The sequence below is a fragment of the Harpia harpyja genome, chromosome 3, assembly GCF_026419915.1.
Source record: "Harpia harpyja isolate bHarHar1 chromosome 3, bHarHar1 primary haplotype, whole genome shotgun sequence".
In the NCBI taxonomy this organism is placed as follows: Eukaryota; Metazoa; Chordata; class Aves; order Accipitriformes; family Accipitridae; genus Harpia; species Harpia harpyja.
Genome location: NC_068942.1, coordinates 56610051 through 56726554, shown reverse-complemented (window position 1 = coordinate 56726554; position 116504 = coordinate 56610051). Strand labels below are relative to the sequence as shown.

Genomic DNA, 116504 nt, shown 5'->3' with positions numbered 1-116504 from the left:
TAGAAAGCAGCTTGCTTTCTGTTTCTCTTGAAGCTAGCCACTGTCCTGTCCAGGATGCAGACCTGGAGGAGTGTTTGGCAGCTGGTGGCCCTAGGCAGGAAGAGGAAAGCAGAATCTGCTTTAATCCTGTCATAGATGTCATGCTAATTAGGGTTGAGCCAATTTAATACTTGAATAAAGAACAGGCAGATCCTTCACAGAACTGGGTGTTAATGGCTTTCCAGAAACCCTCTCCTGTCTAGACGAGGGCCACCCTCAGCATCCTGGTGTGTCCGTAAGAGGGGCTGCACAGAGAAGGGGCTCTCCTTCATGCCCTGTGGTCTCAGTGCAGCACCTACGTGTTTCCAGTGGGTGTATCAATGTCGAGCCCTGCCAAATATGGTGAGAAGTCTTTGACATGTTTCCAGAGCATCTAGGTGTCTGCTATTAGCCAAATTTCAGTAGTGTTGTTCTGTTCCCTGGTCAGCTGATTTCCTTTATACTCCTCTCTGAGCTGTTGGATGGATGTGAGGTGATGACAGCCTGAGCCTGGAAGGGAGCTGTGTTGCAGTGCTGGGTCAGGGAGCCCCACACCTGTGATCTTACATGTCCTAGAGCTGGCAGACTCATGGCAGGGAGAGTGTGCACTGCTCTGCAAGGCCAACAGCTGCCTTGTACTCTTCTCGAGCCATGAACCCTGCTTGTAGATACAAGAGCACCTTTTTTCCTCTGTGGCCTCAGCCTAGCACAGGTTCGATGAGGAGTGTTGCCTCCTGAAGCCCATCTTTGGTGAGCCCCATGGAGAGGTAGATGCAGCTGTGGTTTTTCCTCTGCCTCCTCATCTTCGTCCCTCTCCCTGCATCTTATCCCCTGCCCTGTTATCTTTCACTGTTGCTCCTTCTCTGCTCTGTTTGCCAGTGTGGTAGTGGAGAAGACAAAGTGCCCTGATGCACTCTGGCTTGGCCTTTTCCCTTCTCCAGAAACCTGCACAGGGAGAGCTCCCTCCCCAGTTTTCTCTGGCTGCCTTTTGCCTTTCTAATCAGTCATGGTAATTTACCCTGGCACTGTTTGGCAGGGGCCATACCTTGGCATCATGAGCAGCCAGGGTCAGCTGTCAGCCTCTGAGCCATGAGCCTAATGCAACAGAACAGATGTAGGTATTTTTTCCAAGTTTTCCCCGGGCAGCAGGATTAAAGTCTCTGTTCTCAGCTGGGGTCCCCGGTGTAGTCACTTCCCTCTGTGTTACACAACACCCTATTAAGAAGAACAGCACAAACATGTTCGTTGGGATCCCTTCCCCCAACACTAGAAGGCCAAGGAACAAAGGCAAGGGAGGTTTCCAAAGGCTGAGGAGCTGCCTGTTTGGTCCAGGAGCCCTGGGATAATCCTGCCCAGATATTCCCCTGTGAAAGGGTCCTGCCGCTCTCTGCTGTTCTCCATGCTTGTGGTGCCAGGGGTAAGAGGGAACATGGGGGGGCGGTGGGTAAAAGAGCAGTGGGGTCGTGTTCTTCATCCATCCGTCCGGCTGCGTGCAAACCAATGGGGGGAGAAACTAGTGTGGCAGCATCACTGCCAGGCCCGGTGTCTGTGCCTGCCTGCTGAGCTGGAGGCTTCTGGTCGTGCATGTGTGCATGAGCAAACACGCAAACAAAAGGGAGTGATGAGAAACCCTGAGGGGTGTCTCCGTGCTAGCAAGGCAGATGGGGCTAGGGTGCGGTCCGTGGTCCAGACAAACTTTTTCTTGAATTCAAAGGTGTCATGCTCTGAGAAGACTTCGGTGTCTTCTGATGGCCGCAAAGGTATGGAGGGAGCTTGCTGGAAACAGGGAGGCGGTGTGCTCTCTGTAGGTGATCCTGAAGCGGCTGGCTGTAGAGAGGGACTGCGGGCACCCTTGGTGAGCAGGAGAGGGCTTCCCCAGCGGACTAAAGGGAGCAGTCAGGTCCATGTAAGCACACACAAGGATCTGCTGCCTCTGTGCACAAATTACTTGCTTTAGTAACAAAAGACCATAAATGAACAAGGGAGTTAATTAGGTCTGCAGCAGGCCAGGTTTGGAGGCCTGCAGGGCTGAGAAGTCTGGAGCGGGTTCAAAGGCGCAGGGGGAGGAGAAGGCCCTGGAGCTCTGTGTAGCAAACAAAGGTGCTGCTGGTTCTCCCCCTTGGGGAGCACTGTGAAAAACCGTCTCTGACCAGAAGGACGGTCCCCAGGAGGGGGAGAGACCAGCTCCTGGCAGCATCTGTTTGTTCAGGCCTCCAATGAAGGACTTAAACAGCTTGTTAATTCACTCCTTTGTCCAGCTGCAAACCCTTCGTCATGGCAAGCGAGCCTCCAGGGCGGCGTGTGCAGTTGTGAGCCAACCCCTTTCGCCCTGGTACTCTCTGTGTGCTGGATGATCCAGTGAGCTGTCGGCGGTGCTGAGGGGCATGTTGCAGCTGTCTGGCCCATCTCTAGTAAAATGGTTGCAGCAGGTCCTTTCCACCTGCTTTGGCCCAAGAGTGACCCTTGCAAACCTCCTCTCCCTTGCAGTCGCCTCAGCAGATGGTGGGAAGGCAGATGGAAAGAGGGAAATCTCCGAAGCTGTAGCGATAGAAAAATCTGACCCCACGGTACCTTTCACCCCAACACCCACAGGTACTGGGTTCTTGCAATGCTACATAACCCCTGAGCCTCGGCCTCCATGTCCCTTCTCCTACCCCTCAGAGCACCTCGTGCTCCCTTCTCTGGACCTTGGTGGAGGCTCTGGATGGCATACAGTTGGAAGCGAGCCTGCCCCAGCTCTGCAAGCAGAGTAGTAAAGGGCACCCGTGTTATGAGGGGACCTCACGGCATGGTGAGAGCTGAGGAACACTTGTGCTCTAGTTGACATGTTGTTGGGGTCTTGGGGCCTATGAGTTTGGGCGGGGGGGGTTCAGTTGTGGTGAATCACTGCAAACCACTTTCGACAGCTGCTCTTCTGACTCCACTCCCCCCTTGCACCTTGGATGCATAAAGTCTGCTTTGGGAGGGGGGCAGAGGGTCCTTTCCTTACCTGTAATTTTATCAGACTGCAGGAGTTCAAGGAGGTGGAACGGCGTGCTTGGCCCACGCTGGAGGAAGTTTCAGCTCAGCAAGGGTGTTTGGGACAGCTGAGTTGTGTATCGCCTGCCAGGCTGCACCAGCTGCTCTCGAGTCAGGACTCAAACCGCGACCAGACTTGGTCCCTGTTCCAGACTTTTCCTTCACCTCATTTGTTAGCGGCTTCGGATGCAAATTCTGTGGCCGGTATGTGGAGGCCTGGCTGGCTTGCAGGGCTCCTGTCCAGCTGCCCTCATTCAATTCTCTTCCCCAGCGGGCCTGGCTGGATGTGAGTGCTGCAAAGGTCTCAGAGGGAATGTGCAGGGTATCCAGGTTACAGCGCTGTCACCCTTCCTCTCCAGGTGGCAGCAGTGGTTGACCTGGATAGAGCACAGGCCCTTCCCATAACACAAGCGAGACAGATGCGTCCAAGTACAACACAGAGGTGCAAGGTTTGCCTTGCAGAGGCAGTTTACCCCACCTTGCATTAGGTACGATGCAGACAGCTCATGAGAGACGACTCTCCCTCCTGCAAAATAGCTTGTGCAGGCAGTGTGGACAAGGAGCAAGAAACAGCCTGAAAAGAAATAGAAGGATGGTGGAGAGAAGCTTGGAAAGGTCGCCAGGCCTGCAAATGCAAAGATGTCTAGGGGCCATGTAGAGGGGCTCCATTGTAATGTTTGGTACCATGCCCAGCCTGAAGCTCTAGCACCATTTAGTAGGCTGGACCAGCCTTGGCCTTGGTCTTGTTTGGCTAGATGGAAGCAGTTGTCATCATGTCCCGAGTACAGTATCATTGTCACTCTTTAATTCCTCCAATGAGGTGTTGCAAACAGATATACACATGTTGTAGCTGTACTTTGGATTTGGATTTGCCTCTGGGGACAGGCAGTGATAAGTGTTAAGAGCTGTTTAGATCCCAAACTGTTGTGTTTCTGAACTGGTTTTTAACAAGAGCAGAAGACACAAGGCTGGAGAAAAGGCTGCTTTCCCCTCCAGAAGCATCCCACTGGACTGGGGAGGGACTCCGAGCTGGTGATGCCCTCCGAGCAGCTGGGGTTAATGACCAGGCTAAGGTTATTGGTAGCATTACCCCATGACTGCTAATTGGGTTTGCCCTTGTTCAGTGCCTGCCCCTGGGACTTCCCCTGGCAGCTGCAGAGGCAGGTCTGGGTCTGTGGAGGCAGGTCCCCTGTGGAAAGAGGCTGCTGTGATTAATGACCAGCCATGAATGAGAGGGAAAGGGATAGGAGGAGAAAGCTGCCAAGGCTTTAACTCCGGTGGGTGCAGAGGTTCAGCCTGGTTCAGATCTGCCGGCGGGAGGGGAAGGGTCCTTGGCCAGCCAGCATGTTAACAAGCCAGAGGTGAGCGTGGGTGATCAGGACAGCCATGGCTGCATTGCATAAATCAGACTTAAAGCGCCAGAAAAAGCCTCCAGGGAGATGAAATGTCTAAGTGTCATCAGCTCTGCGGAGATAATGAGAACCAGAAAAGCACCGGGAGGTAAAATGGCACAGATCCGTGAAAACAGGCTTGTGGGCCTGGGATCCTCGTGGATCTGTGCTGACTGTGGGGCCAGCGGGGGGGATGGCCGTGGAGGAGTCTGGTGTTTATGGAGGGGCTGTAGGGTTAATCCTCCTCGATCTCAGAGTCAATTGACTCTGAAAGAAGAAAGTCTTCCTGCCAAATGATGTCCCTCCCGCCCCACTCCCCCCGCTTCTTCAGTTGCCTTGAACAGAAAGGAAGAAATGGAGGGAAACAGCAAGGGCTGGATCCACTAGTGCTGTGTTTGCGTGGTCAGTGCAAGTGAGAGGGACACCCCCATTTCGCTCTGGGCTTAGCATCCTGAACACAGCCCTGTAACTTGGGACCTGAGGGAGCCCCTTGGGGACTGGAGCCAGGAGGTGCAGCCAAGAGCGTTTTCTGGGTCCATTGATGTCATGTCCCCAAGAGAGGCATCCCCAGCTCCTCTGGTGGTGACCAAACCCATTGCAGCAAAGGTGGCCGATGGCCACCTGTGTTAGAGGTCAGATCAGAGTGAACAACGCTGAAGCAGGCTGCCCAGGGAGGCTGTGGAGCCTCCATCCTCAGAGGGGTTCAGAAACGCAGCCATGAGCATCCTGGCCTGAGCAGGGGGCTGGATGGGACCATCTCCAGAGGTCCCATCCCACCTCAACCAGTCTGTGATTGTGTGGGAGAGCACCAGGGGATGCTCTCCACTGCAAGGACCACCTGCTTGCTTGGCTGTGGCTGGGAGGCTCGTGGCTGGCTGAGGCGAGGACAGTAGGAGTGTGTTTCCTCCTCACCTCCACTGCGAAACCAGAGTGATGGAGTCCTTCACTGCTCCCTTGCCCACGCTGGTCCTTGCAGGGCTGTGGCTGAGCCCTGCAGAGTAGGAGTGTTCCTGGGCACAGCAGAGTGCTGCTGGAAGCCATCTGAGCTGCTGCCTCCAGGCACTGGCTTGCCCAGGGTTAAGCTGGGCTTGCTTCCACTCCTCCTTAAAGGAGGCAGGGCTGTAAAGCAATGTGGAAGTTAGGCACCAACAGCCATTTGGCCATCTCTGGCGTTAGGCCTGAACTGGTGGGGGTAAGGGCAAGTTTATATCACAAAATAGCAATGAAGTATCTGCTGAGGGTTTGTTTTTCTAGCTGTGTCCTTTCTGGTGCCCTGAAGGCCTGTGGTGAAGGGCAGATGTTCGGTCTCTCCCCTTGTACCTGTGCCCCAGGCACACTCCTTCCTCTGCCCACAAAGGCTGTGTTCCCAGCCTTGGGAGGAGCTCTGTGCCGGCTGCGAGATCTCAGCCTGTATTAGGTGGCAAAGGCAAATCCTCGGCTTTGGGAAGAGCACACTTGACCTTTGCCTCTGCAGAGTTAGGCTCTCCCTTGGGAGGAAGTATTGGCTCAGCCGCTGAACAAAGCGCTGGCTGTCATGAGCAGGACCTGCCTGCCTTGGGGAGAGAGGGCCTGGGGTAGGGGTCAGATTTATGTTCCAGGGAGGGAGGAAGAGACAGCAGACCCAGTGACCTGGAAGCTTAGAGGTGACTAGCTCAATTTACTGAGAAATGCAAAGCTACGTTGCCTCCTCTATCAGTAAAAATACACCATCTGGGATGGTCTGGGCAGATGGGCCTACTGGTACATCCAGATGCAAGAGGGGAATTTGGTTGGTAAGATCCAAATGATGTTTTGAATCCCTTTTCCTTATTTTCCAACCTGTTCTCCTCTGTCATGTCTTGCAGTGCCTCTCACCCTCAATTGCTGCTAGCATCTTTGGAGGTTCTCCAGGTCCCATGGAAGAAGTATCCAGTAGTGAACTTGGCCCTAGCATGGACTTCAGACAATGTTATACGTGCCCAGTGGTAGGTGCAGTTAAACATGCTTGTTTTCCTTAGGCAGTGGCATGTATACAGCTCTCATGTTAATTCAGACTTTTTTTCCTACAGTATGCCCTTTGTTCTATGTAATGTGGCTCACTCTAGTGCCAGAGGGCCCAGCAAGGCATATGGGCAAACACAGAGTGGGCGTTGGGGTGATCTCTTTTCCACTTTGTACCTGAGGGCTGAAGCTAGATGGTTCACCTGAGATGACAGAAGAAGCCTGCATCAGAGCCAGGACTGAACTCGGGTCCCAGCATCAGCACTGTGGGGCAGTGCCCCGCACCTGTTGTCATGGGCTCTGTTTAGAAGTTGTCAGGTCTCTCTATGCTGATGCTCTTCCATGCGTTCACCTAAGTCAGGTTGCTTTTAATTCCAGGATTTTTGGGGAGCTTTGCAGCCCCAACACCAGGCTTTTGGAACGGATACATAAGGACGAAGAATCTGGCCGAGTGCAAAGTGCTATAGAAATGCATTTGCGTTTCCATCGCTGCAGGTACAGTATTTGAAGGTTTGGTGTTACCCCTGACCTTCACACCCTTGTCTCTCCCCAGCCTCCTCCACTGAAGTGCTCTGAGCTTGGAACCAGTTTGAATTGGTGCCTCTAAAGAGGTAGTTCAATATTACTGAGAGCACATGGGTTAGAGAGGGAAGAGATTCACTCAGAGGGAGCTGATGAAAGAATCCAGGTCTGCCCAAGCCTCCAAAGGGCTGTAAAATAGGTATAAATACATTTATCATCTGCTGCATTGCAGAGGAGTGAAAAGACCGATCTAGCTTGAAAGAAGTGTCTCCTTTTGTGCCACCTTTGCCAGTTCCTGTAGATATTTGTGCAGTGCTCAGCCACTGGGTTAGCAGAGTGGCCCCTCCTTCAGGGGTGATGAGAGCATAGTGTGGCAGTCAGTACTGCAGGACAGGAATGTTGCCTTCACCTGCAGGTGGACTGGCAAAATGGAAGGAGATGAGAGGAGACCTTGCCAGCTGCCAGCCAGGCTATTGTGGGGTGAGAATGAGGGGAGCAGTTTTGGAGAGCACATCTGTATCTAGCATCATTTTGCTTTACCGTCAGGAGAAGGATTCTTAATCAGCTGCTCTGACCTTAGACCTAGGCCATCTGAACATCTTGTGGGAAGCAACCACCACCATGTTACCAAAGCTGTCCTGCATGCTGGGGGCAGAGCTACCTCCTGCTCCATCAGCTTTACAGGTCTTCTGCATCTCTTGCCCCTGTGTCACTCACACCCTGAAGTATCAGCTGTGTTTCTGTTGGCGAGGGATGGCTGGGAAGAGACCAAAATCAGAGTATGTTACTGAACGCTTGTGTGGGAGGTCTGTTGTTAGCACGAGTGTGAGAGCTGCACATCTGAGAAACTAATACAATGAGAGGAGCCGTGCACGTGAAACAACTCAGGGCAGTGGGCCACGTTCCTCCTTTAGATCTGCTTGGTGCTGACAAACTCATTAGTGGCAGCTTGATGCTGCTGCTGATCAGGACTTTGCTGAGAGCAAAAGCTCTGGAGGCTGTTGGTGGCTGAGCTTTGCACAGGACCAAGCTGATGGAGTCAGTTTCCGCCCCCCAGCGCATATGGTGCAGATTCTCAACCAATTTTCTGAGCAGGCGGTGTTTCTGGGAGATGTTTGGCTGAATTCTAGGCTCGGTGCAGCTGTGTCAGCAGGTTCTGTGGTGGGAAGGGCACTGGATTTCACTTCCCCATTTCCCTCCTAGAGTCTTGCTGACACGGCTTTCCTGGACCACTAGTGTCAGGAAGAGGCAGTTTGGTTTCTGGGGTGTGCGTATGTGTGTGGGGCTTGGCCCAGCCTGCACGGGGCGTGAGAAGGGCACTGAACCATCCTTCCAGCCCAGCTGCTTCCTCCACTAAAGCATCGAGACAGAGTCTCTGCCATACCCAGACTGTTTGGAAACATGTTGATAAACTTCCAAATGTCTATTTTACAATCCAGATGTGCTAGCCTTGGCTGTAAACCCTCATCTGAAGAACAGGTGTGCTATAATGTTTCTAGCAGTGGCCCCAAAGCCAGCTGGAGGCTTGAGCTGAGCAGGGGCCAAGGGGCTGGTGCCATATAGGATATGGATACTGGGGCAGGGACAGGTGAGGCAGAGAGCTGTAGGTCAGCCGTAGTTCATGGCAACCCAGAGTCAGACTGTAAGGGAAGAAAGGGGCAAGCCAGAATATCCCTCAACCCCCAGCCTCTGCTTAGCAGCACTGGAGCTGTCTCAGAAAGGCTGCCCTGGTTGTATGGGCAACATGGGTGCATCAGCCTTGGTCAGATCTGTCCTGGTGAGGAAGCACAGGGCTAGAGCTGGCCACCAGCCTCTGTGGTATTTTCTGTGGTTTGCCTTGACCTCTCCAGCAGCTTTGTGGTCTGGGAGGCACTGCAGGTCACAGCAGCTCCCTGTCAGCATTGCCAGGGGAACTGAAATGGGGCAGCTGCTTCCTTGGGCAAAACTTCACGTGTGCCTTTGGCCTGAAAAGCGGGCATCCCCCCTGGGCTGGGGAAGGTGTCCTGCTGCTGGGCCTGGATCTGGCTCCTGAAAGCTGTGCTGGGGAGAAGTGCAGTCCCAGTGGGAGGACCGGTGGCAGCAGTGCGCTGCCAGAGGGGGAGGCACCAGCCCTCTGGTGTAGGGAGGGCAGCCAGCCCTGGGTGCAGGCTCCAGGAAGCCTGTGGGAATGAGGCAGGGCACAAGGTGCTGATACCACACTGCCTTAGCTACACATGGTGCCTGCAGGCACACTCATGGTCTATCCCCCTACCCCCCAAACCCCCAAACTTGCTCTTACATAGGATTTTAGGTCCGCTGGTACCGCTAGGTGATTTTTGTAGCCTAAAGGCCTTGTCAGTGATGTTCATGCTCTCCAGAGCCCATACAGAGCCAGCCAGGCTTGCAGGGAAGCAGAGCTTGACTGAGAGCAACAAGGTAGGCAGCATGTGCCATAGGGGCAGCTGCCTTTGCTGAAAGTAGACAGCAAGGCAGGGGTAACTCAGGCCAGGGGCAGCGCTGAGGAAAGTCAAGGGCCGTATCAGTCCCATCCCCTTGCAGAACAAGAGACCAAAGTGGCATTGAGAGGGGTCCTCACAGACAGCACTTTCTCCTGCACCTGGGGCGGCCCTGGTCATGCCCTGTGCCCAGCCAGGAGCCTTCAGCATCCCCTTGTCCCTTCTGGTGGGCATAAGGCAAGCTGGTGCTGTTGCTTCATTTTCATCTGCTCCCAAATTGCACTCCTGGCTTGGGCAAGTACCTTTCCTGCTCCATAGCCCTGCCTGCCTGCCTTCCTGCTGCTCATCTGTGGCAGGAGCTGCCTGTAGACCAGCCTAGCTTGCACAGCCTCGGAGCAGGCAGTTCTGGCCTGATGCTGCTGCTGTGGGGATGTTCCCCAGGCACATCAGGAGCTCCCCACCTCCTTCAGCCCTGCCACCCTCCAGGACATGCTTCCCTTGGCTCAGGGACGCACAGGGCCAGCCTCCAGGAGGGATGAAGGAGAGGGTCTCTCCCACCTCCACAGTGCCAGCTGCCTTCTCATTCACCACCCCTGTTGTCAGGGCTCTCCAGCCTTGAGGGAGTGCAGGTGACTACCTGGGCTGTTGGCACTGCTGCACGCTTGAGCTGTGCGAGGCTGCCTTGCCTGCTCAGCCAGGCTGAGAGAGGGGAAGGGGAGAGGGAGGGAAGGCAGAGGCATGGCCTGAAAGTGCATGCCAGAGCTTGGCACAGAGGCAGAGGCAATCATCAGCAGAGAGGGCAGGCCCTGCTTCTGCCCTGAGCTCCAAACCCAGTTCTGGGAGAAGCAGGAAAATCATGAGTGCCATCTCTGTAATCCTGTAATGGATTTTTGTTCTGTACCTGGCGTGGCCCCCGTCTGGGTGGGAAGTGGATGCTTCCCCATCCCAAGCTCCTTGCTCTTCTCAGAAGATGATGACCTGATGTGGTGTGGCATGGAAAGGGGCTTTGCTCATCTTCTCTGCAGTTGCCCTGCATTTATTTCCTTGTTAAACTCTCATTGCTCATTATTCTTATTTCCTGTAAGAGTCTGGGCCCTTTCTTAAGGCTGTGTGCCACACCTATGTGTAGAGTGGGTGACAGCAGAGTCAGCGTGGCAAGTGGTGAGGGAGACTTCTGGAGCTGTGATGTCACTGGAGAGCTGGATTCCCAGCCTATGAAGTCATAACTGAGAAACTGGGTACTCAGCCTAATCCTAATCATTACCCAATGGGACTGTAAAGTGTCAATGAACTAGTCTATTTCTTGATGACTGACTGCTTTAACTCTAACACATGCCACCTAATAATTGCCACTTTTTGCAGTTTCCTAAGATTCACTTACTAATAAGCTATTAAACATCCACTTGAAATCACTGCATTGTAATGAGCTGAGATCACTGCTCATGCAGCTATTCCAGCGCCCAAATTGGTAGGAAAGCACCTAAAATCCTGTGATGGGGAGCGGGCCTGCAATTTCAGGATGGTAGAGTAACCAAACTAAAATACAGATACAACGTCAGCACCACCGATCATTCCCATTTCAGGATCTATGTGGCCATTATCAGTTTTCCTCTGATATGCAAAGCTGATGGGCTGAAGGACTTGCAGTCCAAGTTCACCATGCCCTGGGCAGCCAAGGTGAGGGCCTTAAGGAAGGAATAGCAACTTGAAGGAAATGAGAGGTGTTGCTTTTTAGGAAGATTGTTCTGGAATCAGAAGCAGGAATGAAACGACTTTAATCCCAAATGGTCAGTAGAACTCAAAGTTTGATTCAGGTTTGTTTCTTCTGGTCTTTTTGTTTAAGGTAATGCAAAGGCAATGTGGTGCTTTTGAGAGAAATTCAGTGTGGGAGGAATTTCTCAGGAAAAGCTTCTTCAGCACAGTCTGGGGATTGCCTGGTTTCTTCTGTCTTTGCTGTTGGGTCATCTTGCTTGGATCTCTATCTTTTCTCCAGGTTTTGGGCTCCTTGGGAAGCACTGCCTGTGAAGTGGTACCAGATACAAGAAAGGGTGACTTTCCACTGAGGAGAGCACCCCACACTCCCTGGGTATCCTCAAGCTGTTTTCCTCAACATTTCCCTGTTCCCTTCCAGTCTGTGACAAGCTGATGTTCGATGACCACCTCAGCAAAAGCCTCCTGGCATTAAGACCCCAGTGAAAAGGGGAAGAGAAGGTTATGGAAATTCACACTATCAGGGCCCTTTCCACACTCCTCTCAACAGTGCCCTGACCATGTGGGGAGCATTCCCTCTTCGTGGGTCACAGCCCTTAAAAATAGCAAGAGGTTCTGCTTCCCTCTTTCCTTTCCTCCCTTTGTGAGGACAGCTGACTAATGAGTGCTCTGGTTGAAGCCCCCCATCAGGCTGATGTCCTGAGCAGGCTTGCTCCTGCAGGGAATGCATGATGGAATGGGTTTCCTGGTCAGGGCAGCCTCCATGCTCCTCAGGGACACTCAGGCGTTCCTGGTTTCCAGGCCCCTCTCCCTACCACATGCAGTTCCAGCCACAGGTATCAAAGAAGCAGAGAGGCCAGACCAGCCTCCTGGGGAGAAGGAAGATTGCAGTCGTATCATTGCAAACAGGACTTCATTAATTATAAATGGACAGGTCCCCCTGAGCTGCTGTAGCTCTGCATGAGTCACATTCTAGCTGAGGGGTTTTTTCTCCTGAAGAGTTGCTGAAGGGGCTTGAAATAGTGTGATGGATAAATAAGGAACCAGCTGTGCTCTGCAACCAGCCCCACCAGAGCCTTTCTGCAGCAGTAGCCCACAGCAACCTCCTCTCTGCCTCACTCTGCACTCCCATCCCTCGGGGTCTGCCATCTGGTCCTGCTCTCCAGGTTTCTTCTTCCTAGCGGCATGTTTTTGTCTCCTGTCGTAACCTCTTTTCCAGCGTGTGGTCTCAGCCCTTGGTAATGCACGGACATATGTTTAGACAACAGCACGACCAAGGAGTCCAGTTGTGGGACACCCACTTGGCTGGTCTGTGCCTCCCTCCTCCATCTCAGAGATGGTCCTGGTTAAATGAAAGCAGAAGGAACGATAAAACCAGCAAACCTTGGCTTTCGACTAGGAGCTGCTGGACAGTTTCTCTTCTGTTTTCTGACAACAAACTGTCGCTTACACGGCTCTCAGCTGCTGGCAGCCTCCTCACAGGGAGAGGCCGAGATGTACCCCAAGGCTCTGAGGGATGCACCAAGAGTGGGTGGAGGTAGCTGGAGGGCCAGGCTGTGTGTCTGGCTGGAATGGCTTGTCTGTCCAGTGGGAACGTCTCCTTCCCTGGGTGCTGTAAGCATGAGTGTGATGAGCTGTGTGTATCTTATGGCAAAGGTGAGGGGTGGGAATGCTGTCCATGGAGGATTTGCTGGCTGTGTTCACAAATTCAGAAGCTGCTTTTCCTGCCTCTCTGATGCCCATGGTTACAGACGTCCGCTCCAGAGGTCTCTCTCCACTGCTGCCTCTAAGTTGTTTCTCCATCCAGCTCCCCAGGGCTGCCGTGTCCTCCCTCCTACTGTGAGATGGCTCTTTTCAGAGCAGCTGTAACTTGTACCTCTAAAAGGCTGGCTCCACACCCTGATTTTTAAGCCTGTGGGGCTGGCCAACCTTCCCCTGCCCTTCAGGCCCGAGCGGGGGGAGCTCTCCTTCTTCCTCTGTGGGAGCTGCAGGCAGCTCCTGAATCCGTGGAATGTGTCCCATCTGCAGCGCGTTAGGGGTCTGCTCACAGTGGAGGAAGAAGCACATGTGGGGTTGTGAACCGTTCTGAAGAGCAAGAAAAGGGGCTAATTAATCTAAGGGATACAGTGCCAGCAGCCACATCTGGGGGCCAACTGGCCCTGGAAGCATGGCTCCCAGGTGCTACCCCCCCAAGGGGGTCATGTAGAGCTGGTGTGGACCCAACGGGTAAGGGAATGAGAGTGTGAGGGGTCCTGGTGCAGAGGGATCCGCATCAGCACACTCCTGAAGAGCCCCTTCTCCCTATCCTTTGAGAGGGCTCAAGGAGATGTGACTCATGCTCATGTCTCCTGGCACAGCCCACCTTGACCCCTCTGCCTCTGGCCCTGTGGCTTCAACCCTCAGCTGCCCAAGTACCCCTCCTTCCCTGCTGTAGCAGTGGCAGGTGAGAAGGACCATGCCAACAGCACACTCCTCCCTTGCTCCTCTTCTCTTCAGGGTCTGATGAGCCCCTTGCATTCTGTGCTGGCTTCCAGGTCTGCCTCATTCACCTTGGCACCCTAGCCCTGGAAAGTGTGGACTTGGAGAGGTGCTGCAGCTGCATCTGCCCTCGACCTCTCCTCTGATGCCATCACTGCTGCCTAGAAGTTCACATGGTGAATTAAGGGGAAGTGGAAGCAGCAAAGAGTACTTTGAGCTGCCCACCTGCAGCTCACCCCCTCCAGAGAGCCCTGTTCTCCCTGCTGTTGGGGGCCGGGCTGTCGAACCCTGCTTGCCGGCTTGCTGCCCCATCCTCTCTCTGCTGCTGCTCTCTCTTCCCAGGCGTGGGTTTGATCTCGGCAGCAAGCAGCCTGACCGTCTGTGCTCTGCCTGTGCGAGTTCCTGAGAAATGAGGTATTTCATGTTTGCCTGCTGAGCCCCCGCTGAGCTGCACGCTGAAGCCCAACCTGCGCTATGAGTCCCCACGCACCCCGCGCTTCCCCTTTTCTGATGGGTTTGTTTTCGGGGATGGCCAAATATGAAATGAGCCACAGGGCTGGGAGGCAGCGAGCCCGTGCCTGAGCACCTGCGCATCACCCACCTGCGCATCACCCACCTGCACCGAGGATGCAGTCGCTCCCCTCCCCAGGCACCTGAGCCTGTGTCTGCAGCCCCTTGTGCCAGGCAGCCCCAGGGCAGCCAGGCTGCCCTCGGCTGGCTTCTGCTCTGCTGCAGCGCCTAAGTGGGATCAAACGGTGCCTGCACGTCCCTGCAAAAGCAAAGGGCTGTTTGCATGTGTGAGGCTGGAAGGAGCTCGGTGTCCAGCTCCAGGGGGGTTACTGTACACACAGAGTGAAGCTCATTTGAGAAGGGATGCCAGCTCCCTGGGCTGGGCTCCGCCGCAGCCAGGGGTGGCTGCGAGAGGTACTAGAGGGCCGTCGACAGCTTTGTTGGGTTTGCACATCTCATTCCCTGGCCCCGTTAGGGAGGCACAGGCTCCTGTAGTCCCACCACCGTCGGGGCCCCAAGTGCAGGCTCCTGTGGAGGTACGGTCCCCAGGGCATGCTGTGAGTCTCCTTCTTCCCTGGGGTGACCGACCAGCTCCAGGGAAGAGGAATCCACTTGCGCCCTGAGCGAGCCTGCTCCAGGGTTGCCTGCTGTAGCTTTGAGCACTGCCTGGGCTCTCGGCTGCTTTGTTTATGGCGTTGATAATTTTCTCGTGTCAGGTTTAGGCGCAAACATTCTTTCCACTGCTGCATAAGAAAGTAATTAGGTGGGGATAGAAAGGACATTCCTCTTCCTCAGAACAAAGAAATGAGCCATGGCTGTTATCGGGCACTGCTCGCGGCATCCAGGGTCATGCAAGCTCCTGCCCAAGCGGTGGCTCTGCTCCAGCAGGGCGAGCGGGCGAGCAAACTGATGGCATCCCAGGAAGTGCCAGAGCACCCACTGGTATTTCCTCTGATGCCACTGCCCCGTAAGCCAGCTGCCAGGGCCAAGGTCAAAGCCCGAACCCCCTCAGCCCCGTTGCACTTGCTCACCTGCCAAGTTACCTCCTCCCCTCTCCCTCGCTTGCAGGACCCCAGCCAGAGGGGATGTGCTGGGGTCCTGCTCTGCTCCAGACCCAGCATCCTTTTGGGGGATTCATTCCCTGTGCTTCTACTCCTTTCCCGGCTCCTCTGGACCCCGGAGGGCAGGCAGCAGTACTCCCATCCCAAGGAGAGGATGGCTGTGGTCCAAGAGGGCCTAAAAGTCAAGGGGCAACGCAAAGAAGGGAGCTGGAGCCACTGGTTTCAAATGGGAGAAGCTTTAGGAGTGCAGCCACTGGAAGCCAGAGAGGAGGGACTGGGGGAGCTGGACCCCTCTGCCGTGAAGCTTTCGGGAAGCAGATGGCTTGGTGAGGGCCAGGGGAGGCAGCACCTGTAGTGGGAGAGGCTGGGGGGAGAGGAGCATCAGTGGGCAGGGAGCTGTAAGGGGCTGGGGGACCAGCGGGCACGGTAGGAGAGCCAGTGCTCTCCAGGGACAAAAGAAATTAGATGAATTCACGGGCTGATACTACAATTTGCCTTTTAAACCCAGTGGCTGAGCTGCAGCATCTGGCTGAAGGAGCCCCTACCCCGCGGGCTGCTGGAAGACGTGAGGGTACAGCCAAAGGATCGCTCTGTGTGCATGCAGAGTTCCTCGTGTTCTCCCGCAGGCATCCAGACGCAGCGCTCAGGGTCAGGTTGTCAAGTGGAGTGAACCTTTCATCTGCCTGAACTTGGCATGATGAAAACGGCTTGGTAAGTGTTACTGGCCACAGGACCCACTGCAGGGACACACGCCAGCGAGCATCTCCTTCCTATGAGCACCTGCGCTGTCCTCCTCTGCCTCCTTGTGTGCAGAGATGCAGTGAGAGGTCTCTAGCCACCCACCAAGCTCACAGATCCTGCTGTGGGCCAGAATGAGCCCACCCCAAATACACTGTATTGCTGGGCTGGAACAGAGCCTGAACCCATCTGGGAGGATTTGCTCCCTGCTCGAGATGGCCAAGGGCAGCAGAGAGCAGCAGAGATGTGGCAGAGGACAAGGCCAAGCTGATGTGTGTGGCTGAAATGGGATTTCTGTGTGTTGTTGTCATCGTCCCCCCCCCCCGCCCTTCCCTCAGTCTTTCTCAGAGCGTATAAAGCAGTCATTTCAAGCCATCCCTTGACCTCCAGGTGCCCATGCACAGACAGACGGTGGGAGGGAAGGACACCTACTCTAAGCTGGCGTCTCCTGAAAGATCTCTCTTAGGTGAAGGACCTGGAGCTTTTAGGTGGTTCCTTTTCTAGCCTGGACCTATCCAAGGAAGAGTATAAAGCCCTGAATTGGATTTGAGGGGATCTGAGAGCTCTGTACCCAGGGTGGGATGGCAAATAAGGCTCTTCCCATTGCCATGCCTGTCTCCTGTGAGATGCGATCAAGAGCAGCAAGAGGGCTAGCGGTGCTGATGCAGCTCCAGAAGTCCCCAGATGCTGGGGGGCGGCGTCGTATTCCTCCGGCATCCGTGTCTCCTGCTCCGTGCACCCCACACCCGGGGCTGCTCCACCTTCCCCGAGCGCTTCCAGCTGCGGCGGGAGCCGGCGGCTCGCTGCGGGCCGGGCGGCAGGGAGGGCTCCGGGGGCTGCACGCCGGCTGCCGGGCAGGCGGCGGACGGGTCTCCCCGGCCAGGCAGGGGTTAAGGCTTCTCTGTTGTAGTTTGTTTCCCTTTGCCAAAGTGGGTGTTGCTGGAATGTCTCCTCTCCTAAGGAGGGGGGCCGAGCCGTGTCCTCTGGAGAGGGGGGATGTCAGCATCAAAAAGACACAAAAGGGGGAGGTTTCCAAAAATAAAACCCTCCATCCCCTCCGGGCGCTGCCAGTGCCAGAGGCAGGCGCGAAGGTGCTCGGAGCTGCCTGCGGAGCGCGGGAGCTCGCCGGCAGCCCGGCGAGCGGGGCCGGCCGCCTTCCTCCTCCTCCTCCTCCTCTTCCTCCTCCCGCGGGGGCCGCTCAGCAGCCCGCGCCCCTGCCTCCGCCTCGCTCTCTGCGCCCCCGGCCCCGGTGGGCGGCAGGTCCCGGCGGAGCCCCGGAGCGGGATGGGGCGGTGAGCGGAGGGCGGAGAGCCGGCGGTCCCCGCTGCCCCGCGCCCGCCGGAGGATGCCAGCCGGGCGCTGAGCGCTCCGCGCCGCCCGTCTCCCCCCGCCACCGGCTGACACCATGCGGGGCGCCGCCGCCAGCCTCCTCCCGCTCACCTTCGCCGTCCTCCTGGGCTTCGCCGACCCTCGGCCGGACTCCGCGGCTAGGCTGGAGCCGGGGAGCGGGGGGGCGGCGCGGCCGCGGGGCCGGGGGGCTGCCCTGGGGGCGGCGGGCACGGCGCACAGCCTGTCCCCGGCGCCCAGACCCCCCCCGCCGGCACGGCCCCTCCCCGCCGCCCTCCACGTGGACCGCGGCTCCGCGGCCGCCGCGGGGAGCCCGAGCGGCGGCGACGGCCGGAGGCAGCGTCCCGACGGCGGGCTGCCCGCGCCCCGGGGCCAGGCGGGCGACCCCGGGCTCGCTCCCGGCCCAGGGCGGAGGAACAGGCTGGACCCCTCCCGCCAGCAGCAGGGCAGCGGGCAGAAAGCCCGGGTCGCGCCCCGGGCGAAGGAGCCGAGCGGCAGAGGGAGGATGGCGGGGTAAGTGCCGCGGCCGGGGGGGGTGACCCTGCCGGGGGTGCGTCGTGTCAGCCCCGGTGGTCCCGGCGCCGGGGAGCCCCAGGCGGAGGGGCCGGCTCCCGTCCTGAGCCCCGCGCTGCATCCCGGTGCGTGCATCCCCCCCTTCCGTCCCCGCGGGCGCTGCCCCGTGCCCTGCGGGACGCCCGGGCTGCCTGTGCCGGGGCAGTCACGGGGGGGGGGTGATGTGCGGGGGGCGAGGGAGGCTGGGCCGTGTCCCGTCCCGTCCCGTCTCGTCCCGTCCCGGGCTGTCTCTGGCCCCGGAGCAGAGCAGGAGCGCGCTGGGTGCTCGCGCCGCGCCTCTGCCCCGCGCGTGCGGCGGGTGATGGCGCTGCTCTCGCCCACGCGACTCCCCGGCGTGCGTGCGTACCCACCCGTGTGCATGCACGCGTGCGTGAGTGTGAGGCGAGCGGGACGCCGTGCGGCCGGCTGCCTGCCGCGCGGGGACGTGTGGTTTATCGAGCGTGCTGGATGCGGTGCCCTTCTGCTGACACATCGGGGCTCCGGCGGGTCGGACAGCTGCGGGGCGCGGCGCGGCGGGCGGGGGGGCTACTCTGCCCCTCCCCGGGGCTGCCTTGGGCCGTCCCGGAAAGCGTGCAGGGTGGGGGGCTGCCACCGGGCGAGGCGGGGGGAGAGCAGTGCGGCCACGGAACGTGGGTGGCGGGAGAGGCTGGAGGGTCTCGCCTGGGTGCTGGCGCTCTTGCTGCAGGTACCTGGCCTCTTAGCTCCGTCCTCCCATAACGGGCCCCTTGTAAGCACTTCGCGCGGCAGCTTCCCGTGGCTTCGGCTGGCTCCGCCGGGGGAGGCTTCCCACCGCTTGCCCGGCAGGGCCGCTTGCAGCTCCGGTCTCTGGCTGCAGCCCCGCGGAGGTGGAGGGGAGCTCGCATGGAGAGACCAGCTGCTCCGCTGCGAGGGGAGCCTGCGAGCGGCACGTCTGGCGCAGCGCTGACGTACCCTTCGGCCCCGGGCCCCCTCCTCTGCGGTTCCCGTTCTGCTCCCCCGTGGCTGATGCCCCTCGTGACGAGCTCCTCTGCCAGCCGGGAAGGGCTGCCGAAGCCATCGGGCCGGCAGTTTGACCGACCCGTGTGGCAGCGCGTGTCCGCTCTCCGTGTGAGCCCTGCCAGGGGCGATGCTGAGGGCAGGCTCTGGGCTTGCTGCCCTCTGACGCGGGCAGAAATGTCTCCTGCTAACACCGGGTAGGGAGCTTCACTAGAGTACAAAAGGCAGCCCAGTCTCTGAGGTTTCTCTCTCCCATACTCACCTACTTGCAAAATTTCAAGGCAGAGATGTTCCCTGTGCCACTCCATGCACTTTCCTTCAACAAATCCACAGAAGCACTAAACTTGCTCTTCTTCCATCATGTTTGATACGTGAAGTATTTAGCACTAACAGCTAATCAATGACAGGTAGGTCCTGAGATGATTTTGGCTTACCCAGTCCATTAGCCTTGGTTTGTCAGCCACCCAGAGCGAGAGTCTTGATAAGATCCAGTCCTGCTCAGTCAGGTTTGGGCTTTTTGGGGCTCAGAAGGATTCTACCCTTTCTGCAGTCGGCATGTTGTCAGCATTGCTTTGGAATCACGTGGCGATTCAATTGGATTTGAGTCATCTGAGATGTAGCCCGTTCCTTTTCAGTGACTACCCTGAATAGTCTCCACCAGGGCTTCAGGCTGCAGCTGCCTCTGGTGGCAACAGCTGGGCCACACTGCTACCAGGAGCAGGCGGGCAGCCCCAAGGTTCGCACTGTGCTCAGAAGGGCGCTGAACCTCTTTGCAAGTCGCATTCTTTCATCCCTTAATCAAGAGTGTAAATGGGGGTGGTTGGTCCAGCGCTTACACACTGTTGACCTGTTATCAGCTAGATTTGGCTTCCTGGGGTATTAGAGAGTGCCGTTGCCTCCAAGCTTAGAGGAAGGAAGAGCTGTGCCTTGGTGCTGTGTTCCCCACGCAGGCTGTGCTGGGCTCTCTGCCTCTGCTCTGCCCTGGAATGAGGGGTGGGGATGCAGGGCTTGCTCTGATCCCCAAGAACTTGAACTCTGGCAAGTGCATATAATGGCTTGTCATCAGTAGCTTTCCATCTCTTCTGGAGTCCAAATTGGCACTTTTTAAACTTCTCTATGACCTACTGTCTTTGGAGCTTAGGAAAAAGCCTAGCTGAAATAATTGTTCATGAGTAACCACAGGCGTTACTCCTCATGGAAAGCTAGCTGCTGCTGCCTCCAGCCATTTGGTGAGACTCTGTCCTTCCACCTCATCCATCTTCTTACGCCCCTTGCTGCACTGGACACATTTCCATCCAGGAAACTCAGGGCCCCTAAAAAACTTCATTTCATGATGTTTCATTTTTTTGCCAGGTGGGATATTTTCTGTTCTTCTATTTACACTGCACTCCTACTTCTCTGTAGTATGACAACCTTCATTTTCCCTTACTCAGGTAGCTTTGCAGGCTGCACTAAACCCCAGTGCTATTTATTTATACAGTTACTTTGGCTTAAAATCTCAACCGCTGCGTGGGTTGCCTTTCCTGATTCCCCAGAGTTCTCTGCTGGTACCTCCAGGGGCCTCGCACAGTCCTGTGGTTGAAAAACACGCTTATTAGCACTTTATTGTTTTCTGGATAATTATTTTCTCACTTTGTTTGATTGTGGCATACCCCAAATTAAGTTTCTTTCCTGGGTTGTGTCTGCCACCCTGCTCACGTCTGACCTTGTTGCAGGTGGGACCTGCTCACACCCTTCCATGAGTGCGTCCAACTGCAAGTCTTGCAAGACCTGGGGTTTAGTATTTTCTCCTGGAGGCTCATTGTGAGGTGACTTTTGACACCACAGCAAATACCGCAGAAAATTACTGTCTTCTAACACTGAGTGAGGAAAACAATCCAGCCCCGAAAGCATCTCTGCTTTGCTGTGCTCTGTTTAACCTGCCTGTTTCCCCAGCCCCACCAACTGGAAAGATTTTCCTCCCAAGTGTCGTGGGGTAGGGAGCTCCCAAGACCTGACGCATGCCAGGTATGGCTGTACTGATGTGCTGGATGCATCTCTAATTTGGGCTGGCCAGTCCTGCTGGGAGGACACTGTAGGCATCACCCTCCACCTCTGTGTCTCCCAGGATGTGATGGCCATTGTTCCTCTGCCCTGTGGCTGGGATGGTGGCTCCCAGTGATGATCCTCAGGTGGTGTACACAAAATTAGAAGGTGGGTAACGGGAGAGTAGTCTGGGGAAGTACCTCTACTTCTGGTACCCACCTGGACAATTTTCAGGGGCATGTGAGGCACCCCAGGTAACAGGCTGGGCATGCCACACTCTCTCCTTCTCCCTCCCACTTTCTTTTTGTGCATTCTGCACCCCAGTTCTTGTGCAATTGCTGTTGTAGGCACCATCTGTGGCTATACAGTCCTGCTTTACCCAGGCTTTGTGGGATATAGGTTCTTGCTACAGTGTGTGTATAGGACTGCTCTGGAGCGGAGGCAGTTAATGCTGATGTGGACTTGGCAGAGGTTTTTCAGTGGTTCATCAATGCCAGCAGCCTTTTGCTAATGTTCTTCATTGGGTCTGACTGCAAATATTTCATATGCAGTTGGATGAAGTTCACTGTCCTGCAGTAGAAAGGCAGACCTGATGATCTAATGGTCCCCCTGGCCTTCTGTGAGGATGCTGTTAAATGACCTGAATGGAGTCAGCATATCTGGCAGCACAGAGTGCTGCATGAAGTTGAAATATGATGCATAGATTGCTGTTAAAATAAATGGTGAGAAAAATGGTTCTACTGAATGCTTCAGAAACAGTATGTGATCATCACTGAGGCTGTGCACATGCTGAAACTATGTGAAGCCATGATCTTACTACTGTTTTCCTTCACCCTAGTGCTTTGTTACAGTTGCTTGCCTCTGGTTTCAGATAACACTGCAAGATCTTGCAGGCTTTTCTCATCCTGGGTACCACTTTGCACAGCGGGGGCCTGATCCTGATGGTGGCCTCTGGCTGCTGCAGCAAAGCAGGTGATGAAGGACTGGCTTGCTGCGGATCCTTTGCCCAAGTTACAGGTTGTGCTGGTGCATTCAGTCAGGGCCATGAACGGTAATTCTGGATGTAGGGAGGCTTCGTGGCTCTGTGAGGGGTGTCAGGGAGATAGATGTCTGTCCCAGAAAAAGAGCAGGCCAGTGAGTAGCGCCTGACACCTCCTGTGCACCAAGCTCTTGCAACGTGCCAGGAACTATACCTGGGCACGGATGGTGCATGCTAGCTGCGGAGTGAGGAGCAAGCTTGGTTTGCAGTTGGTTACTGCTGCTTGTGCTGTTTGGAGACCTCAGGGCGTACCTGGCACTTCAGGCAGGGGCTGAGATGTGGATCCAGTGCCTCACCCTGCATATTGCCAGAAAGGCAAACCTGAAGGCCCACATCTGCACTAGTGAGCTATGCCTTAGGGCTAGAACTGGCACTGTGGCTATTCAGCTGTCTGAGCTATTCAACCCGGTTTCTCTCCAAAAAGGGGAAACTGGCTATTGGAAATGGTCTCTGTCTGCTCTGGTCTGAGCTGGGCTGAGAGCTATTTTGGAAGGTGCTAAGTGGCCCATGAGCCCTGTAGCAGACCAGTGTTACAGGCAATCAAGTCCCAGCATCTGGGAACATCCCCAGCAATGTTTGATTTCCTAGGAAAGCTGACCTGGCTCTTGGGAAGGTAAATATGTTAATTAACTTTTTCCACTGGTAAGGACACAGAGATAGAAAAGACGGATGGTTTGCCCAAGGCTTGTTTTAGCATCAGTGGCAGGGCTGGGAATAGGGCATCCCCATGCAGCGTGACCTAGTGTGAGTGTTCAGTGGGACTTCAGCTTGGGAGACCTGTGTGAGGACATGTCTTCTGTTCTGCTCTGATCTAGGGCTGTGTTGAGCTTCTTTCCACCTGGGAGAGCTGCTGACCCCTCCACGTGCCCACCCATCCTCTGGTCTCTCTGCACCCCAGGCTGCCCAGGCTGAGGGAGAGAGTCCTGCTCCCCTCTCCCTGCTGCCGTGCTGCCAGTTTCAAGGAGTGGGTAAGCAGGAGGCAGCCTGGGTGCTCAACCTTGCGTGGCTGCTGAGTGCTTCAAAGTTATGAGCGTGGCTTTGGCTCACATCATTGTTAGGTCTGCCAGGGGCTTGGTGCATCACGGCACCCAGCAGTTCCCCTTGCCGGGCAGCTCTGCCTGCTGCCTTGGAGGCCCCTGTCCCCTGTGCTATGTGGGGGTGATCAGGGGCTGCTCAGTGTGTATAGGTAGCTCCCCAGCAGCCACCCCCGGGACAATGACACCAGACCTGGAGGGACCCTGCCACTTGTTCTTTTCTCCAGAAGCAGGGCTGGATGGAGAAGCCCAGGACTGGATGTGCCCCGCAGGTGGCTCACGCCTGAGCCATGTCTTTGCACAAAGTGTTGGCGATGGCACGTGCAGCAGGACAGATGCAGCTGGGGGCTGCCACTCTCTCGAACACCGTCCATGCTGTAAACATGCCGTGCTCCTTAAATGTCCTGGGATTAATTCTGAATTCTTTGTAAGGCAGTGAAAACCACATGGTGTTTAAGCCATGCAAATGTCAACTAAAGGCTTTAAGTAGAACCAGACATGCTCAGGACTGAGTCCCATGCGGCAGAGGCCCCATAGCTATTTTCCCACTGCTGATGCTCTTGCTTACCTGGGGCCCCATGCTCTGTGAGGTCCTGCTCACTGGGCTTTTATCAGGAAATAGTTGTGGTCCTTCTCTGTCCTCCAGTACTACCTACATGTTGCTCCTCTCAAGTGCTCACTTCCAGTCCTGGAGGTCCTCCCTGCCTCCATCTCTGCCCATCCTCTCATCCAGGAGGTTATGGAAGGAAGGCACGTTCCCCTCCAGGTACTTCCTTTGCCCCTGCCTCTGAGGGCATCCCTGCCAGGTCACTCCCCTCTGCACATGCTGGGCTGTCTTCCCTCGGGGAGCATCGCACTGGTGCTAGCATCTCCCTTCACCTGGGGTTGTCAACTAATGCCTGCAGTTGGCAGTGACATAGTTTGTGCTGAACCCAACAGGGGTTTCATGCCTTCAAGAGTGATCTGCTCAGGCTTGGGCCCCTGTCTGTTTTAGTCTCATACCTTTCTCCCTACAACCTCTGGCTCGCTGTTGGCATTGAGAGCAGCTAGCAGCATGCTCCCTCCAGCATGTGTGTGAGACACGTAGATAAAACTTGAACTTAAATCCTATGAAGAACTAATAGTGTGATTCAAGGCCAAAACAGCTTCTCTGGAGAAGGTAGGTATTTTGCCTACAAGAAGCAATCTCTGATTATGTGAGTAAGTTGAGGTGGGAAAGGGCAAAGCTTTGCTCTTTGAACAGACCAGCTGAATATGCCTTGCAAGGTGTGTTTCAGCCATGCCGAGGGAAGAATGGGAGCTGTGACAGTCTAAGCAAAGATGCTTATGCTGCTGCTTGGAATGGAGTCCCTCAGCGGACCTTAATTACCTAGAGACCTGCTGCAGCTCAGTGGTTTTCTCTCTTTGCTGATCTGGACATCTTTAAATAGTTTAAGGCCTTTTGTGGGCTTTTACGCCATAAGTAAAGGCAAGTTTGCTTTCCTTGGATACTTTCTGGGGCTGTCTTAAAGATGAGACCCATAGATGTCTTTGAGTTGACAGACAAAAAGCTGGAAATCAGTGCTCTAGCCCAGCCAGAGCAGATGTGAGTGGATGCAAGAATTCCTTTGGCTTGTTCTGTTTGCAGGAAGTCACACCAAGGGAATTTAAGTGCTTTCTCCCTATAAAAATCTACCCAGGTTAGTAAAATGTTGATCCTGAAGGGCTGGATAATGCTTTACAAATGATGTGGCTTCTCAGGCCACTTCCCCTTTCCACGTGGAGCGATTGTATCTCTACAGGCAGCTTCATTCATGAACACCAGAACAATCCTTGGCACACCTGCTACCCACCGTCGTTGGCTCTCCTAAAATGTGAACCCCACAGCTTGAGCTCTGGCACTTCTGGAGTCTCATCTCATGCCATGTGGATGTAGGAGTCACGAGGATGCCGGTTTGAAGCAGGATCATCTTCTGACCCTGCTGTGTTCATGTTAAAGTCAATCCAGAAGACAAATGTGCATGTTTCCATGGTTCCTGTAAATTCTGTCAACAGCTCTGACTGCCTTGTCCAGCATTAGAAATAAACCATACTCCCCACTTCATTTCCAGAGGCTTTCCAGAGCTTTCAGGCTGCCTATTTCTAACTTTTAATCTTTTGATGACTGTACTCTCCCATCTACCTAGACATGCAAAAGTTACGTATTCCCAAAATACCTTCCCTCCATGATGAGTAAATATGCTTGGACAGCAACCTGCAACTTGTTATTCCTTCTCATTATAGATGTGTAAATACAAGATGTGACCAGAGGAAGCAGGATTAGCTGCCTGCTTGGGCATTGCAGAGCACCTCTGGGAGGCACAGCACTGTCCCCGATAGCTGTATGTTGGCTGTGATCGCTACCTGAAAACACATAATAAGGGAGAGGTGGGGAGGTTGTTGTTTATGTAAAGGCAGTCAAAAAGTTGCTGCAGCAAAAGTGCTGGAATTAACAACCATGGAAATGGTTTGAGCATCCTGGAATTAGTGTGGCACTGTGCATGTCAGGTAGACACAAATTTCGTAGCACTGGAGAGTCCCCAGCCCCCGGGGTTGCTGCGCCAGAGGCAGATAACAAGTGCAGGACTGGGGTGCTCGCAAAGGGAGAGCAAGCTGGGGAGCGGCCGACACGGCTGCTGGCATGTCGTTCCACCCAGGGTAGGGTTGAGCAATGAACAGCAAACAGGCAGCAGCAGTTAGGTGGAGAATGAAGCGTTGTCTTCGGCCGAAGCAGCTCGGGACACTTGCGGAGGCGAGATGCTATGACCAAAGTTGGAATCAGGCCCGATTTACACCCCAATACCACGAAGAGCTGTGAGATCTTTAACGATCACAGGCTACCAGCCTCCAATTGCTCTCAGGAGGAAAATGGTTCCTCTGAGCGCTGTGCCAGGAACCCAGCATAATGCCAGTTCAAAAGGGAGATACTCCCTGAGGGATCGCTCACACTGCAGCATTCACATAGTCCTTGGGGGTTTCTTTTCCAAGCACTTAAACAACTCAGCCCTTGTCCCATTGGTTTTGATCTCAGCTGCTGGTCCATCTGGAAGGAAATATCACATGCTACAGGAAATAATTTTACGGGTGACTCAGAGGTGCTGGCTGCAGAGAGACCTCGGCTTTCCCTTCTCCTAACCACACTGCTTTGTCTCTCTGCTTAGGCCAAATGTCTGCAGCAGACAGTGTTGCCCAGGATGGACGACGGCTCCCGGCACAAACCGCTGCATCAAACGTGAGTATGACAGTCTCAGCCGGTGCAGGTCTCACGATGCACCCCTAAAAAGCACACGAGTACTGCTGTGACCCCACACATGTCCCCTGTGCTGTGCTGGGGCAGGAGACGGACCGTGGGGTCCCCGGAGCCAGCGCTGCAACCTCCCCGTGGGGCTGCCGGGCTGTGGGTCGGCTCTCCCTGCCTCCTGGCAAAGTCTGAGCACACTGAATAGTTATGGCTCTACTTTATTATTGTTATTAGTGTCCATCCCAAGCAAGGTCCTGCTGGGGCAGGGCATTGCAATGGCACATTTATGGGTGAGTTTTGAGCCCTGGGCTCTCACCGTCCTGCTTGGAGCAAAAGGCAGGTCTGTGAAAGTCCCAGCAGGTGGGAACCAGCAGAGTGGGGCTGTGCTCATGTGGGCAAGTGTTGCTGATGCTGAGGGGGCAATCAGGGCTGCAAATTATCTGAGTGCTGTTAAGGAAAGCAATTAATGGAGTTGGCACAATGGCCGGGACTGGTGGGGCTGGAGAGTGGTGCAGCGTGTGGGATGTGTAAAATGGCACGGGGCTGCAGGGTGCTCCCTCTGGTGTGGAAACTGCCCAGCCAGGGCCCTCCTGCCTGCTCACAGAGGGGTTAATAAGGGCTCTGCTCCTCCAGAAGGCCCTGCAACAACCCTGGGGGCTGAGATCATTTCAGGCTCCCCTACACAGCACTGGAAGGGAAGGGGTTTGGGCAGGCACCGGTGCGACGCATGCCAGAGGCAGCTGCACTGTCGTCTCCATCGCCAATAGCTCTGTAACCACAGCCCAGCCACTGCTGCGATCCCTGTCCCTAAACAACGGGGTTACACCACCCAGCCCACCCGTGGGCCTTCCCAGGGGACTGCCTGCCCCGTGCTCCTGCCTGGTCCCAGGGAGGCGAGGGGCTGCCTGCAGCGCCCAGGCAGCTCGGAGGGCAGGGAGCACACAGGCACCAGGCAGGCCTTCTGGATGGGAACGCCCTGCCCAGAATAGCCGAGCGCGTCTGCCTTTGCTCGAATGGCAGCAGCTGCCCAGATGTTTAGCGGGGAAAGAGGCTCAGCTTTGTTTGCTGCGGGATCTCATGGCGCTTTGGCCGCTCTGGGATAATTGCATTAGCGATTGCTGTTCAGGAGCAAGGGGCCAAGGGCTGACTCACCTCCCTTCTCCCTCTCCCCCCTGCCGACAGAAGCCAAACGGTAGAGAGCGTGCTGTGCTGCCAGACAGCGTCTGTAAACAGAGCGCGGGGCCAGCGATGGCAGCATCTTTCTCTCATTAGGGATTTTCCTAGGAGCAGTAGATTTGGGCTCGCAGCCATGCGGGCTGTCTAGCGATTGCTCAGGTGCTGGGCCCTTGTTCCCAAGGATTCATTAAAAGGACACTGTCAACATGATCGGGCCTGACAGTGTCCTCCCGCCAGGGGATGGTAAATCTCAGGCAGGACTTAGGTGGAGACTAGTGATGTGTAAACATCATTTCGTTCCCAGCTACCTCCCTCACCGGGCTTTTCTGCTGGAGTCCAAGCTGCTGCAGATGTTCGGCTGTTTTTAAAGTTACCACGGCAAGCTGGACAGCCTGTCCCAGTTAGTTTCTGCACCACAGTGCTGTTTAATGTCTGATCCCGTGGTCTTTGATATGGGGCATCGGGAATTTAGTGGGATAGAAACACAGCCAGAGGGAACCTCTTAGCGTGATGAAGCAGGGAAGAAGTTGGCATTCAGGTCTTGGGCGGGACCTTGGTTTTCGTGGATTTGAGCCTGGGTACAGGAGAGATGATAGGCCAAATTGTTGCTTCAATCTACTTCCTATCACCTACTGAGCATGGTGATTTCTTTCTTCTCCACCCGTGCTTTTCCAGGCACTTTCCTCTTGCAACATCTCTGCATATGACTGAACTCGAGCCATGGGCAGGTGTCTCTAGCCTTTTGTTTTTTTCCAGCTTTGAGGACCAAAGTGTAGTGAGGACTTGGGGAGTTTTCTGAGAGTCAATGACTGGGAAGATGAAAAGAGAAATCTCTCTCTTTGGGACACCGACATTTCCTGGGAAGGTGGAAGTGAGCTAAGGGGGTTTAGGAGCAAGGGCTCGCTTGCTTGCAATGGGCTTGGTTTCTACCCATGCGCTGCCGGGTCATCACACCAAACTGCATACAGGGCATCTTGTGGGGCTGCAGAGGTCATCCTGCAGGAGGGGATATCAGGGATAATGAGCTACATCTGAACTTGGGCCTGAGGAGTTCATCCAACCACCTGCCTGTTTAAAGTCATCCTGGGGTGAGACTCAGGCCTTATGTCCTGGGTTTGCTGGAGAAGAAACCTGTACACACAAGCTGGCCAAAAGCCCCCTTGCACTGCCCATATTTCAGGAGCTGCAGGGGTTGTGGTGTACGCTTGTCAATAACTTAGCTGCTGCCTATTAGCTCATCAACCTTCCCCTCTGCTTAAGAGCAAGGGAATCCTCTTGCTCAGCCTCCTGACATAAGTTCATCAACCTCCACTCTCATCAGCATTATTCACTATGGTTCTTTGCTGCTTCCCAAGATAGCAGCCTGGGACGGGCTGGTAATGCAAGGTGAGCTTTTTTTCTGACATGGACATTTGAAAGCTTAAAAGAAACATTTTTAATCAGCATGTTGGGAAGGACTAAATAAATTCATGCACTTTCTAATCTCATACAGATGGTCTTGCAGTTAAGATACTGGATGAAGGTGCAGGGATTCCAGGATGAGTTGCTGGCTCTGCTGTGGTCTCACAGCATGTCTTCAGACAGTCACATTAGCACCTGGGGCTTTTCCACATCTGCAAAAGGAAGATGAGATTCACATGCTCTTTCCTTTTGTCTGTCTTCTGTACAGTGACTGTAGGGTTTTTTGAGCCCAGACTGTTTTTCATTGAAGTTCTGTTTTCCTGCTCTGTTATTCCTGCATTGCTGTTGCTCTCTCTGCCTGTCAGCCAGCACAGATCTGTCACTTGTGTTAAATTATCCATACCTTCTGGGTGCACTAACACAGTCAGAGTTTTAAGTTAAAACTGAGATTACATATTGCTCTGCATCAATAAGCAAACTTTTCCATGAGAAGGTGGACTAAATCACCCCAGTGGTACAAGTCCTTCAGCATCTTCCCAGTCTTCCTGTGAATGCCTGGCTAGATAGACAGGTTCCCCTGCATTTGAATGTGACTGAGCAGGAGCTGCTTACAGTGAAGACCTACACCACTCTCCTAGACCTAAAGCATGTGCAGGGACACAGTAATTGAATGTCACCTTGCAATGTCATTGCTCAATCCTGGGCCAGGTGTGCCTGCCAGGTGATGGGAGGTTGGACTCACTGGCCTTCCCCTCTGATGGTCCTGCCTGCTTGGCCTAGGTGGGTGGTCAGTGATGCTACAGTCATCCCTGCAGTGTGACCTTGCAGGGAGGACTTACCTCATGCACCGGACTAGACAGTGCCAGACTTGATCTGTGAGGGCACTGCTAGGTGCTCTTGAACAAACTAGCATTGCTACTAATAATACTTCAGCAGTGCTCCAAATCTCATCCTTTTATTAAGAATTTTGAGATGACTCTTTTTGCTTTCCCTAAAGCCCCAGCTCCTGAAGCAGGTGATTACATGAGACTACAGTAAGAAGAAATGAGAGTCTCTCATCTTAACAGAAACTGCTTGTAGCCCCCACAGATGGGGAGAGACATCTCAGAGTAACCCCTGGGCTCAGAAACCAGAAAGCAAAGAGAAAGATTCCAAATATATATGTATTTTTAACCATCTTGTTTCTTCTGTCAATGTTATGGTTTTGGGGGCCTGACTCGTGATTTCACACACTTGGCATTGGCAGTACTTCCACTGAATGATCTGCTCTCCCTACATCTCATAGCTGGACTGAGTGAAAACCAGCGACTCTTTAAAGCTCTTGCAAGTTCTTCCTGCGTCTACAAAGGCAAACAGGAAGAGGATTAATCCTAGAGCTGGAATATTTCAGCTAGGGCAACTCCCCACCCATCCTGCTTGAAGGGACCAGTAGACTAATCCCATTCACTTCTTCCTCTTCTTTGTATCAGCTGCCTTAGGGGCCTTTTTTAGAGTGCCTCGCCACTTACCGCTGCTTTTCTGCTGAAGGGCACGCTCTAACGTGACTATGAACATTGTTAGTGGGAGAGGTTGTGAGAACTGCTGTGATCCCAGGTCCTGCTGTCGTGGCTCTGCAGTATTTCGGCATGTGAAGTGGTTGTTTTCAATGGCAGGCTTCCTGGTCTGGTGGCGTCTGTTAAAACAGGCATTTATTGGGAGATAACAGTAGTGACTGGCAGCCTATTAAAATCACAGCTGAGTTTTATATTATAAATTACATAAACTTTTGGAGTGCCAGACTTCCCAGAGATGGTTAATTCCTGCCTGACTAGGAACCTGTCTCTGTTCCAGAGTCTGCAGTGGTGGCTGATTTATTTTACTGGGGGATTTCATCAAAACCTCTGGCTTTAACCTATACAGCCCTACGTGACTTGGGTTCTCCCTTTCCTTGAGATCTCCCTCTCTTCTGAGTGTTAACATGGTTCATGGTTCAAGTGAAGCATTCCAGCCAACATATCCCTGATCTAGTTAGGAAAAGCTGATGGCAGTCCAGTTTTGGGGTGAGGGAAGGGTTGTGGGGGGGCTATACTGCTTTGAAAGGACCTCAGAGTGTGCACAAGGACTTCTCTTGCTTGGTGACAGGGTGCTGAAGTGTGGATGGCACATGAGGCTAGAGCAATCTGTATGTTTGTTGCCCAGAAGCAGCCTTTCTTGCAGGTGTGCTTGGATCTCACAGGGGATGGAGATCACAGCCAGAGAGGGAGGGATGTTCTTGTGAAAGCCCAGCAGCTGCGTGCAAAGGTGGTGGGGTGTCAGATGCTCCTGCAGCCTCCCTGGGGCAGTCCCGGGGAAGGGGTCCTCAGCAGAAGCGGTGGCTGCATGTTTCAGCCCATCCACAGGGCTCCCACGTGGCTGGAGGTTAATGTCCACCTTGTGTTGTCCAACGAGGTTTCACTACCCTTTGGCCAGCCAGCCCTTTCCTTCTTTGAAGGACAACACTGTTTTCCAGTGCCTTTTCAATTACTCTTGCTCAGAACAATGAGCCTGGTCCTACCTGAGCAAGCTGTGGTTTCCTGGCTCTCGCTGGCTGGGCTATAAACCCAATTTGGCATCTGTTGACTTGGGAAGTGTTAGGGTCCGGCATATAATTAATAGCACTTTCCTCCCAGGGTGCAAACTGAAGCTGATGTGCTGTAATTAGGAACACACACAGGCTCAGAGGGTGATTTGGGCATGAAGTTAATGAACTGTAAGTCCCTGTATCTGTGGAGGAATTTGAGCGCAGTGACTCCAAAATCAGCTGCGGAGGGAGAGCTGGAAAGCTCTGGAGGGGACAGGCAGTGGAGGACCATGCAAATCAGACCCCAAAATGGACTAAAGGTAACAGGCAATCCCTCGTATTGGGATTGAGGTGCTATTCCTGCCTGGAGCGCTATGGGCAATGCTGGAGGCCGTATGCTCTCTGCAGACCATGCTGCTCATTTCTGAGTTTTCTGAAATGAGTATTGTTGGAGAAGAGCTGTGCAGAGACCAGTGAGGAGAAGTGGGAACAGCAACAAGTCTCTGATGGAGGTCACCTTGCGTTAGGGACCCACTGCAGCAGTAACACTGAGACTTTGAAGGTCACTTGCCTGCAGAGAAGAGATGGGACCACCCCAGTTGTGCTGCCCCAACTGGGTGCCACCACCATGGGGCTGAGCCCCATGTTCACTAACCGCCTTTCTGTGTCTCCTCAGCTGTCTGCGACCCGCCGTGCCAGAACAAGGGCTCCTGCAGCCGCCCCCAGGTCTGTACCTGTCGCTCGGGCTTCCAGGGCTCCCGGTGCGAAGAAGTCGTTCCCGAGCAGGAGTACCACCCGCCTGGTGCCGCTGCCGCTGCCTTCCAGCCCCCCGCAAGCTCCGTCCGGAGAAGGATCGGCACGGCAGGGCGGGATGCCTCCGTGCGAGAGGCTCAGGCGCCCGTCCCACGGCACATCCCAGCTGTGTAAGTCAAACCCGGTTCCCGGCAGGATGCTCCCCCAAATCCACAGGTTCAGTCAGGCCACAGCCTCTGCTTCATGAGGCTGGGCACCTGGGCTCCCAGTGGAGGCTCCTCCCTGGGCTGTGGGAGCTGACATAAGGGGGTTGGGTCCTGCTGTCCCTCCAAGGGACTCGGTTTGTCCACAGCACTGTGTCACAGTCCCCAGGCACACACAGGAATGGGACAGGCTAGGGATGGTCCCGTGCGGAAGGAGGACTGTGAAGCTCAGCAGCTTGCCCTTGTCCAGTTGGGGAACAGCCTTTGTGGTAGCAGCAAGGTGGAGAGAGGAGTGGGGGTTAAATCTCTTTCCCAAGAGGATGTGTTTAGAGCAGTATGTCCAGGTAGTACCCACAGAAGAGTGCGTAGATCTGAGGTGTGCTATTAAGTGCTGGTATGAGCAAAGTGATGATACTGAGAGATCCTGGCAGACTCTAGCAGTTATTGAGTCATTTGTTCCATAACCGTGTGTCACTTTGCTGTGGTGTGGGTCATTTTGGTACTCGGGCAGGTGCGTGCATATTGGGTATGGAAGCAAAGATGCAGCTGTTGGAGCTCACATGGGTCCATGCAGGAGAGACTCTGCGAGGAGCGTGTTAAGCTCAGGATGACAACTGTGGCATCATCCAGTCCTTTTGGGTGAGGAAGAGCTTACGGCTTCAGCCCACCTGCCTCAGCTTGGTGCTGAGGTGCTCTTGTACACGAGCTGTGACTCCTCCACACTTTGTGTTTTCTGAAGTCCCACTGGAGCTGTGGGGTTTCTGCTGAAGGAGGCAGTAAAAGTGGGAAACGTGCCTTTCCCTGACAAGCACCGCTGCTGTGCTGGCAGGTCGGTGGGAATGGTGCCTGCTGCTATACAACAATCCACATGTTTTTTTTTTTTAAAATCACCTCTGCTTTTCTGTAAGAGTCCATGGACATGGGAGCAAAGTGTTAGGCTGTACCACCCGTAAAGGCCCATGTCTTCCTTGCTGCTACTCACTCAGCTGCTGGGCCAGAAAGACTGGTTTTGTTGGTAGCCACCACAGCAGACAATTTGCACATGGCTTCCAGCAGAAGTCCCTCAGTCATAGTCAAGAAGACTTTACAGCAAATTACAGGTGCCTAACCAGGAGGCAACTTCAGTTTCTTCTTTTCTTCTCTGCGCTGTTCTGACTGTCTGAGGAGAGGGCAATTCAGCCTTTGTTTTTCTGTATTCCTGCACGTTGTTTTATTGTGCCTGTTGCACCTGAAGTAGCTGTTGCCTTTCTGTCTCTTCTGAAGCAGAGGCAATGCATGGGCCAGAGACATTTCTAGACACTTACTCTCGGCCATCTACAATTTTGGAGGGGTTCAAATGACTGATGAGGAGTTGGCTGACACCAAGTAGTTCACTGAAGCCAGCATATCTTGGTGCCTGAATGAAAGACTATCTGATGGGAACCAAATTCAGGCAAGGCAGAGGTAATGCTGGCAGGCAGAGGTGGCCAAGCTCCTGTCATCGCTGCCCCAAGAGAGGCTTGGTGCCCGAGCGAGCATGCAGCCCTTGCACGTGCCTGCAATCCTGGTCATTGCTGACGAGTTTCCCCACAGGAATGACCTCCTCCTACCCCTCCATGCCACTGCTCTGTGTGGAGGGACTGGAGGGGAGGGAGAGCAGTGCCCTTGGAGATACAGCACCTGTTGAAGGCTTTCCCAGTAAGGAACATGACCTCAGGCTCTGCACAGAGGATGGGGGGCTGTGCAGGCACTGGCAGAGCATTCCTGTCCTGACAGTCAGACACAGCGTCTAGCAATCGCTGAGCTGGGATTGCTGAATGCCCAGCTGCCTGCCGTACCTTAAATCCTCTGGCACTGTCCCAAGGAAATAGGACTCCATTAAGGACCATGCCGTGCCTTTCCTCCTCCCCTCCCCATGGAGGCCATAGGACATCGCCTTATCCCATGCTTCAGTGAGAGCATTTGACGTTTGTCGTTTGTGATGGCCACAGGTAGGACCCTGGGACATGTCCAGCACTGACTGTCTTCTGGAGCTGTCCTCAAAGATTTGCCGAGGCCACAGTGCATGTCTCTGAGAGGGAGCTCTCACCACCCCTCTGGGTGCTGTGCCGCAGGCTGCTGCCTTTCCTGCCCAGGCAACGTGTAGCAGCCCTGCTTTGCTTTTGCCACCCTGGCACTGGTCTGTATTGAAATGCCTCACTTCAGCCCCTGGGAATTTCCCAAACAATTCAGTCGCTTGGGTTTTGTCTGTGGACCATATAACTTATGGTGTGCAACTAGCATGACTTAAAAGTTTTGCTGCTGTTAGGTGGGTTATTTCCCAAATATTTCTGAGTGTCCCCTTCAGCCTGCCAACTTCTGGGCTAGCTGTGGAGCCTGTAAGAGTAAGCATCTGCAGCTGAAGGCATGCTTTTGCTGCCATTGCACCTGGCTGTGCCCTCCCACTGCTTCCCTTGCACTGGTGCTAGTCCTCATCTGGCCCCTGGGTGAGTTGGTTCAGTTCAATAAACCAGCAAAAAATTAACACAGCAAAGTTAAGGACAATTTTCTGCCACTCCAGTGGGCTAAATGGCTTATTGAAAGATCACGAGGAGCAGAAGAATTGGACAAAATTGCAAGGCTAGCAGTGGTGGGAAGGAAAGGGGTGGACTCCCCTTCTGGGGGAAGCCACTTAGTAGGTGGTCATTTGTCTCATGAAACTATGCTCTTAGACTTTTCTGAACTTGGAGCCTGCTTCTTGCAGTTACAACATCATCTATTTCTGTGCTACCACTGAAGTACTTTCTGTGCTTCTGCATCAGGCTTTCTCCATAGAGTTGGGCTGTAGCAGCAAAAGCAAGAAGCATATTGGCCTTCCCAGAGCTAGGTAGATCCTGCTCATATTTGCAAGTAGGATGATTGGTTCTTAGGCACTGCAAACTCGGGGTCACCTTCACTGGAGTTCAGTTCACTGTCAAGTCTGAGAGGAACAGTTTGGGTTTTCCAGTCCTTGGTCTCCTCCTGGATAAAGATGGGTTGTGCTGGTGGGACACTGACTTTTTCTAGTCAGCCCGCCATGATCCCACAGCAGCTGGCTTGCTTGTCTGATTTGTCGATAAGGTAGAGGTAGAAGAAGCTCTTGGGTGGCTCGGTGGATGGAGGACACTGGTGGTTCCAGGTCAGTGGTTGTGAGAAGACTATGAGATCCAGGACAAACAACCAGTCCCCAACCTCCCTGCACATTCGCGTTGCTAACGAGGAGGAGTCACACAAGGGTGGGAGCTTATAGACCTCTAAGCCTCATCTTGCTGTGCCAAGACAGGAAATCAATCCTCACATGAGTGAATTTGCTTTCTCCTTTTGTTTATTTGTGTGTATATTGGCTTTGTTTGTGTTTGTTTGTACGGAGGTAGCAATCAGGAGCTCTGGAGTCATGCACTAGAACAGTGCTGTATTAGATGCCATATAAACATGCGAAAAAATGATGAATCCTCCCCAGAGACCTGCTCTCTAAGCAGAGATGGGGTTGCTTTTGGTTTCAATGTGTTCTGAAGCAAGTCTGCAGAGAGAGTTAGGAGAGCAGCCTCCTGGGTTATTCAGGAACTGCCTGGACCAAAATATTCCCCACTTGTGTGAGTGGTGGGTCTGCTTTAAAATGATTTCTTATCCTCAGCTAGTTGGACTTGTTGCTTATGATGACTACTCCTTCACTGTGGAGAGTAGCCTGGTCTGGAGGTAGGAAGTCTCTGGGAGTCTGGAGGAGCCTATAAAGCCTTGGTGAAGAGCATGACCAGGCAGCTGCCTGTTTTCATGGCCCTGTTTCTGGTACCTATGCTCAGGCTCTCCACAGCTCATGCCTGGAAGCAGAAGCTACAATGCCTTCTGCAGCTTCCCTGCCAGGAGAGCCCAGGAAGCATGACTGTGACAGCAGGAGATAAGTTACTGTCAGTCTTCTGCCCTCAGCCTTGGTGAGAAGTAGCAGCTCGTTGACGAACAGGGTTTTACTGGTCATACACAGCTGGTTGTACTGGTTGGTTTGTATTTGCACCTGGCAGATGTGAAGGTTAGCAAATGGATCTGTGGGCATTCCCAGTGTAGCTGTCATAGATCATTTCTGGGCATGCTGGCAGTCCTGGGAAGATGTGGATGTGGGTGTCAGCCTGAGCCTTGTGCTGAGCACAGGTGTCAGTGCTGCAGTGTTACACACAGCCATTGGTGCCTCTGTTTGGAGAGGTACCAGGGAAGAATCACTGCATCCTTGGCTTGCCCATACGGTGCCCATTATCTCTTCTTCCTGGCACTAAAGAAGATGACATGCTCAGCCATATCTGAGCTCAGCACTTGCCCAGGGAAAGGCATGGCTAGGAGAAGGGCAGCTCTGGGTTTACTTTGCTGACACCAGAGGTGGTGATGCTCAAGCTTTCATTCCTTAAAATACAGGCTGAGCAATGAGTACCACTTTCCAAGTCCCTCCAGCAGGCCATGGCTCAGCAGAGGTTTAGAGTCGGGCATCTGAGGGAGCCTGGGGGGACTTGTTAGCTGCTGCAGAAGCTGGGAGGCCCCTGCATTGTGCTGCTTGGAACAGGGAGTGCTCTGGAGAGCAAAATCCTGGGGGTGTTAGAGGCCCTTCCGGCATGGACTAGCTGCAAATCCTCCTCTTCTTGATCTCAGCCTGAATCTCTGCCCGGAGAAGCAAAGCCCTGACGGATGATTGTGCGGGTGGAGCTGCACCTCAGCCCAGAAGTCGAGCTAAATGGAAACAGCTTTGTTTTCCTAAGGCTAGAGTATCAGCAGAATTCCTGTTTATTTAGCAGGGAGTAGAAAGGGCTTGCGCCCCTGCCCCTCACCGTCAGGATGGATGGCCAGCTGCCTCTGACTCCGGGCAGCGTGCGAGGAGGGTCCTGCTGCTGCCACCTGAGAAGGTCCCTCCTGCAGGAGTGCCGGGCATAAATCTGTAACCAGCATCTGCACAAGGGAGCTGTGCTGCCAGAAGGGATGTGTGTGCTGGACGAGGGCTGCCTGGGAAGCAAGGCATCCTTCCTCTTCACAGAAGAGATGACTGGGACCTGCAAAGCATTTTCCCAGCAACCCAGGCAAGGGAAAAGGACATAGCTCTGGTATAAGGTGCTGAGACACTGTGCAGACAGCTTAATGCAGCTAAGCTCTTGAGGGCAGGGAGCTTCCTCTGAGAGGACTCTGCTTAGGCAAGGCAGTTGCTGGGAGTTGCCTGGTGTTTTCAGGATGGAAGAGGAAGAAGGCTGAGTTGAGACATGCCTGCCCCACTGACTCCTGATCTCAGAGCCTCCTCGCCAGCACCCTGGAGGAGACATCTCCTCCCTTCCTGATGAGAGGAAGGGCTATATGCAGCCCTTGGGGAGTTGTGGCAAGTGCTCCTGCGCTGGGGACACTGGGAACCTCATGCCAGCAGGGAGGCTCTGCCAAAAACTCTATTCTCTCTCCTGAAAGTGAAGGATGAGAACAGCAGGGAGCAAGCAGAAGGCAGGATCTTGGGTGTGCAGCAGAGGTTGCTGGATGGAGAAAGTGTATTTCTCCCCTTTTGAAAATTGGCTGAAACCAGCTCCCATTCTGGTGGCAGTCAAATGTCTAGCATGGTCCTTCGCAAAGGAGAGTGGAGCCCATGGGTGGATGTAAAGCTCTCCACCCTGGGGGGCCACTTGAAACATGACATTGAGAACTGTGGCTTGGCAAAATCAGCTTGGTTAGCTTGTTGTCATTGAGGACTTACAGATAAAATGAAAGCTCATTGTGAGATGACTTGCTTTTTAAAGATGCTGCTCCAAACAGAGACAGATTTGTCTTAATTGTTAAAGCAGGATCTGGAGCCTCCTGTCTTGCCAGCTTTGAACTTTCCACGTTTATGAGAAAAAGGGGAGCTTTCTTACTGCCTTACTTGGGTTGCTGCTAAGTATCCAGGACTGTTTGTCCACGATATGTAGAGTACTAGGAGGAGGTCTATACTAGCCACATACCTACTGAACACACCTACTGCTCTTCTGCTCACTTATGACTGTCACTTACTTTACATTTATGAGGGTTACAATTTATTAATACCAAATAGCAGAGAAAATAAGAGCTGACCCTGGCTGAGTAGCACCCCCTGTGTAAGTGCATTCCCATGGCACGGGCTGTGGCAGATTTCCTACTTTGCTTGGTATGGGACCAGGCCAGGAGATCCATAGCATGTGATGTTGAATTCTTGGGGTAAAACGCTGGTGCCAGCTTTGCCTTCTGCCACTGCAGAGTCATTATGCTTGTTACTTGAATGGCGTATTTTCCCAATGCAGATAAGTCCTAATTGCATCTTTCTAAGGTGCTTCCCTTTGGCAATATAGTTTTCACAAGGTGGCCAAGCATTTATGTTCCTTGATCCAGAGCCAACTTTGAGTAGATATCTGAGACCTTGTTAAAAAATTGAAACTAAAAAGCTGGTGCCAGTCCGTGTGAGAATATGTGAAAAGAGATTCCACTCAGGGCAATGAGATCTCCATAAGCTCCAGATCTCAGGCCCTCTCCTGCTTTGACATAGTTGAAAGCCCTTGGCAAGCTGGCTGGGAAGCCTAAAGGAAAAACTCAAGCTACCCAAGAGGAGTGTAAATGTCATTTTTCTTATATAAAAATACTTCTGTTTTTAAATTACATGATATACCTTCTCTAGCCTGGCACCAGATACAGTTGCTTTACTTTCTAGTGTTTTAAAGCTGTCAGCACCATTCTGGTTTATGTGTTTTATGTATTTACTTTCTAGGGGGTTTCATATGCTTCAGAGCAGCAGGAGGATAGCTGGCTTTTCAGGCTCCTTTTAAACTCCAAATATGGTCTTTACATTAGGCCTCGTTCTTCTGCACCTCCTTGGGAGCCATTCCTGTAGCTTAATTCACCCTCTAGGCTTTGGGAGAAAATGTTGAAATGCACTTTTCCTTCTAACTGAAAGAAAAATGCTGCAACTGTCAGCTTAGTCTAAGACTACATGCAAGAGAGCAGGGTGCAGGACAAATGCATTGTACATGTGGTAGGTGAGGTAGTACAGAAAATCCAGTTTATAGCCTGTTTTATATACTATACATATATCATTTGGGACATTTATGACAATACAATTTATATAGCTGTATAAAAAAGTATAGTTGTATAAAAAAGAAAGATGTTAGAAGAGCACTAAGGCCACATGATCAAACGCTGGAGAGTTTTTCCCTAATGCCTGAATTAGGATTGTCGTCCAGCCTGCTTTCAGCTCCCTTGTGCATATGGATTACGCTGCAGTTTCTCATACCTGACTGTATGCTGCCTTATTTGGTTTAAGTTGGTATTTAAGCAAAATCAAAGCTGTTCTCTTTGGTTTCAAGTGTTTTCCTTAAATCACCAAGTGCTGGCAGCACACAAGGGATGAATTGAAGCTGATTTGGTACAAGGAGTGTTGAAATGGAGATGCAGAAGTCTCCATATAAAATATGCTTGTTCTCCACTCCTTTCTTCAGAAGCATCCTGAGAAATGCTTCCCTGAATGCTTGGTACTGGATGGGATTTGTACCCAGCCCTTTGCACCACCTCATTTTTGTCTCACTTGCGTGGAGACTCTCTTCAGGGACATGCAGAAACTAAACTTATAGGCAGGAATTAAGAAGAGATTCAGGCTGGAAAAATGTTATCTGTTAGAGCTGAAGGAAAAAAATCCTCCATGGGAGGAAGAAATCTGGAAGAAGGAGAGGCTGAGATTTTGCAGAGTAGGAGTGAACAGCAAATTAGGCAGCAGAGAGTAATGCGGTGTGGCTGCATACGAGAAATCAGTGGTGCTTAGGACTTTGGAGGCAAAAGACCTGAGTCGCATGTTTTTTTTTCCTGTGCACCCCGGGGTCCTGCACTGAGTCAAGGTATTCTTTATTGCCAGAAAAGATCTTGACAAATTGGAAGGAATTCTGAGAAGTACAAAATGAGGGAGGGAGGGAGCTGAGGGGAATGGTTAACAGACCCACATTTGCAAAACTGAGCCAAATTCTGGCCTTGGAAGATGGGGAGCATACTTGGAGGCTGAGGCTATCTGGAGGGGGCAGACAGGGTGTATTAGGTTGCCTGTAGCCTTGACAGGGTGGCCATGCTAGTTTTTCAGCTACAAGGCTTTCTACAGCAGCAAAGTGCCAAACTCTTCCAGGGATGTAATGACAGGTTGATAATGACACTGGAGCTCTGCCTTCTCCATCGCTTTGGAGCTGTGCTGTTGAGGAGCTGAAGCCCAGGTGCTGCCAAGGCAGGCGCAGCCTTTCTGCCTGCTCTGGATCCCTTCCCACTGGAGATGCCATGAAACCTGCTCCTCCCTGCTGGTCCTTGGTGTGGATACTGAAGGCCATGTGGGAGAGGTGTGAGAGCAGATTTGTGGTCATGGTACCCCTGGAAGCACTGGCTTTGCCACCAGGCATCATGCATATGTGGCCAGGAGTGCTCCTGGTCCCCAGCCAGGCTCTAGTCTTCTGGCTAGTGAGCAACTGGAGGGATGGAGCCAGTGCAGAACAGTACAGAATAAAAATCACTAGGATGCTCGTTCCCTGTTCCCTGGCAGGGCTGAGACTTCAAGAGTGGGGAGAAAAGTATCACATCCCAACACAGCTCTCATGGCTTGAATGCTGCGGGTGAGGGAATCCTATGTGTGGCTGGGGATGAAGAGATGTGAGGAGACCTAACTACATCGAGCTAATAGATCCAAAGGCCAGGGCATCCTGCTGGGTGTTCAACCGTTATTTTAGCTTCAAATATGTCTTAGATCCACAGTGTTCCCAGGGTGAGTGGGAGACTTCCCAGCACCTCCTGCTGTAGATGAAAAGCGTCCCTTTCTCCAGATGAGAGGACTACACACATCTCCTCTCCACCCTCTTGCTCTCATGCCCTCTGTGTGTGTATGCAGCCACAAGCTCTTCACCCCACTCACATGCCTGGGATGAGGGAGGCTTTGCCTTCCTTCTCCATGTCCCATGTAAAGCGAGGGGCAGGCAGCTGGCTCCCCCCACTCCCTGGGGTACATGTGGGCGCAAGGATGAATAGGCTAAAGTGTTTTTTCAGGGCTTTGAAGTTGGCAGCCTGTTGGAGGGGGTGAGTGTTGCTAGTCAACAAGATGGAAATGAAACTCGAGTGCTTGTTTTCTCCCCGCTGTACAGGGAAGACGACTGGCCTCCCTGCGGCTGGCGGTGAGCTTTTCTCTGGCTGACATGTCTGCAGCAGGTTTTGTTAGATGGGAGCCGGGTCCTCAGCTCACAGTTGTTGTGTCTTGTGGCTACAGAGGGCCCTTTGGCCTGGAGATCTTGCTGTGCTTGTGGGTACAAGGGCAGGTTGATATGTTGTGCTCTCCTCTTGCGTGCCTCTGCCCTAAATACAGGTCCTTCCCCTGCCAGGTGGGACCCTACTGCTCACTGTACTGGGGAGCACAGGGAGGAGGAGAGGGGCAGTGGAGACATCGCTGTGGCCAGTGGTGGTGGCTGAACCCTCTGTGGGATGGTCATGTTGCACAGTGGACAACCCAGCTCTCCAACTGTGCCAGCATCTTATGCCCGGTTCTGTAACAGTGCAAAAGCTGTGGCTATGGGGTGATGTCTGCAGCAAGGTGGTGGCACTGATGGAGACCTTCATGTGATGGCAGCTGTTAGGACACTTCTGGATGGGTCTCTTCTCGCCACTGCGTGAGAGCGGCTGTGTGACTGCATCTGGCAGCAGTGCCGTGCCCGTTGATCGTGCTGCTGAACACCAGCCCCTGCATGCAGGCAGGGGAGCCAACTGGAGCAGGTTTCTCACCTCTTCAGCCCAAAGGAGCATGCGGCTGAGCTGGGGAGAGGAGGGCTGCACAGCTGCCCATCTCACCTGCCACTCACCACACACGCCACAGGCCAGCCTGGACCGTTCTGCCAGAGGGGTGGTAGCTCGCCTGGCCTCCCTCTCCCTCTAAATCACTGTTTTAGTCTACGGAGTGTGCAAGGTTTGGCCCAGATGTGGCATTTGTAATTGAGTAGCCTGGCCTGGTTCCTCTGCTGGCTCCACTTGAAGCTCAGAGCAGTTGCAGGCTGCATTTTGATTTTTCTGGGAGGCATTGGCCCGCACTTCAGCTCCGGAGACAGACAGATTGCAAACAGCTCTTTACCACGCTTGGCATTTGGAAATCACAGTTCTGGCAATTTTATGGGTCAGCCCTAAGGTCTGATGGATCCGACCAGGGGCGTGATCTGCTGCTCCTGGTGACAGCCCGGTGCCATGCCCTTGTGCAGGGCATGTTTCTGCAGCCTCGCTGGGCCAGGCAGGTGCTGTTCCCATGCTTGGAGAGCTGGACTTCTTCCAGGGAGTCAATTGCTCTCTCCCTAACACATGAGAGCAAAGAAGAGTGCTCACAGAGTGGCAGGTGGCATGTGTGGCGTGTGTGGCAAGGGAAGGGCATTTAATGTCAGCAGAGAACTGTGCGTAGATGTGTGAGCAGCCACTTTGGCTAAGGAGCAAATTGGACTCCCAGAGACTGGTTAAAAAGAACCTGTTAGCTGTCTGTGTGCTTACAGAGGTTCACTTACGTGGTGTCTGGCAACTCCTGAGCAGATAAAAATAGAGTTCACAGCCCATCGCCTTCTCCCTCTTTGTTCTCACGCACTACATGGCAGGCTGGGAGCCAGCTCGAGTGGCCCTACAGCACCGGCACTGCCTTGGGGGCCAGAGGAAAGAAGATGCCCATGTGACAGCCCCTTGCTAGCCGTGGTGAGGAATAGTGGTGGCATCTGGGTGCTGGACTGATGTGGCTCCTGGGTATGTGCCAGCAGCATTGAGTGTGCATGTGGGGCAGGGAGCCTGACGTGTTCCTGCCCGTGCAGCCCTGCTTTGGCAGCGTTCTTTGTGCCCAAGGCAAAGGGTGTTGTCAGTGACACCTCTGCCCACAGGAGCACTCGAGGTCTCGCAGGGGAGGGAGGATTTGGATAACTCCCTTCCTGCTTGCCTGATGACCTGACTGTGTCTGAGTTGTGCCTGTGGCACTACGAGGTGTCAGGTGAACATGTGAGGAGACACCTTGGCAGCTGAGATCTGTTGTGGTAAGAAATAGGGTTGCCGCTCACCTTGATGTCCCCGAGATGGTCCAGGTGCCTGTGTCTGGTGTCCCATCTGGCATGAGCTCTGGCTGCAGGTGACTGTGAATCGGGCGTGAAGGCACCCTGATGGTCATTCCTGTGGCCTTCATGGTACACAGGTCCTGCTTGGCTCAGCGGGGAAGGTCTCCTGCCTGGGGGAGGCTGGTGGCTGCTTCTCCTGGGCAGGAGAACTTTCCTTGCCTTCCACCAAACCCTGGGGAGCAGGGGGCTTTGGACTTCGGTGTGTCCCTCACTTGTATGGGGGGTACCAGGCCTGAAGGCAGCCACAGGAGGGACAGTGGGAAGCCTGAAGCAGGCAGGTTTCAGAGCTATCTCTGCTGCTCGTGGGGATAATAAACTGAGCCAGGATTTATGGATATAATGTGGGTGGGCTTGAAGTCAGGTGCCTTGTATGGTGTGGTTTCCCTCCTCCTCCCTGAGTCCTAACAGAGCTGTCTTCCTTGTCAGCATGTTTGTGAGCTAATTGATAATAAGCTTGAGTGCTCTCTAAGCAATGCTTCTCCTGTGCTCCGGGGCCCGCAGAGTGAGCCATGAATCCTGTCTGCCTGCTGAGGAACCTGTTCTGAGTCCAAGAAAGGGGAAGTTTCTGGTCTGCGGTCAATTTGCTGCTTTCCAAGGCTGGCTGCTTCTCTCTCCCCCTGTAGACACAGACGCTGGTGTTGAGGCTGCCCATTCTTTTGCGATGCTTTAGTGGAAAATCAGCAACTGCTGAGCATTACAAAGGGGGAAGTGAATCACTGATTTTGGTCCCCATGGCCCCAAGCAGGGAGGGCGTCTAGCCAAAGGGACAGGCGGATGGACAAGACAGACACCAAGTATATTGTTCAGCATTTAAAAACCAGGGGAGAACCCGCCTGTTGTCCTGGCAGGTTATCAGGGGCTGAGCATGACTCAGCCCCCGTCCTGGCTGAGCCCTCTCACCTTGGAGCCGTGCGCACGGGCTGCAGGCTGGAGGAGCTGGGCTGGACTCACCAGTTCTGCAGTGGCTTCCTTCCGTGGGACCCTGCTCCCAGCCCCGCGGGCAGCACGCTGCCTCTCCGGCTGGCTGGAGGCAGCAGTTGCGTCCCAGGCAGGAGGCTGGTTGTATTTGGAGAGATGGAGCTTGTTGAGCTCAGGCCCTGGGATGGGGGTTTCTGGACCCTGGGAAGATGGTTCCTTCTCTGAGGGCCGCTCATCTTCAGCTTTGTTTTGGCCAGTGCTGTCCCACTCTGTTGTTGCCCTCCTGGAAATTGCTCCTTAGGTCTCTATGGTCTCTATCGTCTCTCCCTGATGCTCAGCAGGGCGCAGATTTGTTTCCAGCAGGAAGAGTGACTTTCCAATCCTCATCTGGCCAGCCCTTGTCTTGTTTGGGCTTAGCAGCCCTCCCCGCTGACTGCACTGTCCAGGATTCACTCTCTCCACAGTGCCTTGGGCCATCCACCCTGCTATGGTCAGTCAGGCCTCGGCTGGGGAGAGGGCGAGGCAGGCTGGATGAAAAACCAGTAATACTCCTGTGGCACTTGGCGCTGCGTTTCCTTTACGCAAACACAAAAAACACCATTTCCCAGCTCGCTAACTATCTGGCCAAAGTCAACAGTTGGACGAAGAGTGGCCGATAGAAGCTAAATCCAGGAAAGACTGAGGTGTTGCTGCTGGGGAGAGGGAAGTGCTTTGAAGAGTTTGCCACCTTTGCCTCCAGCCCCAAGGAGGATGCCTGGCCTCAGGTCACTAAAAGAAGCCACAGCTGTATACCCACCTGGATTCTCTGTGGCTTTTGCTTACCCAGAGAACCATGATCATCAAAAGTGGTCAGAGATTTGAAAAATGCTTTCTATATACAGTGGGTTAGAAAAACAGTATTGTTTTCTGGACCCCATGGTCTCAGTGATTTAGACTTGGTTATTGTGATTCTGTGTACCTAGTCTTGAAATTGCAGGCTTTTTAAAAGAACTGTGGTTGATTCAGAAAACAGCGGTCCTCATGTTCATCTGTGTGGTTGCCGGGAGCCTGCCAGCTCAGTCTTCTGCTCACTGTCCTCAGTGGAGTGAGAGATACTGCTCACCTCCAGGCAGGGAACAGGCACCTTGCAGGTTCATCAGGGACTGGGCAGGAGAGCCATCGTATCCAAGGAATACAACATTTTCGTACCTTCTCTAGCCTGCTGTCTCTAAAGTAAATATACAGCAGAGTGTAACCGGTAACAAAACCTATTTAAAATAAAGCATTTATACACAGACAAAGGTGCAGTGGCAGGTGTGCAGGTCCCTTGCTGGATATCATACAGGTGTAATTTGAATCCTGCAGGGATGTGTAGCACTAGAATGTAATGGACCAGGTCTCCCTGGGTTCTCCTGACTCCTGGCATGTGTCCTTGGGGGCTTATGGGGAGTCCAGGTCCTTGACCTGCACCTCAGAAGAGGGCAGCTACGAGTGCTTGTTGGGTAGTTTTGAACTATTGCAGATGCGGGTCAGTCTGTCTGCACAGCTCCCTCCCATCCCAAATCTCTTTTAATTTTGATTAGCACCTAATACCTATGGGAGTGAAACTTGCCATGTGCCCGTGACTGAGGTCTCTCAGCCAGTGACTTTTCAGCCGTCAGCCTGGTAGAGATCAGAAGGAGCACACACATCCTTGCTTCTGGAAGGAGAACATTGCTCCCTGTACCTTCCCTCCTTGACCCGTGTTTTCCCCTGGACTGCTGCTGCTGTTAGCCGGCCACCGCAGAGGCGGGCGCCCCAGGACAGCCCAGAAGGAGAGGTGTCCTAGGAGTCTGCATGCTGTTTCTGCCCCACAGGCTGTGCCTGACACGGGGAAAGCTGTCAGCAGCTCTGACGGATGAAGAGCAGTGAAACCAGCTGCTTGGCAGGCGGTCGCCTATAAAGGAAGAGACCACTGCCTCTTTGCAGAGATCTTGCTGGCCATGTGCCTGGCTGGAAGAGTGGAAGTGAGTAATACCATGCTGAGGGAAGCTGCAAGACTGAATGAATGTGAAGCCCTGGGACTTCAAGTGTCCCAGAATAGAGTGCTTGAGGTGTCAACCTCCACCTCTTCAGTGCCTCTTCCTCAAGCAGGTGGAGGCATGGAGAGTGGTAGCACAAGCTCCCCACTCTGCTGATTTGGAGCTGCCCCGTCTGTTTTCCATCCTCACTGTTACCCCTAGGACAGCCACACCAGTGAGAGCGCTTGTGGCAATGCAGATCCCTGGGAACCGGACAAGCTCTGGCCATATATTAAGATCCACCAAATGGTTAGGGGTTGCTAATGCCTTCCGGCCAGGTCTGTACTGATGTGGTGAGCTCAAGTTCATTTCCCAAGACCCTTCAACCAAGCCAGTCCCCGTCTGCCCAGCATGGACTGACTCTGAAGGTCTGGAGGGGAAAAGCTCTGTTTCGTATTCCCTGACTATGAGCCAGCCACTTGGTGTGACCTGGGGATGGATTGGGACTGACAAACTGAGATGGAAAGATGCCTTTTGCCATTGATTTCTGTGGCCTGGGGTAGGATGGTGTTACTCAACTCAGTCCACAAATCCCAGAGCTCATCCGCCTAGAATAGAACCAAATAAACAAATTAATTCAAAGCAAATCTGCCTCACCCTGCTGCGACACACACTGGAGTGCTTTGCCAACAGGATCCCAGTAGGATGGCTTTTCCTGAAGTGTTGCAAGCCATGGAGTAATGTTCCTCCTCTGTTTTTCCTCTGTGAAGTTGGCACTGCCCCTCACAGTAAGTGCATATAATCCCTTTTCTTTGTAACCGAAACGCTAATGATTATTTTATTTAAAGCCCTTCATATGTTGTTTTTTTGAGGTTTTTGTTTTACAAAATCTCATGATCCTGGGAATGACAGGAGTTGTCCCTAAAGCCAAGGGGTGGAGTTCCTTCAGGCAGGCAATGGGTAGTGCCCAGCCAAGCCCTGCTACTTGCACAGAACATGCTGCCTTCCTCAAGGATAGATATGATGTGAGTAGTTTCAAGCACAAGAGCTGCTATTTCCCTGTCTTATGCCACCTGTCACCTTCACCCAACGACTCTTCAGAACTTAGGGCTGAAGTTGCCCTCAAGTGACCAGCACCAGTACAGTGAGCATTGCTGGGCTGGGGAACTCGCGCTTCTTTTCTTTGCCGTGCTTCCCTCTATGCAGTAAAAGACCTTGGAATCCCAGCCACATTCACCCATAGGACTATGCTTGGGGTCTCTCACCAGAGATCAGAGAATAAATGTGCCTGAGCTTCCAGGGCTTGGTAGCTCTCACCTAGCCTCCCTAGAGCTCCATACGGCTTTTCCTTTGTCGCTAACAAAACCAGCAATAGCACACCAGGTAATAAAGCAGTAGATAACAAGCACCAGAAGTTCCTTCGCTGGTAGCAGGGCTCAGTTAGTAGCTCAGAAATGTGTGGGCAGGTCATGCCTGGGCCCCATGGCCATCAGGAGTAGGTGGTACTCTGCAGAATCTCAGGAGAGCTTCTGAAAGAGGCTGGTAGGGACTGAGGTAGGACTGAAGTAAAGTTCACTTCTCTGCAATTATTATGGTTAGCCTTGCTGACTACTGAAAAACAAGCAGTGTTTGCTGTCCTCATCTCAGTTTAGATCTTGATTTTAACAAGACAACAAATATTTTATCAGCAGGTAATAATTTCATTATCCATCTGTACTCTTTGACCAATCCCACTTGCTCTGTCTCCATCCCTGAATGACCTCTAGCCAGACTCCACTCCAAACAGTGTATGAACCATCAGCCTGCAAAGCTGAGCATCTGCCCAGCAGCACAGGTTACCTGCGCTGCTTTTTCTCAGGACTCCCATTCATGCCTCCTCCCAGCAGCTCAGCCACTCATTTTCAAGGTTTTCCTGTGTTAGAAACAGTTAGGTAATGAGTATCCAGACTTGGGACTTCTGTCTCTGGGATAAAACCATTCATTCTTGGATTCCTACAGACCAAGGCCAGAAACGATCAATAGATATTCTAAAATCACCTCCAGGACAGCACAGATTATGCATCTTTAGTTATTCATATTTGCATTGTTCCAGTGATACCTCATCTCCCAGCAGCACACTTTCCTTTCCTGAAGCTATGGTATTGGGATTTGGGGAATCCACTGCTGGGGTGTTTTTTTCAGAAGGAAAACAGCTATACTGCTGCGTGTGGGCGTGATTTTTGGTAGGGAATCATTTGGCTTTGGTGTGCAGATGTTGTTGTTTCATAGTTTGCCTTTCTCGGTTAGATTACAAGGCTCTTTACACCTGGCGTTTTGTTCCTGTGGAGAAACCTGTGCCCTGTAATCAGAGCACCTCTTCGTCTTCTTTTTGCTAAATTGAAGAGATTGAATACTTTAGGTTTCTTGCAGAAAGGCATTTTCACCAGCCCTCAAATTATTTTTGTCATGTTTTTTCCCGTACCCTCTCCAGATTTCAACATCCCTTAGAAGATGTGACATACTTCACATCAGAGGTAGATGTGGTATTTTAGCATATATACACCCTGCTATGATGAGGATGTGTAGGGAGGCAAAAATACCTCCCTGTTCCTGTACTGTTTCACTGCCCTGATGTCAGGGCATTGAACTGACAGTTCATATTTAATTGCTTGTCATTACCCCCAAAATCTTTTCAGAATTGCTGTTTTCCAGGATCGTCTCCTTCTATCTGCAGCTGCTGCCTGCATTCTTTCTTCCTAGAAGTATAATTCTGCATTTGGCTCTATTAAAATCCCATATTGCTTGGATGGATTTGCCCTCCGCAGTGATCCAAACTGCTCTGTGTGATTGCTCTGTTCTCATCACGATACACCACATTGCAAATTTTTGTGTCAGCAGCACACATTATCAATGTCGATCGTATGTTTATTTCGAAATAAAAATATTTATTTCCAGCTGAAATCCTTAAATCGTGCCAGGCCTTGTACTGATCACCCTGGAACCCATCTAATTCCCTCCCCAGTGACAACTGCTTCTTGTGTTCTGTCACACAGCCAGTTTGTTATTCATTTCACATGTGCCTGATTGACATTGTACTGCCCTGTTTATTTTTTTATCAAAATAGCATGGGCTCTCAGCCTGTTGGTGTGTATGTATGTAATTCTATTGAATTATGAAAACAGACTCCTTTGACAAGAGTGGTTCTCCATAGACCCCGTTGACTTGACCTCACTTCTATATTCCTTTCCTTTAGTTTCCAATTAATTGACCTGTGCGTCATCTTTTCCATTCTGTTGTTCAGGGCTGATTTCAGGCTCGCTGGCTGACAGTTACCTTGTGTATCACACTTGACCCGTTTGAATACCAGCTTAGCGTTAGCTCCCTTTCCATCTCCCCAAACCTTACCGTTATTCCAAGCTATCCAAGCCCAGGAATGTCAGTGAGCCAGAGCTACTGTTAGCCAACTCTCTTTGGATTATCCAGTCCTGTTGGGTTTAGAAATGTGTGTTCCCTGTAGACACTGTAACACCTCCCCTGTGCTGGCTGTGACAGGGAAGATGGTAAAAACTGTAAGATGGGGTGGACCTCTCTGGGCACTTCGGTGGGACAGAGCTAGCCTCTTTGCCCCAGCCATTCGGTCAGAGATGGAAGTGTTGGACAGGGTATGCAGAAGACCTGTCAGTGCTTAAATGCGGTTGCAGAGGAATCCAAGGCTGGGACTTTCAAAGAAACTCAAGGGGCTTATAGGCAGCCAAGCTATTTTGGCTCTGGTGTACTAAAGCCTTCTTCCATGCAGGTGGTGCAGACGAGAGTGAGGGAGACATTTGCTGATAAGCACAGAGCACCCTCTTGGAAGCTTAGTGCTGCCAGTCAGTGAAAGGGAACGGGAGCAAGTGCAGTAGAGCAAGATGTGCTGTTTTGCTGGTTTAATGCAAAGAGCTCTGCCTAGCTGTCTACATGGCTTGATAAAAGAGTGTAAGAAGTGTGACCTTGCGAGTGAGATGGCTTCTCCATGCTTAGTCCCCAGAAAACACCAAAAGCCATAAATGCAGTTACTTCAGAAGGTTGTAACTGCACTTACAGGCTTGAGGTTTTGGTCATTCTCTCCTTTTTTGTGACTCTCATGGGCCAAGTTTTGTTTATTTGCTTGGCCTGGCTTCTCTTCTGACTGCCAAGCTGGTTTTTCAGTGCTCATTTGGGGCTGGGAAGGCAGGTCCTGAGAAAGCTCCCACAATAGGAACAAGCGTATTTGGAGCTGCTTGTGTTTGCTGGGGGAGGGATGTGGTGGGGCACGGAGCAGCCCTTGAGCATGATGGGCAGGCAGAGGTTCTTCAAGGCAGCTGGGGCATCCCTGTGGTGGGGCAGCCTGATGTGATGGTACAGGAGGGGTATCTTGGTGAATACTATGACCTGCCAGGCTCAGGGCATGGGGCATCGTTCCTAGAGTGAAATAGTGCCATTGTAATGACTGAAAGCAGGTGAGGAGTGGGACCCTGCTCAGGTAGGCAGAGCTCTGTGTCCAGGTGGTGGCTGAGGCGGCTCAGGCAGCTCAGCAGTGAAGGTTACCGCAGGGTATCCTGGTGGACAGTGCAGTTACTCCTGAGGAGTATCAGTTCATTTTTTCTCTTTCACAGGACTCAGAGCAGAATTGGCTCTCCTGTCTCCCCCCAGCACATAGGGCCATCACGGACTGTCCGGCGCTACCCAGCCAGGAATGGCCAGCTCACCTCTAATGCACTCCCCAATGGGAATGGACATGAGCAGAGCAGCTCTGGGCCACACACGGTTTCCCAGGAGCACACCTTGTCTGCAAGGGGTAAGGCCTCCAGGGCTGTCACTCTTTTAGGGCTTCTTGTTGGGGTGTTGTGGGGAAGGGCAACGTGTGACTGGGTATCCCCAAGAAACCCTGGACTCCAAGGAGTGTGTTGCTGGGTGGTATGGAAGGGAAACGTGAGCATGGGCGTTGCTGGGCTTGGCAAAGAAAGAGACCCTACCGAAGGAGGACAGATCAGGGGAGCAAAATGCTGACAGCAGGGGAGAGGAGCCAGGGGGGATGTGACAGATGCCTCCCAGAGGTGTTGAACATCACCCCAGCACGCTGCAGTGAAGGTGATTGCCTCAGTCTGTAGGAACGGTATCTCCCAGCTTCCTCCTCGGCCTGAGCAGCCCTCAAGGTCAGATTGTGCAACTAGCGTCTAGTTCTTCCCTTTGGCTGCCCTCTTGGTGCCTTCTGACATGAGCAGGGCTCAGGCCAGGCTGCTGGGACGTGCAGTTGCTGAGCCTCAGCGCCTCCCCAGCTAGGACAGATGCAAGTTGTCTTCTGCAGCTTAGCTCCCCCTGAAGCCGTGATTCCCCAAGGAGGCACCATGTGGCATCTCAGCCCTTATGAGCAGGGCTGTGAGCCTGACTGAAGCTGTAATCTGAAAGCGGGGACTGAAATGGGGAGAGTGAGGGTTGAGCACAGCAAGGGGAACACTCACAGAAATGGCTGTCATGGTGGGCAGGGGTGGAGGGCTCTGATGTCGAGCCAGCTGGTTCATGGTTACACAACCGTTCTGCCTGTTGTCCATTTTCCACAAGCCCCCAAGAGCTCTGAGTGTGATTTCCCCCTGTATCTAATGCGAGGATGGTGAGGGACCAGGAGGGGACCGCAGGTAACTGCAGGAGGTCAGGGGATGCTTGTAGGGGGACATTGGTTTTCTCAAGCCCTAATGCTCTCTTTGATGGATACCAGTGTGGCTGTTCATGTGGGAAGCCTTCCAGTGGTTTAAGGGCAGCCAGTCTCACAGCTACTGATGTAGCTGGAGAAGGAATATTGTCTAAAGCAGAAAAACACCCTTTGTACTGGAGTTAGTGTGTGTGTGTCCCTTCGCAGAGAGTTATGCCACTCCAACTGGGCAGGCAGAGCATGCTGCTCTCCATTTTTCATGTGTTGATAGACCTTTACTGATGCTGGAGCAGAGGACCGGCTGGAGTGAGCAAGGGGCAAGGAGACACACTGCCCTGGGGAGGGACACAGACCCCTCCTTGCTCTGGGAATGCTTTGGAGCTTGAGCTGCAAATTACCGGCCCCCTGGCCTGGAGATGTTGTTTCCACTTAGCACTATCCTTTTCTTTCATAGGGGCCAACCTGACAGAGAAGATTAGGAAGATAAAAATCGTCTTCACACCCACCATCTGCAAACAGACATGCCGGAGCGGGCGCTGCTACAACAGCTGCGAGAAAGGAGACACCACTACTCTCTACAGCCAAGGGGGGCACGACCACGATCCCAAGTCTGGCTTCCGCATCTGTGAGCACCTCGAGGCCCCCAGCCCACCTTCTTGCCTGCTCCCCACTCTCCTCCTTCTGCCTCTCCTGCCTCTGCAGACTGAGGGCTTGGGCTGCTATAGAGATGGGAGGAGATGGCCTCTCTCAGTGCCTTGGAAAATATCTCCTGGGGTCTTTGGGGCTTACTCCATCTGTGTCTCTGGGGGAGGAAGACAGACCTTGCCTCATTGCTCTCCTTCCTGGGCAAGCAACTTCTGTTTCCATCCCACCCCAGGTAGAGGGGACGGTGTGTTTGAGTCAGGCCTGCAGCCAAGCCTCCCCACCCCCTCCTTCTCAGAGCCAGCTCACTGCTTTCGTTGGCATCCAGTCTTGGGGCTGACTTTCATCACCTAATTTCCTCCTGTTCTCTCCTTTCACTCACGTGGCAGCCAAGGGAGCTGGCTGCAGGTTGCGAGCTGTTCTTATAAACAGGGCTGCTGAAACCTCTGCTCGCCTTTCAGAGCTGCTGGGATTGCTCATCAGGTCACTGGGATACCCAGCTGTGGGTTGGGCACAGCCTCTTGGAGTAGGACCTGGTGGGACTCGTCCTCTAAAAGCCTCTGTAGCTCTCAAATTCTTCTAACACTGAGAGAATGCAAAGTCTGGCTGTTGTGGACACCAACTGATACGGGGTTCACAGGAGTTTCTGCCTAGATGCCAGTCCAAAGATGTGTCTCCTCCCCCCAAAACTGGTTGCTGGTCTTGAGCAAATGAACTTGGAGCAGATGGGAGCTCATCCCCTGGGGGGAACCTGACAAACCATCCAGGGATGTGCAGCAGCAGTATCTCATCTCACGCTGAAATGAGTCAGTATGATCTGTCAGGGAATCCCGTGCCTTGCCTGAGTGTTGCTCACACTGAGAGATGCTCCGGGTTGCTCCTAGCATCTGATGAAGCCAGAAAAGACGTGACTTCAGTTTCATCTGTGGATGCTTTTTCCGAGCCTGTGCAGATGAATTGCTCCTGGTTCTTTTGTCCCACTCCACACTTATCCCACTTAAGCTGCTGGCAGGGCCAGGGCTGGCCAGGAGACAGGCTCTGAGGACGTGGCTCTCTGCCCATTCTCTCTGCCTCTCCCGTCCCCACTGAGTTCCCTTCTGGGCTGGGATAAAAACCCTGCCAAGTGGGGAGGGGGCAATGCAGAAGAGAAGGAATTGTGCTGACTTGGCTGCATGCAGCTGCTGGAGCTCCTGCCCCACTCCAAGGGATTCTGCTGTGCCAGCAACACCACCTTGGCCTTGGGGGGCTGCCCCACAGGGCATGGGTGCCCCAGGCTGGCCGTGGTCCCTGGGCCCAAGAGAGGGCTCATCATCTTCAACCCATGACTCTGGTTGTGAGCAGAGCTTGAGGAAGACGGTGGTGCACAGCAGGGACCCCAGGCTGCCTCCAGGCTGCAAGTGCTGACTCCAGCCCGATGCTGGGCCTGGTCCTTGGGCACCATGGGGCTAGTGGTGGCCCAGATCCAGCTGCCTGGCCTCCCCCAGCTGCCCCTTGGCTACAGGCAGTGTCTCAGTTTCTCTGCTAAGCAGACCTCTCTTTGCCTTGCAGACTTCTGCCAGATCCCCTGCCTGAATGGAGGGCGCTGTGTGGGCCGGGACGAGTGCTGGTGCCCCTCCAACTCCACGGGGAAGTTTTGCCATCTGCCAGCTCCCTCTCTGGAAAAGAAGCAAGAAGGGAGAGCCCCAAAGACCCTGGCCAGCAGCTCCGTGAAGCATTCCACCTACACCCTGCCCTTGTCCAACCAGCTGGGTGAGCATGGCTGGCGGCTCCAAACCCTGCATTCTGCTCTTACTTGGGTGCTCCTCAGATCTTCATTAACAGGCCCGAGGAGGCCACTACCTCCTTATGCTTGCCTTTTCAGGCCAGGTTATGAGAAATGTGGTTTCCCTAGTTTCTGAAGGGCTCAGCTTGCTGGGAAAAGTTTTTGGTAGATTTGTCCTGGTTTTGGGCCAGAGAAGTATTTTCTCTTAGATGCAATCTTCCTCTAGATTTTCTGGTGGGGTCAGTCTACCTCTCCTCCCTTATGATTTTGTTGATGACGAGATGTTCTTCGGGTGCCAAATTGTTGCCAGATTGTCACAACTGTGGCATAAACTCATCTTCCAGCTTCCCTAAACCCTTCCCTGGTGAATGTCCACATCAACCACCCTCCAGAAGCCACCGTGCAGATTCACCAGGTGGCCAGGGTGCGGGGTGACACAGAGGTGTCGGAGGAGAACAGCGTGGAGGCAGTCCTGGTGCCTCAGCTGGCCACCATGCCCTGGTACACCTATACCCACGGGAACGGCAACAGCATTGCCACAGAGAGCAGCCGGCAGCAGCAGAGAGCCCCGGGGCTGCTGGGGAGGTGCTTTCGGGAGGCTCTCCATGGGCAGGTAAGGGGACACCTGTCAAGCTTTGGAGCGTGTGTAGATACATTTCTTGTTGTGGGGTATGGGTGCATTGGGTTATGGGGCAGGGAGGGTGGCCCTTCATTGCATGAAGTTGTTGAGCATCAGCGTGGACATCACCCAGGTGCCGTGGGCATGGGCAGCAATGTGTTGGTACTTGGGAAGAAAATGCCTTGTTTTGGCCCAACAGGGAGACCTTGCTGCCTTGCCCTGACCAGGCTGTGCCCTGGGGCAGCACAGCCCAGACTTGATGGCTTTCACACACAGTCTCATTTAAAAAGGGTGCCCTATTTATAGCAACATTTACAGCCATGCTCTGTGATTATTGTAGGAAACATATAAAACATAGGAAAATTCCTTTCTCTCTCAGACGATAAATGAAAGCCTGATTTCCATGGAACAACGCCTTCCTGGGCAGCTCGGTCGGGGCTTGGGAAGCAAATGCACGTGAGGGGCTTTCTCACCCCTGTCCCACAGTCATCGTAATTTCTTATTTTGTCTTTCCCCATATGTTTCTCTTGCATCATTGGAAAAGCATCAGACATTTTTGGCACCCACAGGAACACCTGTGAGCTCCCCGAAGCAGCTCACGCTGAGCGAGACCCCCCTGGCTGGGCAGCCTGGGACTTGGCCCCCTCCCCAGTGCTCCCCAGCCCTTTCTGGGGGCTGCTCCCAGATCCCATCCCGTCCTTCAGTCGCTCCCATCCAAGCCGTTTCTAGCGGGATACATTCTCAGCCATTCCCTAGTGCAAAAATAAATGAGATCAGACCCTCGGGCTGGAAAAGCCCTGCTCCTCTGTGGGGAGACGACAGCTCTTGGACCCTGGGAGCAGATGGTGATGCATGGAGATGCTTGTGGATGCCCAGAGAGGCTGTAGGAGATGCTCTGGGGAGGGCAAGGGGGGTAGCAGGGGGTACCCTTGCTGTGCTCACACCTCACCCAGCCGGGGTGATGTCGTGCCTGGGAGAGGGCGAGGAGCCTGGCAGGGAGCACTTGCCTCTCTCCGCTCAGCCACAGCCGAGCCGATCGGTATGCGAGCACTGGGCAGGCGGCCACGCGCGCCTGGACAGGGGCCAGCTCCGGCCTGTGGGCTGCGGCGGCTCTGCTCTAATGGGGAAGCCTGTAATCCAGAGGGCCTTGCGGGAGGGCTGGGGGCGGCAGGAAAGAGAGACTCATTAAGCAGAGAAAGGTGCCTGACCACAAGCTCCCCTCTGGGCTGGAGTGGTGCACCCATTTTGCTGGCTAATCAGCCAGGCACGGGGCTGATCCCAGGGCTTTGCCAGGTGATATCATCTCTGGTTCATCTCCTGCTCTGTTTGATGTCCCCTTCCCCTCCGAAGGGTGCAGTCGAAGGAGTCTCGTGTTTTTCTCTCTGCTACTGTCTTAAACCGCATCCCCGGTCCCACCACGTCCTGGTGGGGAGCTGTGCTGGGAGGGCCGTGCCAGCCTCTGACCCCAAACCATAGTCCCCCGTGCTGGCTCTGCCACTGCCGCACCAGCCAGCCGCAGTGGACAGGCGTGCGTCCCCTCCCTGTCCCACAGAAGCCTGATCCTCTGGTCCTCTCTCCACAGTGCACAAACCCCCTGCCAGGGCTGACCAAGCTGGAGGACTGCTGCGGCAGCGTGGGGCTCTTCTGGGGTGCGGACTGGTGCCTGGCCTGCCCCCCCCGGCCAGGTGAGTACTGCCACTGCCTGGGATGGTGCGAGGGATGGCCTGCACCCTTGGCAAGCAAAAATGGTCAGGCTGCCTCACGCAGCTTGGGAGGCATGGACCAGACCCGCGGGTCCCCTGCCGTGTGGCTCTCCCTTGCCCAAGGCCCTTGGGGATGGGCGGCATGTCCGAAGTGGTGTGGAGGGCCATGCTGGCTGCTGCCCTAGCCCATGCACCAGGGAGAAGCACTCTGGTTTGGCTGCTGGCCCCGGGCTCGGTGCTTTCTCCCTAAATTGCCCCTGCAAAACCCCGGTGCAGCTGGCGGTTCCCGCCGTGCTAGCCTTGCTCAGAGGGAGAAACGGGAAAAGAGTGGCCATGGTTTTAGGAGGTGCAGTTCTAGATCGGTGGAGGAGGCCGCAGACTCGGCCCTATAGAGTTACGGGCTTGCTCTGAGCCCAACATGGGCTTGGCAGGGGCTCTGGAAATAACACTACATCAAACAATTGGCAGGAGCGCAGCCGGGGTCCGTTCCAGGGGCACAGGCGTCCAGCTCCGTTTCTGCTGCACTTGGGAGCCGGACAGACTGATCCAGCGGGAGACGGGGATTCCTCGGCTGCTTCGCTTGGGGTGCTCTGTAACAGGCACAGCCCCTCGTGCCGTGGCCCCATCCCATGTTGCAGTGGAGAGGCCATGCTGAAGAACTCCTGGCTGGGGGGAGGCAGCCCCACAGGCACAGTGGCTCCGGCAGCCAGTGCTGACCGGGTCTGGTGCAGGGCAAGTGCACATGTCCAATGCAATGCAGGCAGGGAGCTGCTCACCTCTCCCCTGCCTGCCTGCCACCCGTCATCGCTGCCTGGCTGCTCATTCACATGCCTTCACTGGGTCGAAGGACTAAAGTAAACAGACCCCATGGTCCAGGAGACTTTGACCCCTGAGGAGAGCAGAGGTGTCCAAGGTAGCAGGTTTTGTGCAAGTAAGTAAGTGTGGTGTTGGCACCTTCTAGCTCTGCCCAGAGACTGTCCTGCTCACACGCACACTCCCAAGAGCTGTTTGCATCTTGTCCTCCCTTGATTCGGTTCCTCCTCAGCCAAGGGTAGGGCCAGCTGGAGCCAAATTCCTCGCAATCACAGATGAGATTGTCAGCATCCTGGAACCCAGCGCAGATCTGGGGAGCTCTGATTGCTGTCATCTTCCCGCCCTGCATGGCTCTGCTGTGGCCCCGGGCCACGCTGCTACCTGCCTGCCCTTGTCCATGTGCCAGCCCCAAGGGAGCCTTGGGCACACGTGGTATGGGGGTGACCACAGGGTCTCCAGGTTCAGCACAAACAAGGAAATGCCCCACACAGGCCTCAGCCCCCTCATCTTTGTCCCTGACCTTCACATCCCAAGTCACGGCTTTCTCCTCCCCATCCCACAGCAGTCTCCCCGTTTCTCACCTTGTATCTCTGTGATCCCCCATTAGCAAGCAGGGGGGCCGCTTAACACTTCGGTTAGGCTGCAGATGGCTGCAAAATTGCTGCAACTCCTTTCTCTTTCTCCGTGCCAGGATGCTAGGTATTGCTTGGTGGCCAGAGCTGCAGCGGTGATTTAGATCTTCAGGCTTCAAAACGTGTTTGTAATAACAGGCTTCCAAGACATGAAAACAGGCACGAAATACCCCCATGTGCTCCTTGCAGTCAGCCAGCCAGTAGAGCAAATGCACTTAAGAAATGCCTCCTAGCTGCCAGCAGGTCCCACTTCCACAGCTCAGCGCAAGCCCTGTGTCCCAGCAGCAGATGAAACTCGAGGGAGGTTGTCACTGCTGGTCTTCATTGAGTGGACAGATGCTTGTCTGGCTTTTTTTCAGATTAATTCTATGGGGATATGAAAAATGTATCCCCGTGGGTCTTCTGTCTTCCTGTGCCACAAGAAAATCCCATTCTCAGTCCTTCTGGCTTTGGGCAATAAAGTTCCCCCTTGGAGACCAAATGGCTCCTGTTGATTTTGGCAGGAGTTCAGGCTAGTTGAAGGAGCTGTTTTCATCCTCTTTAATCATGTGCAAGTATCTCCCTCCTTTGGCTACCTCTGCTTAACTGCCCCATAACCAGCCCCACATGCAGGAGACCACACAGTGCAAGTGAAGAGAGCTGTAAGGCGGGCACTTGATGGAGGCAGCCTAAGAGAGCCCGGCTGTTTTGAAGTGAGAAGCCCAGGTGGCTGGCATGGTTTTCTCTGGTGTGCTGTCTTCACATGCGAGAGATCTTGCCCTAGAGTGGAGCCAGGGAAACAGTCTTTTCTCCATGATCTTGCTACTCTAACAGAGCCATCAAGCACTGTGACCTCACATTGCCCCGTGCCTCCTCCGCCAGAGCTCCCAGGTCCACGCCTGTCCAGTGTGAAGGCATCGCTCTGCATTGTTCCTGCCTGTCGACCACATCCCACACTCACATTCCTTCTGTCTCCTGGTCTTGCTGGCCTGTGTTGTGCTCACTCAGTCACTGGGCTGTAGTTCAGTGACCTGGTGTCTCATGCACAGAGATAACATGTCCCGTGGGTCTTTCCAGCTTTCTTCTTGGCACTGTGGTCTTCACAGAGAACTTCTCCTTGCACTCGTGTGTCCCGGGGAGGCGTGCACCAGAGCAGACTTGACAGCACTGGGAATTTAATTCCAGCAGCCAGAGACAGAAATGGCAGAAGCTAGTTCAGTGTAAACACTTACAAATGTACAGAAGTGCAGCCAGGCAAGAGCTAGACAAATGGAGAGCTTGTTTGGATTGACTGTCTGCCCGAGACACTGATTGTTAGTAGAGTCTGGATACGTCCGGATGTCTCCGTTGACTGCAGCTTTCATGTTTGGTACGTGTTTGTGTACGGAAAGACATCAGAGAAGAAGAATCGGAGGCAGGCATCCGTCCGAGTGAACCTGCCATGACCAGTCCCTGCTATTTTTTGTGTTTTGCCCAGCATCAGAAAAGCCAAAGCACTTGAATGCTTTGCCTGCATCCTAAAGAGAGCATGTTAAAAGCTGAGTTCAGAATTAAGGTAGGGGTGGCATTGACCTGGCCCAGGACTCTCTGAAGTGGGTGTTACATTAGTTTCAGAGGTTTCCTTAGGCTCTGCTCAGGCTTTTGGCTGTCTGGTTTGCTGCTGGGAGGGTGTTTCTTGTTAGGCCCCTTCAGAGAAGTGGGCACAGAGATGGATATTCAAGCAGGCTGAGTAGAAGTCGCTGGGAGTTTGCTGAAGATGGGACCCCCAGGATATGTCAGGGACAGCCCTGGGAGAAGAGGGAGAGCCAAGAGCTTGCTCCGTGAGCTGTTGGGGCAAAGGCTGTCACCCAACCCATGAAAGACAGAGATGAGCCGCAGGCAGGGCCCTGGAGAGTGCCAGGACACCTGCATGCTGTCGTGCGGCTGCAGTCCTTCAGCTCCGTCTGGAGATGGCTGGATGAAATGTACTGCACTGCAAGATACGATAAATCAGATGGAGACATCCAATGACCCTCCTCGGTCTTTAGTACTCGGAGGAGGCAGTGGAGCACACACTAGAACAGGGAGGTAGGAGCATATGGGAGCTAGAATGTAAAATGTGGAGAAGACTGACAGTGGGGAAAGGGATTTGGAGGCTGAGGAGGCAGCTGAAGTAGAGACACTTGGTCATGGCTGGGACGAAGCCTAAGGACCAGCAGGGTATTTGAGCAGTGCTGGTGAGGAAGCTGTGCTGAAGCAATGTCCTGTCCCGTGGCAAGCTCAGGATGTGGGGTTAGTAGCAGGCGCACTGCTGGTCAGAGCTACTCCTGCTTACCTGCCAGACCATATACTATTTTGGGGTATACAGTGGTCTGTGGAGAAGAACATGCTGGAACGAAGTCAAGAGATGGTCCACATAAACTAAAACCAACAAGACACAAGCTGCAGGTCGACACATACCCCAGGGCAGGTGTGGATTTGGACACTGGTTTCCCTGAAGCCTTGGCCCTCCTCAGCCATGTGGGGAATAAAGGAAACTGGTAGCAGAGAGTTCTGCCCAGAGGGGGTCACAGCCCTCCTCTTCCACCTCCTCCCTGTCCCTGAGACCACACACCTCTGCGACCAGCAGCGCTCCAGGAGAAGCCCATACTAGTGATGGGCACCATCTCCGGTACTGCCCAGGAGCTACAAGTCTCACCTTTCTGTGTGGGTTTGGGGGACTTTTGGGGTGCAGCAGTAAACCTGCATCTTCCAGGTCCTGATTTTTCAGTGCCCCCTGTCCCTTATTTCAGGCTGCAGTCAGCACCCACTGGTTGTGCTCACTGCAGATCTTTCTGGGCTGCTTTTGCTCCTCCTGCCTATGGGTTTTAACAGCATTAAGAAACAAGTCTTTGAAGGCTATTGTTTTGGTTTTATTCCCACTCCCCGTGTTTTTTCAAGTTTTTTGTCCTAGAGAAAAGTCTGAATTTCACTGGAAAGTTGGATCTTGTAATGTCTGGCTTGGCATCCACAGCACTCCCCAAACAGACCTCCCACTGCGAGAGGGGTGGCAGCTCACCCATGGAGCCGTAGTCATCAGAAACGCCGAGCAGCTCTGCAAGCCACACGCTCCCCTGCACTGTGCCTGCAGGCATTGAAACAGCCACAGGAAACCCCTTGAAAATCATCCCCCTGGTCTGCTCTTGTTGTGATTAGATTGGGGAGGATACAGGAAAAGAACCCTGGAAATATGGGAAGGAGCCTATGGAGGAGGCTGGTTCTGCCACTGCTACACCCATGTGCCACAGGGAGTCTGTCCAGGACAGTAAAGAAGGGCTGGATGTGGGGAAAGAAGCTGAAACCTCTGCAAGGATGTGGCAGTACCGCAGACAACAATGCTTAACCTGGGGAAGCGCAACATTTTCCGGACTGCCTTGTTCTGTAGAGTGCTTGTTTTGCCCATCATTCATCTGCAGCATCACGGTCTTGGCACACAAGAGCACAGTGTTGCAAAAGTGGGGTTTTTTTAGGTACAGAGGTATTTTGTCCTAGCTGGAAGACAATGTGGGAGCAGAATGAGGAGACTCTGTTGAAACGACCCCAAAGGCCAACAGTAATTACCAGAGTCTTTTTTTCCTTCAAGCATCTTTTTCACCTTGAAGTTCTTTATTGACCATGAGTAGAGCAGAGGGCTTAGTTTCATATTGCACATCAGCACTGGTGCATGCCCTCCCCACCCCTGCTACCCTAGCCTTTGTTGGGGCATTGGAGAAAGTCTTGCTGGAACCTGCCTACCACAGACTACCCAGAGGAGAGGAGAGCAGTTGTGACAGATCTGGACTGAAGGATTTGTGTCCTCTCCCTCTTGTCCATTCTGCCTGGGAACTCAGCTTATCCCCACAGCCACAGCCCTGTGTACTTCTTGGCCTGGCATCTCCAATACATTTACTCTCGGGAGACTGCTGTGGGGTCTGAGCTGCTCTGCTCTTCTGCCAGCGAGTTCAGCAGCTGAGGTCCTCTCTGCAGTGGAGGCTGATCTTCTCTGCTTCACACTAAACCAGGCTGAGGTTTGACTGGGTCCACCACCCCCACCACTCCAGATGCTACGAGACCACGCACTCTGGCTCCTTTCATCTCCCACGTGCTAGAAAATGCAGGGCAAGCAGAGACACCACAGCCACCCTCCTGATTGCATGCTCGTGCCCACTGCAGGCACGGGGAGATGCCTGGGGTCCAGCCCGGATGGGGGTTCTTCTGTGGAGTTGATCCGGGGTCTCCAGAAATGTCTGTAAGTCCTGAAAGTGGCAAAGGAGTTCAGCAAGGCAAGGTTTCTCAGAGAGATAATGCCTTTTGTTTGATATATGGAAAGAGTTGAAAGAAATGGGCTAGATTTCAGCAGCCAAGCATTTCCTCACTTCTCATCTGACCGCAGGCTTGCCTCTTCCCCTTTTAAGAGAGTGATGTTGGCTGGCCTAATGCAATGTATTATCTCACCCTATAAACCTTGCCTTGCTCAGGCCTTTGTGGCTACCACCACTAAAAGTGGTTTATTTCCACTTCACCATCAGCCTGAGCTTCTTCATCCCATCTTCAGAGAGTGTTTGGGGAGCCAGGGCCTTTGGGTAAAGCCTGTTCCCCTGGGAAGTGATGGAAAACTAGCCCAGCTGCTTAAAGATCATCCTGCTAGGCTGCAAAATCCCTCTGCCTGATTTCCATGCATTCATTTCCCTTCTTACTCTGCTCTGTTCGAGTATTGTTCTAGCTGGGGACAAAGGTGCTGGTGGGAGTCCTGGTCTGTGGCTGCTTTTTGCTCACCTCCAGCCTGGGTCTGTGAGCTCCTTTGTGCGCACCCGGCGCCACTGGGGATGCCTGGTGCCTGCAGAGCTTGTAGAAAGCAGCACCGGGTGGTGGGATGAAGCAGAGCTGGACGGAGTGATGAGGAGAGTCGAGGGGGAGTCCTGGTGTGCAGGTACCTGCTGAGCATATTGCTTTGGCACAGTGCCTGCGGGGCTGAAGTGCCCAGGAGCCAAGGCTCTGAAATCACACCTTTGAATCAGGAGCCAGAGCTCCCTGCCCTCAGCAAGACTGAAATCCCTCTGTCTGACACATGCAGCTCAGCTGCTCCATCCCCAGCCTCAGGCTCTGGGAGAACCCCTTTCTGGAGAGAGTATAGATAGACAGACAGGCAGACAGACACAGGAGACTGGGACCCCTGCGGCTGTGGATGCTGACAGATTTCTGCCCTGTCTGATCACCAGATCAGCTTTTTCCCTTTGCTGGGTTCCAGAGGAATAGCCTCCAAAGCCAGTCTCACACTCCTACCAGCTACATGGGAGAGGGGTGGCTGCTGATCCCCTTTGCAGGAAACTCAGGTGTCCTAGGCTGGTTTTTCAGGGGGTTTTGGCCATCTCTGCTGTAGTTCGGCAACATCAGAGCTCGTGGAAGGAAATGGTCTTCTGCTCAAGTAACTAAGTACAAAGCTGAGAGTTAATAGCTTACATCCTCCTGCAGCCACACGCTGTCTTCCCTTGTGGCCAGGTCCTGGCAGAAAGAAAGCAGCCTCCATCCAGTACTTCAGAAAGTGTCTTGGTTCCCCTTGGTACAGAGAGATCTGCTCACATTACATTAGTTATTCTTTCCAGGGAACATGGGTTTCTTTGCAAAATTAAGACATTTGTCCGCAGCTTCACAAGTGATTTGCTGCAGTAATGAGCTGCATACTTCTGCAGACTGGAGTCATACGAGTGCTGAGGTGACATAAGACCTGCACGGTCACCCCCCATCACTAGTATTTTCTGCCTTGCCCTCTCCCCAGCAGCATCTGGCAGAGGGATGCTGCAGGATCTGTTTCTCCACAAAGGCTTTTCAGAGAGTGAGTGGGCTCTGACACATCATCACTGTTTGATCTCCAGCATGCTTGGCTCCCCATCGGAGGGCTCACATACAATGATCCTGCTTCATTTGAGCGTCTGTTATCACATCGTGCAGAGGCTGACAGATGCTTCCAAGCATCATTAATGCCTGTCGGGAGCCCCAAGCCCACAGGCTGTGGTGTGGGAGGACCTGGAATCCCACCGGCGTGCTGAGCCTGGAGCCCATGAGCCAGAGGTTTCTTTTCCCTTCCCAGAAGGTTGGAAATGTACCCAGAGATTCCCAGTATCACCAGTAACCCCCTTGCCCCTAACATCCAGATATTTGTAAGCACCTCCTGCTTACAGTTCATGATGGGACTGTTGAAGGGGGTGAATAGATTTTTTTGTCTTAGTCATTCATCCAGCTGCTGAGGATCTCTCTGCACCCAGAAAACCTTGTAGCTTCATTTAGTATACCTGGGGAAAACAGGCTTTCTATTCTCCTTCCTGGTACAGGCTGGTGAACAACTTGTTCTCCTGTCTTTTATTTCCCGAGCGCCTTTATCCTAGGAAGCTGCTCCCTAACTTTTGCCTTTCAAGAAGTGTCCTAGAATGGCTTTAAACTGCTTTATAGGGTCAGTGTCCAGGACAAAGAGTTATGGACATGCCTGTTCCCTGCCCCCAGTGCACTGTTTGTGTTCTTAACCTTTGCAGGGTCTTTCTGACCATCTCCTGCTGCAAGGATGGTCTCAGTTTGTCCCTGGTTCTCAAAAGCTGCAATGCGTTAGGAATCTGCCAGATCCTCAGTATAGCTATTGCCATGGAGGGCTTTCCATGTATGACACCAGGGTGTGAGCTACTGATGCCAGGCAGGAGGAATTCAAGTGGTAGGAATATGGCTGGACAGTCACTTAGCTGTTACACACACTTCTTGTTTCCAAGTGTATGGTCCAGAAAATTAAAAAGAAACCCCACCCTGGCAAAATCCCATCCAAAGCACCCTTCTTCCTACCCCACCCTGTGCTTACTCACTTCCCAACCCATCACCTTCTGATTCCCTTCCCCTTGCTCCAAAATACTGTGCCTAAATTTGACATCCTTGGAATTTATGGGCTACATTTTACTTGCCTTTAAAAAATTTGGAGATTTAATTGTGCGGGTTATAGGCCATTTTGAAAGCCACAAAACTATTTTAAGCAGCAATTTGAAATTTTCTTTGATGAGAGTGATCGGGGCAGGAAATCACATGCAGTAAAAAGGGGGGAAAATGTATTCAACAGGCCCCAGGCTGTTATTTCAGCATTTTGTCAAGGACCTCTGTCATTACTTTAACTCTGATCCCTCTTGTCATGTGTCACCTGGCTATCCAAGCTGGCCTGGGAGGAGCCAAGGTGACACAGTGATAGATATGAAGCACAGGCAGCACCTCTGGGTCACCAGGTTGGCACTTGCCAAGCAGCCGAAGACCCTGCTTGGGAAATATGGCTGTTCCCACCTTTCCCTCTGCCATGGGAGTCATTGGAGGCCCATCCAAGGCAGGCCTAGGGACCCTTTCCCCTCCACAAGGAGGACAGAAAGAAGGTAGGATGCTGGTGGCTGCCTCTACTGCTGACATCTCACACTGTTTGCTTTCTTCCCAGCACATCCTGTGATTGAGAACGGGCGGGTGGAGTGTCCCCAAGGATACAAGAGGCTGAACCGGAGCCACTGCCAAGGTAAGGATGCTGCTTTCATATCTCTCTCTCCTTCCCACATCCACTGTCAGAGCTGTAACTACCTACACATGTAAAATACAATTATCTAACTCCCTGATATAGATCTGCAAAGAATGCAACTTATAAAAATCTCTGTGCTTTCATCAAGAATGAAGGAAACACAGGTAACAGTGGACTGCATGACTTGGCTGATAAGCATAGTCAGCGCGTAGTTGGGCCAGCACAAGAAAACTCACCTGTTAAATCCTGCTGACCCAATAAGGACCTATGTTGCTGCTGTGCTAAGTGTGAGTGTAAAAACATTTCTCCTGTAGTCTGAAGCAACAGAAATTCTGTTGCCTGAAAACATTTGGGAAGGTTCTCAGCTTGATCAGTTGTTCATTTACAAGTGGGAGAGTGCCATAAAAGTGATTCCTTCTGTTCCGAGTGTGTCACTTGTCCATGCTGCCAGACTGCCCTGCCTGCCCCATGCTGCTGGGGTCTATCCACTTCTCATTCCTGCGGTTCCTCAGCTCCATATGAGGAAGGCGCCATCTCTCCTCTTTTTTCTCTGGTTCATGTTTATTTGGCATCTCTTGGATCCACAGTGCTTGTGTTTTTCTGTGTTCTGACTGAAGTGGAATTTTACGGTTTCCTTCTCGTGATTCATAAGCTGAGAGGTGTCATCTCGAAGATGCAGCAGGGAGCCTGGGCCCAGGCCCAGGGCTGGCAATCCAATGACTCATCTCTTTTAGCTGGGACTTTCCACCATGCTTACTTAATTAATGATTCAACCTCCCAACATTGTCCTGGGGGAGAACTTTCAACAACGCAATGGCTTCTATTCTGCTTGTCCTCAGATCTCATCCCTTATGCAGCCACAGACAGTGCTATGGGTATGAGGAGCTACCCGGAGACAATGAATAGGAGTTGGAGGAGCAGAGCAGCTGGAGGGACTCATGTCAGCGAGCAGAGACCTGTAGTGCTTGATCTGGATTTGCGTTCCCTCTGGAGCAGGGAGAGGCTCAGAGGAGCAGAGGGAGATGGCAATGTGGAGTTGGCCAGGAAGATGTTTTTCAACAGGAAAAAGCATGAACCAGAGATTTGTGCCTCTGCGTGCTCCTTTGTAAGCTGGGCTGGAGGAATACTGTTCTGCAGGCACTCTGCTTCCTCAGGGTGCTTTTCCCATGTCTGCTGTTGCAGTGGGACTTGTGTCAGGAAGCCCAGCATTTCACTTCAGGGTCCAGAGTGAGCAATTTGGCTGATAGACTATGGGAGAGGCTACATGGGACCTTCTCTTGCCAGCCCAGGTAGGAGGGGAGCTGAGGGGCTGGACAAGGGCTGATGGTTCCTGAGGCCATTGGTTGTAAGAGAGGAGCTGAGCTGGGAAGCAGCTGAGCTCTGGTTTTGCAGGCTGTCGTCAAAGCACAGGTGGTGACTAGAGGAGGGCCCTCGCAGAAGCCCGCTTTCCTCTGTTCTGTATGGACAGAAAGGGTTGTCTCTGGTGCCTGCCAGCAGAGGAACAAATGTCTCATCTCTGCAAGATCTTCTTTCCTTTCCTTGCTGCACCCCATTGAGCAGGAACAAGGCTGCATGAGTTGAGAGTGTCTGGCAGACCCAGCCAGGGAACCTCCTGGTGCTGCTGGGACCAGCAGGAAGGATGGCACTGGAAGGGATAATGTGGTTGCTAGACATGAGACAAACCTTGTCTTGGAGGCTCAGTGATGGGGAGGTGTGCATGCACAGCAGTCACTGCACAGGACACACGCCAGCATCTTGGTGTCCGTATATCCCTGGTGTCCGTACATACTTGGTGTCTGTTGCCGATTCAGGTCCTTTCTGCTCACTAAGCGCCAGGATAAACCAGCCTGCACCTTTCTACCACAGGCTGCCTGACCCAGCGTGGCTGTTTCTAAGGAGCATCGGCAGGCTTCTGTGGGGTGGGAAGAAGCAACTGAGACAGCTTACAGATCTCAGTTTGTGGTCCCTGAGGCCTCTTCTTGTGGGCTAGCCCCGTCCCTGGCATGCTGCAGGGGGTAGGAGTGCGTGGCCCCAAGCGCGCCTGCCTGCTTCTGTTCCCTGTGGGGATTTCCACTGCGGGTGGGTCCTCTGCTGCCAGTGGAATAGAGGGGGTTGGACTGAGGCCGGGATGTGGCCCTGTTTTAAATTAAGCTCATAAAGCCTAGCCCTCGGTGCTTGTTTGTTTTGTGCTCTCATTACTCTAATCCCTTCAATCCCTTTGGTTATGTGAAGGCCAAACACTTCATCCAGTTGGTGTGTCAGAGCAACACAGCGTTCCAACAGTGCCGGGGAGTGACAGGGATGAGCCCCGAGGCTCCTCCAGAGAGCCCAAGCCTCTTCTCTGAGTGGGTTTCCCAGTACATTTGGGGTCTGGCCACTGGTTGTTCTCATGAAGTCTGTCCTGTGCTTGCTATGGAGCAGGAAACCATTACATTATGCAGCCAAATCCTACTCTTCCCTGGCCTGCTGCACAACCCTGTAGCGTTGGTACTTCCAATTCACTGAACATCATGGTCTGGTCTTGATGGCCGCTGTATGTCTCAACCATGTACGGGGCAGCTGGTGTGGTGAACGGGGTAGTTTAAGAGCACAGGACTGGGGAGGACCTCTCGGATCCTTAAGTCTGAACTCCAGCTGTCATAGCTGGCTGTGTGACACCCCCACTTCCACCAAGCAGTGATGCTTCAGCTCTGAGGAGTAAGGTAGTGCTGTGAAAGCCATTCCTGAGCCTAGCTGTTCTCAGTCAGGCTCTTCCAGTATCTGCATTTTTCCAAGTGTCCCAGCAGCCCACCTCTGCACCCCTTCCACCTTGAGAGTCTCTAGAGCACCACTGGGTGCTCTCAGGGCACCTGAGGTCTTACCAGGGCCTTGTACATTGGCATTGGGACTGCCCTATGTGTGTTTGTGGAAAAGTGTTTGTGATGCTGCCTAGCATCATGTTGGCATTTCTTGGTCTTGGCAGCTTGCAGCTGTCCTGTGAGCAGCGAGTGTGCCCAGGTCCCTCTCACTGCCTGCTCCCACCTCTTAGCTTGTAGTATATGTTCCTGTGATTTGTCCTGAGGTGGTGCTGAGGTTCATCCCGCTCCTGCCACTCCGTGCTCCCATCCAGCTCTTCCTGCACAGCTTGTGCCTCCTGACACAGCACATTTCATCAGCACGCTGACTTTTCTGGGCCAAGCTCTTTAGTGAAGATATAAAGCTACATCAATCCATGAGGAGGGCTTCCTCCTCATTCTCCACCATGAAAGTTGCGCTCAGCTCCCCTTTATGCACCTTTTGCCAATCCCTGTCTTCTCCGGCTTAGCTCATACATTCCCACATGGTGCTGCTGTAGGAAAGGCTTTACTGCAGGCCAAATGGGTGAGCCTGACAGTGTTTCCCTGGGATAAGCCCACCTCCCTTCCTGAAGACTGTCTGATGCGTGCTGAGTCAGGGGCAGAGGCAGAGCTTGAGGCAGGGCTTGAGCTTGGCAATGTCCGACTTGCTCAACCTGTTCCTGGAAGAAGACACCAGCGCAGCCTGGCCCACCATCCCTCCACCTCCGAAGGACATCAGTCACTGTCGTCCCCGTGTGCTGGCACTGAGTTTCTTAGCAAGGATACTCCGTGGATGACAGCTCCACACGAGCAGGACCAGGGATCAGGTGAAAGGACAGGACTCACCAGTCCAGGCTTGCAAACGACAACCGTGATGGCCGTAAGAGTGAGCCTGCTGGGGTGGCTCACCATAGGACCCACATCTGTTTTCCATGAGGACCGTGAAGCAGAGCAATCATTCACAAGCCATCCCTCCAGCTGCAGCGAGCGAGCTCTGCACTGCAGATGTGGGACTGCTGTCACTGTGGAGGTCCCCACCGCACTGCTTGGTGCGGAGGCTGCCTCAGACACCAGCCTGGCTGAGACCCCCTTGCTCTGCGGCACCTGAATGGGAGGCACGGGGTAGGGGGTTCAGTTCACCCTCAGCTTCCTCACATCTCACCAGGCTCTCTCCTGTCCACAGATATCAACGAGTGCTTGATGCAGGGCCTGTGCAAAGATGCCGAGTGTGTGAACACCCGCGGCAGCTTCCGCTGCACCTGCAAGCCTGGCACCATGCTGGACCCGTCCCGTAGCCATTGCATCTGTAAGTGCTCCAGGGAACCCCTCACTTTGGGAAGGGGCCTGAGAAGGACCCCACGGCTGAATGAAGGCTGCAGCGTGCTTCGCATCTCTTGCAAGTGCGGTTGAGTTACTCTATCCTGCGCTTGTGTGCAGGATAGGTCCCCATGCCTCGGGCCCACTTCATTCATTGTTCTTCTCCAGGGACATATCATGGCCCCTCTGGAGCCTGGAGGGGACGTGCTTGTGGTGCGGCAGCATAGGACAGAGCCTTCTGGGTTGAGAGCTCCCACAGGAGCTGGATTTGCTTGGGGCTGGCGCTGCTGGGGGGATGGCCTGATGGCTGAAGGCCAGGGGATGTTCTGGCAAGAGGATGGGGCAGCCCTTGGGACAGGCTGGGAGGCATGGGCAGAGAAGGGCCCGAGGGGGAGAGACTGAGTGACTCCCATTCTCTCTTTGGAGAGCATAGAGCTTGACCTCTGGCACTAACCCTGCCATTGTGTTTCAGCGGACAAAGCAGTGTCGATGGAGCAGGGGCTGTGCTACCGCTCTGCAGCCGGAGGCGTGTGCTCCTTTCCTCTCTCCCACCGCATCACCCAGCAGATCTGCTGCTGCAGCCGCGTTGGCAAGGGCTGGGGGAAGAACTGCGAGGAGTGCCCTGTGCCTGGCTCAGGTGAGATGTGCCTGCTTCGGCTTTGCCTGCTCTGGCTAGACTGGGGTTTTGGCTTGCCTGAACTTGCTGCCACGCAGATGGCTGCAGGACCCAGAGCTGAACGGTGCAAATGCTGGCCTGTGAGATGGGTACAGCAGCCCAGGAAGCAGACCTGGGTAATACTGGGAAGACAGAGAAATCCCTGATGGGAAACCACTCTGTACCAGAGGGAGAGCACAGCCATGTCTGTGCCCGGCTTTGCTCGTCAGCCTTTTTGTCTCTCGTACATCTTCTGCTGGGATGAAAGTCAGGTCAGGATGAGTTTGGCATATCTCAGTATGGGGTAGGGTGGAGGGGAAAGCACTGAAGTCCTCAGGGCTGGGAAAAATTTTCAGGTGGTTTGTGCAGAGCATCTTGAGCGATGTGCAAAGTGCTCAGTGCGGAGGTTCTAGGAGTTCACTTTTATCTGCTCCCTTGCTCATCTTGGACCTTCCTGTGGCATGATCCCTTCCTAGCAGTACTGACCCAGGGGAGGGATTTCAGTTTTGGTGTCTAGGAGTACCAGCCAGTGCCTGTTAGAAACCCACCCTGCCCTGTAAGCAGATTCCTTCTGCTTGAAGCATCCACCCACTGCAGCCCAGATGTGTTTCTGTAAGAATTTAACCCTTAGAAATCTCCAGAAAATGATAGGATGGGAGAAACTGGTACCAGCATTCACATATATGCCTGTCCATCTTCACTCCTTTCTTCCACTCGTCCCACTATCATGTCTGGGTGTGGTAAGCCAGGTGATCCCTGCACCAGCCTCTTCTCTCCAGCCTCTGCCTTCTAAAGCTTTGATTTGATTTTCCCTCGCAGAAGCCTTCAAGGAGATTTGCCCAGCAGGACATGGCTATACCTACTCCAGCTCTGATATCCGCCTGTTGATGAGGAAGGCAGAGGCAGAAGAGCTGCCCCTCAGCTTGGAAGAGCAAGGGGAGAGCAGCAACTGGACTTTGGACTGGGCAGCAAGGAGACAGCAACTGCAGGACAGCCTGCGTGGGAGCGTCCTGGAGGCATTCCCCCACCCTGGCACCTCGGCAGGAGAGGGTAGTGTGGGGTCTACTGCTTAAAGCTGCTCCATCTGGGCCCCTAGCAAGGGTGGGCAAATTCCCAGGTCCTGCCATGCCCCCATGGATGGACTTCTAGCTGATAAGAACTTTCTATATCTTCATGAATACACAAGGTGTTCTTCAGCCCTACTAGTGTTCCTGGGGCATGAGACACCATGTCTTCAAGCCTTTGGAGAAGAGGTTGAGTGTTTCAGGCTCCTGCGACCGCATCTTTGCTGTTGGCGCTGGCTGGCCAGGCTGCCTCCACTGGGACCTCAGGTCTGCGTGGCAGCCCTGGCACTGCAGTCCTTGGGCTTTTGTCCAGCCCAGCTGGAGGGAAGTGTGACCAGCTGCTTGTGCCAGCACCTGCTGGAGTGGAAGCTCCTGGGGTCTGCACATTGCCAGGAGAGGAGTCTGGGTGTGTTGGCTTTGGGAACAAGCTCTTGTGGAGGAGCATGAGGGACTGAGTGGCAGTGTCTTAGAGGTGGGGTGAAGTTAGGGCAGCCAGGGTTTTAAGGAGGATGCCTGCCTGCCTTGTCTCTACTCACCGTGCACTGTTTCACTTTCCAGGTGAAGTTTCTTCTGCTGCACAGGTGAGTAAAGTTTGTCTTGCTATATCTGGGTGCATCCATGGTAGGGGATGTCATACAAATAGGTGACAGGGAGGTGTGAAATGTGGTCAGAGAGAGCACTAAAGAGAGCAAGTAGCTGCTGCCAGAGGGAACAGAGTGTGAACTGCAAACTCTATCACCCTGGCTTAGTTGCCATGGCTGAAGGCACTGTGCCACATGCCTGCTCGGCCCTTGCTAAGAGGCCATTAGCTCAAACCAACAGGTGCTGAGGGCTCTGCTGCAGTAGTTCATGGTCAGCATTGACTCCAGCTGGCATTTGCTGGGGCTGGGCTAGCAGCCCAGGCTGAGGCCAGAGCTGGCTGAGGTGTGGGTGCTCACTCCCTGCTGTCAGCCTGGCCTGGCTGTAGAGCTAATGAGCGGCAGGGGAAGGGCAACTGCTGCAGTCAGCTTGGGGTCTGCTCCTCTCATGAAGCCCAGTGTCATGTCCAAGCCCAGCTCGCAGGCAGGTCTCCCCATGCTCATGTGGGTGCAGCAGAAACTCCACTGGAACAGTTGGCGCGGGTGTCTCCCACACTGGCTGTGTGAATTCACCCTGTCTGATGGGAGCAGCCTGGGGACTGATTCTCTGCCAGGCTCTTCTGGGGCTGGGTTTCTTTATTGAGTCTCCCTTGAAAAATGTGTGTCTCTTGATCCCTGCTGTCAGTAGAAGTTGGGCCATATCTCTCCTGAGCATCTCTGTGCCCCCTTGCTATAGCAGCCCAGCCCTCAGAACGTACTTGCAACCTCTCTGAGAGAGGGGACAGCACTGCCATCATCACTGCTTCATAGACATGAAGCGACTTGCCCAAGGACACATGAGAAATCTCAAGACAGGGCAGAAATTTGAACCAAAGCTTCCAAATCTGAAGCAGAGCTAGTCTGGGATGTATATTGCTCAGCCATCTGTTTTCTTCATCCGTTGTGGAAAGATCCTTGGACCCAGGCTGTGCTCCAACACCTCCTTTGGCAGCCACGGGTTTGCCAGGAGGGGATGTTGAGAAAGACTGTCTAGCACCAGGCACCCTTCTAGTAGGTAGTGCTCTTGAGGCAGGTTGAAGCAGTGGCTGTCCTCAGCCCTCCAGAGCTGCCAGTGACAGTGGCAGTATTTACCGTGCCTGGATGCCCTTCCTGGCCATCTTGTGGAGGTGCCTGCCCAGTAGCAGTGCCCTGGGTCTCACCTGCACGGCATGCTGGCACAGCCCCTCTGTAGGGAGCCCCCCGGGCATGGCCAGGAGCTGTTTTGCTCAGGATGATGTGCTCAGGACAGAGGGGCCCTGCCAGCTGCACCCAGATGTGGCAGCTTCTCCTCCCAGGATGGTGTCTTGGGGAGCAAGGGGAGCCAGGAGGTGGGTGGGAAAATGTCTCAGGGATGCTGCATCCCAGCTACATGCACAGGAATAGAGGCAGTCCTATGTGTCTGTCCCTCAGGGCGCTGCTGATGCCACCGCAGAGCCCCCCACGCGCAGAGGTGAGCGCCCGGCTGGCGGGAGGGCAGGGCGGTCATGGGGAAGAGGACGGGGCAGCGAGGAGGGAGGAGAGTGGGAAGGCTGGGAGCTGCCTCGTCTGCACGGCAGCCCCTGGTGCTGGGCAGGACGGGCTCCTGGCTGGGCTGGCTGTGGGACAGTGTGGGGGACCAACGCCACACTGGGGTGGCTGACGTGGGGCCATAGGGATGCGGGGAGGTGGAGCAGGCTGTGTTAAATAACAAGATGATGAGGTTGCTGCAGCCACCCTGTGGCCCCTTTCCATATGCTCTCTCGGGGCTGTGGATGTGGGGACACCCAGTGCGGGTAAACCTTGGGTGGGCACCTCTGCCTGGGATTAGGGTCTGGACCTCACCTCTCTTCTTCCTCAGCAGAGGAAGATGAGTCCTGGCGCAGTCGTCCCCAGCCTGGCTCCACCACCACCTGGGATGCTGCTGCTCCAACACAGATGCCAGCGCAGGGCTCAGGTGTGTGTCCACCGCTCTCAGAGATTTCCCTTCTCTCTCTGCCTAGCACTATGGGGAAATTATGCCCTAAGCTCACCCCAGGGGCTCTCTCCCTTCCCCAGCCTGCTTGTCGTCCCACATGCTTCCCTTGACTTCCCAAAGAAAAGTCCCTGCCCTACCGCCTTGGGGTGTTGTCCCAGCCTGGTCGCGGGTGCTGCCAGCCAGGGAAAGCTGGCCAGCCGTGGGGAGGCACGAGGGCAATCCTGTACAGGGAGCAAAATGTTTGGCTTTCTGGGTCCTTCCCCACCTGCAGCTGACTTGCCCGGCGCAGCAGTGGCTGCCAGGCGAGGGGGATCACGCGCCTGCTCCGGTGGCTTTGGCCCCGTTCCCCTGCGCGCAAGCTGACTCATCGGGAAGGGGGAGCACAAGGGGAGGCATGTGGCTCCCGGGGCGGCTTGTTTACAGCGCTGGAAACAAGGGCGCTGTTGTTCCAGGGTTGCTTAAGTGTCTGGGAGCGAGGCCCCTGCCCTCCGCTGGGGGCTGGAGCACCTTGGGGAGCAGGCCTGGCGGAGGCACCTTGCTGAGGAATGCATCTTCCTCAATAGCCTTTTGTTTGGGGTTGGGTTGGCCCCCCTGGCTGGCTCAGTGCTGAGGGGTGTGCCGTGCCCCGCTGCCCCCCCACTGCCGCCTGCGCCCCGCTTAGCAGGGTGGCGGTGGGGGGAGCCCTGCTGTCACCCTGAAAGGAGCCCCCTTACAGGTGCCAGGCTCTGCTGCCAGTCCTCCTCCAAGGTGTGGGGCTGGCAGGCTTCCTCACCACCCTTTTGTGGGGCCGGGGCACAGGTGAGCAGTGCAGGGGACTGCGGCATCCCAGCTGGGCTCAGGCCGGAGGAGGTGGCAGGGTCTGCTGTGTCCTCCCTGCGGCCCTGTGGGTGCAGGCTGCCTGAAGACATAGAGCTCAGCATCGCTCTCTAAGAAGGGGAAAAGCAGCCTCCCTCCTGGTGGTGCTGGGGAAACAAGGCAGATGCCAGACTCGGTGCACCCTTTCGGTGCTGCCCCCAACCCCATGCTCTCTCCTCCCAGGGGTCGGCAGCTGTGCCTCTTCACCCCTCTCCTGCGGAGCCGGCGCTTGCGTGCTTACCCCGGAGGGATACAGATGCTTGTGCCACCCCGGCTATACGTTGGACCCCAGCCGCCTCCACTGCATCGGTAGGTTGGCACCTCCTCTGCCTGCCGGGCTTCGATGGACCATTCGGTCCTTCAGGATCCTGGGGGAAGGTTTTCTGGCAGCTCTGCTGAGCCCCTGCCCACCTGCTGCACCGCAGGGCTGGCAGGGGTCTGGCAGGCAGCTGCAGGTGGTGACTGCCTGTCTTCCTTCCTTGCCTGCACACAGATGAAGATGAGTGCCTGAAAGATCCTTGTGCTGGAAAAGGTCGCTGCATCAATAGCGTGGGCTCCTATTTGTGCCTCTGCTACTCTGGGTACATCCTGGCTGTCTCAGAAGGCAAGCAGAGCTGTAAGGGTAAGTAGCGTCCGCCCGGCACAGGGCTGCCACCTCCTCAGGGTGCCTGCCACCCTCATGCTCTCTCATGCCTGTGCACACACACAAGCACTCATGTACACAGTGCACACACGCATACACACCTGTGCACCCTCCCTCCCTGCAGGCCTGCCCACAGACAGCCTGATCCATGGGGATCACCCTCTCCTGCTCGCTTAGGGACAGGACCTTGCCCATGATGATCTGGGCAGGAGCTTGCGATGCCAGCCCTGATCACTGCTTCATGGCAAAGGGGGTGCTAAGACAGATGGGGGATGGAGGAGAGCCTGGGCATGGGTCCCCTAGGCAGAGCGCTGCAAGTGGAACAGCTCCTCTCCTGCACCCAGCCTTCCACATGCTGGAGGGGAAGACTTAAGGACTGTCTCCCTGTCTGTTGCCAGATCGAGATGAGTGTGAGCAGCCCTCTACCTGCCGGGGACAGCGATGCATCAACACGCCCGGCTCCTACCGCTGCGAGTGCAAGGAGGGCTTTGCCATGGGTCCCAGAGCACAGTGTGAAGGTGAAGCTTGCTGCTCCCTGTTCCCCTGCCCCTCCTACGCACCCTGTGCACGGCTGAACACCTTCCTTCCTCACCGCTCCATGTCTCCTCCTGGAAGGGAGGAAGGAGCCCCCCACGTTTGTCTGCCCTGTACTCTCCCTGAGGGCTGTCTGTCCTCTCCTCTGCCTGCAGGAGGGACAGGCTTTCCTGGGCAGAGAGGGGAGTTCTCCCAAGATCCTCTCCCACCTCCCCAGGGAGATCCCCCACGACCAGTCCATGCCAGGTTCCCATTCTGGGAGGAGATGCCCATCCATTTTCCTGCCACTTGTCCTCTGTCACCAGACCCTTGTGCTGGCAAGTGGACTGCAGGGAGAGCAGGCTGCAGAGACTCAGGCCACCTCTCCCCACAGCATCCCACTCACATGGCATGACCTATGCCCTTGAGAGCATTCGACCTTGTGAACATACAATGTGCCTGATCAAAGATCCCCCTTTCTCAGTAGGTCATCTCCAACAGAGAGTGGGAGACTATTTTAGGAGGCAGTATGGGAAATGGGGCATGCACAGAATGCTGCTCCCCCCGCATGGCCTCCAGAAAGCACTTGCCTTAAGGACTTGCTGAGCTGGAGGCTGCATCCTAATCATAGTTATGAAGGTCCCAGGTGAAACAGCCCTGCACAGATGTTCTCTGATCCCTTTCTCTGCCCATGCACATTCCTGGCCTTGGCAACACCCTGCGGCAGTAAGGTTCGCTGCTGGATTATGTCAGCCCTCAGGTGTGGGTGTAGGATCCTGAGTGGTAAGTGGGACTATAAGCAGTGTTGCCCAAGACCTGGCAAACTTGTCTCACTTCCTCTTGGGCATCGCTGTCCCCCTGAGGGGGAGTCTGAGGATCCAGCTGGCAGGGACATCCTGGAGAAGGCTGCACTTTTCACCTTTGGGAGCCTGAAAGGAGTGTGTTTCTTGGCAGATGTCAATGAGTGCGTGGATCCCACCCCTTGCCACAGTGGGAAGTGTGTCAATATGCTGGGATCCTACAAGTGTGTCAGCTGTGGGGATGGCTACCGGCCCAGGAATGGGAGATGTATTGGTGAGGAGCTTGGGCTGTCTCTGGGCAGCACCCTCACCCCCCACAGAAGTGCTCCCTGCAAGTCTCAGAAGGAGCAGGGGCACAGGCAGCACCCTTCTCCCGCGGGCAGCCAGCCTGCGTGGCCAGGGCACAGCACCCTCGTGGCTTGGGTGGTGGGGACAGCCCTGAGCACCCTCCCATGCCATGTTGGCCTCTGCTGTGTCACACAGACGTGGACGAGTGCCTTGCGGAGGGGACTTGTGCTCATGGACAGTGTGTCAACCTGGACGGCTCCTTCCGCTGCTCCTGCTACCAGGGCTATGAGGTGGCAACTGATGGGAAGAGCTGCCAAGGTACTGGGGGGCTGTGGGTCCAGACCCTCTGAAGTGTCACGCACCCAATCCAGAGGTTTCCCTAGGCTCTTCCTGAGTGCTTGGCTCTGCCTGAGTCCTGGCCACCATGTTGGCTAGTTCTCTCAACATATCTGCCCCGGTCATGGTTACTCCGCATCCTTCCTGCTCATCCTGCTCTCCCTCATGTGCTTATGCAGACATCGATGAGTGCACGGCCCAGGCTGCCTGTCCCTCCGGACTCTGCCTCAACACGGAGGGCTCCTACTCCTGCATGGCTTGTGACACTGGCTACACCGTCTCCAGAGATGGCAGCATGTGTGAAGGTATCCCTTTCCCAGGGACAGAGGAGCGGGTGCTGGAGGGAATGAGGGAAGAGACATTGCAATAGCTGGGTTACTGGTGGGGCCTGGGGACTTCCTTTAGCCTTGGGATGCTTCTCCAGCTCTTTAGCTCTGATCAGCAGAGAGCATGGGGGGGCTGCAAGCAGATGTCACCTTAGAGCAGCAGGAAGGTGGTCTTCCTCACGCAGGAAGGGGATGGGGGGGGAAGGATTCATTGATGAGACTCCTGGACTAATGATGACCTGGGGGATGCTGACAAAGGCCAGCGGAGTACAGGACACCTGGAAACATGGGCAGAGGAGTTGTGTGTGGTTCAGTTCAGAACCATGTGCCTGGGAGCACATGCCCCAAATGTAGGTCCTCAACAGAGGGAGAAACCTTGGGTCCACAGCCAGTGGAGAGACTGTGGGCGCCCACGTTTCATCATTTTTCCCCAGCCCCTAATGTAACTTGGACACCTTTAAAAAGGAAAGCTTAGTTCAAGGGCTCTGCTGTGCCAGGTATGCATGGCAGTTAACACCAGCATCAATCTGTGTTGGTTGCATTGCTGAGACATGAGAGCACTCCATCCCAGCCTTATAGCCCGACTGCCCCAGCACAGGCATGGAAATTCCCTCCCTGGTGGTTGCCCCCAGGGGACGTCCTGGGCTTGAAATGGCTTGAGGCAAATTCCCTCTTTGGGGCAAGGGAACGGAGAGGGCAGAGCTGGCAAAGGTATTTGTTTAAAGATTGGCCATGTGCTGTGAATTTCTCTCTGGAGCACTGCAGAGCTCTACAGCCTCCACATAGCTGGCAAACAGAAGATCTTGCCTTTGATATGACTCTCAGAACACCCCCCTGCATGGGGGCCTCCAATGGGGGAGGAGAGGGAGGCTCTCCTCCTTCTATTCTCCTCTGTTTTAGTGTCTGAAAAAGCCAGTGTGAAATGAGCTTATTTTCCAACTGATTTTTGGGTGCAATGGAAGAACCATGGTTTGATCACTTCCATCTGCTCTCCCCCTTTCCCAAGACTCCACGTGAGCCCCTTCTCAGCCACCTTGCCCCAGCCGTGTCACAAGGGCACCTTATCAGGGTTCGATACTGTTTGGGTCACACTGACCAGATGGCAGGATGGCATGTTCTTCCCTGCCTTGGCTGGTGGCCTTGTCTGTGGATCTGGGTTTCATATTTGGAAAACGATAAGGGTTTCATGATAGTTTTGTGATAAATAAACTAGATTATGGTTCATCTCCAGAAAGATTCAAGAATATTGCTACTTGCAACCCTTTGAGACTGAACAGCTGGGAATCCTGCCCTGAGGCAGTAGGGAGCGATGTTCATTTATGCCTCCGGCATGCTCAGTGCTCTGCGAAGGGGAAGAGGAGGTCCCTGCCCTGTGCCAGTCTCAGGACTTTAGCTCCTGGCAGGGGAGAAGAGTAGAGCAGGACCTTCTCTACTAGCATGTCTTCTGCTGCCTGCACACCAGCCCATCCTTCTGATTAGCAGTGCCCTCCAGTGCTTCCCCCTACCTGATGGGCCTGCAGGCAACAGCAGTCTCCTGGCATCTTGCAGCCCTCTGTCAGAGGGAAGCTACCCCTCTCCTCTGCTGTGAGCAAAATCCTCAGAGTGCCAGCAGGCTCTGTCCAAGGCCTGTGGAACTTGGGTGGGAGAGGGTTTGTGGGGAGCTCTGCAGCTGGGTAAGAGCTGATGTAGGCCCCCGGCCAGCTTTGCCAGGAGGATATTGTAGGCAAGTCTGGCAGGCAGGAAAGCATTGCCGCATAAGGTATGGCTGGTGCTGGCTTACTTTCCTGATGTTTGCTCTTTGTGCGTTTGGCTGGAGAGAGGGTTTGTCAGCAACTGTGGCTCTGCACTGGCCTCTTGGTGGTTGTGGTACCCAGTGCAGAGCTCTGCTGGAGGTGGACACTGGGGTTAGCAGTATCCCTGTCCTCACAGAATCACAGAATGGCTGAGGTTGGAAGGGAGCTCTGGAGATCATCTTGTCCAACCCCCCTGCTCAAGCAGGGCCACCTAGACCCAGTTGCCCAGAACCATATCCAGATGGCTTTTGAATATCTCCAAGGAGGGAGACTCCACGACCTCTTTGGGCAACCTGTGCCAGTGCTCAGTAACCCTCAAAGTAAAAAAGTGTTTCCTGATGTTCAGACAGGACCTCCAGTGTTTCAGCTTGTGCTCATTGCCTCTGGTCCTGTCACTGGGCACCACTGACTTGGTGCTGGGATCCAGTTTATCTTGGTCCCCATGATGGAGGGGAGTAAAGAGTCTGAGCTGACTCCTCACGCCCCAGTAACAGGGAGTCTCTGCCCTCATCTCACTGTGATGGGGTGGTCTGGGAGGGCAGCTCAAACCCACCTTGCAGGCCAACAGCTGGGTGATGGCTTCCCTGGGTGGGGATCTTCTCCAGTGGCAGCAAGAGCTGAGGCCTCACTCTGTGGTGTGCCCTTCTGCTTGGCAGATACCAATGAGTGTGAGGACCCTGCTGTTCAGTGCCTGGGGGGAGAGTGCAGGAACACCCCGGGCTCCTACGAGTGCCACTGCCAGACTGGCTTTGAGCTCATCAACGGCACCATGTGCGAAGGTACGAACCCCATCCCTGCAGTCCTCTGGGTCCAGGACATACAGCCTCCCTATGGATCCCCCTTCTTTCTCAGCAGGGAGAAAGGGCAGGTGATGCCACCATGCATGGCACATCCATAAGGTTGTAGCCAAATGCAGGATTACCACGGACAGGGAAGATCTCTGTCTCCATGGCAAGAAAACCAAGGGGCCATGAGCACTGCAAGAGCTGCCTATAAGAGACTGGGGAGAGGGAATCCATGTGGCTTTGGTGAAGGGTGTCCCCCAGGGCCGGGTGCGTGGCCCTGACTCTGCTCCCTCTGCAGATGTGAATGAGTGCCTGAACAGCGAGATCTGCAGCCCCAGTGGCGAGTGTCTCAACAGTCATGGATCCTACTTCTGCATTTGTGCTCCTGGCTTCTCGAACATGGCTGGCGGAGTCAGCTGCCAAGGTGAGCTGGAGGATGGCAGCGACATACCTTTGGTCCTGCCCTCTGTTCCCTCCCCTGCTGTGAGGTCCAGGTTGATGATTTTGGCCTGATTTTGCAGATGTGGATGAATGCACAGACAAGTCCCGGTGCTCGCAGGGCCAGTGCCTGAACACAGAAGGCTCCTACAGGTGTCTGTGTGAAAATGGGTTCAAACACTCACAGGAGACTGATGACTGCGTGGGTGAGAGCTCGTTGTTGGGGAGATTAGCCCCCTGGGACTTGGGGGATAGATGCAGCCAGTGCAGGGGGGAGGGCAGTTCTGCTCCCAGCACCCAAAGTTGCTGGTGACTTGTAAGGAGGACTAGCAATGGCTCAGGGCCTCTGGCCAGCTGAACTTGACCCACGTGCTGCAGTGAGCAAGCAGGGTCCCCGTCTGACCATCCTCATCCCCTTGCCCTTCTTCCTGCAGATGTGGATGAGTGTAAAGAATATGGGGATGCCATCTGCGGCACGTGGCGGTGCCAGAACAGCCTGGGCTCCTACCGTTGTATTATGGGCTGCCAGCCTGGCTTCCACTGGACCCCCTTGGGTGACTGCATCGGTGAGTATGGCCCTGGGTGTCCCTGTCCCTCCTCCTGGCAGTGACAGGGTGGCTGTGGGACATCTCTGCCAGGGGCGCGGGGGAGAAGGAGGAGGAGGAGGAGGAAACGTGTGGCTGGTGGAGAGGCAGATAATGCTGAGAGTTTGTTTTCTTGGCTGAGCTGCCTGCTTGTGTCTAGACTTCTCTCTTCCTGGCATCTGGAACAGACACTGCATTGTGCTGCTTTCCGCTCGGGGAGAGTCCTGGGCAGGTTACAGCCATTCCAGGCTTGGGGCTGGACCACAGCTCCCTGTAAGCTGTGCTTGCTGGGGCTGCTGCCTGTGCCAGTCACCTGCCTGGCAGGGCTGGGTGAGGGCAAAGGCTGCTGGTACCACTGTGTGCTAGGCTGGGGACTCTGGGTTTGGAGTTCAGGCTCCAGCAAAGAGGAAAGAGCAAAGGGGTTTCTACAGTTTTTGAGGCTCCCCCCGGCTCAGGGAAGGCTGCAGCAAGGAGGAGCTGCTGCCAGCCTCTGGGCTCTGGGCTGCTCCAAGACTCAGATTTAGCATGTGGAGCTACTCCTGGCCTTGGGAGCAGCGGGCTGTGGGCACGCAGCTGCTCTGGCTGCTCCAGGGAAATCTCTCCCATCCAGCAGTAGGAGGGGAGTGGGATACAGCCAGCAGGGCTGTAAACCTGCCCTCTGTAGGCAGAGAACCCAGTTGTGACTGTCCAACCCCACCAGGCTGGGGCAAGGCAGAGATTACTCCCTGGCACTATAGCAGTTGGAGAAAGACCAGGTCAAGAAGAACGGGGCAGGAGGGTATCATACTAGATCTTTCTGCTCTTGCCCCATACACTTCAGTTGCACCCTTGTATCTCCTGCCGATGTGAGCCTGTAGGCTCTGTGTCCCTTTACGCCTCTGCAGGGACCTGTGCTACCCTCAGTCACCCCTGCCAGCCACCTCCCACACTTCACATCCATTTCCCATTCCCACTTTGCTCCTGTTGCTCTATCCATGTGGCCTCTTTGCACCTCTGGATGTTGCAGGAAGCATCTCTTAAAATGTGCACTCATAGCAGGGGAGTGAGTGGGGCAGCCAGACACAGTCCCTCACATCAAGGGAATGCCTGCCCCATCCCCAGTCTTGGGGTCAGAGCAGAAGGGCCTGGGCATGGGGGGGTCCATTGGGAGAGGTGGGGTCTGGGGCAATTCCTGCTCTCCGCTCTGCTGCAGATATAGATGAGTGTGCCAACGAGACGCTGTGCGGGAGCCATGGCTTCTGCGAGAACTCAGATGGCTCCTTCCGCTGCCTCTGCGACCGTGGCTATGAGAGCTCGCCCTCTGGGCACTACTGTGTTGGTGAGTCTTCCATGATCACTCTGCCAGTCAGTGAGGGAGAGCCATCAGCGGATGCCAGGCTGGTGTCCCCGCTGTGTGACAGCTCCCAGAGCATGGGCAAGGACTGCATCCGCACATGGAGAATCCCAGACATGGACAGGGCAGCTCGTGGAGGCAAAAATCCTCCCCTTAGCACGGCAGATCCTTGGGACTGCAAAGGAGCAGGGCTCTATGAAAAAGTGAGCGGCTCCCAGTGAACATGGAGCCCTTCCCTGTGCAGGTGGAAAGGAGGTGCTCGGGGGCTGGACGCACTGAAGGTGCTAGAGAGGTACTTTAATGGGTGCCTGGAGAGAACAGGCAGGGTGTAATATAAGAAAAAATGTTTTCACCATGAAGACAGGCAGGCAGTGGAACAGATGCCTAAGATGGCTGTGCAGTTGCCTGCCTTAGAGGTTTTAAAGACCCAACAAGACAAAGCCCTGAGCAGCCTGGTGGGATCCCATAACTGACCCTGCTTTGAGCAGGGGTTGTGCTACATACCTCCAGCGGTCCCTTCAAACCTGGACGATCCTGTGATCCAGTGACTCACTGCAAGGTGGAGTTCAGGCTCCTTGAATCCACTGAGAGCAGGGCAGGAAGCTCTTGCCACACTTGTGCTGAGCCATGGTGTGAACAGAGCTCTCAGCTTGTCCCTAGCAGCTTCCATCTCCCTGCTGAAGGGTGACCCCATGCTGCAGACCATGCACAGGCTGCCCATGCAGAGGCAGGGCTTCCACTGCCCACCGCTGCCACTTGCTTTGCAGATGTGAACGAGTGTGAGCTGATGGTCGCTGTGTGCGGGACTGCGCTTTGCGAGAACGTGGAGGGATCCTTCCTGTGCCTCTGCCCCAGCGACCACGAGGAGTACGACACAGAGGCAGGGCAGTGCCAGCCCCGAGCAGCCATGGGTGAGTAGGCAGCTAGGACAGAAGCATGGGTGGCAGCTAGAGCAGGAGCGTGGTAGCCCTGGCTGGGGTGAGATAAAGCTGAGGGGCTGTACAAGCCCACGCAGGGATGGGCAAGCTTTTGTCTGAGGAGCCTGAAAGTGGGGACCTGGGAAGGCCATGCTGCCAGTGATGGGTGTGCTCTGGGACCTCCTAGGTGTGGGATGCTGCGTTGGGGTGCCAAGGACCCCATCCCGTCCCTGCTCTGCTGTCTTCTAGAGGGCCCCGAGACACACACATCCCACCTCTCTGACAGTGCAGAGCGCAAGCAGTGCTACTACCACATCAGTGATGTTCGCCTGTGTGACAGTGTCCTGGCCAAGAACATCACCAAGGAAGAGTGCTGCTGTACTGTGGGGGCAGCCTGGGGTGACAACTGTGAGACTTACCCCTGCCCCATCGCAGGCACAGGTAGGACTCTGGCCCCTCGACACCAGGCAAGGCCAGTGCTCTGCCTGCCAGCTCCACCTTGGTTGCACTAACAAGCTGTTTCTTTTCTTCCCATCTCCCCTTGGCATCTGCTTCCTTGCCAGTGGAGTACCAAGAGATCTGCCCTCTCGGGAAGGGCTATGTTCCCCAGCGAGATCTGCTCTCAGGAAAAGTCTCTTTCACAGGTACTAGCACTGTTTTCTCTCATTTCTCCCAGGGGGAAGAGGGAGGGTGCTGTGCAAAGCCCTGCATGGAGATGCATCCACAGAAATATCTCCCTGGGGCTGTGGTGGGGGATGCTAACACCCTGCTGCTGCTTTCCTCCATCCAGAGAAATCCCAGATTGCCAGTATCACCGAGCTGGAAGTGCCCCTTCCTCCAGTCCTGCCTCACTGCTGGCAGTGATTCTTTCTTGGTACAATTCTCCCATGCCCATTTTGAACCAGGGATGGGGTCTAGTAAGACACAACCCTTCCAGTTACTGCTCAGATCTCCCAGTGGCTGGCTGGCTCAGTCTTTGGCACTTCATCTCCAGGGGCTTGTGTTCTCAACCTTCCAGAAACACACATGAATTTCCTATTTGTGAAAGTATTCTGTTCCCTGCCATCCCTCGCCCTGCTCTGCCTGTGTGTGCTTCCCCCTCTGCTCTCAGGCATGGGGCCGGTGGGAGAGGTGGGGTGGGGGGGCTCACTTGGGGACCTGCCAGTGATCCAGGCCAAGGTGCCGTGCCGGCTTTCTGCAGGTACAACACCCAGCCCGCCTTGCTTCCACGGCTCTGCTCCCTGAGATGCTCTCTCCCTCCCTCCATCCCTCTCTCAGACATGGACGAGTGTGAGATATTTGGCTCCGAGTTCTGCCGCAACGGACAGTGTTTGAACACGGTGCCGGGCTACAAGTGCTTCTGCCGTACGGGCTACTTCTATGACTCCAGCAGGCTTGAGTGTGTTGGTAAGATGGTCTCCAAGTGCAGCAGGCACCCCACTGCGCACAGAGGGACAGACGTGCTGCTGCACCCAGAGTTGTCGCTGCTGCCTAGGCTACAGGGCCAGGTCTGGACAACAGGCTTCCTGGGACCCTCCCGGGGAACGAGAGAGGAGGTGGCAGGAGCCCCTGAGGTCCCCATTTGGGCAGGGAAAGGGTCACATTGCTCATGTCTGCCAGCCTGAAACATTGCTCTGTCCTTGTGTATGGGTAGACCAGGACGAGTGTCAGAACGAAGTATACTGCATCAACGGCGAGTGTCTGAACACGGACGGCTCCTACCACTGCTTCTGCAGCCTCCCTCTTGTGCTGGATGCCACTGGCAACCGGTGTGTGAACCTCTCCAGCAGGGCAGGTGAGCCCGAGCCCCCGCCGCAGCACACCTTCGCCCTGCGCATCCTGCCCCACAGCTGGGTCTCCCGGCAGGGAGCAGCAGGTGGGGACTCGGTGTCAGGCTGAGGTGTGCCAGCAGCAGCACAGTGTGCAGCCAGGGCAGGGGGGGCAGGAGCTGGAGCACATGGTCATCCCTCTCAGGACAAGGTAGGGTAGCACTCTTCTGAATGATCTTCATGGCATCCTTTGCTTGTGTCACTGACAGATGCCTTGGAGGAGTATGAAATCCACCTGGATGTCTGCTGGCAGACCGTTGCCGACTACATCTGCCAAGACCTGCTGCATGGCGAGCAGACCACGTACACCGAGTGCTGCTGCCGGCTTGGTGAAGCCTGGGGCCAGAACTGTGCGCTTTGCCCACACAGGTCCTCCGGTGAGCGGGGTGGCATGGGCAAGCATCCCCTGGCAGAAGTGGGGACGGGCTGGGCTGCCAGCGGTCATGTCATGCAGGGTCAGCCACATATGACTGCAGCAAGGGCTCCTCTTGTTGTCTGCATTGCCAAAGCCAGCGCAAGGAGTGGGTGAACCCACCACTTCTCCAGGGCTGAGCTGCACCAGTGGGTAGGATGTACCTGAAACTGGTTTGCAATGAGTCCAAGGTGTTCAAGGGGAGAGTTGCTCTGTGCATCCCGCTGCTCCTGCTTAGCTTAGGAGAGGTGAGGCAGTGGCAGCCCAGGATGGGAGCACATTGGGAACTAGGCTTCTTGCTGCTCAAGAACTTGGTGGCCCCAGACAGGAGCTGGTCTTCTCAAAGACAGGATCCTATCAGCAAACTACAGAGCTGCAGCTTTGGAGCCCATTGAGCCCAGCAGGCCTGGCTCTGCTGGCCTGGTGTGGATCTACCCTCTCTGGCCATAGTGGACCTATCTCTCTTGAGCCAGGCTGCTGAACCTTTTCTCTCACTGCTTGCAGCTGATTTTGCTTTCCTGTGTAATGGGGCCAGTGAAGACAGTGAGAGAGGGGCTGAGCTCCGAGAAAGACCTAGGTATGAGTACGCACCAGGCTTGGAAGACCCCCACTATGGCCTTCCCAGCCCCGATATGGGCCCCTACTACAACTACCTGGAGTCCGAGTATGGAAACCCCGATGCTGGTTTCCCTCGGAGGGACCCCAACAGCGAGTATCATGGCAGACCTCTCCACCACAGCCCAGGGCGGTCCCCACCCCGCTACCTGCCCAGCCAAACTGGTGAGTACTAGGAGACACAGAGACGTGCCTTCCCTCCCAGCCTGTGTCCATGGGGACTGCCTGGCAGCTCCCACCCTGGCCAGGGGGCTCCAGGCTTGGAGCAAGCTCTGCTCCTGGCAGCTCTGAGTCGGTCCTGGCCCCACCGACACCGTCTCGCCGTGTGCCCCCCATGTCCCCTCCACAGCTGGGTGGAGGATCACCCTGGTCTGACACCACCTTGCCACCCTCCAGGTCTCTACGAGGGCTTTGAGGGGCTGCAGGCTGAGGAGTGCGGGATCCTCAATGGCTGCGAGAACGGGCGCTGTGTGCGCGTCCGGGAGGGCTACACCTGCGACTGCTTTGACGGCTTCCAGCTGGACATGACCCGCATGGCCTGCGTGGGTGAGTGGCGGCCGGGGCCAGCCCCGGGGGCTGCCGGGCGGTGCAGCCGGGGCTGTGCGGGCAGCCGGGCCCCCGCATTCCTTGCCGGCTGCCGCTCTCTGGCGGTGCTGGCCGGGACAGCTGACGGAGGAGTCCCGGCTCTTCCTAGTGCTTCCTTCCCATAGACCTGGGACGACCTTCCTGGAGGTTCAGCCGGACACTTTCTGCTGGCAGCTAGGGCACCTCTGGGCATCACGGGGAGCCGCTGATGGCTCCCTTTGCATAACGCTCTTGTATTATCACCAGCCACTGTTACTGTATCCCTGATTAATTTCCTGTACGTTCGCCATTGCCCTGATGAAATTCCTCACTTTCCACCCTGCCCTATGAGGCACAGTCTCTAAAGCTTCTCTCTGCATTTCCTCTACATCCCTATGCCATGTCTCCATCCTTTTCACAGTGCAGCTTCCCCAAGCCAGCTGAGGCCCCGGGCGCTCAACGGAGCAGGTGCAGACTCTCCTTTTCCTTAGGCATGGCACTTACTGCAGCTCTCAGCATCTTTATTGCGTGACACAATCATGCAGCTTCATACAGAACCTGTGGTCGGTCTCTCTCCCCAAATGCTGCTGGGCAGAATGGCTGCCTGAGCTTTTACTCCCCATTCTGCATTTGTGCACTGTTTCCCTTTCTTTGGCCACAGTGCTTTGCATTTTCCTTCAGTGAATTTTGTCTGGTTGATTTTGGACCGCTTCTCTGCTTGATCAGAATGAGTCTGAACACTGCAAAGTGCTTGCAGTGTTGCATCACACAGATACATTTTATAAGCATGGGGATTCTTCCTTCGTCCACCTTAATGACAATATCTGGATGGATTAGGGGTCAGGACAGACCCCTGCTTAAATGGCTTTTATTGTAACAGCCAGGTATTGCTAATTACCTTTGGAGCGCAGCTTTGCAGCCCATTGTGCAATTGCCGCATTTTTATCTAGCCTGTATTTTCTCTGTCTGCTTGAGTGTCATGTGAGAGTGTGTTGAAATCTTCACTGTGGCCAAGGCACATCATATCCACTGCTTCTCCCTTATCTGACAGACCAGTTATCAGGTCAGCGAAGGGAACCAGATTGGATTAACGTAATCAGGCCTTAACAGATCTGCATCAGCTATTTAATGACCCTGATATCCTTTGGAGGGTTGTGACCTAATCACTCACAAACCTGGTCTGCTTAAGGGAATGGGGGTGACCAGTCTGTAATTCTGGATTCTCCCTTCTCTGTTTTTGAAGGTAGTTACCAGATTTACCCTTCCTTGGGTTTCTGAAACCTCCTTTACTCTCCATCTCAGAGAGAACTGCCAACTTTTCAGGGACTGCAGGACCATGTGAAGATGAGTTGCAGCAAGCCTTTAGCAATATGGATGTAACTGCTTCATCTAGCCCATTGTCGAACCTCTCCATCACAGTGTGGCCTTTCCCTCCCTGTACTCCTGCACCCTCATTTAAACACTTCAAACATGGTCTGCACCCTGTCTGGTCACCACAAGCATTTTTATGATGACTGGAACAAAGCCCGCGTTAGCTGCTCCAGCCAGCTTGGCTGGCTTTTGTTTCCTCTGCCGATAAGGACCAGACCAACATTCCCCATTGTTTCCTGCTAACATATTTATGGAGCCTTTGCTTGTTGCTTTTCCTGTCCTGGACTAATTAGCACTCATTTTACACTGGAGCCTGTCCCGTCCCCCCGTCCCCCGTCCCCCCCTTCTGAGGAAGCCCGTCCCATCCATGGCAACGTTCTGGTCCTGAGATTTAGCCTGTTCAGCCGCTGCTTTGGCTGCATATGAAGGCTGCCTTGTTCCCCAAGCTCTCTCATCTCACACTTCCCCTCTCTTCCTTCTCCCTCCCATGACTGCTGTGCTTTCTCCCACAGTGCCTGGAGGTTTTGCTTCCAGCCTCCCTCCCAGGGGTTGCACTTCCCTTTCTTTACCAGATGGCCCCCTCCACCTGTGCTACGGGTAACCCGAGGTCCCCAGAGTGGCAGAGCTCTTCAGTCTTCCCAGGGGGTCTGTCGGTCACTGCTGGGGGCCTTCACTCTCCCTTGGGTGGCCAGCTGAACCCATCAGCTGCTCCCCACTCCTCCCTGCCGATATGTGGGGGGGGGGGGTTGAGGCTGGAGTTTGTGGTCAAAGGGCTTGGACCTGCCTTGGCAGGTGAGGATTTGGGGTCTGGAGGTCCTGTGGGTGCAAACGAGGACTCGGGTGCACAGGGATGCTCTGCCTAGCTGGTGGCCCCACCACAAGTTGGGGTAGCTTGGGCAGACTTGTCCAGGGAAGTGCATTTAGCAGAGCAGACTCGTCGCAGTGGGGCAGCTGCTGTAGGGCTCGCGTACATGCTCTAGCCCAACGGCGAGCCCGCTAAGTAAGTGAGCCCTTTGGCACAGTTTGCAGGTTAATAAAACAAGCCCTTGTTTGTGCAGTGTGAGGTCCCTCTATGTTCTGGTCCTGGAGGTGATAATCAGCCTCTCAGGGCCACCATCATCTGCCTTCTTGGTCTTGTCAGATCAGGAAAGGGTGTTTTCCAAGGCTGAAGGTGGCCTTTCTCCCAGATCTTACGCTAGCACAACTTATTAGCAGGAAACTGCTAACCCGAGGGTGTCACCAGCTGCAGAGCATGGGGGGGGCCTTATCTGGTGTGCATTGCTGGGGGGGGGGGGTGCTCCCTCCTGTGCTGGCATGTGCTGGGCGATGCCAAATGCTGGGGATGTCACCCTTGGGGACTGAGGGGGCTCTGTGGATGTACTGAGGGGTGTGGGAGGCTGGTGGGGTCATGGTGGGCATCCTGGAGGTGTTGGGGAGGGGCATAGGGCACCTGTGGGGGAGGGCTGGGAAGGAGTGGCAGCGGCACAAGGAGATCTTGGCTGCAGGCTGGGACTGCTCACTCTGCCACTGGCTCACCCCCATCCTTCTCCTCCTTGCAGACATCAACGAGTGCGAGGAGGTGGGTGGCCCTGAGCCCCTGTGCCGGGGTGGCACCTGCGAGAACACTGAGGGCTCCTACCGCTGCCACTGCTCACCAGGCTATGTGGCCCTCGCCCAGCCCCACCACTGCGTGCCCCAGACAGCCCAGAGCCCAGCGGCAGCGTAGCTCTAGGGGAGCAGCAGTGAGGGTGCCCCCGTCCAGTGCGTGGCTCTGGCACCCGGGACCTGGGAGCACGGAGAAAGGCCCCCCCGGGGCTGCGGGTGCTTCGAGGTTCTTCGCTTCTTCCCCTCCGAAGCGCACAACTTCCCCACCACCTCTCTGTACAGGCCAGGGCTGAGGTCCCAGCCTCTGCACCCCCCTCCACCCTGCCAGCCCCTGCCGCAGCAGAGCCCACCCTGGACCCCAGCACCCGGCACATCGCCCCGTGCTGTGGAAGCTCACAGGACACCTTCCCCTGCCACACAGCCCCAGCCTCCCCCTCTTGCCCTGCTGAGAAAGGGGCTTCATCTCCCCACCACTGCTGCACTGACCTAGCGACAAGCCTCACCCACATTACGGGTGCTGGCCCTGCTCCTTGTGAAGCATCCAGACCCTAGGCCAGAGCTTTGAGGGGGGGTCAACCCCAGCTTTCTAAAGCTACTGCCTAACCTTGGGGTGCAGGGGAGAGGCCGGAGGGGCTCCAGGGCCAGCTCTCCCTGCAGCCAGCCCAGGCGCATCCCTTAGCCCCGCACTTTGCCTTCATGCCCCACACCGGCTGGGCAGCGGGAGGGGAAGACAGGTCCAGCTTCCTTTCTGTAAAGCTGTTGGTGACCTTTTTTTTTAACCGAGTCTGCTGGAAACTTCTCTCATGTTGTTAAATAAAACATTTATTTTGGGCCTCTGTGGCTCAAGACACTGGGGCTGATCAGAACTGTGCTAGTTTTGCCTCTGCCGAGGGGCATGAGCCACATCCTCCCTGTGGGTCCAGCCTGGCAATGCCACCCCACTCTCGTAAGCCAATTCTTACCTCTCTCACACTGGCACCCAGCCTCCTCCCACTCCTGAGCAGAGACCCTTGCCAGGCCAAATACTTGCTTATCTCCCCAGCCCAGTGCCTGTCCCAGGAGCCAACTCCAGCCCCCACAGACAGCACAGCAGTTGTAGCTGTTCACACACAAGGGGGCTGCAGTTTATGCATGAGAGCATGTAGGTTTCTGCAGTTGGTTCTTGGGCAGGTCTGGGAGCTGCTTTTCCAGCCCCAGAGCCCTCACTAGAAATGTCTTTACCTATGCTGCAGCAAGCAAGGCCATGCTCTACACCACCACCTCCTCAGGGAGCCTTTGCACAATTTCAGGCCAGCACAGGACCAGCAAGGCAGGAGCACAGCCAGACATCGCCAACTAGACACCCTGGCAGCCAGGAGCAGATATGCCTGGCTGCTTGCAGGTCACCTACACTCAGGCCAGCATACCACCTCCATCCATGCCTTCAGCTGAGAAATAAGACCAGCCCATCCCCAACTAGATGCCCACCACTCTGCTTTTCCTCCCGCTCCTCTCCACTCACAGAAGACAACACAAGCAGATTTTGTCTAGCCTTTATTAAAAGGAAAGTTATAAAAAGAGGTTCAGGAGCTCCCAGCAGCTCCGAATTAGTAGTAGTGCAAACCATTGGTTAGAGAAAGAATCATCCCTGCAGAGACATCGAATGCTATTTGGCTTTGCATCCACAAAAAGGAAGTTTTCCCAGCTGCGGTCCTGCCAGCTTGAGTAGGGGCCCAGGACAGAGCAGGCTGCCAGCTCAGGGAGCTCCTCTCCTTCCCTCTCCTTTAGCTGCATGGATGGCAAATGCAAGTCCCAGGGGCATCCCGATTGCGACAGAGCAGAAGTGCAGGAGAGTGGATGCAGCCAGCATTCTACAAGAGGCACTGAAGGGGTTACCAGTTAGCAGCTCAGACACTAGCCAGGTTCATCGCAGAGAAATTCCTTTGTGAGGACAGACGGCTCCATTTCAACCAACTAAAGCACCTCCACAGAGCAGGTGGAGTATGATGCTCAGTCACTCCTCCCCCTTGAGCTGCTGTGAGAATACCCCAGGGGACTCTAAACAGAGTAAGAGCCCTCTGCCCGTGGCTGACCTTGCAGGAACACAGTACTGGCTGCTCAGAGGCTGCAGAGCTCTGAAGGAAGCAGTAAGAAATGCTTATTATATAAAATAATTTGGCCTGTGTTGTCTTCTGTTTTTCCCCTCCCCAAGCCCTACTAATGGCAGGGCTCCTCAGCTGGTGATCTGCACTGGTATCTTCCAGCAGAACAACATCTGGTCCTGGTCATCGACCAGCTCCCACTTCACAATCAGTTTAATCTGAAAAAGAGAGAAGAGCAGAGGGAAATAGAGCATTCAGGAGACTTTAAGGCAAGGACACGGGGAGGGGAGTTGTCACTTGTGTGGAGCAAGGAGGTCCTGGGAGTTCTGCACAAAGAGGATAGCACTAGGGCATTGCCCCCATGGCAGTAGGTGAGCCACGGTCATGCAGTGACTCCTGGAGTATCTTACATGGATGGAGAGTTCTGTTGCGTGACACAGGGGACCTCCACGCACTGCACTTGGATCTCCACTCTGAATAAGCGGAGTGGAAACACCCTGCAGCCTCCCAACTGAACTGCACCCTGGAATCAAGCACCCCTAGTTTGGGAGCATTTGGCTGAATGCAGCAGGCTGTGTAGGGAGGCATACTTGGACAGCTGAAGCCACTTCTCAGCAGCCGGAGCCAGGCTGCTTCCTCTGCTGGGTCTGCCCCAAAGTGGGAAGTTGAGACAGGGTCATACTCACAGCAGAACTGCTACCAGATAGTCTGAGGAGTCTTCTAACCTCCTCCCTCCCCTCCACAGGACAAGGTGTCCTTCCTTAAAGGCAGGTGGTGGGACTGTCCCAGGAAGGATGGTAGCTCTGAGGAGCAGACCAGCTGCCTGCTTACTTACACTGGGGTACTCGCTCTTCACAGGGAGTTTATTCAGGTAGCTGTAGGAATGGCCCTTCTGAATGGGGCACTGGATCCCAGACTTGCATCCATCAGGCTCAGGAATGGGAAAGGGTATGTCCACGTGCAGCATCTCACCGTACACCCTCGCTTTGCTGCCTTGGCTCTCGATCTCTGCAGAACATGGAGGAGCGTGAGCACAGCACCGGAGCAGGGAACACGTTTCTACCTTACACCCTCCCCTCCACATACCCTGGAGGCTGCAAGAACACGACTAAGGGACACTCTTCCTCCCCGGCCACTTCTTCCCACCCAGACCCCTCTCCGGCCACCCTTCCCCACTCCTCTGCAAGCAGTGAGACAGAGGCGATCGCCGCCCCCCTGGCACCCCAGCTGGGGAAGCGATACTTACTGCTGGCGAAGGTGACGTTGATGCTGTAGGATGTCCCCTTGTGGAGCAGGCAGGGCTGCGTGGGGCAGGGGCTCACGTTCACCTCTTGGATGCTGCCGTCTTTGGAACCTGCAAGGAAGAGCCGGGCTTACCGGGCCTTCTCCGCCTGCTGACCGCCCCCTCGCCCCGCGGCCGGCCGGAGCCACTCACCGCAGTCGACGAAGCGGAGGGGCTCAGCCAGGGCGGTGGCGGCGGCGCCCAGCGCCAGCAGCAAGGCGAGCGGGGACGGCACCATGGCGGCGGCAGCGGCGGCGTGAACGGCGGCAGCAGCAGCGGCTCCTCCGCGGGGTCACATGAGCGCGGCGGCCCCGCCCGCCGGTCAGCTGGGGCGCGCCCCGCCCGCGGGGCCGGGCCGGGGGCGGGGGGTCGGCCGGGGCCACCGCGCCCCCCCCCCCCCCCCCCCGGGAGGTTTCCGTGCAGCCGGGTGAGGCTGGACCGCGCTCCCCTGCCACCGCCGGTGCGGTGGCCGAGGGCGAGGCTGCAGCCTGGAAAAGGGCAGCGGATACACCGCCGTGGCTCCTCCGGTACAGGAGAGGACAGCGGGGGGGGGGGTTACTGTGATGGAACTACAGCACTTGGACAGACAGACAGCCTGGAAATCCCCATTCCTGGGCTGTACTGGCGCATTCAGTGCTAAAGGGCAGCGGCTGGAGGACACGCTCACGTACAGCCAGCGTGATGGGCTGGGAAGCTCTTTCCCTGCCTCTGCTGAGGGGGGAAAAAATAAACATGAAGAAGCTAGCGTAGTAGACCGGCCTGTGGCCTTACTTGTTACTTACTCCATACCTCATGTTCTGCAGGTTCAAAGCTGTCCGTGCAACGCGAGTGCCGAGAGTTACATCTACTAAGTAATTGGCGTGGCTGTTGCCGTGCAGAGAGTGCGTACAAGTTAGTCCTGCTTCTTAAACTTGTGAAACGCCAGAGACTTCCAGCTTTATGCTGTGGATGCTGAGACAAACCAGGGGACAATTAAAACACTTCAGAAAGCATTTGACCCAAGCTAAAGTTTACAGCTTTTCACCAATTTCACATGGTAGCAAGTGTTACCCTTAACGGGGTCATGTCAGGAACACAATGGAGAGAAAGGCACGCGAGTGCTGATTTGGTAGGAACAGAGCTGACACAGCTTCCCCCCTTCGGACCTCTGTCCCAGTGAGGTGTCTGCCTACTCAGCTTCAGCTGCGCTGCCAAGTGACTCAGAGGTGAAACCCCCACGCTTTGCTCAGGCTCTCCACAAAGGGTGTCACACCAGAAACCCCGGAGGTGTTAGCAGGACTGAGCGGGACTTGCTCTCATGTGTCTCTGCTGAGCAGTTCAGCTCTTCAGAAGAAAAGGGATCCCTTCCTTCAGAAAGGGGTGTGGGGTGCTTTTTTTTTTTAAAGGATTCTGAGTAAGCATTCAGTTTGTAGAGGCCTCAAAAAAACCCAAAGACCCTGCTGAGACTAAACCGTATATTTAAGTCTGCCTAGCACACTTCATAACCGACCCAGATAAAGTCTTTTCCTTGCACATGGGAACTCATGCCCTTAGAAAGGCTTTTCTTCTCCCCATCCTTCAAGTCTTACAGATGGTAAACAAAGCCGCCTATCTGACTGCAGGGAACAGAAGTGCAGTCGGGTCAGAGCAACACCACAAACTGCTGTCACACATTCACAGGATAAGCACTGTCATGCTTGGGAGCAAATTCCACAATGCATTAAATCAGGAAGCCTCCCTGTGAAACGGCTCAACAGATATCTTCTCTTCGCAGATGCTTTTGCACAGCGGCAGTGACTACGTACATACAACTCTACACGTATTTCAAAGGCTTTGAACTAAAAATCATTGAATCTAGGATCAAAATTAACACATCTATTCCCCCCCAGACCTGGATTAATAAAAAGCCTAAGAAGTGTAAGTTTGTAAAATTACAGCCAAGGCCTTTACACAAGAAAGAAGCAGAAACCTTCTGCCCAAGGTTTTTTAGCTGGTATCACGCATTACCATCATGCCAGTTTTGCAATAACAGCACTAAAGCTTAGATTGCCCAGGGCAGCATAAGCATTATAGGCCAAACAGACCTTGCTTTTAGGCACATGCCCCTTTCAACATCTGATACAGGACATGGGCCTCCAGGTCACCTTGGAGCCCCAAATACTTCAGAAAGACTCGATTCAGCTTTAGGCTGGTCTCATTATTTTGCAGACAGGGCTCCTCCCAGATTACCAACATCTCAGGGAGCTTGTGCTAACGTGCAGAAACACCAGGAGAAAAGGCTAAGAAAGCCAACAGATAAATTCTTTCCAGCAAGACTGATACTCAAGTTCTTCATTTCTGTAATCCAACCAACTCTATTACATGAGGAAAAAGTCTAAGGTTCCACTTTATGAGCTACCTACACCCAATGAATCCAAATCCCTCTAACAGCATTGCACTTGCAGCTCAGTAAAGACGCACCTGCAGGCACTACAGCAGCAGTGAATACAGAAGTCAGGTTCTCAAGAAAATCCACATACAGAGACTAATCAATTTTACCATTCTTTCAGCCAGAACATGCTCCTTTTGCTACAGACCGTCAGAATTCACGTCAAAACGCATCACAATCCGCTCTTGGATTCAACACCACACTGGAGGTTTTATTATCACCAGTTTCTGAAGCACTGAAACAAGTTCAGCTTTCCACCAAAACAGATACAAGATGATTTAAGCATACACATTGCAGAGGAGAGTAGAGCAAAATACCTAGAGAATTCAACTCACAGACAAATCTCTTCAATACAGTATGCTTAAAGAGAGCTAAACGAACTCCCCAAACCCAGATACCACAGACCAGAATAAGAAGGGGAAAACAAAACACAACCAAACCTAAAACCAGGTTACACTAAGCTGTCAGGAACAAGATGACCAACAAAATCACAGCCCAGGAAGGAAGAAAACCTAGACTGTAACTCTGGGTGAGAGAAAAACACTACCATAATACACAGCTAACAGAAGCAAAAAACCAGCCCAACGGTAAGAAAGAGGTACAAAGAAGTAGCTGTTCTCTTTAGTTACACCCACCTCTCCTAGCTGCTCCAAAAATTTGCCCCCAGCACCTGAGTCACTCATCAGCATAATAGATTATTAATTAGATTAAATTAACTCTGAGTAAGGCTAGCTGGCTTCTTTCTCATTCTTTCAGTCTGCAGTAATGATCTGAGCAACATCCCGAAGTGCCTTGAAGGTACTTGTGACACTTCGGACACTTAACACTGGTAAAAATGAAGGCAATTAGAAAGTAAGAGTGTCTGTTTTCTGGGGCTATATCCATTCTCCAAAAGGTGCTGACAGTGACTACAGTCACAACACAAGGAAATGCAGTAGGATCGGTCTAATACACCCTGCAGGAGAGAGAAGGAATGCTGGTGCTGTATGGAAAGCAGGCATGATCCCCCACCTTTTCTCCCAGAGTTCTTGATTTGCTCCTTCGGATTCATCTGCTTTTGGGATGCCACATTGATAATAACTGGAGAAACACCCCAATATGTTTTTAAAAACATTAAGTGTTCTGATGGGGATTCATCAGCCACTGCAGGTACCTACATTAATACCAGCCCCCCCGGGACTCTGCCTGTGATACTTTCCTGGCTTTATCCTAACGTTGTCAGAGTTCACCCAAGAGCAAGCAAGAGTAAACAGCTCAAACCAGTCTTTATTCACATGCTCAGGGTGGGACAAATAAGCAAAAGCATGTGGTTGCAAAAGCATCGTCTTGCTTGGAGCGGGACGGGTGAGAAAGCAAACCGTCACAGGGTCCCCTGACGTTCAGTCACCCTCTCCCGCTGGGATGACTGGTTTCCCTCCGCCATCCCACTGTGTGACCCTCCACAGGCCTGGCCAGGGGCGAGGAACAGGATTCCTCCCCCAGAAGCACATGAGGAAGAAAGAGATTAAGACTCTTAACCGTGGACGCATCCGTGAGCGACCGGCCAGACCGCTGTCACACGGCAGACGATGGGGAGGAGGAGAAACCACCGAAGGAAACGTCCCTCAGGCGGCTACAGGGCAGGGCCGGCCGGGCTGCCGGGGGCCCGGCTCCGGCAGGAGGGAAGCCAGGAGCGGGGGGGACGGGAAGGACGGTGGGGGAGTGCGGGAGGCTGAGCACTAATCCCCTCCGCGGGGTGTCTGAGCTAAGCCCCTGCCTGGTAAAGGAGAGCAAACCAGAAAAGCCAGGACCGGGGAAAAACCCTAAAAACCCTTCAGTCGGGCCCCGCGTTTGCTCCCCTGCTCGCCTAACTCCCCCTGCGGCGGCTCCTTGATCCCCCTCGGGGTCTCTGGGTTCTGCTCAGGGTAAACAACCCTCACAGCTAATTCCAGGACAAACACGCTCTGCTAGAGAGCGCTGCCTTATTTATTGCATTGCTCTTTACTGGTTTGTTACTGGTTATTTCCCTCCGTGAGCGTCACCGCTTGTGAAAGCAAACACCCCCAAGGACTAACGGCGGCTCCCTGCCTTTACCGGGGACCCACCGCGCCGGCCGGGCCCGCCCGGCGGGGCGGGCAGCGCGTTGCCTAGCAACCCCCACCGGCTCAGCACTTCCGCCTCGGCGGGCGCCATGGTGGCCCTCGCCGGAAGCGGCGGCGGCGGGCAGCCAATGGGCGGGCGGGGGCGGGGCGCTGAGGCGGGCGTCGGGCGTCGGGGGCAGGATGGCGGCGCCGGGGGCTCTGAGGGGCTGGTGGAGGTTGGCGTTGGGCGGCCGGATGAGGAGGTACCGCTCCGCGGCGGGCCCGCTCGGTCCCCTTGGCCTCTTGGGAGGGTGCCGAGCCTCCCCGCTGTGCGGCAGGAGGTGGCGGGGGCCGGGGCCGGGCGCGCCGCCCCGTGGCGGGGACCCCCCTGAGGGTGCCCCTTTCCTCCCCTCTCCCTGAGGTAGCTGGTGTCCCGCTCCGCTGCGCCGAGGACGAGCGCTGCCGAGGCTCCCGCCGCGCCCTGCCTGTGCGGTTGGCCGCCCGCTGCGGTGGGCATCGTCCTTCTCCCAGCCGGGCCCGACGGAGAGCGACCCCAGCGAGGGACAGGTCTTCCTCAGCGAGAGCTGCGTGAAGGTAGGGACCCCGGGAGGCAGCTCGGGTGCCTCTGGGAGGGATTTCCAAGCTGCCTGCTCTGCTGTGGGCACATAGGGGAGGCGTTTGAGTGTTTGCCGGTTTGTTCAGCAGGTCTTTTAATCCTCTCCTCCTTTGCAGAGGCTGCTGGAGATCACAGAAGGCTCAGAGTTTCTCAGGCTGCAGGTGGAAGGAGGTGGCTGCTCTGGATTCCAGTACAAGTTTTCCTTGGACACAGTTATCAATCCTGATGACAGGCAAGGGCAAAGGGGTGTAGTGGTGGTCAGGTGTGACTGTTCTTTGCAAAGGTGATGAGAAGGGGGTGTGTGACATGACAGTACCTTGCGTTGAAGGGAGGGAGCCTGTGAGATAAGGAAAGTGCTCAGGCAGTGCTTCTCTGTTGGGTCTGCAGCACAGTTAATGGTTAAATATGCTGCTTTTCTGCAGGGTGTTTGAACAAGGTGGTGCCCGTGTGGTCGTGGATGTGGACAGCCTGGCCTTTGTCAAAGGTTCCATGGTGGACTTCAGCCAGGAGCTGATTCGCAGCTCCTTCCAGGTGGTGAGCAACCCCCAGGCAGAGAAGGGTTGCTCATGTGGGACTTCCTTCTCTGTCAAATTCTGACTGGACTTCCTATGGATGGACACTGTCTGCAGAGGCTTCCTGGCAGTCTTCAGAGGGTTTTTGCTTGTTGTTTTCCCAGCTGCTCCCTTTCATCTCCCTCACCCTGTAACACAGCTGTTACATATGACTCCAGCTGTGTGTGTGTCTGCACTGAGCCTATCTGAAAGACTTGTTGGCCTTCCCTTCAGAAACACGAAGTAGCTGTGAGCACGCACATGGGAGCATCTTCAGCGCCTTGTGAACCACTGGCCAGGTGGTGCTGACTTGCCTACCCTGTCCTGAATGTGGAACCACTTAACTGCTTGTCTCTGCAAGAGAAGGCTGTATGTATGTGTGTGTGTTTATTGAAAGTTCTTACTAAAAGAAAGTCTTTGATTGGTATTGCTCATGCATTCTCACACAGGTAGAATCTGGGTTCTTTCAGCCTACTGTTGCTTATTCCTTGTCTTCCAGCTGAATGGGACTTGGAGTCTTTCTCCCATACACCTCCCAGTGTTGCTGACTCTCCACTTCCCAACTCACAGTGGGCTTTTCCAGATATTTCACTGTTCTCCTTTCCAGCAGGCTTCTCTCGGTCCCAGGAACCTACAGTGGTTTTGCTGTCAGTCCCTGGGATGAAAGTTTTTACTTGTTTAGAGTAAGTGAAACTAAAAAAATTGAGGTAGGAAGAATTAGTAGCTTATTTCTTTTCTTTAAAAAATAAAAAGCTTGTGTATATATATAAAAATAAAATACACAGCTGTCCATCCCCCAGTGCCATTTTAGGCTGTTCCTAAACCTGGCTTAGAATTTTAGGTCATACAGACTCTCAGGTTTCATAGTGTGTCTGCTGCCTTCCTGTGCCAGCAGGAAGGGAAGTTCAGGTGACACAGGCAGAGGAGGATCTGAAGTACTGCTTAAGGGTCCTCAAGTCCTTTTGACTTAGTTGTCTGAGAATCTTTTCCATAACTTTCTTCACCGTTTAATCTCTGTCTAACTTTTGCGTGGTTTGATGAAAGAATGAAATAGCTCCTTTCCTTTCTGAAACTCCCATAGAATGGGAAATCTCGAAGTTTCCAGAGCAACATCCTTTTGATTAGTTGTTTTCTGTAGTTTTTTATCTAGCACTAGATGTCTTTTAAATCAAAGTGATTCACCTGCTTCTGGGTGAAAGGAGAGATGGGGAAGCTATTTTTGTTCCCTCTCTTATGTTTTATCTGATCATAACCAAATTGTCTAAGACTCGAGTCTTTCACATGAGTGTGGGAACACTGCATGACTTTGGTCTCAAGGAAACTGCTTATGGCAAACCATGAGCTTTTTAAGACTATGCCACAGGCACTTTTGTTGTTAAGCTTCCCAAATGCCTTTCTAAACTAATCAGCAGTGCATATGTACAGCACTGATTTGCCTATTGATTTCTAGCATTCAGAGGGTTGATAACTAGTTTCAGTTTCATCTGTAGAAGTTACAGGAGTTTGTATGTGATCTGCTCTGGCTGTCACATGGGGAATATGGATGGGATTTGGAGCAGCAGCTCTTTTTGTTTAGCCCTTTGCATTTCCGTTTCCTGCAGTCAACAAGTTCTACCTAGTTATGTTGCTATCAGAGGGAGCTGAATGTAGCACTGTCCCATTTTTTAAAAGGGAGCAAAAGGATGTGATTAAAAGACTTGTCTAAACCCCTGCAGGATGTTTTGGCCCTACCCTTATGCTCCCAGGTCTTGAATGTGATGTCATCCAGAACTGCCTTTGAAAAGTGTAAGACCTACAAGCTTGTGTAGGTAGAAAACATTAGATAAACTCCTTTTCTTTCAGCTGGGATAACTGAGCAATGAAAGTTGGTGGGAGGAATTGCTTTCTGAACCAGGAAGTACAGATCCGTTCTTGATCCATTTCACACAGTCCGACCTTGGTTAAGTCTCTTTCGGGATCTTCCATGGGAAATAAAAGTGCAGGAGTAGTGCTGGGGAGGTAGCAAACCAGTAGCTACCAAGGCTTTTTTTTCCCTAAACTAAAGCCTGCCTTCAGCCCCTGTAGGCATGCAGCCTTCATCTTGAATTACTGTTCTTAGTAAATGTAAATACGCTGTCTCTGTTCAACCTAGCCAGGTTCCACCTGCCCTCACTCACACTACACTGATGAAGTAAATCAAGCAAGTGCTGGAGTGGAGTGCCACCCCTTTCAGAGAATCTGCCTTTCCCTCCCAGGCACTATACAGAGGATGAGGCTTTGGGTCTCCACCAGTGCCACCAGCAGCATTGCTGGGCTGATAGGGAAGCTTACATGTGTGGCTTGCTCTGTCTGCGGTTCTGGCAGTACTGCTCTAACTGCACTAGGTGGACCCCTTACTACTTGGGTGTTGCTGTGCTGAACATACACAGGCATTTCGACTTCTGTCTGGGGTGAGGTTGGATCTGCTCCATGCAGGGCCTAGGCAAGAGCGAAAGTCTCTTTGCAGCTGCCTGTTTTGGAGGCAAGCTGGAGCTGAGTTCATCTGGTATTGCAGCAGTGTGGTCTCTAGACCAGAGAAATTGCTAGGAGCTGGAGAGGTTCCAGCTGTACATGTTGCTCTTGGCCTCCTAGTCCTGCTTTCTGGGAGCAGCTGTGATCTACTGGCCAAAGCTATTAGTCTTCCAGTTCCCAGGAGGGAATGGGTGCAAAGGGCTGTCTGTCACCTCCAGAGTCCTCCTGACTCTTAAAAAAGTCTGTCAGTGCATCAGAAATTGAACACTTCTGTCCACATTAGCAAGTCAGCAAAGGGGGTCCTGTAGCAGAGGGGGGTGAAGGTGACCTTGGTGAATTTTGGCTGTGTAGGCAGAAAAGGCTAGATCCTGGCTCCTACGGAAGAAAAAAAATAAACACCTGTCAAGGTTTGTACACTGAATAGCCTTAGGGGGCAAAAATGGCACCATGCTGTAGGCTGTGGGGTAAGACCAGCAGTGCCAAGAGAACGGTGCAGAAGATTAGACAGGAGATGTGGTTCTGCCTGGGCTGTGAGGGACTGGCAAGGCACGCCTGTGAGGGGCCCGTAGTGTGGGGATAGGTGGGAGCCCTTGCACGGAACCACCGAGAAAAAGCAGGAGTACGGAGCTGGAGGTGCCGCCTTCGCTTCATGGCAAATGAGAAACTGCAGTGGAAATTCTTTCTCTGCTCCCACATGAAGAAGGAGGATTCTCTCAGTTCACCCACCTTACAAGGAATGAATGATCAAGAAAGATATTTATGGCAACCTACGTTAAGATGAAACTTCAAGGGAAAAGGGCGCAATCATTGGTGTCACTGACAGGCGGGTAGAAGAGGATGAAATAGAAATCCTTACTTTCGCGAGGGCTTGTTGGAGCTCTGCAGGGACTTGTTAGTAGACAACCAGCACATCCTCAGCCCATGACTGGCTCTGTTCTTCAAATTAGGTATCTACCATCACCTATTAACTGTGGGTCTCTCTTCCAGGCTTCGAGACAAGCAGTGGTAGAGAAATGGCAGATTTTTGTCATGTCCCTTTTCTCATGGTTTAGGGATATGTATGAGAATGCCGTGCTTGCCTTGGTGGGCTTCTGTGTGGTACTACTTGCTACAAAGAGTGTTTGGGGGTGAGTGGCTCTTATAAGACTGAGGGCCAGCCTGGGGTAGATGTTAGGGGAACAACTGGCCCTCTGACCGCCAAATTTTTATCTGCAAAATTTCACTAAGCTCAGTCCTTTCCCGTGTGAAATTGCACGTCTGTACAGAGCTGTTGGGTGAATCAGGAAGACAGCTAGGGCTGAGGAGCCAGTACCCCCTGGATGACACCCACCAGGGCTTCTGCTTCCCCCCCTGCCCCATAGTGTAATTTCCTGCCACCTTAGAGCTTGCCTGAGTCCAGCACCTGGGAGAGGAATCACTGAATGGTGGAGGAGGCAGTAACAGGAAGGCAAAAGTGCATGAAAGAAGGTTTCTCTTGTCTGTGTCCCACACTGAAGGCAAATGCTTTTGTATCAGTAAAAAAACCAGAGCAGTATAAACCCCACTATTCACACAGTTAGCTGGGACTGGCCAGAGGACTTTACTGAGTTCAGAGCAAGCGTGCTGCATTTCCAGGATGAGCTGCTACGGCACATGCCTGAGGACTGAACCACACACCTTCTCCACTAGCAAACACAGCAGTCGGGTTCATTAGCAGACGGTGTGATAGGATGTTGACCTTTTTGACTTCGCCACACCAGCTGAAGCTCTTGTCCAGCGTTCACCATGTTCCTCTGGAACAGGCTGTAGCTGCTGGAGAGACTGGCAGCAGAGAAAGGGATAATGTTCCGTAATGGTGTGTTTGATATGACTGTCAGGCAGCCTGGAAAAAGAACCACGATTCAAGGAGACTGAGCATTGGTGAGAATAAACTGCAGCCACCTGTATTTTATCAAATTCTTCCATTTGGGTAATCTTTTTATTGCTTTTTTTTTTTTTTTTTTTTAAGAGGTTGAATCCTTGAACCAAACGCCCTTAGGGGCTAGGTATAGGATTGATGGTGCAGTTTGGATCTTGCTGGGTTCTGAGGAATATGTTTGCTCTGCATGGTTTCCAGGATTAGGATGCAACTGGCTTTGATCTGTGCAGATACCTGCTTAGGAAACAGCTCAGTAGATCATGGACTTGGGGTGGGTTTAGCATCCAGCTGTGGATAGAAACGCAGTGGTGAGGCAGCTGAATGACAGCAAGATGGGCCATTACTCCAAGGCTGTGATTCCTCGCCCTGTGGGGAGCAGTTTGTGCACAGTGCTTCCTGCCTCTGGCCTTCCCAGCATTTGTATGGCTCTTAGTATTTCCTGCTTGAGCAATAAGAGTTTATGGCCCTAGTCTTTGTGGTTGATTAGAGCCCAAGTTTGTGCCCCTGTTTTAATCAGTGCTCATTTACCTTTGGCATCCTTCAGAGGAACAGAATGGTATGTCTTTCAGTTGCCATGGAAACAGTGAGACTAAATGCACATTTCCATGGCAACCTGCCATTATCTTCAGCTCTATCTGTGGGTCTCATTTTCTGACCATGGGGGTGGGGTGGTGAAAATGGAACTTCATCTCTTAAAAAAAATTTTTAAAAAAAGGAAAAGAAAGATGCTACCACCATCATCATCACCACCCCCTTTCCTCCTCTGACTCAGGCTTCGGGCTGAGAGAGGCCTGTGACTACTGCCACCATCCTGTGTGCTGGGGCTCCAAGGTATTGTCTTCAGCTCCTCTCTTTCACCCTTCTAAAAATAGAGACATTCAGAACAATTTGATGACAATGTTCCAGCTCTTCTCTGAGCTCTTTGTTTCCTCAACTAATGCTCCCAGAAAAGGCCCTTGAAGTTAACTGAACTTTCCAACAGGTTCCGAAAGTCAATGTGTCCCAGCTCCTTTTGGTCTGAAGGGACAAGGGTTAATTATGGGGTCTAAGACTCTCAGGATCAGCCTTTGTCTGCTTCGACTGGAGGCACCAGGGCACATCACATTAACCTCAGGAGCGAGGGACCTTATTGCAAGGGGGGCAGCATGGACTGCTCCAGGAGGTCACACCCATCAGAGAGAGGGATCAAAGGTGATGCTTGTCTGTTTTATGTGTGACTCAGGGGGTGTAGGGCAGAGAAACCAGGTGTTTGCTGTATGATGGGTCTTGCAGTCCCCCGGCCAGAATTGCTCTTGGCCACTGCTAACATCTCTGCCTCCCCCAGCCACTGAGTCAAAAAAAGAATAGAATTTGCTGTACTTTGAGCAATTGCACACAGCTGTTCCTTAAGCCTGTGTTCATTATTCTTGTTCTAGCTGGCTTGACCTTTAGTTAATTCCTCTTATTCACGGTCTAATCTTCGTTACTGAGGGGAAAAAGCTTGTCTTGCACTGTTCTAGCCTGATGCAATAGAGTCATCCATGGAGAGGATGTGGTAGAGCTTTCCTGCCCCATCTGCCCCACTAGCCTTTCATAGGTGCTGAAGCAGAGGATGATAAAGCTCTGTCTGCTCAGGAGTTACATGGAGGCAGATGCAGTCTTCAGAACAGGTCAGCCAGGTGCTGCTCAAGCACAACTCTTCCATGTTGTAGTCTACCACAGTGCTGATTGCACATGACAAAGAGCTGTCACTATCAGCCTGGGTTCTCATCAAGGGGAGAACAAAGACCAGAGAGCCCTGTACGTGGCTGGGCTTGCAGGATTTCACCCTGGAAGAATTACTGCCTGGACACGCTGCCAGGGTTTGGTTGGGAGCTATTCCTTGGAAGACACCAAGAATGGTCTCTGAAATGTGGGGACGTCCCCCCTGAGCTGAGGTGCTGAGCACTGGGACAAACTGTGGGTTTGCATGGGCAGAAGTTTGCTGGCAGATGTGCTGCTGGTGCTGGACCTGGCTGGCTTGGCTCCATGAGGTGCTGTGGCAGAGGGTATGGAGGAAGGTTTGCTGTACGTGCTTGTGTGTGAAGCGGTGGCTACCCTCCGGCTGCTGTGGGGAGCTGTCCTGCTGCATGGCAGTGTGAGAGCAGGGACAGCCTGAGCTCCTCCTGCTGAGGACCGCTGTGGGCTGGCAGGCTTGTGCCGTGGGCTAGAACCATAAGGAGGTTTGCCTGTGGGCTCGGTCATAGCCCTGCTCCTGTGGCTTGCAAAGCTGCACAGCCACAGGGTGGCTTTAGGCTCTTCCCTTCATGTCCATAGCAGCTGAGCAGGCACTGACTGAGGGAGTGACACAGCCCCTTGTTCAGCTTCTTGGCACACAGGGTCAATTCTCTTTGCCAGCATCCTGCGCTGTGTCCAGGCGAGGATGGCCATGTTCTGGCCAGCACATCCCACAGGCTGTGTGACAGGCTTCCCTTTGCTTCCTTGCCTACCCACACATGCCTGCTACAAACTTCAGACCTGGAAGATTCGTGTTAAATATAGAAACTTTTCAGGGAAGAGCTAATAGCGTTTGCAAAAAAGAATTCAGTAGCTGCCTTTGGTGACAAGGGCAGAAATAACGGGGCGATGCTATTGTTAGCAGAACTTATCTACCAGCACCTGCAAAAGCTTAGTGGGGAGCAGGGAAGCAATGGGACTGCATGGCAGATCCCTTGGCCTCTTAATAAAACGCTTCCCCCTGCTGCCACTGTCCTATGTTCCCAGATAACAAGCATAGGCCAGAAATAGGACTGCCGTGGTGAAAGTAGTTACTTAATCCTCTTCGAGCTAAGCAAAAATGTATCAGTGAAGAGCCAATTCACAGGGCAGAGCTGAATTACATGGGAGAAAATTGTGTCTGCAAATCAAATGAAGCTCTAGCACTGTGAGAGAGTGAAGACAAAACAGGCTGGTATGGGAGAAGAGGGAATAGCCCCGACAGATGCTCAGGGGTGGAAGGCAACAGGAGGTATTTGCTGAGCCTCCCCCAGCTCCGCTGCAGAAGCATGGGTTTGTGGACGGATGTGGCTGTCAGAAGGTGGGAGGGCACTTACAGCTGTCCACGTATTGTAAGAAGCAAAAGAACCTGGTGAGACCTGGGAGCCTCTGAGAAGACAAGAACTGGTGAAGGGATGGGGTGTAGTTCATGTAGGAAAAAGTGAATGGGATGGAGGAACAAAAGTAGGCAGCTAGACCAAGGGGATGCAGGGGCTGAGCAGAGTATGTGCCTGTGCCCACTGGGCAGCTGTCCCCCTGAGATACAGCCGTGGGGATGCCAGATCCATGAAGCCACTGACCCACTCTGCTTTGCGCTGGCTGAACTTTGGATGGCAACAGCCTGTGGGGCAGGACCTTCAGCAAACAGAAAGTGCTAAAGTTTCAGAGATGAAAACCAGACCTGACAGGACTGGAAAATTACCTGCTTTTCAAGGGCTGAGCCCTGCTGGCCTAGAGAAAAGGCACCAGATCCGTAAAGCAAGGGTGCACAGAGCGCCTCGGTCGATGTGTTACATGCTTAGGAGCATGGGCTAGTTGTCCGAATGAGTAAAGGCTCCTGTTGTAAGGAGTTGAGGACCAGACTTCTGCTGCTTGAGGATGTATGCTTCTACAATATGCTGGGCATTGCAGGTTGATGTCCTCTCGATCCGTGCTGGATGTGATAATTTTACAGGGCAGATGAGACTGCTAGAAGTGTCAGGTTGGGAGGGCTTCTTAAAGAATGGGGCTTGGGGGGGGGAAGGGGAGTCCTAGGTCCCCTGGGGCTGGTCCAAACACGTAGTTCAGCAGGACAGCTTATTGAGAGAGTTGTTTATCTCAAGACAAAATGAGGGCACACCTTGTACAGCGTATGGATGCTATGCTGGGCACAGAGAGGTCTCACTCACTGCCTGAGCTCCTCACCTAGTGCTCGGGTATGAAGGGCTTGCTACGCATGACCCTGCAAGCTTCTTTGGCCCGGGGGAACCTGACTGCATCCTCACAGGGACACTGAGTTGTGTCGCTTCCTTTGGAGTCTGTGCTCCCTTTGCCCCCTCCCCTCCTGCTCATGTTTTCCAGATGCATTTGATTTATACGTACTCATTCCCTTCCTCAAAGGTGCGTGTCGGTTGCGTGAGAGAAAAATTGATAGAGCAGGCTGCAGAGCAAAGCATTTGGGATCTTTCTTAGGAGAGCCACAGTCGTTAACTATAGGAGTCTAACTAAACCCTGGCTCAGGCACAAAGCATTTTCTAGATCTCCCTCCTCTCTTTTGTACCTCCCTGTGCAGGTTGTCCCATCAAAGCCAGGATTCAGGGACGAGTCAAAACGATACCCACCTTTTTGAATAAAAATGGGATGCAGAGTGCTAGGGAGCAGCTCCCTTTCTGGCTTCCTCCTCTCCCAAACTGGTGTGAGGGGCATTGCACCTCTCCCTGGAGGGACCTACAGACAGCACTTGTCTGTCCCCTGGGCTTGCGCCAGCTTCTTCCCTGCCTCAGGCAGCATGGTGAGTCAGCTGCTGCCTTACTAAAGCCTCTCAGGTCTGATCTGAGCACCAGCCTCCTCTCCCCATCTCAGGTCTGTGCAGCCCAGCCAGTGCCTCGGGATGGCAGGTTCCCCAGGGGTCCATTTTATTAGCAGAGTCACTGCAGAGCTGGGTATTTTGGCCCAAGCAGCTTCACGTGTGCATCACAGGCAGAGTCAGCAGCACTGGAAAGGATATTCTCTGTATGAATTTACCCCGGGGGAAAGAGAGTGGGGGAAGAGAGGGAGGAAACATAACCTGGACGTCCTTAAAAGCCTAATACTCCCTATGTGTGTGCCTCTCCGATATGTTTCTGGCTGATGATCCCAGTACAGGCCATGCTATTGCCCTGTTTCAGAGACTGCCTACACAGATAACCTCATCTTAACATCGCCGGCTTGCTCACAACATTTACTCGTGTCATCTCATGATCTGTAATACCAAGATAAGAGCGCTTGCCACAGCAGGAGTCTGCCTGCATTAACAACTAAGAGATACTAAGAGGAAAGAGGGCTACAAACATACCTAGGGTAGATAAAGCCGATTTGATGTCTTTGCAGAAGAAAGTTGTTAATGTGTTTTCCTCAAAGTTTCATGTGGCTGCCAGGAGATGTATGTGCCTAGCCAAGGGAGGTACTGTCATCAGAAACTGATTTTGTGCCCCAGATGGATGCTTGTGGCCTTTTGCTGGGGCTTGGGCAGGGACAGAAAGGAAGGGGGACACTGGCTTGCTAATTAAGAGACTTTCTCTCTCTGCTGCCTTTCTGCTGCTCAGAGGGGGAGGCAGAACCTGTGCCTGATGAGAGCCTCTTGCCTGTGCTGGGACCCCTCTTAAAAGCTGCTAAACATTAAAAAAAAAAAAAAAAAAAAAAAGAAAGAAAAAAAAGTCTGCGAGCACTTTGATAGTCCTCACAAGAAAGTGAAACAGAAGAGCCTTTGAGCTGCATGTATAAGAAAAACCTCTGTACATCGCTGGGGGAAGAAAGGCTGGTGGAGCCAAAATCTGGCAACAGTCCCCAGCTGATGAGGGAGGTGCTTTTCTGCTGCAAGCTCCTGTCACGACTGATGCAGAGATGGAGAGAGGAAAAGTGCAGGATCCTCTGTAGGCAATAACTAGCACCTCAAACCCAGTGGGTTGTCAGTGGGATAGGGAGGGTGAGCCAGTGCTTGTCCTCTGCCTCCGTGCAGGGGCTTGGTCCTGGGCTCACCCCAGCAGAGGTGTCCAGCCTCGCCACATCACACCTCCTCCTGCAGGACCCCTTCCTGCTGCGGGAGCCCCCGGCCTGGCAGCATCCCCCTGCTCCGCATCCCCCCAGGTTTCCATAGCAATCACTGGTGTCAGCTGCAGTGGGGAAGCCAATGGAGGGAAATGAAGGTTTCTCCCTATCCTGGGCCAGCGGTGGGGTGGGACGAGAAAAGGAACATCCTGATGCTCCTGATGGAGGTAGCAGCACCTGGGCTGTTCCAGTTCACCCCCAGCTAGGCCAGAGCATGAAGGTGCAATGGGAGTGTGTGGCCCCCAGGGTCTCTGCAGGGCAGGTTTTGGGGGTCTGCGTGCACCCCAGAGCCAGCCCCACACACCCCCTGCCCTGGCAGGCGTTACTGATACCGAACAGACGCCACCCGTGATTTTGTGTCCTCTCCTCCCACAAACTGCTCCATTTTCCCCCCCCGGTGCACTGTCAGTCAATTAAGTCATCAGAAATTAATCTTTGGCTTTAATGGAAGACATGTTGTGGGGGCCAGAGAGGCAGAGGCAGCCTTGAAAGCAGCATTTTTATTCCCAGGATGGGGGAATGGAGCACTGGAGTAAAACCCCAGGGTGGGAGACAGGGGTCAGGCGATGGAGGGGAGTATGGGTATCCAAGGCAGTGCCCCAGCAAGAAAAGAGTTGTGGGAGAGTTCCCTATAGCCTCGGTACCACAGTGAGAGTGAATTTCATCACCTGCTAACCATCCCCACCCCTCCCCACACAGACAGGAGGAAGGGGAAGACCTGCTCATTCAAACCAAATGGAAAACTTGGGGGGGACTTTAAGAAAATAAAATAAAAATGTCAATTCAAATCCCAAATGTTTCACATTATTTAGCATTTTTTAAAAAAATTTTTAAAAGATAGGTCAGCTTTGAGATGGAACTGTCAAGTTGAAAGCAAGCCAAGCTACCTCATTTAGAAAATGTCTAAACAAAATGTTTTGACATTTTCAGGAAAAAATTATCCCATACATTTTCAGACAAAACTTGCTAACAAATGTGACTGAAAAGTTTGGCGTCCTGAAAACTGCATTTTGAGGCAAGCTTGGCACATGCCAAACATGTTTCATACCCTCCTGGGCACAACACAGGCATCCAAGGTGCGGCAGTGCTGGGCAGGGCCCAGAAAGTTGCCTAGGGAGTCAAGCTGCCTGGGTGTGCTCGGCACAGGCTGGGCAGCACCTGGCCATGCCCAGGGCAGCTCTGCGTGGCTGCCTTAGGGTTTCACCCCAACCCAGCTCCTGCCAGCACCTCTCTGCCCATGGTGGGAAGGATGGCACAGGTACCCGCAGGTTGATGTGCCTGCTCCTGCCTTTGGCTCAAGCCACGGCTCTGCTGCAGGGGTGAAAACTGGGGCCCTGATCATTTTTGGTGTATGATGGTGGGGAAAGGAACTGTAAATAAGCCAGAGCCATCCTCCAGTGGCTCGTGCAGCATGAGGAAGAGAAACATGGAGGTTTCTGGCATAATGATGTTCCCAAAAGGGGATTCTTGGAGAGCATGAGTGCATGATTTCCTGATCGGAGAGAGAGGAGCAGGCCCAGGCACAGAATACTGTATCCCTGCCTGGCCTATTGAGAAGTGTACATGCTTTTCAGCAGCAAGATTAGATATCAAGAGGAAATTGCCATTTACAATGCAATGTACCATTGTACGCTGAAACCTCTGGTCTCACGCAGCACCTCTGTGCCAGGCACCAGCTGTGGTAGGGCTTTGGCCGCCTACACCCGTTTCCCCAATTCCCACCCCAGGGCCCCGGCAGGTTAGAGAGGCTAAGGGCATGTGTCGGGGGTGGATTTCACAATTGCCCATGCTAGGCAGGACTGGGCTGTCTGGGCTTGTTTTGAGCTCAATAAAGCAGATGTTGACAAGGTACACCCTTGAGGCAGGAGGGTGACTAAAGCTGGTGCCAGGCAAGACCCTCTGCATCATTTCATGGCTTAAACAGCTTAATGCTTGCCCATCTTAATAACCTGTTCTGGCACACCAGGAGACCTGAGAGTCTCTGACCTATTTCCATGAATTCAGAATTTTCCAATCTTCACCACTTCTGCTCCCACAGCCTGGAGGAGGGAAGGAGGAGCTCGGAGGAGGAAGTGTGAGGAAAATGCATCTGCAAAGGTAAGAGAGAAAAAAGCAAGCAGCAGATGTGACTCGAGCTGTCTGCAAATCCCCAGAGGGACCAGAGGACTGCTGAAAGCATCTCCTCTGAAGCAGCTCGCTCCTGGGAATGCCTCGTCTCACTGCAACAGGCTTGACACCAGTGCTCCCAAACCAGTGGCTGCAGGAATGCAGTGGGAGCACGACGTGAGCCCTGAGGACCTCTCAGCCCTGACAGCTGCCAGGGACTTTATCCTTAAGTCGAAGCAGGCTTCGGGATTAACATCCTCCCCTTCTCCGGGGGTGAACCATCCCCCAGGGCCTGGCTGCTCCAAACTAAGCCATATGTAGCAGCAAGAAATAACGATAAAGCTTCAGCCTGGGGCACAGGTCTTCTCTCTGTAGTTATTCGTGCTTTAATAGAAAATAGCCCAAGAAATAAAGCTGGCTCCTGCCTGCAGCCTGGGCCAAGGCTTCTTGCAACAGCCGAGGACCATGGATCGGTACGAGGTGGGTGCCGTGGCAGCTGTGTAACCTGGAGCAGAGGGATGGAGAGGCAGAGCAGCTGCACTCAGTGCCCGTCTGGCTCCCAGCACTGCTGCCTGCAAAGCCTTTCGGAAGAAAACGCTGTTTGTTCTGACATTTAGAATAGATTAAAAATCGTTACAGGCTCTTCTGGAACATTTTAGAAGGTGAAGCTATTGATTTAAAAACTTAACATCAGTTTTGTAAGGGAGGTGATATCTCCCTGGCTTCCTCCCATGAACACCAGCGCCTGGTCCTGGCTGATGGCAGGAGGACATTTATTACCACACGACCCTCCATCCCAGGTTAATCTCTGCCCTATGCCTTGCGCAGGGTTGTGTGAGGGGGCACTCAACTCCCCAAAACCCTCTCAGTATGTGAAGGATGCTCAATCTCTTCCATTTTGTGGATCCATTAGGGACTGATGGTGTTTTTAGGCATTTCACGTGCCTAGAAACAGCACCACGTGAACCTGCTGCTCTTCGCCACCTGCTGCTGGCCTCGTTGCAGATGCTCCCAGATCCTAAGGTCTCACCACCTTAGCCAAACTGCTGCCCTTTCCTTCATGAGGATTGCCCATGATGAAGGATGCAGCACTACCAATGCCCCTCAGTCGCACAGTCTCAACTTACTCTCCGACAGGCTGGAAATTATTTTTATTTTGAAAATACTGAAAAATATATTAAAATATATGAAAAATATTTTTATTTGCAGCTCATGGAAACATGCCTGTAGACACTGAGCCCCAAGGAGGGGTGTCAAACACCATGAGCTTAGGAATGAAGTTGTGAGGGCTGACAGCACTGTCTGCGTGCCAAGCGTTCGTGCCATCAGGGAACCAGTGGCCAGTCTTCAGTGCCCCACATGTCTCCTCCCACCCTGTCCCCTGGCTTTTTGCACACTGAGGACCCTGTGTTCAAGGAGCAACTTCATACCCGCTGTTATTTATATCTTCTCCTGACACGGCCGCCTCAATCTCAGATAGCATTTCTCTCAGCACAGTGTAGTATCCCACTCTGGCTCATCACGCTGATGGCAATTAATAACTTTACTGGTTTCAGTCTAAGCACAGGCAAAGGTCCTCCTCTTCATGCCTCCTCTTCACACCTGCACGCTTATCTGCTCCAGCTTTGGTTGCAGAGTTGGAGAGCTGCCCAAATTTTCCCCATTTGAGCTTTGCCCTGTCGGCTGCCAGGACTCTTCTTTCCTCGCCAGCTGGCCTCTTTGGGAAATGGGGGACATCCTGGCTACCTTGGTGAGTACACGGACTTACTGGGTACCTCCAACCACTGCTGAGGACAGAGATGCTCAAGCACATGTGTCTCTGCGGTGACATGGGTTTGTGTCCTGGCCCATCTGCAAGAGCTGGCTGTGCTGTGACACAGCCCATTTCACATGGCCCTGTGACGGCAAGACACCCAGAAAGCAGGGGCACCAGTGGGGACCTCGGTCCTGAGGAATTTAGGCAATACTTCTAGTGAAGACCTTTTATCACGCCAAGATGAGGCACTGAAGACATCACAGCAGTGCTACACCCGACACAAGGTGACAGCCAAGCTGTTGCCAGTTTAAACAGACCCATGTGCCATGATGGCTTCAGCTTGACTGATTTTCTTTACCAGTCTGGGTGTTTTGCACCTGCGATGAAGGAGCAGAGGCGGTGAGGTGCCAGGTACCACTGGCACAGGCAGCAAGGGCTCGGGACCCCCCTGCCCTCAAGGTGCTGAGTAGGAAGATGAGCATCTCACGCTGCCCCGAGCCCCCACACTGTGCTTGCTGCCAGATGCCAGCCAGCTGTGCTCGGGCAATGCATGGGGCTCTCTGGGGGCACGACACCTTCCTGGCCGAGCTCCTCAGAGCATCCCCGTGCCCATTGAGAGCAGGCAGGTCCCCCCTTGCAGTGACATTAATGCAGCAAACCACAGCAGTGCTCAGCCCCTCAAACTTCTTCCCCTGTCAGCAGAAGTGAAATGAAATTGCCTCCATTGCTGGCTCTGGAGTGAGCTCATATCTTTTGGCCCCTAATCAGGGCAGATATGAAATTTCTTATCTGTTAAGTAAAACGGTACTGCACTTCAATCCATCCAATTATTTTTTCCAATAAGCGCGAGTGAGGGGGCTGGCCAGGCCAGCTGCAGGAACTCGTATAGTCAGCAGTGTGCTGGCAGCAGGGCAGCCCTGCTCTGGTGGGCACCTTCAACCCAGCACCCCGCACAGGACCAGCCAAGAACATGCCAAAGCACGTTCTCCCTGCCAGCACGACCCAGAAGGGGGCTTGGGTTGGGGTGCTGTGGGGGTCGGGCTGGTAGGCAGGACCTTTGCAGCTTGCTGCCCACCAAGGTCATGTCCAGGAATCATAGAATCATAGAATCATAGAATCATAGAATCATTTCGGTTGGAAAAGACCTTCAAGATCATCAAGTCCAACCATTAACCACGCCCCCTAAACCATGCCCTGGAGTACCCTATCCACTCGCTTTTTTAATACCTCCAGGGATGGTGACTCAACCGCTTCCCTGGGCAGCCCATTCCAATGTTTGACAACCCTCTCAGTAAAAAAATTTTTCCTAATATCTAACCTAAATCTCCCTTGCCTCAACTTGAGGCCATTTCCTCTTGTCCTGTCTCCAGACACCTGACAGAAGATACCAACACCCTCCTCACTACAACCCCCTTTCAGGTAGGAATCCCCCCCTACGTGGCCACAGAGTGGTCCCCCACTTTGGCCTGGAGTGGGGGGGCACTGCAGGCTGCAGGCACTCTGCTCTGCACTTGCAAAGTGGAGATAACAGGTTCTCTGTCAAACATCAGTCTGTCTTTAAGGCCAGCAGAGCTGTCCTTGAAGACCTGTCCAGAGGAGACCCATCCACCTCCAAGGGGAAGCCTGTGCTCAGCCTCAGAGCCTGGGGACCACCTCGAGCAAGCACTCAGCTGAGACCATGGGAGCCAACCCAACAGAGACAGCAAAAACAGTGGCAATGAAGAGGCTTTCCCATCCTGGGGCAGAATTGAGCCTTGTCCAACAGCATCTGATGCCTGGATCACCCAGCTCCAGATTTTCTCCATTCCCAGCAAGGCAGCTATCCACCTCTCCTCTTCCTTGTCCCTTCAAAGTCAGCAATGGTGTGGTTAAGCGTGAGGGAAGATCAGAAAAGCTGGCCTGGCCACATGTGGCATTGATATGTGGGCATCTGGAAGCTCCAGATGGGGACAGGGGCACAAAGGCAAGGGAGGTGGCAGAGGAGGAGGAAGAAAGATGGGACCAGAAAGTGGGAGAAGAGACACAGGAGTCCTGTAGAAAGGAAAAAAGGGAGATGAGCCAGAGGAAGAGCTCTTGAAGAAGAAGCGACAGGGCAAGGTAGCAAAAGAGAGATAAAAATGAGACAAACGGAGTCATCCCAGAAGAGTTCTCCCTGCATCATCCTGCTTGCAGCCACGCTGAGGAGCAGTCCTCACATCGATTTACTGGGTGCTGCAATGGCTGCAGCCCCCTACCATTACCCCTGTAGCTGTCCCTGCACCCCAAGGCACTGGCCGGGAGGGAGTAAGGACTCCTTTCTTTGGACTCCTCTGCAGGCTGAGCAAGCTCCCTGGGAGGGTTACCCAGAACTCAGGCTCCCACAGCAGTGGGGCTAAAGACAGGGTCGGGGACAGCGCCATCATCCACCAGGGACTTGGGTGCTCCTTTGCTGCTCAGAGCAGCCCCAATCATGTTTTGCTTCCCTTCCCCTCGCACCTTGTTGCTCACTCACTGCCACGCTTCCCTGGAACCACCCCATTCCCCCAAATCCCCTGCCTTGCTCCCCCCACTCCCCCAGCCAGGGCTCCCCTGTCCCAGTGGCTCTGCCAAAGCCACTCCTGGGCCCTGCTCCCCAGCTTCTCTAGCCCTTACGGGGTCAACTCCTGGGGCTGGTGTGCTGTGCAGTGCCACGCACGTCCCGGGCAGCAGGTGAAGGGTGCCAGTCCTCCCTGCAGTCTCCTGGATCCTTCCCAGCACTTCACTGGACCCAAATGGTGCAAACGGCAACCAAAACCCCTCTGTTGGGTGGGGGGGAGCAGGCACCAGCCTCAGCTTTTACTGGTAAACTCTGTGTTTCCAAGCACATGATAGTGGGGCTGTAGCAGGCTGGAAACCAGGGACATCCCCTGCGACAGCAGCTCCTATGGCAAGCACCTTCGCAGACCGCCACAGCAGTGGCAGAAAAAGAAGGTTCAGATGAAGCGAGGGAAACAGCCCCTGCTAGTTCTGCTGTCCTTTCCGAGCCATCGGACTCTGTGCCGCCATCACCAGGTCTGTGCAGTTGCCTGAGAAGTTGAGCAACTAAAACACTGGGAACGTAAAAGTTGAGCCTTGGCTTCATGAGATGGCAGCTAAATTTTTCCCCAACCTTTTAATAATGACAATAAAAAAATGCAAAATAATTCAATGCAATGCAGCAGTTAACATGCATACAGTCACCAGTTATGGGAAACCATTTTCAGACAGGAATTTGCAGGCTTCTGCATTAGCAGGGGAAGAAATAGAAGTCTGTTAATTTAGAGCAGAAAAAGTTGATCTCTGTCTAACCGATAGAAATAGCAATTGACTATTTTTTTCTCTAATCTTCTGAATTCCTGACTTTGAATGAAATGTGGAGTCTTTCCTTTCCGACTGAGGTTGCATGAACAGTTTTGGGGGAAAATCCAGCATCTTTGCTCTCTTGAAATAAGGCAGGAGGGTAGGAACTCTGCCCCAGACCAGCAGCTCCAGCAGGATGCTCGGCAATGACCTGCAAGATGCTCAGCAG

General features: G+C 53.8%; 3 protein-coding genes across 3 annotated transcripts; 2 read left to right on the top strand and 1 right to left on the bottom strand.

Moving 5' to 3' along the window:
• Positions 1-16924: 16924 nt before the first annotated feature.
• Positions 16925-90787, top strand: LTBP2 (latent transforming growth factor beta binding protein 2). Its single transcript, XM_052782728.1, has 35 exons — positions 16925-17721; positions 26034-26104; positions 31906-32152; positions 50795-50976; positions 52283-52453; positions 54019-54219; positions 54577-54845; positions 56434-56536; positions 65429-65503; positions 69503-69625; positions 70109-70273; positions 71111-71341; positions 71914-71936; positions 73383-73422; positions 73813-73905; positions 74965-75090; positions 75275-75403; positions 75823-75942; positions 76892-77011; positions 77221-77343; positions 77541-77666; positions 80137-80259; positions 80564-80689; positions 80787-80909; positions 81138-81269; positions 82480-82605; positions 83388-83531; positions 83787-83978; positions 84101-84181; positions 84816-84944; positions 85192-85332; positions 85576-85743; positions 86283-86558; positions 86790-86939; positions 89888-90787. Exons 1-35 carry the CDS (start codon positions 17267-17269, stop codon positions 90052-90054), a joined length of 5271 nt encoding a protein of 1756 aa, XP_052638688.1. The 5' UTR covers positions 16925-17266; the 3' UTR covers positions 90055-90787.
• Positions 90788-91449: 662 nt separating this feature from the next.
• On the bottom strand, positions 91450-93599 carry NPC2 (NPC intracellular cholesterol transporter 2). The gene is made up of 4 exons (XM_052782727.1): positions 93450-93599; positions 93261-93368; positions 92850-93022; positions 91450-92232 (listed from the first exon to the last, which is right to left on the bottom strand). Exons 1-4 carry the CDS (start codon positions 93532-93534, stop codon positions 92146-92148), a joined length of 453 nt encoding a protein of 150 aa, XP_052638687.1. The 5' UTR covers positions 93535-93599; the 3' UTR covers positions 91450-92145.
• Positions 93600-97922: 4323 nt separating this feature from the next.
• ISCA2 (iron-sulfur cluster assembly 2) lies at positions 97923-99357 on the top strand. Its single transcript, XM_052782718.1, has 4 exons — positions 97923-98026; positions 98189-98357; positions 98496-98611; positions 98802-99357. Exons 1-4 carry the CDS (start codon positions 97965-97967, stop codon positions 98974-98976), a joined length of 522 nt encoding a protein of 173 aa, XP_052638678.1. The 5' UTR covers positions 97923-97964; the 3' UTR covers positions 98977-99357.
• The last annotated feature ends 17147 nt before the right edge of the window (positions 99358-116504 follow it).

What these genes read in the sequence shown, in the direction of transcription:
- LTBP2 (XM_052782728.1), top strand. Translation starts at nt 17,267, where the DNA reads ATGCGGGGCGCCGCCGCCAGCCTCCTCCCGCTCACCTTCGCCGTCCTC. An exon ending in CCACGGCACATCCCAGCTGT is followed by an intron (nt 32,153 to 50,794) that starts GTAAGTCAAACC and finishes TCTCTTTCACAG; the next exon opens with GACTCAGAGCAGAATTGGCT. An exon ending in CAAGTCTGGCTTCCGCATCT is followed by an intron (nt 52,454 to 54,018) that starts GTGAGCACCTCG and finishes TTTGCCTTGCAG; the next exon opens with ACTTCTGCCAGATCCCCTGC.
- NPC2 (XM_052782727.1), bottom strand. Translation starts at nt 93,534, where the DNA reads ATGGTGCCGTCCCCGCTCGCCTTGCTGCTGGCGCTGGGCGCCGCCGCC. An exon ending in CCTCCGCTTCGTCGACTGCG is followed by an intron (nt 93,369 to 93,449) that starts GTGAGTGGCTCC and finishes TCTTCCTTGCAG; the next exon opens with GTTCCAAAGACGGCAGCATC. An exon ending in TGAAGAGCGAGTACCCCAGT is followed by an intron (nt 92,233 to 92,849) that starts GTAAGTAAGCAG and finishes TCTCTTTTTCAG; the next exon opens with ATTAAACTGATTGTGAAGTG.
- ISCA2 (XM_052782718.1), top strand. Translation starts at nt 97,965, where the DNA reads ATGGCGGCGCCGGGGGCTCTGAGGGGCTGGTGGAGGTTGGCGTTGGGC. An exon ending in TTGGGCGGCCGGATGAGGAG is followed by an intron (nt 98,027 to 98,188) that starts GTACCGCTCCGC and finishes TCCCTGAGGTAG; the next exon opens with CTGGTGTCCCGCTCCGCTGC. An exon ending in GTTATCAATCCTGATGACAG is followed by an intron (nt 98,612 to 98,801) that starts GCAAGGGCAAAG and finishes GCTTTTCTGCAG; the next exon opens with GGTGTTTGAACAAGGTGGTG.